This window comes from Capricornis sumatraensis, chromosome 9 (genome assembly GCF_032405125.1).
Source record: "Capricornis sumatraensis isolate serow.1 chromosome 9, serow.2, whole genome shotgun sequence".
Lineage (NCBI taxonomy): Eukaryota > Metazoa > Chordata > Mammalia > Artiodactyla > Bovidae > Capricornis > Capricornis sumatraensis.
This window is the reverse complement of record NC_091077.1, coordinates 49,150,199-49,293,470: the sequence shown is the minus strand read 5'-3', so window position 1 is coordinate 49,293,470 and position 143,272 is coordinate 49,150,199. Positions and strand designations below refer to the sequence as shown.

The 143,272-nt window shown below is 40.4% G+C and overlaps 5 protein-coding genes, 1 non-coding gene and 1 pseudogene across 10 annotated transcripts in view; 5 read left to right on the top strand and 2 right to left on the bottom strand.

Annotated features, from left to right (window-relative positions):
* The window catches only part of GFRA3 (GDNF family receptor alpha 3), a 17,429-nt gene extending 8,711 nt beyond the window's left edge, over positions 1–8,718 (top strand). The window contains exons 4-9 of the mRNA XM_068981510.1: positions 3,614–3,706; positions 5,003–5,315; positions 7,510–7,613; positions 7,780–7,914; positions 8,328–8,416; positions 8,629–8,718. Coding sequence (XP_068837611.1) covers positions 3,614–3,706; positions 5,003–5,315; positions 7,510–7,613; positions 7,780–7,914; positions 8,328–8,416; positions 8,629–8,718 — 824 coding nt within the window. The remainder of the gene's footprint in view (positions 1–3,613; positions 3,707–5,002; positions 5,316–7,509; positions 7,614–7,779; positions 7,915–8,327; positions 8,417–8,628) is intronic.
* A 40,093-nt stretch (positions 8,719–48,811) lies between these two features.
* On the top strand, positions 48,812–64,274 carry CDC23 (cell division cycle 23). The gene is made up of 16 exons (XM_068980494.1): positions 48,812–48,972; positions 49,056–49,128; positions 50,894–51,031; positions 52,397–52,439; positions 52,960–53,065; positions 53,160–53,292; positions 55,070–55,247; positions 55,331–55,428; positions 55,568–55,649; positions 60,181–60,334; positions 60,589–60,708; positions 61,308–61,383; positions 61,686–61,747; positions 63,141–63,219; positions 63,297–63,416; positions 63,618–64,274. The coding sequence occupies exons 1-16, from the start codon at positions 48,812–48,814 to the stop codon at positions 63,786–63,788; spliced, it is 1,794 nt and encodes a 597-aa protein (XP_068836595.1). The 3' UTR covers positions 63,789–64,274.
* On the top strand, positions 51,304–51,418 carry LOC138086726 (small nucleolar RNA ACA64). Its single transcript, XR_011145431.1, has one exon. It is a non-coding gene; the product is annotated as a small nucleolar RNA ACA64 (small nucleolar RNA).
* Positions 64,275–65,146: 872 nt separating the features above from the next.
* On the bottom strand, positions 65,147–73,505 carry KIF20A (kinesin family member 20A). The gene is made up of 19 exons (XM_068980816.1): positions 73,432–73,505; positions 72,798–72,980; positions 71,369–71,458; positions 71,148–71,267; positions 70,164–70,302; positions 69,876–70,063; positions 69,661–69,790; positions 69,287–69,481; positions 69,070–69,181; positions 68,895–68,963; positions 68,534–68,677; positions 68,226–68,391; positions 67,950–68,114; positions 67,681–67,820; positions 67,436–67,538; positions 66,968–67,163; positions 66,631–66,722; positions 66,265–66,402; positions 65,147–65,640 (listed from the first exon to the last, which is right to left on the bottom strand). Exons 2-19 carry the CDS (start codon positions 72,957–72,959, stop codon positions 65,323–65,325), a joined length of 2,667 nt encoding a protein of 888 aa, XP_068836917.1. The 5' UTR covers positions 72,960–72,980; positions 73,432–73,505; the 3' UTR covers positions 65,147–65,322.
* Positions 73,506–74,004: 499 nt separating this feature from the next.
* BRD8 (bromodomain containing 8) lies at positions 74,005–103,914 on the top strand. 5 transcript variants are annotated; one of them, XM_068980930.1, is made up of 27 exons: positions 74,005–74,025; positions 75,199–75,295; positions 79,196–79,265; positions 80,873–80,922; positions 81,158–81,280; positions 81,396–81,476; positions 81,923–81,987; positions 82,624–82,760; positions 83,910–84,054; positions 84,909–85,118; positions 85,501–85,781; positions 86,109–86,561; positions 86,874–86,970; positions 87,165–87,211; positions 87,990–88,204; positions 88,383–88,475; positions 88,663–88,731; positions 89,683–89,860; positions 92,028–92,132; positions 92,609–92,653; positions 97,210–97,485; positions 98,280–98,546; positions 99,167–99,324; positions 101,670–101,759; positions 101,858–101,926; positions 103,135–103,312; positions 103,864–103,914. In XM_068980930.1, exons 1-27 carry the CDS (start codon positions 74,007–74,009, stop codon positions 103,912–103,914), a joined length of 3,669 nt encoding a protein of 1,222 aa, XP_068837031.1. In that variant the 5' UTR covers positions 74,005–74,006. The 5 variants fall into 5 exon arrangements, with proteins under 5 accessions (XP_068837031.1, XP_068837032.1, XP_068837033.1 ...); XM_068980931.1 differs by lacking the exons at positions 97,210–97,485; positions 98,280–98,546; positions 99,167–99,324; ... (2 more) ...; positions 103,135–103,312; positions 103,864–103,914 and adding exons at positions 83,298–83,516; positions 94,250–94,567; XM_068980932.1 differs by lacking the exons at positions 84,909–85,118; positions 92,609–92,653; positions 97,210–97,485; ... (4 more) ...; positions 103,135–103,312; positions 103,864–103,914 and adding exons at positions 83,298–83,516; positions 94,250–94,567.
* Positions 103,915–105,160: 1,246 nt separating this feature from the next.
* On the top strand, positions 105,161–128,819 carry NME5 (NME/NM23 family member 5). Its single transcript, XM_068981506.1, has 5 exons — positions 105,161–105,289; positions 110,867–111,072; positions 112,025–112,125; positions 118,873–118,991; positions 128,745–128,819. The coding sequence occupies exons 1-5, from the start codon at positions 105,161–105,163 to the stop codon at positions 128,817–128,819; spliced, it is 630 nt and encodes a 209-aa protein (XP_068837607.1).
* A 641-nt stretch (positions 128,820–129,460) lies between these two features.
* Positions 129,461–129,996, bottom strand: LOC138086292 (high mobility group protein B1 pseudogene; annotated as a pseudogene).
* Between the last annotated feature and the right edge of the window lie 13,276 nt (positions 129,997–143,272).

The window sequence follows — 143,272 nt, the reverse complement described above, 5'->3', positions numbered from 1 at the left end:
GAGTTGATTTTTAATCCTGTTGGATATGGGCCACATGGTAGATTCTGACAGGGATGATAATGAAGCTCTGCATTTGACATCGGTAAGAAATGCAAGGAGAAATTGGCTGTATCCTTTTGGGTCCCAGAATACTGCCCTCCCTTCCCACTACTTCCCCCTTTCTTTTACCTGGAAACATGTGGCTGCCTCTTGGAAGATCTCTGAACCAGGCTAAGGCCCAACATGGGAACTCCTGAAACAGATGGATATGGAGAGGAAGTGGAGGGAAATGGTCTTAACCCATAAATATAACATACAAATACAAGATAATCCATAGGTTCAGAGAGGCTGGGAGGCTGTGTCCTGGTGCAGCCTTTAACAGAGAGGATACTCATTAACCACACAAGAGATGGTAAAAGACAAAGGGCACTGGAAGACCAAAGAGGAGCTTCCTCTGACTCTAAAGATCCCTTTTTATATAGTCAATTTTACTGGACTATGCCGCAATAATGAAATGGGGTCTTGTAAAACAAAGGTTAAGTTCTTACTCAGGTTTTGTCTTGTCTGTGTCATGTGTCCTTTTCGTTCTGGGATCCAGTTCAGCCTCTACCTGGGATATTCCTTTCTGATGGCAGAGGGAAATGAGCACTGGCAGAATCATTCGATGCCTTTAAAAGTTTCTGCTCAGACATCACATGAAATACTTCTGCTCACATTCCATTGACAAGCAGATCACACGGTCAAACCTGATGTCCTCTCCCAGGGGACTCTAAAAATCTCATGGCAATAAATGAGGATGTGTAGTCTTACAGGAAGGGTAAAAATAAGTAGAAACAGTAGTGCAATCTACTGTAGTTCATCACTTGGTCAAAACATTCATTTCCCTACCTTCCACAAGCAAAATATAACTACTCACTATCTAAGGAAGGTGCCCAAGTATTCTATTTAAGCAGAACATCAGACTCCAAGATCCCCGACTTGGATATTATCTTGTGGCAATTTCTGTATAATGTCTGAATGTGTGGTTCCTCTTAATCTAGAAACCTATATACTAAAAAGTCATCTGCTTCCCATATATACTCAATATGTAGTAAACAGGGACAGGAGAAGTACAACAAACTCAGAAAGAGGAATAATGGGAAGCACATGGCAGACATTGATTCATAGCAATTCTGAAGTCCTGCCACACAACTGATGCAAGGGCTGTCTTCCCTGGGAGTAGGAATTGCTCTTTAATAAGGCCCTGCTTTTACTCATTGGGGAGCAAAAGCCCAGGAGTTTCTCAGCCCTCTGGGACGTCCTTTCTTTTCCATTATTTTCTTGGGCTACATCTGAAAAGGGCATTGGAGACTACGACCTCCTTAGGGACTGAATAGCATTCTCTGCTTGCTTCTTAGTTGAGGAATGTTGGAGCATCTTAAGTCTCAAATAGTCAGAGTCTCTTTTAATCCAGGCTGGTGGCTCTTAGCAGTACAACTCTCTCAATACATAATTGTGTTTTATATCTTTTGATTTCTGTCACCTCGTGTGCCAGTAGCTGTTCCTATAATCCTTTTCAAGACATACATCTCTTTCCAGACCTAATTAGAGGTACCTTGCGCTTATCAAACTTCTGTGCCTGAGCCACTATCTCAGTCTTTTTTCCCTGAGCATATTTGTCCAACTGGCAGGATTTATTGGATACTGTCTTAATCGATGCGATCTCCACAAAGGGCATGATAGCCACGAACTTGAATTTGTCTTTGCCCCAAGGCTGAGTTGTAATTGAGCTTATTACTCAAAGCACTTTTCAGTTTTATCTTTTACCATTAGAATATGAGAAGCAGTTGCATTTCTTAATCCTGCAAGTCCTAGAATTTCCATATTCTTTCTTCTCTGTTTGCTCCTTATTGGTAAACTGGTCAATTCTCTAAGCTTTTATCTTTCTTGTGGTACCTGGCCAAATATGAGCATTCACGACATACTAGTAATCTTCCTTTTCTTAGCTTCTTCCTCTTAAAGCACAAGCGCACTGGTACATCATCTTTCTTCCAAGTTATTGCAGGCAACAATTTTACCAAACATTGTGCCACTGCATAATGAGAGCTGCCAGCCCCCAATAACAGCTTATTCACTGCCCAGTTCCAAAGCTAATACTGTTTATTTTAGATTTTGTTACTTCAGCACTGCACTTCTAGATACCAATTACATGTTTAATAAGAGTTTGCTAAATTATTCAACCAACCGCAAAATCCTTGGCTTTCACCAACAAAAATGTAACTTTTGTTCATGTTACACACATCTGCCATGGGCTTCCATGAGTTGGCTTTGTTTTTGCTCCGCCTGTCTTCTTCATTGAGGATCCAGGATGGTAGGTGGAAAAGAACCACAGCAGGACCACGTGGTAGTTATTAAAAATTTTTCTTAGAGGTGATTAAGTCTCTGAAGCTCACAATCCACAGACCAAGGCAAGTCACATAGCCAAACCTTACAGCAGGGTGGGAAAGTACAGTACTCTCCTAGGGGGCCTAGAACATGGCAACAGGTAAGCATATATAATCATCCTCCAGCAAGCAACTGGAAACAGTAATACAATATACCACTCTCCTTGTTCCCTAACTTCCTCTCCTCATCCTAATCATCTCACTTCTAGAGCTTCACCTGAACCCTCTCCCTAAATCCTCTTGCCTTCCCCCTCTTTTCCCTTGGGAGCTCCCAGGTCTCCCCAGGCATTCAAATCATCCTTTCCAATTTGCTTGATACTATCTATATCCCTTCTCTACTGAAGACATACTCACAGAATGTCCCTGCAAGCTCACCTCTGTCTTTAAACAATAGCTTTTAACCAGCATTTATTAAGCACCTTGTGTATGAGCTATGCAGTGATTTTTTTTAAATTGAGGTACGGTTGGTTAACAACATTGTGTATGCAGTGATTTTATAAGATCCTGTACATCTCTTTCAGGAGCCCACTGCCCCATGAGGGCATCTGAAAGAGATGTATTTCCTTTGAAATCATTGTCTCTCCCTTCTCTGCTTTTCTCAGTCAGTTTCATTCTGGGCCTGGTCACGTTTCCATCACCTCAGCGTGTGATAAATCTCCATAGCCAAGTGGCTGGTCCTGGAACAGAGTTCACCATGGCCCCTTCCCCAACTGCAAGAGCAAACAAGACAGAATCCCTTTACTTGTTTACATACCCACAGGCGATATGTATAGTAGTTAAGAGTGGAGACTCTGGAATCAGATAATCCAGATTTCAAATCCCGGCTCCACTTATTAGCTTATGTGAGCCTGAGCAAGTGAATTAAACCTCTTTTATCCTCAGTTTCCTTTTACCTACCCAAAGACTTCTATGAAGACTAAGTGAAATTGTATATATATAAATATATAGCATATTTATATATATAATACCATAGTACCCAGTATACAGTGTGCACAACAAACAGTAGCTTTATTATTCTTACCATTAAACCCAGTTTATTCATCAAGCCTAGCCTGTACCTTAATGGCCCTGTTTTTTTTCCTCTCTTCCGCCCAGGATGCAGCTAGTTGGGTAGAGACTGTGCCTTTGCCTTTTCCCCAGGAGCTTCAGCCCCTCCTACTCTCATCCCAGCCCAGTCCTCAGGATTCTGATGCATCCTACCTTGTCTCTAGGTGACTATGAGCTGGATGTCTCTCCCTATGAAGACACAGTGACCAGAAAACCCTGGAAAATGAATCTCAGCAAACTGAACATGCTCATACCAGGTGTGCAGGGCCAGCTGGGGCTGGAGTATGGGAGGGCCTGGACCCTGCGGGAAGGGTGGCTAGTGGGGAACACAGCTGGGTAATAAGAGGGGAGAGTTCTAGACTGCCAGGTGACTAAAGAAGCCCTGTCATGGTGAGAGTCTGAGCTATAGGGCATTATCTAGTCTCACAAATCAACAAAAAGCAATAGTTATTAAGGAGATAATCGAAGAGAGCCTGTTAGAGCTTCTAGCTTCCAAAGGGTGGATCACTACAAAGGGTTAGAAGGGAGTGGCAGCAGTTCCAGGGAAAAAATGTGCTGAAATGGAGTATTTACCCTAATTTGAGGCAGCCAGGAAAGTAGCTTGTGGTCCCTGAAGACCAGGAAATTGCTTGTTTTCAACCATTCTAATGGGATGGGCGAGGTGTTGGGCAGGGAATGGTGAGAGAGAGTGTGACTCCTCAGGAGTGATTCAGGGTGGGGAGCCATCTGTCTGGCAAGGACTATGATGCATGTTTTTCAAGAAAGTGAGGCTGTTGTGTTAATTGGAGAGGAAGACACACATGCACTCTCTTTTTGAGAGAGATGTGAGATTTGTTGTACAGTCAGTTCTTCATATTAGAATTTTGAGAGAAAAGTATAGAAATTTCTATATTAGAAGCTCTAGGTTACAAGGAATCTGGGAATAACCTATTCCAGTTACTTCATTGTTCTGACTGCTGAAATATTCTGTTAATAGAAATATCACCATGATTTCCCAAGACTCAGAGTATGGGTTTTTTTATGCATGCATCAATCAAAGAAAGATGGACAGAATACAGATACAGAACCAAAATCCTAAGTAGAAGTTGGTTGCATCTGTTGCGGACAGTTCAGAAAGTATACTTTTCCACACCAGGAGGATTGTGGGATCCTAGTTCCCCCACCAAGGATGGAACCCCTCAGAAGTGAAAGACTGGTGTCCTAACTGCTGGACTTCCAGGGAATTTCCCAGAAAGTACTTTAGAATGTTGTAGGGCCTCTTGGTTACAGTTTCCACCATGGGATCTCACTCATTGCATAGGATTGTAAAAAGGATTTGGTTAGATGTATGTGGCTTAAAAGCAAACAAAACAAAACAAAAAAACCTAGGCAAGCAGAGGAGCAGGATTGGGGAGGCTCATGAATACCAGTGTTGTTTGAGGCTAGAGGGCAAGGCCTTTTTCAGGGCAGTCCTCCCTGACGGTCATGCCCTCCCACTACCGCCCTTGATAAATCAGAGGCTGGGCTGCAGGTCTGTGAAGAGGACTGCTGACTTGCTTCCCCTCTCCCCCCAGACTCGGACCTTTGCCTCAAGTTCGCCATGCTGTGTACTCTCAATGACAAGTGTGACCGGCTGCGCAAGGCGTACGGGGAGGCGTGCTCTGGGTCCCGCTGCCAGCGCCACACTTGCCAAAGGCAGCTGCGCGCCTTCTTCGAGAAGGCCTCAGAGCCTCACTCGCAGGGCCTGCTGCTGTGCCCCTGCGCGCCTACCGATCAGGGCTGCGGGCAGCGCCGGCGCAACACCATCGCCCCCAGCTGCGCGCTGCCCCCGGAGGCCCCCAACTGCCTGGAGCTTCGGCACGTCTGCGTATCCGACCCGCTGTGCAGGTGCGGGTGCTATATGCTGGGCTCTAGTGAACGGGGTGGGTGCCACTCCTTCCGGGCTTCTTCCTGGGCAGGGTTGAATCTAACCTAGCCCAGGGATCCTGGACTGACTTCACCACGTAGCTACTCTCGATACCTTTTGAAACTCTTTTCTAGGGGTAAATGTGTGTGTGTGTGTACACACACACACACACACACACGGTATAAAAACCTTAGAAAATATAAAAATGTCTTAAAATATCACCCCAAACCTATCACCTGGAGTTAATCTAACATACTTTGGAGAGCATTTCCTTCCCATCTTTCTTCTCTATAGATAAACAAAATCAGACATTTTGAGAGTATATTTGTCTTGCTTTTCTTCCACTTACGGTGCATATCTGGTGAGCATTTTCCGATGGAAGCAGTATGGAATAGAGATGAAGACAAGCTCTGAAGTCAGACATATGTGAATTTAAATCCTTGTCTGTGTGACCTTGCATCTATCACTTAACTTAAAATTCTGTCACTTAACCCAAGGTTCCACTTGCTGCTAAGTCGCTTCAGTTGTGTCCGACTCTGTGCGACCCCATAGACGGCAGGCAGCCAACCAGGCTACTTCGTCCATGGGATTTTCCAGGCAAGAGTACTGAAGTGGGTTGCCATTGCCTTCTCTGAGGTTCCACTTACTCCTCTGTAAAAACTGGGATAATAATGCAGACCTCTAGGGATTCTGGTGAGAGTTAAATTACATAATTTATGTAGAGAGTTAGCTTACTGGTGCAGTTAAGTAAGCACTCAGTAAATGATGGTGCTTATTTTGTCATTTACTGTTCTTTAACAACTTACTTTTTAACTGTGTACATTGTATTTCACCTTATAGATGCCCCATATTTTATTTAATAATTTCTCTATTTATAGATATTTAGGTTGCTTTCTTTATTGCTATAAATAATGCTGCAATAAATATTACTGTTATTCATTCATCTTTGTGCACAAATCTAATTATTGCTTAGGTTGTGTTGCTACAAATGTCATTACCAAATCAAAGAACATGAAGAATTGTAAGGTGTCTGATCAAAATTTAAGCAAAATTTTAATCTGGCTTACTTTGACCTTCTCACGCAAACATTCATCAGATTGAAGTTATCATCCTTTCAGGTGATATTTGTTGACAGTGAGAGTCACACCAACTTTGTGTTGCAGCTTGGTTCTACCACTTAGTTCTCTGTAACCTTGGGCAAGTCACCTCTCTTGAGTCCCAATTCCTCTTCTGTAAGATATTACATAATAAAAGCTCTTAGTTAACATAATATTAACACTTAGTAATTACTATGGGCTAAGTACTGTTTTAAGTACTTAACATCTAGTAACTCTTCTAAAATTCACAAGAACTGTAAGATTGTTATTATTATTTTTTTTATCATCCTCAGTTTACAAATGAAGAAACCACAGCAGAGAAAGGATAAATAACTTACTCAAATTCACCCCTAGATAGTAAGTCAGGTTTGTTAATGAAGTTTAGAATGGAAGAAGTCTGGCCTAGAGTCTGCTCCTAAAGGCTCTGCTATGCTGCCTGTTGTTATGCTGGTAGCTGTTACTATTACTATCACAATCACATAACAAGTGCTGGGCTAGATGACTAAGATATTGTCCCTCCCTTCAAGGAGTTTGCAGTTGAATGGGGATGACAGAGAAGTAAACCACTGATCTAACACAAGGCAAAATGTAAGGAAAACTGCACATATATATAGAAAAATATATTCATAATTCCATTGCCTAAAGATAACCAGCTTTACCTATTGTAGGATGAGTGTTAAAATAATAATATCTAACATTTACTGAATACTCACTGTATACCAGGACCTAATAAATGCTGTACATTTAATGCTCTTACTCCATCCTCACAAAAATCCACAAGGTAGTGCTATTTTTGTCTCTATTTACTGTCAAGGAAACTGAGGTTAAAGGAACTGCCTGAGGTCTCATAATTAGAGATTTTGGAGCCCAGGTTAAAAGTGATATGCTGTGGAGACTGGGGTGATAGTATATTTGACTGTGACAGGAGCAGGTCTCACTCAGGAGGAGGCCATGGCTCAGGCTCTGAAAGGCAGAGGATGATTTGGCATGAAGATAGGCACGTCAGCTAAAGGGGCAGCAAGTTGATGGCTGCAGGCCAGACCGTCAACAGGGACTCTTGAAATTTCCTTTTTTTCAGATCACGTCTGGCAGATTTTCAGACCCACTGCCATCCCATGGACATCCTAGGGACCTGTGCAACAGAGGAGTCCAGATGTCTGCGAGCATACATGGGGCTGATTGGTGAGGCGGGGGGACGTGGGTAGGGAGCCAACAGGTTGGCCAGCCTGGCGGGTGAAAATGCTCTCAAGCTGAACCCAGATGGAGTGGTCCTGAAACAGGTGGGAGACGGATGGGAGCTGAAGGCGGGGTTGGCTTAGTCACCGATAATCTTCTCTTCACCCCATAGGGACTGCTTTGACTCCCAATTTTGTCAGCAATATCAATGCCAGTGTTGCCTTAAGCTGCACCTGCCGAGGCAGTGGCAATCTGCAAGAGGAGTGTGAGCGGCTGGAAGAGTCCTTCTCCCACAACCCCTGCCTTAGTGAGTGCTTGCCATCTGCTCCCAGTCCCTGTGGCTGGTTCAGCTCGACCCCAGGAGAGTGAAGGGGTCAGCTCTGTGGTCCAAACTGGTTCCATCCATCTCCTGCAGATGCAGCAACCCCCTCCTCAGCCCTTAGCATAGGCTTACATCTCCCCAGCCTGGGCCTTTCTGCCTTCTCCCATTCCCTAAATGACTACCCTCCTGCCCCTGCCAAGCTGCCTCTTCACCTGTCTGAGCCCCAGGGACACTCTTCAGCTCAAGGAATAGCAAGCAGAATGAGATAATATCCCATTCCCACCTGCCACACACCCACCCTCATATATGCCAGGATCCCTGAGACATTTCCTTTCCTTCTTTTGGAGCCTAAGAACTCTCCAACATCTGCCTGCTCTCTGTCTTCCTTCTCTCCTCAGTGGAGGCCATTTCAGCTAAGATGCGTTTTCACAGCCAACTCTTCTCCCAGGACTGGGCAGCCTCTACCTTTTCGGTGATGGAACGCCAGGTAGGGGCTCCTCTGTTATACCCCCTCCTGCCTTTTCTGGACCATCGGGGGAAACCCAGACAAGGGGAAAAAGAGACTGGGGGTGGTGTGAGTTCCTTTTGGTCATGAGGACTGTAGGCCTCTAATGGACACCTCAGGGGAGGGGAACAGGCCTTGATGGAAGCTGAGGTGGTGCAAAGGGTGGAGCTGACTCCATTTCATTTTTCCCACAGAACAAAAACCCTGCTCTGAGGCCACAGCCTTGGGTGCCCACTCTTTTTTCCTGTACTCTTACCTTGATTCTGCTCTTGAGCCTCTGGTAGCTGGACTTCCTCAGGGGCCCTCTTCCCTTCTACCACACCAGCTGACCTGCTGCCTGCAATGGGTGAGGAAGGAACAGCATCAGGAAGGAGGTTCAGTCTACCACGTGGCAACCCTGACCTATGTCCAGTCAACTCCAGATGAGGTCATGGTAGAAGCTGACTAGCCGAGTTCTCATGCCCTTCACTTCTTTTTTTATTTTCTTGTTGTTGTTTGGCTGTACCACACGGCTTGTGGGATTCTAGTTCCCCAACCAGGGATTGAAGCTAGACCCTCCCAGTGCGCACTCAGAGTCCTAACCACTGGACTGCCAGCGTCATTCCCTTCACTTCTTCTCGGGCTGCCCCTTCTTAGGACTTCAGCGTATCATCTGGTGGTATCCAGCTCTCCCGGGTTCTCTCCTTATTTCTTTCTCCTGCCCACCCAGGATCACTCAGGCTGTAACAAACCAGTCACACTCTCTGCATTATCCAGGTAGGCAGAATTGGGTGTTCTGAAGTGACCTGGAAAGACATTCCTCATGGTAAGGAAAGCTGGAGGAAGACTCCTATCTATCCCTTGATTTCTCCTCTGAGTGGGGGATGGGAACCTACTGCCAGCCCTGCCCCAGGATCCTACACAACACTTGAGGATCAGGAGCTGGAGCATTTGGGCCTTGGTTTCTTCCTGCTGCTGTCCTAGAGTCCCCTTAGCCTCTTGGATTATGATTAAACATTTTGACTTAAAACTTTTCTGTTTTCCCATTGTCCCACATTGTGAATTTATATAGAATGAGGGGTGTTACAGACACAAGAGCACAGGCCAGGTTATCTAAGAGACACAGTGACCCTGCCACCAGGTTCTGTGTGACCCCTGGGCAAGTTTCTCAGCCTCCCTGTGCACTTGACATGGAGTTGGAAGAAAAGTAACTTATGTGAGGCTGTGGACCAGGTGCTAGTCCCAGCTGCTGCCTAGGATCTGCTACTCCCTGTACATCTGTGCACATGAGAACCTATAGGTATGTATAATACTTTGTAAGTAAGATCAGGCACTGCCTGTCAAAGTGTAAGTCACAGACCCCTTTCAACATCCATGAGAAGAGCTTGAAATACATCATCCTTTTCATCAGCTGCGTGACATGGACTTGTATGAATGCATATTCCTACATACATAGTTTATTTAACAGTTCTGTATTGATGGATATTTGTTTGTCTTCACATTTTTCTCTGAGCCAAGTTTTAAGGCAGCGAGGAGGTGACTGGGGGTAGCATGTGCAGAAGAGCTGCCAGAGCAATGGGTGGCATAGGGAAGCCACTCTCTAAACATTCTTGTATCCACATACCCCTGTCCCAGGAAATGCCCAGCCAACCTGCCATCCTGTACACTTCAGTGGGGTACCTGGTGGACCTTCCTCTTTCTCCCCTCCCAGGAAGATCTCTGAAGCATCAGGGCCTCTCCATTTGCTTTGGTTCCATTATCATGGGGCTGAGGAGTTGAATGGTACAGTCATTCCTTGCTAAGTGCTTGAATTAGACTAATAGGTCATCTGTACTTTTCTCTGAAGGAGGTCCAAATTCCTGGTAAACAACCAGACCACTCTCCCAGCCTAGGGCCCAGAGCCAGGACCGGTGTGGGGGTGCACAGTGGCTGGACTGAAGCTTTTAATGGTATCCTGGCTGGCCAGGGTGGTTAATGCCATTAGACTAGTTTCTGGGTAATGAGGTGGGAAGGTCTGCTGGCAGCAGTGGTAAGCAGAGAATGCTGAATTACAGGTCTCTGCGTGGCTGCGGTGGAGCAGACTGTCTTTTAAACAGCTATCTTGAAATTGACCCATTCAATCTTGTATTCATTCAGCAAACCTTAGCAAGTGCTTGGTCTGTTCCAGGCTGTATTTTTCAAGATCTGTCCCTTCCTATTCATGAGCTAGCATTTTGGTGAAGGGGCAGCCTACCCCAGGACTTTGGCAACTGGACCTCGGCTTTAGGCACTTGGGACTTTTCAGTTATCCTGGCTGATTGTAACACTCAGCTGTTTGACCTTGTGAAATACTCTTTATCCCTCTGAACCACCATTTCCTCATCTCCAGTAGGGATGCCAATAAGCGTACTTAAAGGGTTGCAGTTTTGCTTTTGCTTTTGTTTTAAATAAATACATTAGCAATTTAATTTCAGTTAAAAAAAATTAGCAACATCAACTAATGTTTATATCAATTTAAATGGTTTTGGTTGGCAATGTTTTTGGCTTCTTATTTCTATAAAAGCTTATAAGCATGAAAATTTTATGCTCATTTTTATCTTCATGTATATTTGTTAGATAATAGTAAAAATATTTAGAACTAACAGGGTTGTTTGAAGACTAGAAATAATTGTAACATTTAACATAGTGCCTGATATAGGATGAAGAGTCAATAAATGGCAGCTGTTACTATTATTACTTCTGGGAGGGGATCTGTGGGTACTATGTATTCCACTCCCAGCCCTGGAACCATGGCTGGCTCTGCCATGGTGATGATGCTGCCTCTGCCTCCAAGTAGGAGCTGAATTCTGGGTGGGGCTGCTTCTGGGAGATTGGCTATTCAAGCTCTGAACTCCAGGATGGAAACCAGAGCTCTGGGTTTGTAGCTCAGGCCCTGAGGGACCTTGGACCCGTTGTGGAGTCAAAGACAGTGTCTCAGTCAAGGATCTTATGGCTGCAAGTAACGGAAGATCTCCTGGAGGAGGAAATGGAAACCCACTCCAGTATTCTTGCCTGAAAAATCCCATGGACAGAGGAGCCTGGCAGGCTATATAGTACATGGGGTCACAGAGTCCAACAGGACTTAGCAACTGAGCATGCACATACACAACAGAAACATTAGAATTACTTAGTAAAAAGGGAATGTCACGTGATGTAACTCCAGGAAGTTCAGCTGGACCTTGGCGAGCTAAAAAGTCAGGAGCCAGTCTTCATCTCCAACTGTTGAAGGCCTAGACATCATGGGCCATCGACTTCATTCTCTCTACAGACCTACTTCCTTTGCATAACCTTCCAGGGCCAGCATCTTCAACCAAATGACCTCCCATCCCAGTTCCAAATTCATGAAAAATCTGACTGTGCACAGGTTTTAGATTGGCTTTTCTGGATTGAGGGTCCATCCCAGGCCTATCAGCTGGGTAAAAGAAACACAGACACACATAAAACTAAAGTAATTACAGGGTCCCAGGCCTCTTAGGCAAAAGCAGTTCTCAGAGAAGCAGTGTGTCTCAGCAAGACCCAAGAGCATAGACACTTGGCAGGGACTTGAGGTAAATTTTAATCACCCAAGGTACAACTTTACTTTTTTTGTGGCTTCCTTCCTGGTGTAGGAGTGTCTTCTTTGAGCTTCCTTCTTGGATGCCCTGAAGGATGGGAGTTAGGGACAGAGGCCCAATGTTGTGGCTCCTTTGGGTCTGAGAACTATCCTGAGAACTAGATGGAGGTTCTTTATGGCTGCAGAAGGAGGCTTTGCTACTGTGGAGCTTGCTAGCTTTCTGGTCCTGACAGTTGAAGAGTGAAGCAAAGTGAAGGGGATCAGAATATGCCACTTTAAAATATGCCATTTTGGCATAAGGATTATTTTGATCTGAAGGCAATTAAGAACCAACAACAAGGTCTCTGTCTTCCCCTTAGCTGCCTGAAAGGGCGTAAATGAAGATGAGGAGTCAACACCAAGATAAGCTTGCACAAACAGACCTTACAAAAATAACTGTTATTTCCAATTAGTTTCCCCCATATATTTCTTAGTTTCTTCTGCACAATTTATTGTTCCTTGGGGCCCAAACTCTCTATCCTTTGTTAAAAGGGTACATAAGGCCCCTAGTCTAATCTCAAGTCTTATACAAGTTTCATTTCTTTTCTGTAAGCTCCCATGTAGGTGAATATTAATAAAAACTGTACCTTATCTCTTGTTAATATGTCTTTTGTTAGCTTAATTCAAAAGCCTCCAATTACTGACCGTAAGAGAGTAGTAGAAAAGGATTTTCCTCCCCAACAGAAGCATTGCTACTTCTCTGGCTGATAACCCTCCATTTGTGCTTCTATATCCCATCTTATTTCCTATTTGGAACCAGTCTGTTGTTCCATGTCCAATTCTAACTGTTGCTTCCTGACCTGCATATAGGTTTCTCAAGAGGAAGGTCAGGTGGTCTGATATTCCCATCTCTTTAGGAATTTTCCACAGTCTATTGTGATCCACACAGTCAAAGGCTTTGGCATAGTCAATAAAGCAGAAATAGATGGTTTTCTGGAACTCTCTTGCTTTTTCCATGATTCAGCAGACGTTGGCAATTTGATCTCTGGTTCCTCTGCTTTTTCTAAAACCAGCTTGAACATCTGGAAGTTCACGGTTCACATATTGCTTAAGCCTGGCTTGGAGAATTTTGAGCATTACTTTTACTAGCGTGTGTTCAGTTCAGTTCAGTCACTCAGTCATATCCGACTCTTTGCAACCTCATGAATTGCAGCACGCCAGGCCTCCCTGTCCATCACCAACTCCCGGAGTTCACCCAAATTCATGTCCATTGAGTGGGTGATGCCACCCAGCCATCTCGTCCTCTGTCATGTGAGATGAGTGCAATTGTGTGGTAGTTTGAGCACTCTTTGGCATTGCCTTTCTTTAACCCTGAGTTTTCCAAATTTGCTGGCATATTGAGTACAGCACTTTCACAGCATCATCTTTCAGGATTTGAAAGAGCTCAACTGGAATTCCATCACCTCCACTAGCTTTGTTCTTAGTGATGCTTCCTAAGGCCCATTTGACTTCACATTTCAGGATGTCTGGCTCTAGGTGAGTGATCACACCATTGTGATTATCTTGGTCATGAAGATCTTTTTTTTTACAGTTCTTCCAGGTATTCTTGCCACCTTTTCTTAATATCTTCTGCTTCTGTTAGATCCACACCATTTCTGTCCTTTATTGAGTCCATCTTTGCATGAAATGTTCCCTTGGTATCTCTAATTTTCTTGAAGAGATCTCTAGTCTTTCCCATTCTATTGTTTTCCTCTATTTATTTGCATTGATTGCTGAGGAAGGCTTTCTTATCTCTCCTTGCTATTCTTTGGAACTCTGCATTCAGATGCTTATATCTTTCCTTCTCTCCTTTGCTTTTTGCTTCTCTTCTTTTAACAGCTATTTGTAAGGCCTCTTCAGACAGCCATTTTGCTTTTTTGCATTTCTTTTCCATGGGGATGGTCTTGATCCCTGTCTCCTGTGCAATGTCACAAACCTCTGTCCATAGTTCATCAGGCACTCTATCAGATCTAGTTCCTTAAATCTATTTCTCACTTCCACTGTATAATCATAAGGGATTTGATTTAGGTCATATCTGAATGGTCTAGTGGTTTTCCCTACTTTCTTCAATTTAAGTCTGAATCTGGCAATAAGGAGTTCATGATCTGAGCCACAGTCAGCTCCTGGTGTTGTTTTTGCTGACTGTATAGAGCTTCTCCATCTTTGGGTGCAAAGAATATAATCAATCTGATTTCAGTTTTGGTCAGCTGGTGATGTCCATGTGTAGAGTCTTCTCTTGTGTTGTTGGAAGAGGGTGTTTGCTATGACCAGTGTGTTCTCTTGGCAAAACTCTATTAGCCTTTGCCCTGCTTCATTCCGTATTCCAAGGCCAAATTTGCCTGTTACCCCAGGTGTTGCTTGACTTCCTACTTTTGCATTCCAGTCCCCTATAATGAAAGGGACATCTTTTTTTCATTTTAGTTCTAAAAGGTCTTGTAGGTCTTCATAGAACCGTTCAACTTCAGCTTCTTCAGCTCTCACTCTCATTCCTCTCATGGAATCTCGGGTTCTCAAAAATTCGCGACTCTTTTCAGCACCTCTGCTTCTCTCAGGAGGAAGCCTATTCACATGGGAGACTTGGTCCAGTAAAGTTCCGTCCTCAGAGCAGAGCTGGTCAAGGCTTTATCTGACATACTGTGGGAGTTGTGGGGGTGGAGGAGAGACAAAGACAATAATAATAACTAATATTTATTAAGAGTTTAATGTGTGCAAAGCATCAGGCTAATGGCTTAAAGAGCATAATCTCATTTACTTTTCAGAAGTATCCTCTTATTTTCCTTGTTTTACAAGGGCATTGTAGCAAAGCTAAGCAACTTGTCCAAGGTTACAGGGCTAACATGTGTCTGATCCAGGATTCAAACCTCAGTCTCCCTGACTCCCAGGTGCAATCTTAGATCCAGTGATCACGTTTGTTGGGGTGAGATCCCACTACCTAAATTTCAACAGAAATCATGATGAGCAGCGTGGGGTCAGAGGGCTTTTTTAGGCTATAAACATGACTTCCTCAAAGAGAAGGTATTTGGACTGGATCTTGAATGAATAGGGTTTATCAGGTAGAAGTTGGGGAAAGGGCACCCCCAAAATCAGAGTGGGCAAATGCAAGCTGGAAAGAGAGGATGACAAGATGTCTGCTGTGACTGGAATGATTTGAGGGAAGGTGCTCTCAGGTCTTCCTGTCACTCAACTCCATATCCCACTATCCTGGAGAGGGTTCTCCTCTGGGGACATACCCAACTGCAGAGCTGCTGTTGTGAAAGCCAGGCCCTATGAAGCAGGCAGGAGTCTTGGGGAACTGGTGTGCAGAGTTCTGGCTTGGCATGCTTGGCATCTCTGGTCATAGGGAGCCCCATAGCTTCTTGACCCCTCGGTGACATCCAAGGGCACAGAGGTCATCACTGTATAGGTGAACAGATAAAGTGAGACTCTGTCTGGCCTGGAACAGTGAAAAGCGGGACTGGATAGCCCATCCCCTACAGAGGGATACCAGCAAATAACCACTCCCCACCCTTCCCACCCCCCACACCCATGATCTTCCAGTTGCTGTAGTCAACTGCAGTGTCAGGGCATTCATTTCAAGAGTCTGGTCTTCCCAGACTTTGGTTGGCTTTGGGGTTCCCATGGAGGCTTCTGCCTGCTGTACCTACTTGGAGTAGGTATGGCAGGCAGTAGGCGCATGTAGAAATGAAGACAAATTTTGTGATGGAGATAGACAACAGAGACATCATTATTTGAGCACTTGATATGTGTTGAACATTGCACTGAGAGTTTTGCATGTGTATCTTTTTAAAGCTAAGTTGCCTCATGGGCTTGTCTCCACATGGTATCATCTGGTATCCATAATATTTGAAAAAATTTAAATAATTATTTGCAGTCTTTTGAAAAAAAAAAAAAAACACAGCAAAACTGAAATCCTTTCCCCCATCTGTCTCTCTCTATTGTATACACAAAGCAGCAGCCATCTCCACAGAATCTCTTCTCTCTCCATGAAGCTCAGAGGAGAGATTTACAGCATGAATATATGTAGTTAATATTTTGTCTTTGTCTCACATATGTAATACAGTAAGTCTCTCTAAGGGCCGACACTATTATCCCCATTTTACAGATGGAGAAACAGATGTCCAGAAATGAATTATTGCCCAAGGTCACATAGCTAATCACTGGCAAGTATCTTTTAAGCAGAATTTGTGCTTGCTGTGAAAGTACATGTGATCTAGGGTCTGTGAGGCTCTTGAGGAAGAGGCAGTTCATTCATTGTAGGGGGCTTCATGGGGAGGCAACATTTGAGTAGAACCTCAAAGGATAAAGAGAAGCTCAACAGATAGAAAATGACAGTAGAAGTGTTCTTTAGGAAGGCAGGAAAACCTGAGAGGTGAACATAGCAAAGTGGGATGTCAGAAGAGAGGCAATCTCATTTCTCCCTATCTCATGCCTCCCTCTCAGTAGTGGTGGGTCTGGCATTTAGGAGACTTGCCTCATTTCCCAGCTTTGCCCCAGGCACATTCTGCCTGTGCCCTTTAAGAGCCTCCATCACAAAGCCTCCTTGTGTCTTCTGAAAGAGACCATCTAATTCACACTGGTTTCCTACCCACCATTCCCCTCCCTGACATAGGGGAAGAGAGAGAGATGTAGTGATGGAACACAGAAACGAACCCCCTCTTAGGCCAAATCAAATACACTTATTTCTTTAGGAATTACATGTCAAGAGTGTCTTAGGGAACGCAGCTCTCTAGCTGTTCAGTGGAAGCATGTTGTAGTGAAAAGAGCGCAGTGGAAAGTGGATTCACCCTTTGCATCTCAGCAGAACTACTTATCAGCTAGATGACTTCAAACAAATTGCTTAACTTTGCCAAGCTTCAGTTTCTTGATCTACAAGAATTATGGGCCTTATTGTCAAAAAGTGGTGTCAGAGAGGGAGAAGAAATGGCTGGCTGGGAATATACTGATCTGATAGTTACTTTAGTACTGGGTGTCAGGGACTTGTTAAATCCAGATTTCTCCTGCAGGAAGTGGACAGTATAGGCCAGAAACTTGCATTGTTACTTCATGTGTTTAATTTTTAAATATATTTTTTCATATTCTCCCTTAGCCCAGAAGAGATTTGAAGTGCCTTATACAAATACACAATACCACAAAATGAAAATAAAGGCACAAAAACCAAGAGGGAGAGAGAACAGTGAGTGATAGATCATTTCAGTAATCTGTAATGCGTGTGAGCAGATCTTGCCCAGATGAATACCACTGGCACAGAACCCTTAGTATTAATATATCATGTTTGCAGGCAGTAGAGCTTAGAAAGTTTATCTTAATGGAGCTAAAGGTAATACTTCTCTTTTAGAAATGAAAGTGAGGTGAAGTCCTGCCCTGGTTCCAGCATATACTGTGCGTGTGCCTGCATGAGGGAGCAGGAGAAGAAACCCTTTGTAAATTATACAAAGTTTGGGTCCCCTGTGTTTGACAAGAGACCAGAGGCAGCTGCCTCTGCTTTCTCTGCTGCCCAGGGAATCACAAAACCTGACCACCTGATTGAAATGGCCAGCCAAGCGAGGGGAGGCAAAAGAGAATAAACAGAAATTAGCATTTCAATAAATTATCCTGCCACTGAAATGTGTGGAGTGTTTGTTATTCAGCCTGCTCAGCCCTTCACATTTAGTATATTTCATGTTAATGTTGTCTATATTACATGTTAGAGGGAGCTAGCCTAGGAGCTAAGGGCACAAGCTTGGGTAAGAGGGGTAGAGCCTCGTCTTCCTCACTGGCTTGCTGCAATCCTTGGTTGATTATTGCCTATGTTCTTTCACCTGCGGACCCCACTTTATCCCTTTCTTGGGTCGTGGTAGCGAATCTGTAAGCTAAAGCATGACACAATATTAGTATGCAGTAAACAACATAAACAGCGGCAAAAGTTTTTTTGCCTTTTAAGGATGGCAGGAACATTCAAATCTTGAAACACTATCCCCCCGCCACCTCCACTACCCCCACCTCCCAGGCCCCTCGGTTTGGTTAGGGTGGTAACAGGCGCGGGTTCTTCCCCCACCCCCACCCCCCCCACCCCCCACACACACACCGCCGAGCAGGCTCCGCGGGGCGGGAGGCAGGAGGGGTGGGAAGCCGCAGGCGGCGTGCAGAAGAGGCGCGCCGCCTAATGCAGTTGGCAGTTAATTAGAGGGAAAGGTTATGTCATTAACAGTGGGATCGATGCAAAGGGAATTAAGAGGCTCTGCTGCCGTGCTCTGTGCGCGGGCCACAGGCCGAATTCAAGCAAAACTCAATACGCATTAGCGCACTATCTGTGGCTGCCCCGGGCGCGGGGCGGCAAGCACGGGAGTTGCAACATCCAAGTTGGGCGGCCCGAGCGGGACCCGGTGCCTTGCTGGGAAGCGCCAGTGCCCCAGCCTGGGCTGCCCGGAGCCCCTGCGAGGGATGGGATGAGGGATGTCCCCCCCGGGGAGGCTGGGGGCAAGGCGGCTGCCTCCTCTCCAGAGGCCCTCCCGTGACTTTAATCACAAGGAAGCCAAGTTGACTTTCCCAGACTAGGCCAGGCCTCGGTGTAACCCACCCTCCCAGTGCTGACTTCATGGCCTTTATCATAGGGTCATTACATGGTGCTCTGTACAACATTTTTATCAATGTGTTTTCCCCAACCAGACTGTCAGCTCCAGGAGGGCAGGGACTGTGAGGGTCTGCCTTGTTTAACTGCACTCACAGAGCATGGCACATGGCAAGTGCTTAGTGAATACTTGCAGATGGAGTGGATCTCTAAAGCAACCCAGTGAGGTGTAGAGTGAGGAAACTGGGCCTGTCACTTCATTTCCTTGTGCCTCAGTTTCCTCACTGTATCAACTCATTGGGATCCCTGCACAGACTCTTTCCTTGAGCAAATGACCTCCTCTGCCTGAATCTTATTTTCCTGTCTAGGGAAAATTAGTTGCTGCTGCCTCCAAAGTATGTTCCAGGGACTGTGTTAACACTTAGATTTGCTCCTTTAATTCTCACAACACTGTAAAATAGAGATCATTTTATAAATATGGAATTTGATCATTTTATAAACATGGAGGTAGGCCCATCCTTTGCCTGTTCACACTCAGATCCATTGCTCCCCTACTGATAGTCCATGTCACAAATGGGTTTCCCTGCCAGCAGGCTTCATAACCCAGGCTTCCTTGTCAGCTGAATTTTGTTTGGGAGCCACTGGCTCGGGATTAGGGGACTGAGGACAGGAGGAACCAGTATGCCTTCAGGCTTGGCAGCTTCTGGGCTCCGTCCCCCTTCCTTTGACCTCCAGACCAGGGATGGTAGTGGCTTCCTGTTCTTGCTAATCTCTGGGTCACCTCACTTTCCTGTTTGGCTTCTCAGTTCTTCTATTATGTGAGTGGTCATAGTATTAAATTGTCTGTATTAAATTCCCTCTGTATGAAATACTTAAGAGTGAATTCATTTTCCTGATTACTCTAAGAGTCATGATTGGAATCCAGATCTGTCTGACCACAGAAGTGCACTTAAAGTTTTTGTTTCTTTTTTTTAATGGAAGATGATAGTGGGGCAGGGCACTAAAAGTGATAACCATTTAACGACCTGCCCAGAGAGCTCTTCCCAGGTCCCTTTTGTGAGAGAAATTAGTTTTAGAGATGGTTATCCACTCATAAAGCCTATTTATAATTTATTGTGTTTAAGAAATTCTAAAAAAAAAAAAGAAATCCTACTTTGCATAGCTAAAATATTGTTTATACCCATAAACAAAGATTACTTACCAGAGTTGTTCTGAAGATTAAATGAACTAATGTATGCCAAACACCTGGTACATGGTGGATGTTCAGTGATAGCTTTAAAACCTGGATAATTTTTAGTACCTTCAGTTTTCTCAGCTTGGTGATCCTGGAGTGTGGAGGACAGCAACTCTGTCTTTCATTCTCTCACATTCTCATTGCACAGTAAATTAACCTTGCCCATTGGAACAGTGAGTGAGAAGTAGTAGTCAGATGGCTGGCCTGGCAGCTGCAATACACAGAAGATGTGTGCAATGAATGTTAGATCTAAGACAATGCTTCTAAATCAATTGGACCACCCTAGAGACTTGGCTGGCAATGAATGAGGGTGTGAGGTGCTTTTGACACATGCATCCAACATCTGATTTGAGCAAAGATGTCTGCTCAGTGGTCCCGAGGGCAATTTTCTCCTGATTGATTTGGAACTTTCAATCTTAATGGAAAAGAAGCCAAGTATAAAGGAGGTAGTTTTCTCCATGGATCAGAAATCTTTGTGCTTTCCTTTCTAAACTTGGGTACCATCTCCTGTTAGCTGCAAAGGGGCTACAGAGGCCAAAGTTTACTAAGGAAGGGTGTTTAAAGGTGGGGGTGGGAGTTGGGGAAAGGAGCTTCTTAATCCATACAACTCCCAATGACTAGGGAAAACCAGGAGACCAGAAACTGCCCTTGATGCATCCTGGTTGTAGACAGTAGTTCAGGTCTTCAGCTAACATAGCCTAGAGCCTGGGGCTGGGAATCCCACCTGTGCCCTTGGCCAAGGCACTTCATTCGAGCCTGCCTTGATCACTGCATAGGTTGCTGGGGCCTCATATGAGTCATTGATGTAAATGGAATTTAAAGGAGTTTATTGACCTTACAAATATATTTTAGGTTATGGTTTTAAGCTAGATAAGTAGCTGAAAAACTGCTTTTTACCATAATTGCATAAGCCTCCTACTCCTAGAAGTTAAGAGCACAGGATTTGGAGTCAAATAGACCTAGGTTCCAATCCTAGCTCACTGTGACGTGACTACTTCCCACTTACCCTTTCTGTGCCTCAGGTTCATCTATAAGACACGAATGATAATACCTCTCGGGAAGGGTTGTGAAAATAAAATAAGATGCTAAGGTGAGAGCTTAAGAAATGTTAGCCATGTTAGAATTGTTCACAAATTTATCTGCCAACTAATATTTTGGGACAGAATAGGGAATCTGGACCATTATAGTCTTCAGGATTTTCTAGTATACATGCTTTGGTTTGTCATCTATGGTCCACTTCTCTAGTAACTGTTCCCAGTCATTGTTGTTCAGTTGCTAAGTCATGTCCGACTCTTCGCGACCCCATGGACTGTAGCATGCCAAGCTCTTCTGTCCTCCACTATCCCCTGGAGTTTGCTCAAATTCGTATCCATTGAGTTGGTGATACTACTAACCATCTTATCCTCTGCTGCCCCTTTCTTCTGCCTTCAGTCTTTTCCAGAATCAGGGTCTTTTCCAACGAGTCGACTCTTTGCTTCAGGTGATCAAAATATTGGAGCTTCAGCTTCAGCAATAGTCCTTCCAATGAATATTCAGGACTGATTTCCTTTAGAATTAACTGGTTTGATCTTGCAGTCCAAGGGACTCTGAAGAGTCTTCTCCAGCACCACAGTTCGAAAGCATCAATTTTTCTGTGTTCAACTTTCTTTATAGTCCCAACTGTCACTTTCATACATGACTACTGGAAAAACCATAGCTTTGACTATAAGGACCTTTGTCAACAAAGTAATGTGTCTGCTTTTTAAAATGCTATCTAGGTTCGTCCTAGTTTTTCTTCCAAGCAGCAAGTGTCTTTTAATTTCATGGCTACAGTCACTCTCCATGGTGATTTTGGAGCCCAAGAAAGTAAAATTTGTCACTGCTTCCACTTTCCCCCCTTTTACTTACCAGGAAGTGATGGGACTGGATGCCACAATCTTAGTTTTCTTTTGGATGGTGAGTTTCAAGCCAACTTTTTCACTCTCATTTCACCCTCAACAAGAAGCTCTTTAGTTCCTCTATACTTTCTGTCATTAGAGTAGTATAATCTGCATATCTGACCTTGTACTTTGTTTAGTCACTCAGTTGTGTCCAACTCTTTGCAACCCTAGGGACGGTGGCTCACCAGGCTTCTCTGTCCTGGGATTTCCCAGGCAAGAATACTGGAGGGGGTTGCCATTTCCTCTCCAAGGGATCTTCCTGATGCAGGGATCAAACCCATGTCTCCTGCATTGCAGGTGGATTCTTTACCACTGAGCCACTGGGAAGCCCATGATCTGTGTATCTGAGGTTGTTGATATTTCTCCCAGAAATCTTGATTCCAGTTTGTGATTCAACCAGCCCAGCATTTCACATGATGTACTCTGCATAGAAGTTAAATAAAAGGGTGACAACGTACAGCCTTGTCATACACCTTGCCCAATTTTGAACCAGTCAGTTATCCCATGTCTGGTTCTAACTGTTGCTTCTTGACCCTCATACAGGTCTCTCAGCAGACAGGTCTGGTACACCCATCTCTTTAGGAATTTTCTACAGTTTATTGTGATCACCACAGTCAAAACTTTAGCATAGTCAATGAAGCAGAAGTAGATTTTTTTTTCTGGAACTCCCTTGCTTTTTCCATGATCCAGTGAATGTTGGCAATTTGATCTCTGGTTCCTCTGCCTTTCTTAAACCCAGCTTGTACATCTGGGAGTTCTCAGTTCACTTACTGCTGAAGCCTAACTTGAGGGATTTTGAGCATAACCTTACTAACACGTGAAATGAGCACATGAAATGTCCCCTTGCTATCTCCAATTTTATTGAAGAGATCTCTAGTTTCCCATTCTGTTGTTTTCCTCTACTTCTTTGCATTCATGAAGAAGGCCTTCTTATCTCTCCTTGCAATTCTCTGGAACTCTGTATTCAGTTGAGTGTATCTTTCCCTTACCTTTCCTTGCTTCTCTTCTTTCCTTAGTTATTTGTAAAGCCTCTTCAGACCACTTTGCCTTCTTGCATTTCTTTTTCTTTGGGATAGTTTTGGTCACTGCCTTCTGTACAATGTTATGCACCTCCATCTATAGATCTTCAGGCACTCTATCAGATCTAATCCCTTGACTCTATTCATCACCTCCACTGTATAATCATAAGGGATTTGATTTGACTTAGGTCATATCTAAATTGCCTAGTGATTTTCCATGCTTTCTTCAATTTAAATCTGAATTTTACAATAAGGAGTTCATGATCTGAGACACAGTTACCTCCAGGTCTTGCTTTTACTGACTGTATAAGCTTCTCCATCTTTGGTGCAAAGAACGTAATCAATCTGATTTTGGTATTGACCATCTCATCTGGTGATGTCCCTATGTAGAGACGTCTCTTGAATTGTTGGAAAAGGGTGTTTGCTATGACCAGCATGTTCTCTTGACAAAACCGTTAGCCTTTGCACTGATTTATTTTGTTCTCTAAGGCCAAACTTGTCTGTTATTCTAAGTACCTCTTGACTTCCTGCTTTTGCATTCCAATCCCCTGTGATGAAAAGGACATCTTTTTTTGGTGTTAGTTCTAGAAGGTCTTGTAGGTCTTCATAGAACCAGTCAACTTCAGTTTCCTCGGTATCAGTGGCTAGAGCATAGACTTAGATTACTGTTATGTTGGATGGTTTGCCTTTGGAAACAAACTGAGATAATTCTGTCATTTTTGAGATTGCACCCAAAAACTTCATTTTGAACTCTTGTGTTGACTATGAGGGCTACATCATTTCTTCTAAGGGATTCTTGCCCACAGTAGTACATATAATGGTCATCTGAATTAAATTTGCCAATTCTCATCCATTTTATTTCACTGATTCCTAAGATGTTGATGTTCAATCTTGCCATCTCCTGCTTGACCATGTTCAGTTTACCCTGGACCTAACATTCCAGGTTCCAGTGAAATATTGTTCTTTATAATCATCAGACTTCACTTTCACCACTAGATATATCCACAACTGAGTGTTGTTCCCAGCATTGCTCCTGGCTGTTGGCTCAGCTGGAGCTATTAGTAATTGCCTTCTGCTCTTCCTCAGTAGCATACTGGACACCTTCCAACCTCGGGGCTCATCTTCCAGTGTGATATATTTGTGCCTTTTCGTACTGTCCGTGAGTTTCTCCAGACAAGAATGTTGGAGTGGTTGCCATTTCCTTTTCCAGTGGACCACATCAGAACTCTTCACTGTGACCTGACCATCTTGGGTAGTCCTGCCTGGCATGGCTTATAACTTCATTGAGTTACAAAAGCCCCTTTGCCAGGACAAAGCTGTGATCCATGAAAGGGGTTCCCACTCATAGTTCTTCCCAAATAGCTAGACCTGGACAGCCATGTTTGTGCCATATGACCCTGTCCTCTTGGCCATTTTTGGTTGGACCTCAAGTGAACACTTAAGCTGGACAAATCAGATTCCTCTCCTAGGAAGTGGGGAGTCATGTAGAATCCAGAACTAGTACAGCTGATGGAGGAGCTGAGGAAACTGATGTGGAGAAGTACAGAAAGATATACAAAGAAGAGGCAATTTATCTTGTAAAAATGATGGAAATGGCCTTATTCCTGATGATTTTTCAGTTCCATAAGGCCTTGCTATGCTAATTTCCTGTGCTTGGAGTCTATGCATTCTGCACACCCAACTGCTAGTGCCCACCTTTTCTTATACTGGCACAAGTGCACCTGTTTTCCTTGCAACTCAAAGAGACTATTCTAGGATAAAGGTGTTGTCCCTTTATAAGATAAAACATATTTCTTTAAAAACCTGAATGATTTTCTTAGAAATGATCTTATACACTCAAAACACACCTATACCTCAGTTAACTATATGCCATGTGGTAAGTTGGTTCAGTCGTGTCTGACTTTTTGTGACCCTATGGACTGTAGCCCATCAGGCTCCTCTGTCCATGGGATTCTCCAGGCAAGAATATTGGAGTGGGTTGTCATGTCCTTCTCCAGGGGACCTTCCTGACCTGGGGATCGAACCTGCATCTGATATGTCTCGTGCATTGGCAGGCGAGTTCTTAACCACTAGCGCCACCTGGGAAGCCCCTCAGGGCCTTCAGTTAACTAGTAAGCACAAATCAGTAAGAGCAGTTATAAACCAGAGTATCAACCACAAATTAGTTGAGAAACCTCTTTTCCCCCCATATTTTCTTGAATATCTTGTCATTATACTGAAAGTCTCAAAATGTTTGATTTGCAGCAGCACCTGGATATTCCAAAAAAATTCCATTATATGATCATGTAGTTTCTAAAGGGATGTTGAGGACCTAAGGGTGGTTGGGATTATAGGACTGAGTGAAGGCTGAGCACCGAAGAATTGATGCTTTTGAACTGTGGTGATGGAGAAGACTCTTGAGACTCCCTTGGACTGCAAGGAGATCCAACCAGTCCATTCTGAAGGAGATCAACCCTGGGATTTCTTTGGAAGGAATGATGCTAAAGCTGAAGCTCCAGTGCTTTGGCCACCTCATGCGAAGAGTTGACTCATTGGAAAAGACTCTGATGCTGGGAAGGATTGGGGGCAGGAGAAGGGGACGATAGAAGATGAGATGGCTGGATGGCATCACGGACTCAATGGACATGAGTCTGAGTGAACTCCGGGAGTTGGTGATGGACAGGGAGGCCTGGTGTGCTGTGATTCATGGGGTCGCAAAGAGTTGGACACGACTGAGCGACTAAACTGAACTGAACTGAACTGAAACCAAAGAAGCAGGGAAGGGAATTTCCTGGCAATCCAGTGGTTAGGACTCCACACTTTCACAGTTGAGTGCCCAAGTTCAGTCCCTGGTCAGGGAACTAAGCTGTATGGTGTGGCCAAAAAAAAAAAAAAGGGGGGGGGGAGAAACAAACAGGGAAAAGGAGGGAAAAGCTATCTAAGTGTATTATCTATCTACCTATCTGTAATAAATGTCTATTATCCCTGTCATAAAGTGGGGATAATAATGGACCCACTTTGTGTCATTGATCCAAGTAGTAAATGAAACAGTGCATATAAAATTCTTTGCTGCCTGGCATATAGATTAAAACACATACATATTTTTAGCTATAATAATCATGAAAATGTGACAAAACTTGGTGCTGGAACCAAGTTTTAAAGGAAAATGCTCTAAAATCAAAATTAAAGTAAATGCTCTGACACTCAGTAGCTTTGTGTGGGTAGGTACTGGGTCTTGGTTGCTGTGGTTTTCTTAGAGCTTAGTGCCTATTCCATAAGTAGTTTTTTGAGCAACCACTGAGCCCTCAAGAGGACATCACAAGTCTGAATAGCAGTTTGAAAGCATTGGAAAGTAAAATGGTGATTTTGAAGAGGATTCTAAATCTGGGGTAGAAGTATTGAAAAGTAGGTAGATGAGAAGAATGGAGAGGAGGAGTTCATGGACTTAGAAAGCCATCATGAAGACACACATATTCTTAAATTTTCCAGAGTCTGAGGTCATGAGCTTAGTCAAGAAATAATAACATGATATGGGTTGTATTGCACTCCCTCAATTCATATGTTGAAGTCCTAACTCCCCAGTACCTCAGAATGTGACTTTATTTGAGCACAGGGCCATTTCAGATATTGTTAAGATGAGGTCTGCAATAGCCAAGATAAGGAAGCAGCCTAACTGTCCATCAACAGGTGAATGGATAAGTAAGATGCTTTATATACATATATATGTATATACAGTGGAATATTGCTTAGCCACAGAAGAGAATGGGGCTTCCCTGGTGGCTCAGTGGTAAAAGAATCCGCCTGCAGAGCAGGAGACCTGGGTTCACTCCCTGGGTCAGGAAGATCCTCTGGAGGAGGAAATGACAACCCGCTCTAGTATTCTTCCCTGGGAAATCCCATGGACAGAGAAACCTGGCGGGCTACAGTCCATGGGGTCACAAAAAGTCAGACATGACTTAGTGACAGACTTTGACTTTCATAGGAGAGAATGAAAGAATGCTATTTATTATTTTTAAAATTTGTTTATATTTATGTTTGTGCACACAGGCTTTCTCTGGCTGTGGAGAGTGGGGGCTACTTTCTAATTGCAGTGTGGAGGCTTCTCACTGCAGTGGCTTCTCTTGTTGCAGAGCATCAGTTCTAGAGCGTGAGGTTCAGTTGTTGTGGTGCACAGGCTTAGTTGTTCCACAGCATGTGGAATCTTCCCAGACCAGGGACTGAACCCATGTTCTTTGCATTGGCAGGTGAATTTTTATCAACTGTACCACCAGATAAGTCTGAAATAATGCTGTTTGCAACAACGTGGATGGGCCTGGAGATTATCATACTAAGTGATCTTATCATACTAAGTCTGATAAGTGATATCAGACAAATATGATATCACTTATATATGTGATATAAAAAATGATACAAATTAGCTTATTTTCTAAACTGAAATAGACTCACAGACCCAGAAAACAAATTTATGATTACCAAAGGTGAAGAGGGGGCAAGGACAAATTAGGAATTTGGGATTAATAGATATACACCGCTGCTGCTGCTGCTGCTAAGTCGCTTCAGTCGTGTCCGCCTCTGTGCGACCCCACAGACGGCAGCCCATTGGGCTCCGCCGTCCCTGGGATTCTCCAGGCAAGAACACTGGAGTGGGTTGCCATTTCCTTCTCCAATGCATGAAAGTGAAAGGTGAAAGTGAAGTCGCTCAGTCGTGTCTGACTTTTAGCGACCCCATGGACTGCAGCCTACCAGGCTCCTCCGTCCATGGGATTTTCCAGGCAAGAGTACTGGAGGGGAGTGCCATTACCTTCTCTGAGATATACACTACTATATATAAAATAGATCTACAAGGACCTATTGTGTAGCACAGGGACCCATATTCAGTATCTTATAATAACTTATAATGGAATCACTTTGCTATACATCAGAAACACTGTAAATTAATTAAACTTCAATAAAAAAATATGAAGTCAAACTGGAGAAGGGTGAACTTCTAATCCAAAAGCTCTATGTCCTTAAAAAAAGACAAAAACTGGACATAGACAAGCACACAGGGAGAATATCAGGTTAAGATGAAGTTAGAGATCAAGGTCGTGATCCTAAAAGCCATGATCACTGAAGATGGCTAGCAAATCACCAGCTAGTGGAGAAGCCTGCAACCCATCCTCTCACAGCCCTCAGTTCAGTTTAGTTCAGTTGCTCAGTCGTGTCCGACTCTTTGCTACCCCATGAATCACAGCACGCCAGGCCTCCCTGTCCATCACCAACTCCCGGAGTTCACTCAGATTCACGTCCATCCAGTCAGTGATGCCATCCAGCCATCTCATCCTCTGTCGTCCCCTTCTCCTCCTGCTCACAATCCCTCCCAACATCAAAGTCTTTTCCAATGAGTCAACTCTCTGCATGAGGTGGCCAGAGTACTGGAGTTTCAGCTCTAGCATCATTCCTTCCAAAGAAATCCCAGGGTTGATCTCCTTCAGAATGGACTGGTTGGATCTCCTTGCAGTCCAAGGGAGTCTCAAGAGTCTTCTCCATCACCACAGTTCAAAAGCATCAATTCTTCAGTACTCAGCCTTCTTCACAGTCCAACTCTCACATCCATACATGACCACTGGAAAACCATAGCCTTGACTAGATGGACCTTTGTTGGCAAAGTAATGTCTCTGCTTTTGAATATGCTATCTAGGTTGGTCATAACTTTTCTTCCAAGGAGTAAGCGTCTTTTAATTTCATGGCTGCAGTCACCATCTGCAGTGATTTTGGAGCCTCAAAAAAATAAAGTCTGACACTGTTTCCACTGCTTCCCCATCTATTTCCCATGAAGTGACGGGACCGGATGCCATGATCTTCCTTTTCTGAATGTTGAGCTTTAAGCCAACTTTTTCACTCTCCACTTTCACTTTCATCAAGAGGCTTTTTAGTTCCTCTTCACTTTCTGCCATAAGGGTGGTGTCATCTGCATATCTGAGTTTATTGATATTTCTCCCGGCAATCTTGATTACAGCTTGTGTTTCTTCCAGTCCAGCGTTTCTCATGATGTACTCTGCATATAAGTTAAATAAGCAGGGCGACAATATACAGCCTTGATGTACTCCTTTTCCTATTTGGAACCAGTCTATTGTTCCATGTCCGGTTCTCACTGTTGCTTCCTGACCTGCATACAGATTTCTCAAGAGGCAGCTCAGGTGGTCTGGTATTCCCATCTCTCTCAGAATCTTCCACAGTTTATTGTGATCCACACAGTGAAAGGCTTTGGCATAGTCAATAAAGCAGAAATAGATGTTTTTCTAGAACTCTCTTGCTTTTTCCATGATCCAGCAGATGTTGGCAATTTGATCTCTGGTTCCTCTGCCTTTTCTAAAATCAGCTTGAAGATCAGGAAGTTCACGGTTCACGTATTGCTGAAGCCTGGGTTGGAGAATTTTGAGAATTACTTTACTAGCATGTGAGATGACTGCAATTGTGTGGTAGTTTGAGCATTCTTTGGCATTGCCTTTCTTTGGGATTGGAATGAAAACTGACCTTTTCCAGTCCTGTGGCCACTGCTGAGTTTTCCAAATTTGCTGAGCCCTCAGAGGGAACCAACTCTCCTCATACCTTGATTTTGGACTTCCAGCCTCCAGAACTCTGATACAATGAATTCCTGTTGGTTAAACCACCCAGTTTGTCGTACTTCGTTACCACATTTGCTAGGCAGCCCTAGCAAACTAACATTAATATGTGAAACAAACAAATCCAGAAATGCTGCCCCTCTGGGTTTCCCTGTGGCAATTCCTGCCCAAGCCCAGATAATTAGACCTATATGAGCTTGCCCCAAACCACTTCTGTTAGAACAACTCTTGCCAGATAGGCTTCCAAGCAGCAGGCAGAATGATGTGGAATGCCGTTGACCTATTAGTCCCAAGGAACACAGTAGTTTTAAGTCTGATCAACTGCAACCATGCAATTAACAACAACAACAAAAATTCCTGCCTAGGTCTGAAGAGCTTAAAAAAAGTTTGCAATTTAGCTATTTTATCCTAATGGTATTTTAATAAGTAATAACTGCTATACATTGATTGATTAATATTATGGGTTAGGGAGTTTGCTAAACACTTTATACCCATCATTTCTTTAAACCTCTCAACAACCTTAGGAAATAAGAATTATTATTATTTACATTTTATCAAGGAAGAAACTGAGACTCAGAGGATTAGCTTGTCTGTAAATGCATAGCTAGTCAGTAATGGAGCTGACCTTAGACCCAGAGTCCATGATTTTTCTTACCACACTCTTCTGTCTCCTGAGAGGGTACTGGGCCTCTATGCAGAGAAAGCATATGGAACATTAGATCCCTCTCCTGTCTCCTTGTAATTGACATAAAAGCTACTGCTTGTTTTGCCTGCATTTTCAAGCTCAAAATGAAAGAAAAGTGACTGGCACATAGTAAGTGCTCAGTAAGTGTTAGCTATTATTACTATTAATATTGCATTGTACATATTCTTCTCTGGCAAGAGAGGTGAATCCCTAGTCTATTGCTAACAATGAGTACTTAGAATTTTTCCTGAATGAACAAGACAAGTGGAGTGGGGGCCTGGAAAGTTAAGTTGATCTAGGAAGAAAATGAGAAGTGAGGGTAGGGAGCTTAGGGCTGGGGGTGGGGGGTGGTGAGGGACAGAGAAAGTAGTTGGCAGAAAGCCAGGCACCACTTTGCTTTTGGTGTGGCTACCCCTGGGATTTCAGAGGTGGGGGTTGTAAAGCCTTTCTACTTCTGATTGGTCAGTTCACCTTGTTTTATCCTGTATTTTCTCCCTTTTGGGGTATTGAGAAGGCTGCAGCTTGAGGTTACTTAAAGCTTCCTGGAAGAATTCCAAGAAGAGGAGACATGCATGGGGTGCTGACAAAGGTTCTGGGAGTGAAGGACTGTGTGAACAAGAGTGATTGTGCACTGTCCATCTGCACCATGGCAAGGCCAGAGGGCAGTGGAATCAGGCAGATTTAGGTGGAAATTCCAGCTCTCCCATTTTAGCAACTGTGTGACTTATCTTCTTGAATGTGTTTTCCACTTCTATAATAAAGATGGTAATGGTACCTATTGCATAAGCACTTAAAAGCCTAGTAGAATGCCTCATAAATAATAGCAGCTACTACTGTTATTGTTATTAAGGGTTAGAGTTTAATATCCTCTCTGTCTCCCAGCCTTCTCCTCTCCCTCCTATTCCCTCAGTCCTAAAAATTTGAGTCAAATACCTCCAAGTGCTCCTTGATACCTCTGCTTTCCCCTGGTCTTTCCGGTAGGGCCAGGCCTTCAGGCACACTTGGGCAGCCCCAGGATAATGGAAAGCATCCCTTCATTACTCTGGGATGGTCCTTTCTCTCTCACAGCCTAGGGAGGGTTGATAAAAGTCTTATCTGAGTCACATTCCATTACAGGATTAAATCAGACTTGCTCTGGGGCCTTCTGTCTGCTACCCTAGGCTGCATACCAGCAGCTCCTTGTTACTGCCTTTAGCCCAATCTGAGGTCATCACACTTCTTTGGGCCCAAGGGACCCTTGGAGGCAGAGGCTGAGGAGAGGCTCTGGTCGCCATTTGGGATCCATTTCAAGTAGCAAGGATTGACTAAGCATGGAGTTCAACAGCCCCGCACATACTAGGCACTTTGGTTTGCAGACTAGGAGGAAGGATGCTCACCTAGTCAGGCCCAACCTGAGGAGAAAAATGGCAGGCTCCACGAGGGCAGTCGACAGGGATGAAGGAGATCAGCAAACAAGAGGTAATGGGGCAAAGGAATAATTGTGTGACTGCAGGCAAGTTGCTAAATTTCTCTGAGACTTAGTTTCTTCAACTCTGAGCTCATAATATTATTAGCATTTACTGCAAGAAGTTAATTTAGATGGATATACATGTTAAAACAACCAGGTTTTAGAGATAAACCTGAGTATGGATTCTGGCTTGGCCACCTTGTGCCATAGCTATTAACTTCTCAGAACATCAGTTTTCTCATGGGTAAAAAGGAGGAAATAACACTTCCCTCCCAGGGTTGTACAGGTTAGAGAAATTTATGCATAGCAGTTAGTACTTACTTGTGCAAATGCATATCCTATCCACTGTGCTAGAACTGCTCAATGAATGAATACTCATGATTCTTCTTAGGCAATGTAGGTGGGAGTGGGTTTAGCCTTCTGGTCTACCTTCTCAATTAGAGAGGCAGCAGAGAAGATCCATTTCTCTTGCCCAGGTCTCAAGTGTGTATGTATGGGAGATGATGGGGTTTGGGGGAGAAGGTTGAGGATGGGATGCATGTCTCTGTGTGTCCCCTGGCAGAAAGAGCCTGGACTGAGCCAGATGCCACCTCAGTGTGGGATCAACACCATGATATGTATACTGGACTTAGGACCAATCTCAGCTTGGAGGGCACAGCAGGAAGAGAGAAAGTGGGATTTCATTAGCCTCCAACACCCAGGTGGGCCTTAGAATGAGTGTGTACTCAGTCATGTCCCATTCTTTGCAACCCCATGGACTGTTGCCCTCAGGATCCTCTGTCCATGGAATTTTCCAGGCAAGAATAGTGGAACAGGTTGCCATTTCCTCCTCCAGGGAATCTTCCTGACCCAGGGATTGAACTCGCGTCTCCTACATTAGCAGGAGGATTCTTTCCTACTGCACCACCTTGGTAGCCCAGGGCCTTGGAGTGGACAGATGAAAGCTGGAATCTGTCTGTGAGACTATCCAACAACAGGGAAGGCCTGAATGCTCAGCACCCAGCTGCCCCAGCAAGGGCTCATTCCCGAGTCTGAGGTGCCACCTTAGGAGCTCCCAGCTAGTACTTCAGTCTCTCTTTGCTCAGATCTTTCATCTTTCTGGCTCCCTTTTCTTTCTTACTTCTTATTTTTATTTGCCACCACTCCATAATTTTATTGTGATTCTTTCCTGATCTAGGCCTAGTGGGTATCTGGCAAATGTGAAGGGACATCATACCCTATGCCTGTTGGAAACACAACAATCTTGGTGTAATGACTGTCTGCATGCCATGACCTCATCTCATTCTCAGAGTAACCGTATGAGCAAACTTCTATTAAGACCTTCCTTGTAGTTGAGGAAACTCTCATTCTATGAGACAAAACAACTTTCTCATGGTTATTTGGTTACAAAGTGGTTGAAGCAAGACTTGTTCACAGATGGAGTGATTTTTCCACTCCAACTCCAGGTAAAGAGCATTCTCAAGTCTAAGCTGCGCTTTCTACACTCATGGATCCTGGGGAAGTGTGAGAGCTGAGGTGTTTTCTCAGGGGGACACCGCAACCTCTGTGGAGTAGGCACTGTGCCTCTAGAAACAGTGGGTTGATGGAGGGTCCTCTGATGTCTTCCTTAGGGGGCACTGAGCTCACAGGAGTGGGTATGCTGAAAGTGTAGATGTCTTCATCCAAGTTTTAAAAGGGAGCCCAGAGGTTCCTGAGGAACAGAAGAAAAATAAAGCAGAAATGGTGGAGGCAGTGGGTTACTTTGAAGTGAAGCCAGTGGATGCCCCCTGTTGTGATAGCGATTGGGCTTCCCTAGTGGCTCAAACAGTGAGCATTCCATGAACAGAGGAGCCTGGAAGGCCACAGTCCATGGGGTCCCAAAGAGTCAGACACGACTGAACGACTAACATACACATGACAGTGGTTAGGCACATGAGCCTTGGAGTCTAACATTTGGATTCGAGTGTCACATTGGCACCTGCTTCTGTGGGTGATCTTTTTACAAGGCATTTAAATTCTCAAAGCCTCAGTTGCTCCATCAGTAAAATGGAGATGATAGTGGTACTTTGTTGTTAAGATCAAATGATATCATGTTCCATAAAGCTCTTAGCCTAATGCCTGGACCTCGGTCAATTTATTTATAAAGATATTACTATTAATAAAATTAGACTAAGAGTAAATACCTATCAGAAGTGTTCTTTATCTTGATCTGAGTGACGGTTATATGAGTGTGTGTCTATGTAAAAAAAACACCTTGAATTGTACACGTATGATCAAATTACTTTTCATGTGAGAAAATTAGTACGTTCTATATTTTACTGTACATATCTTATACCTTATCAAAAAAAAAAGAATGAGAAAAACAAAAAGAAGCTCTTGCAAGCTAGAGTTAATAGAATGAAATTGTTCAAATAAAAAATATTTTAGGCTAAGGTGCAGAAAAAATGTATTGCGGAGGTATGTCAGGAAGTTAATAAAAACATTTTCTTCTCCTCAGATTTTGTAATGGTTATAGGATTTATCAGGGTTTTTTTTTTGTGTTTTTGACCACACTGCACAGCATGTGGGATCTTAGTCCATCCCCTGCTCCCAAGGATTGGACCTGTGTCTCCTGCAGTGGAATCAGGAAGTCCTAACCACTGGACCACTAGGGAAGTCCCTGTCAGTTTTGGGTGTTTTTTTTTTTTTAATGTGTAATTTCGTGTGTTTTCTTTTATTATCCTAAGTAAATATTCACTCTTGTAGTGAAAAAAAAAAAGTGAATGAGCCCATCTTTGGTAGTGCTGTGCATGGGGCCCTCTTGGGAAAGGAGAGAAAGCAGAAGTTGCCAGGCTGGATAAAGACAGAGTCACACCCAGCCTGCCCTTATCCCTCAACTGGTTGGAGCCAATAAATGGCCTGGATGTGGCGTCCTGTGGTTGTCCTGGGGGAAGCCTGCCTGATGGGAAGCCTGCTGTGATCAAGCTCAGCTTTTTGCCCCTAGAGAAGGAGCTCCCACTGTATCATCTTCCCCACTGGGAACAGCATGAGCAACACTGTGATGTCAGCCCAATCAATTCTCCCTCCTAACAGCTCTCAGCAGTGACCTGGGAGGTGAGGCATCCTTAGGGGGACTTTATTGAGTAATAGGAATTAAGAACACTGAGAAGAGGGGTCACCCAGGCTCTGGGCCCCTGATTAACAGGGCTGGTAGCAAGGCCTCCCATTGCATCCTGGAGCTGTTACCTCGGGGAAATGGAACTGGACAAGCCTGCCTTCCCATTATGCAAAGAAAGGGCTTTTCAAGTAAATTTCCATTTAAGTATGAGCTTAGATCAGTGAAGATGGGGCCATAATAGCTGAGATGGTCATCACGGCTATTAAAAATACATTTTTTAACCATGTGCTCAGGCTGCCTTGTCATCTTCATATCATTTATCCCCAGAAGACTGTGACTCAACCTTTCCCAAGTTTCTCAGAGGCAGGTTAACATCCATCTGTATTTTCAACTTTTTAATTCTTTGACATACATCCTGAGTGAAATTTACATCCTTGACACAGCATATGGATATATTCAGAATGTGATAAAAAATTGGTCCTGGATTGAGATGTAGATGGGTGGTGGGCAGTAAGTAAGGCACTCCACTCACTGGTCATCACCTGTGGTGCTGGGCTTACCTCTCCATTTAGACCATCTTGTTCTGCTGTTCCCTACACAGGACCTCAGACATACATAGTTCATTTTTAGCTCAATGCCTTCAAATGGTTGTCTCTGCTGCCCTGGATACTCTTCCCCCATGCTCTATCAGGCTGACTCCCACTTATTCTCCAGGTCTTAGCTTGAACCTGTGTCTTCAAGGATGCCCTCTGACTCACTCCCCACCCCCAGACATGGTTAGGACTTTCAACTGGTTTTCTATCTTTGAGTAACAAACTCCCCTTAGCCATTTGCCCATGATTCTGCAGTTTGATTGGCTCAATCTTGCCTGGATAACCACTGTAGCTGCAGTGAGTTATTGAGTTGATTGACAGCTAGCTATTCCTGGGTAACTTTGCTCATATGTAGGGAGCCTCAGTCAAATTGGTGTAAGCAGCTGGGACAGCTGGAATGTCTGGGAAGCTAGGATGCTAACCTGGGGCTTCCTTACATGGTGGCTTCAGGGTAGCAAGAGAGTGTAAGTAGAAGCTGCCAGATTCCTTAATTCTGAAGTTCAGAAGTCACATAATGTCACTTCTACTGCATTCCGTTACTTGAAGAAAGTCCTAGGGCCAGCACAAATTCAAAGGCAGAGAAATAGACTCATTTCTTGATGCAGAGTCACCTTGCAAAAGGGCAGGTATCCAGGGATGGAGGGCTTACTTTGTCCATCATTTAGTATAGACTTAGTTCCCTAAGCATTTCCTTCAATGCTCTTATAACTGGTGTTGACTAATGTCTTGTATGATTGTTTATTTGTCATTTTTATTTCCTACTAGACAATAAGGTCTATGAATGTAGGGATTGACTATCTTGTTCATCACTCTATTCCCAGAGCCTGGAACATAGGGCTTAGTTGCTCAGTTGTGTTCGACTCTTTGTGACCCCACGCACTGTAACCCGCCAGGCTCCTCTGTCCATGGGGATTCTCCAGGCAAGTAAACTGGTGTGGGTCGCCATGCCCTCCTCCGGGGGATCTTCCCAACCCAGGGACTGAACCCAGGTCTCCCACATTGCAGACAGATTCTTTACTGTCTGAGCCACCAGGTAAGCCCTAGTGGAAACTATGTAGTTGTTAAATGAACAGATGGATGAATGAATGAATAAATAAGGTTCCAGGTGTCCCAAAGTTGCAGCTAAGGCTTTGGAGATAGTCTTGGGTTTAAATCCTTGTTTTATCACTTCCTAGGTGTTTGACCTTAGACAAGTTAACTTGATCTCTGAGCCTTAGTTTCTTTATATTTACAGGTTAAAATAAACTGCACCTCAGAGCCCAGTCCTAACCAGAGGGTTTCAACTCCATGCTTGCTTTCTTTTCTCTTCTTTGTGACCCTCTTAGCTTTCATACTCAATAGGTGAGGTTTCAACAGGTGCTAGTTTCCTTTCCCCAACTCCCAAGCATTGGAAACTGGGCTTTCAGGGCAAGTGGCCCTCAGAGTACCTCCTTTGAAGGTCCCCAGGAGTCTTTTTTTTTTTTTTTTTTTGCAGTGCCGTGAGGCATGTGGAATCTTAGTTCCCTGACCAGGGATCAGACTAGTGACCCGTGGAATGGAAGCACAGAGACAGGAGTCTATTCTATATAGACCATTGCCCCAAGACTATTAATGGCTATAAACCAGTGGTTCTCAACTAGGAGTGATTCTGCCCCTCAGGGGATATTTGGCAATGTCTGAGACATTTTTGGTTGTCACAGACATTTTTGGTTGGGGAGAGGCGTGCTCGAATCTAGAGGCTAGCAGCTAAGGATGTTAAACATCTTACAATGGACAGCCCTCTCCCAGCCCCAACAAAGAGTTGTTGATCCAGGGGATCTTCTCAACCCAATGATAGAATCCAGATCTCCAGCATTGCAGATTCTTTGCCGTTTGAGCTACCCGGAAAGCCCCAACAAAGAATTAAATGGTTGAAGGCAGGAGGAGAAGGGGACGACAGAGGATAATATGGCTGGATAGCACCACCGACTTGATGAACATGAGTTTGAGCAAGCTCCCGGACTTGGTGATGGACAGGGAAGCCTGGCGTGCTGCCCTCCATGGGGTCGCAAAGAGTCGGACACGACTGAGCGACTAAACCGAACTGAAACTGAAATATCCGTAGAGCTGAAACCATGATAGGAACTGACTGTTCTTTCCATCCTTATCGGGTTTAGATGTACTCGATTTTACTTGGTAGTAGTCAGCCTTCATCCTTCTTTAGCTCTGGTGTCTGGTGATGGCTGCAGTCCTGGACCTCACAGCTTTTGATTAACGGATTTTCTGCTTGGCAAGTTTGTTGAGGGGAAGGAGGAAATGACTCCATCTGCTGGCCACAGCTGGGATCACAGAAGGAGAAGGCAATGGAGTTTTTTTCTGGCAAAGGCCTCATGTGTGTCAACCTTCAGTTCAGTTCAGTCACTCAGCTGCATCTGAGCAAGCGTCTTTTATGACTGCAATCACCATCTGCAGTGATTTTGGAGCCCAAGAAAAGAAAGTCTCTCACTGTTTCCATTGTTTCCCCATCTATTTCCCATGAAGTGATTGGACTGGATGCCATGATCTTAGTTTTCTGAATGTTGAGTTTTAAGCCAACTTTTTCACTCTCCTTTTTCACTTTCCTCAAGAGGCTCTTTAGTTCCTCTTCACTTTCTGCCATAAGGGTGGTGTCATCTGCATATCTGAGGTTATTGATATTCAACCTTCACCGTGTTACAAACCCCTAGGGTTCCTGAAGAATGCTAGTTGGGACAGCACACAACCGGACGAAGTTGTTACTGAAGATGTCGTGTGTGACAAGCTTGGGGTTAGAATCTAGAATTGAATTCAGTAACTTCTTGTCCTTTCTTCTTTTTAAGAAATTGTTTTAAAAGTTATCCCAGGGGTCCAGACCCAGGAATGGACATGATCCTAGAACTTCATTTTCTCAAAGGGGGTTAGTGTCCTGGGTTTAGCAGCACTTCAGCGAGGAAGGTGCTCATAGCTGCCTAGTGGGTGCTTGGTACACAGTTGCTGAACTGAATCCAGAATTTAGGAGAAACTGCACCAGCATGCAGCTGCTTTTAATAGCCCTGTTGGGAAGAACATTTACTCAACCAGAGAAAGAAGAAGAGAAGGATAGAGGGAGGGAAAGGTGTTAAGTGATGCCTGGGTACTATATGTGTCATTTCATCTGATCCTCGTAACTACTTTGTATGGTCAATTACTGACCATTACTATCATCACCCCCATTTTATGTAATAGATGGAGAGGTTTAGTGACTTGCCTTAAGCCACTGCTAGTATATAATGGAACCACAGTTTGAATCCAGGTCTTTCCGGGCCAAAGAGACTAAAGTCCTATTTCCATTATACCACAAAGTTCTTCCATAACAGAAGTGGGTTTTTTTTTTTTTCATTTTTCTTTATTTTTTTGACTGTGCTATGTGGCAAGCATGAATCTTAGTTTCCCAACCAGGGATAGACCCATGCCCCCTGCAGTGAAAGTGGGGAATCTCAACCAGTGGACCACCAGGGAAGTCCCAAAATGATTTTTAAATAATAATAACAATGTAAACAACTACTATTTATTGACTTCCAACCATATGCCAAGGTCTGTACTAACATTTCACACAGATTATCTCATTTGAACCCTCTTATTAAATCTCACCATGAGCCTGTAAATTAGGTATTGTTCCTATTATTCCCATTTTATAGATCAGGATACTGCTGAAGTTCATAAGAATTCAGTGTCTTGCTCTAGGTTTCATAGCTGTGAAATAGCAGAGTGCAGGGGAAAAAAAGGAATTTTTTCAAAGGATCAGAATGGAAGAAAGAATGTAAAGAAGAAGGAAAGGAAAAGAGCAAAGGGAAAGGAGGGGAGGTGGAAAGAGAGTGTCACTGGAGGGGCTTCTCAAGAACTGGTCACCTCTTTGGTCTTGGCCAGAGGAGAGGTGAGGAAAGCGATATCAACACTGGGAAAGCATCGCAGTAAGGTGCACACACTGCTGCCTCCCACCTTCAGAAGTTGACCTGCGGCAAATGTGGCTACCTGGTCAAGTGGAAGAGAAAATACAATGGAATGCCAAGTCTAAAAGACGAAATACTGCCTCAGCCAGTGAATGAGGCACCTAAAAATTGTATGATGCAGATTCAGGCATGAATTCCATGAAGGAACACTACCTAAACCTAAAGACGGCACCTTTGCAGCATCTTTGAAGCAACTTTTGCGTTTCAACAATTAGTCAGTAATTGAGTGTTCTGATTTTAAATTAAAAAAAAAAAAAAAGATTAACTGTTGCTATATACTATATGTTATGTATAAGCATATTTATATACTATATCTGATATAATTGTATCATATCCATAAAATAGGGATAATAATATCTGCTTTGCAGGGTTGTCATGCAACGGATGGGCTTCCCAGGTGGCTCAGTGCTAAAATATCTGCCTGCCAACGCAGGAGCCACAGGAGATGCAAATCTGATCCCTGGGGCGGGAAGATCGCTTGGAGGAGGAAATGGCAACCCACTCCAGGATTCTTGCCTGAAAAAAGTCCAAGGACAGAGGAGCCTGGTGGGCCACAGTCCATGGGGTTGCAAACAGTCAAACATGACTGAGCAACTGAGGAGACACACATGCAAACAAGTGATCTGATATGTAAAGATGCCAGCAGAGAGTAAGTGTTCAGAATAGCTTACATGTATCCAGTGTTCATTGTGTTAACAATTGTTCTGAATATATTACATGGATTATCTCATCCAGTTCTTACCCCAAATGAATAGCATGAATTATTGTTAAGATCCTCATTTTACAAACGAATGACCTAAAGGACATAGATTAAATGATACTCCCAAGATCTTGGGAATGGTGGAATTAGGGTTTGAACCTAGTAATATGGCTCAGGGCCTGAATTATATAGCTCTCCACTCAACTTGGAGAAGGAAATTATATAGCTCTCCACTCAGCTTGGAGAAGGAAATGGCAACCCACTCCAGGACTAGTGTCTGGAAAATCCCATGGATGGAGGAGCCTAGTAGGCTACAGTCCATGGGGTTGCCAAGAGTCGGACACGACTGAGTGACTTCACTTTCACTTTCCACTCAACTATCTTCCAGTAAAGAACTCACTATTACCAGCATTTTACCTCCTGAGAGAGAAGAAGGTAAAGGAAGCCTAATGTCAATTTGGAAATAAAATACCTTTGAACTGGGCTGAAACTGGTGATGCTGGAAGTGGAAGGAGATAGACATCAGGAGTTCACAAAGGTGTTGGGAAGGGGTCCACATTACTAAAGCTGATGATCATGATTTTAATTTTTTAAAAAACATTTAACAAATAAGATAATTATTTAAATTTTTTCTCTTGATAAAAGGGAACAGTTTGAGTCTTGAGTGAATGAAAGAATGAATGTGGGGTGGTTCCTGGTGATCAGAGGAACATGGAACAGTTTACAGCTGATCCTTGAATAACATGGGGGTTAGGGGTGTCGACCCACTAGTCAAAAATCTCAGTATAACTTTTGACTCCTCCCAAACTTAACTGGTAATAACCTACTCTTAACTGGAAACTTTATCTGTAACATAAGCAGTAGATTAACATATTTTGTATCTTATAGGTATTATATAGTGTATTCTTAGAATAATGTAAGTTAGAGAAAGAAAATGTTATTAAGAAAGGAAGTGAAACACATTTTACAGTACATATATGTATTTATTGAAAAAAATCTAAAAAAAAAAAAAAAAGATTTGCATGTAAGCAGACCTGCACAGTTCTAACCTATGTTATTAAAAGGTTGGCTGTATTACTCAACTGAACACTGGAAGCCTCCATGGTGGTTTTTACTGTTGTACTGTTTAAGTCATATATACATTAAAAATTTACCCTCGATGGATAATGATTAAAGTCTCCAAGCATAAAGAACCCTGATACTGAAATACTAGTTAATGAGGAGTTTACAAGTGATACTGCTACAGATTTGCCTTAAGGTACTCTTCACATATATCCGTGAATTGTATTCATCTAAAAAAAAAAATCTTGTGTAACACAAGAAATCTCTGGGGCTTAACAAAGCAGTGTTGCAATGAGAAATATATCCAGGGTCCACAGGGAGGGGAGAGTGGGAAGTGATGCCAATGGGTAGGAGGATTCTTTTTGAAGTGATGAAAATGTTTTGGAATTGGATAGTCATCATATGCTAAACCACTCACCTTTTTACTGTCTCCTTAGTTTTGCCTTTTTCAGAATGTTACATAGTTGGAATCATACAATATGTAGCCTTTTCAGATTGGCTTCTTTCACTTAATAAAAGGCATAGAAGTTTCCTCTCCAAGTCTTTTCATGGCTTGATAGCTCATATCATTTTAATGCTGAATAATAAATATTCTATCTTCTGGATATACTAGTTTATTTATTCATTCACCTTCCAGAGGACATCTTGTTTCCAACTTTTGGCAATTATGAATAAAGTTGTTATAAACATCTGTGCACAGTTGTTTGTGTCAATAGATGTTTTCAGTTTCCTTGGTTAAATACCAAGGAGCAAGACTGCTGTGTTACATGGTAAGTGTATGCTTAGTTTTGTAAGAAACTGCCAAACTATTTTCAAATGTGGTTGTACATTTTGCATTCTCACCAGAAATGAATGAAAGTTCTTGTTCCACATCCTTGCTAGCATTTGATAAGCAGCAATCTAGATTTTGGCCATTTCAACAGGTATATAGTGGTATGTTTATTTTTATCCATGAATACTGTATTTTTTAAGTTTTCTGCATTGACCATACATTATTTTTGTAATAGAAAAATGTGCTATCAAATAGTAATCTGCAAAGTCTTTGTAATAGCAAGGAGTGGCGGCATGGTGGAGAAATAAAAATTATATAGCATTACAGTGAGAAACATAATACAAAGTAATGATAGTATCAGAACAACTATGGCTTTAAAAATGGTTACAAACATGTGACAGTTATATCTAATTTATCCTTTCATTCACTGGGACAAAACACTCATTCACTGGCTACACCCAGAATGTGTTCTTTGTAGAGAAGTGCCTGCCAGAAGCATCTTGAAATCATTTCTATTTTCTTGTTACTTAAAAACAAAACATAAAAATTATAAAATTATAGACGATTATAAAATAAACAATAACATATTAAAGGGCAAAGTATAATAATTATAAACAAGTCATAAAAGCATTATCTATCTTACTACCTATAATACCATAAACAGTTACATTTCATATTTATTCAATTTATATTCAGTACAGTCCATGGAATTGCAAGAGTCGGACATGACTTAGTGACTAAACCACCACCACCACCATATATCTATATCTATATCTATACACACACAGGTAGATATGTGATATACTATAATTTTTTGTGTTTTCTAACAAATCATTTTGTTAAATTATAAATTTAAAACAAATATAAAGTGTGCAACACTTGAAACAAGAAAAAAATAGAATTTTGACCTCATGTACTATATAGTATGATGGGAAAAAGTTGACTTTAGAATAGTCTTTAATTATACACGTTAGGGACTTCCCTGGTGGTCCAGTGGCTAAGACTCTGAGCTCCCAGTGCAGGGGGCCCAGGTTCAATCCCTGGTCAGGAAGCTAGATTCCACATGCTACAATTAAGACCCAGAGCAGCCAAAAAAAAAAAAATAATAATAATAATAATACAAGTTAATCTAAACATGCTTTACATAATTTCACTTATATATAACACACAAAGAATGGGTTCAAGACATTCCCAAGGGAGTTCAAAAAACCATATATTACTATGAAAGTGTTAAAGATAAAACAAGGTTGAAAATGTTCATGTAATACTTAGTAATGTTCACTTAATGTTTAAGGGTTTTGGAATCAGAGCAGGGTTATAATCTAAACATTCTCCTTGGAAGACTGATTGAAATTCTGAACTTTCGTCTTGTTTTATCTGTAAAATTGGGATGGTGCAAATCATGCTGCTGTTGCTGTTTAGCCGCTAAGTCGTGTCCAGCACTTTGTGACCCCATGGACTATAGCTTTTCAGACTCCTCTGTCCATGAGATTCTTCATGCAAGAATACTGGAGTGGGTTGCCATTTCCTTCTCCAGGGGATCTTCCCAACCCAGGGATCGAACCTGGGGCTTCTGCATTAGCAGCCAGGTTCTTTACTGCTAGCGCCAGCTAGGGAGCCCTCAACAAATATTAGTTATCTTCTCCCCTGCCCTGGGGTAAGAAAGAGGCTGGATAAAAATAAAAATTCAGACAAACTGAAGAAAGTAGGGAAAACCACTACACCATTCAGGTATGACCTAAATCAAATCCCTTATGATTATACAGTACAAGTGGGAAATAGATTCAAGAGATTAGATCTGAAAGACAGAGTGCCTGAAGAACTATGGATGGAGATTTGTGACATTGTACAGGAGACAGAGATCAAGACCATCCCCAAGAAAAAGAAATGCAAAAAGGAAAAATGCTTGTCTGAGGAGGCCTTACAAATAGCTGAGAAAAGAGGAGAAGTTAAAGGAAAAATATATCCATCTGAATGCAGAGCTCCAAGAATACCAAGGAGAGATAAGAAAGCCTTCCTCAGTGATCAATAAAGAAATAGAGGAAAACAATAGAAAGGAAAAGACTAGAGATCTCCTCAAGAAAATTAGAGATACCAAGGGAACATTTCATGCAAAGACGGGTACAATAAAGGACAGAAACCATATGGACCTAACAGAGCAGAAGATATTAAGAAGAGGTGGCAAGAATACACAGAAGAATTATACAAAAAAGATCATCATGACCCAGATAACCATGGTGGTGTGATCAATCACCTAGAGTCAGAAATCCTGAAATGCGAGGTCAAGTGGGTCTTAGGAAGTATCACTACGAATAAAACTAGTGGAGGTGATGAAATTTCAGTTGAGCTATTTCACATCCTAAAACAAGATGTTGTGAAAGTGCTGCACTCAGTATGCCAGCAAATTTGGAAAACTCAGCAGTGGCCGACTTCCCGGGCAGCTCAGATGATAAAGTGTCTGCCTACAAAGAGGGAGACCCAGGTTCAATCCTTGGGTCAGGAAGATCTCCTAGAGAAGAAAATGGCAACCCACTCCAGTATTCTTGCCTGGAAAATCCCATGGATGGAGGAGCCTGGTAGGCTACAGTCCATGGGGTCGCAAAGAGTCACACACAACTGAGCAACTTCACTCACTCACTCACACCAGTGGCCACAGGACTGAAAACGTCAATTTTCATTCCAGTCTCAAAGAAAGGCATGCCAAAGTTCAAACTACCATACAGTTGCACTCATCTCACATGCTGCCAAAATAATGCTGAAAATTCTCCAACCTAAGCATCAACAGTACATGAACCAGACATTCAAGCCAGATTTAGAAAAGGCAGAGGAACCAGAGATCAAATGGCCAACATCTGTTGGATCATAGAAAAAGCAAGAGAGTTCTAGAAAAACATCTACTTCTGGTTTTTCAGTTTAGTTCAGTTCAGTCGCTCAGTCATGTCCGACTCTTTGTGACCCCATGTATTGCACCATGCCAGGTCTCCCTGTCCATCACCAACTCTCGGAGTTACTCAAACTCACGTCCATTGAGTCGGTGATGCCATCCAACCATCTCATCTGCTGTCGTCCCCTTCACCTCCTGCCTTCAATCTTTCCCAGCATCAGGGTCTTTTCAAATGAGTCAGTTCTGCGCATCAGGTGGCCAAAGTATTGGAGTTTCAGCTTCAGCATCAGTCCTTCCAATGAATATTCAGGACTGATTCCCTTTAGGATGGACTGGTTGGATCTCCTTGCAGTCCAAGGGACTCTCAAGAGTCTTCTCCAACACCACAGTTCAAAAGCATCAATTCTTCAGTCCTCAGCTTTCTTTATGGTCCAACTCTCACATCCATACATGACTACTGAAAAAACCATAGCCTTGACTAGGCAGACCTTTGTTGGCAAGATAATGTCTCTGCTTTTTAATATGCTGACTAGGTTGCTCATAACTTTTCTTCCAAGGATTCCAAGGAGCAAGCGTCTTTTAATTTCATGGCTGCAGTCACCATCTGCAGTGATTTTACTACTAAGGATTTGCTCAGTCGTGTTCGACTCTTTGCAACCCCGTGGACTGTAGCCCACCAGACTCCTCCATCCATGGGATTCTCCAGGCAAGAGTACTGGAGTGGGTTGCCATTTCATTCTCCAGGGGATCTTCCCAACCCAGGGATTGAACCCAGGTCTCCTGCATTGCAGGCAGATGCTTTAACCTCTGAGCCACCAGGGAAGCAGTGATTTTGGAGCCCCCAAAATAAAGTCAGCCACTATTTCCACTGTTTCCCTATCTATTTGCCATGAAGTGTTGGGACCAAATGCCATGATCTTAGTTTTCTGAATATTGAGCTTTAAGCCAGCTTTTTCACTCTCCTCTTTCACTTTCATCAAGAGGCTCTTTAGATCTTCTTCACTTTCTGCCATAAGGGTGGTGTCATCTGCATATCTGAGGTTATTGATATTTCTCCCAGCAATCTTGATTCCAGCTTGTGCTTCTTCCAGCCCAGCATTTCTCATGATGTACTCTGCATATAAGTTAAATAAGCAGGGTGACAATATACAGCTTTGACATACTCCTTTTCCTATTTGGAACCAGTTTGTTGTTCCATGTCCAGTTCTAATTGTTGCTTCCTGACCTGCATACAGATTTCTCAAGAGGCAGGTCAGGTGGTCTGGTATTCCCATTTCTTCCAGAATTTTCCACAGTTTGTTGTGATCCACACAGTCAAAGGCTTTGGCATAGTCAATAAAGCAGAAATAGATGTTTTTCTGGAACTCTCTTGCTTTTTCCATGATCCAGCAGATGTTGGCAATTTGACCTCTGGTTCCTTGACCTTTTCTAAAACCAGCTTGAACATCTGGAAGTTCATGGTTCACGTGTTGTTGAAGCCTGGCTTGGAGACTTTGAGCATTACTTTACTAGCGTGTGAGATGAGTGCAATGGTGCAGTAGTTTGAACATTCTTTGGCATTGCCTTTCTTTAGGATTGGAATGAAAACTGACATTTTCCAGTCCTGTGGTCACTGCTGACTTTTCCAAATTTGCTGGCATATTGAGTACAGCACTTTCACAGCATCAGCTTTTAGATTTGAAATAGCTCAACTGGAATTTCATCACCTCCAGTAGCTTTGTTCGTAGTGATGCTTCCTAAGACCCACTAGACTTCACATTCCAGGATGTCTGGCTCTAGGTGAGTAATCACACCATCGTGATCATCTGGGTCATGAAGATCTTTTTTGTACAGTTCTTCTGTGTATTCTTGCCACTCCTTCTTAATATCTTCTGCTTCTGTTAGGTCCATACCATTTCTGTCCTTTATTGAGCCCATCTTTGCATGAAATGTTCCCTTGGTATCTCTAATTTTCTTGAGGAGATCTCTAGTCTTTCCCATTCTATTGTTTTCCTCCACTTTTGTGCACTGATCACTGAGGAAGGCTTTCTTTTTTTTTTTTTTTTTTTTTTGAGGAAGGCTTTCTTATCTCTCCTTGCTATTCTCTGGAATTCTGGATTCAAATGGGCATATCTTTCCTTTTCTCTTTTGTTTTTCAATTCTCTTTTCACAGCTATTTGTAAGACCTCCTCAGAGAGCCATTTTGCTTTTTTGCATTTCTTTTTCTTGGAGATGATCTTGATCCCTGTTTCCTGTACAATGTCACAAACCTCCGTCCATAGTTCATCAGGCACTCTGTCTATCAGATCTGTCCCTTAAATCTATTTCCCATTTGCATTTGCACTGTATAATCGTAAGGGATTTGATTTAGGTCATACCTGAGTGGTCTAGTGGTTTTCCCTACTTTCTTCAATTTAAGTCTGAATTTGGCAATAAGGAGTTCATAGACTACACCAAAGCTTTTGACTGTGTGGATCACAACAAACTGGAAAATTCTTAAGCAGATGGGAATACCAGGCCATGCTATCTGCCTCCTGAGAAGTCTGTATGCAAGTCAAGAAGCAACAGTTGGAACCAGAGATGGAACAACAGACTGATTCCAAATTGGGAAAGGAGTACATCAAGGCTGTCCATTGTCACCCTGCTTATTTGACTTATATGCAGAGTACATTATGTGAAATGCTGGACTGCATGAAGCATAAGCTAGAACAAGACTGGGGGAGTAATATTAATAACCTCAGATATGCAGATGACACCACCCTTAAGGTAGAAAGCAAAGAACTAAAGAGCCTCTTGATGAAAGTGAAAGAGGAGAGGGAAAAAGTTATCTTAAAACTCAACATTCAAATAAACTAAGATCATGGCAATTGGTCCCATCACTTCATGCAAATAGATGGGGAAACAATGGAAACAGTGAGGCTTTATTTTCTTGGGCTCCAAAATCACTGCAGATGGTGACTGCAGTCATGAAATTCAAAAACGCTTGCTTCTTGGAAGTAAAACTATGATCAACTCAGCTGCTGCTGCTGCTAAGTCGCTTCAGTCGTGTCCGACTCTGTGTGACCCCATAGATGGCAGCCCACCAGGCTCCTCCGTCCCTGGGATTCTCCAGGCAAGAATACTGTTGTGAGTTGCTACTTCCTTCTCCAATGCATGCATGCATGCTAAGTTGCTTCAGTCTTGTCCAACTTTATGCGACCCTCTGGACAGCAGCCCACCAGGCTCCTCTGTCCACAGGATTCTCTAGGCAAGAATACTGGAGTGGATTCCCATTTCCTTCTCCATGACCAGCCCAGACAGCAGATTAAAAAGCAGAGGCATTACTTTGCCAACAAAGGTCCATCTAGTCAAAGCTATGGTTTTTCCAGTAGTCATGTATGGATGAGAGTTGGACTATAAAGAAAGCTTAGCACTGAAGAATTCATGCTTTTCAACTGTGGTGTTGAAGACTCTTGAGAATCCCCTGGACTGGAAAGAGATCAAACCAGTCCATCCTAAAGGAAATCAGTCCTGAATATTCATTGGAAGGACTGATGCTGAAGCTGAAATTCCAATACTCTGGCCACCTGATGTGGAGAACTGACTCATTGGAAAAGATCCTGATGCTGGGAAAGATTGAAGGTAGGGGTAGAAGGGGAGGACAGAGGATGAGATGGTTGGATGGCATCACCCACTTGAAGGACATGAGTTTGAGCAAGCTCCAGGGAATTGGTGGACAGGGAAGTGTCTGGCATGCTGCAGTCCATTTGGTCACAAAGAGTTGGACACGACTGAGGGACTGAACTGAACCGAAAGAGGAAGAACTCACCTGTGGCCATACATCTTCTTAAAAAAAAAAAAAAATATATATATATATATATATATAGAGAGAGAGAGAGAGAGAGAGAGAGAGTATATCAGACATCCTTGCTAGACACCATACCTCACTGTCATTCAGCGGCAGAGAATTTGCCCAGGAAGTACACTCCATCTTTAGTCCAATCACATCATCCTTAAAGTGCAGGGTAGGGCTCTCTCCCCTCTGCAAATTCTTGCCCTCCCATCTCTAGTTTCCCGTCCACCTTCTCTGTCCACTTTTCCATTCACTCATTCCTCTCTGCCCCGCCCAGAAATCGTGGCTTTGCCCACTCATTCTTGTTCTAACTTTCCCGCCCCAGTAGTTTTTCGCCAATCGGAGACGTAATTGTCTCTTCCCTCCCGACCTCTTAGTGACTTTACGAGAAGGAAGGTTTCTGATTGGTTTTTCTGTAGCAAGAGCTCGCCAATAACAGACAGACTTTTTTGGTTCAGAGGGTCAGGCAGTATTTTCGCTGATGATTGGTTGGGGTGGCCGAGACAGGAAAATGGCTGCGAGCTCCTCTATAGTGTCGGTGGCCGCGACGGCTTCCTCGGTTCCCGTTCTGCCATCCAGCTGCGATTTCTCAAATTTGCGGGAAATAAAAAAGCAGCTGCTACTTATCGCGGGCCTCACCCGGGAGCGGGGCCTCCTGCACAGTAGCAAGTGGTATGATGTCGCGGTCCGAGGGGACCAGGGTTGGATCCTCGGCCTTGGGGCTTGGGCTGATTCAGTTTGTGTGGCTGTTCTAGGTCTGCGGAGTTAGCCTTCTCCCTCCCGGCATTGCCTCTGTCTGAGCTGCTGCCGCCGCCGCCTATTACAGAGGTAACGACGTATTCATAGCGAGTGCTCCCCAGCATCAGAAGAGATACTGAGTGCCCTGTCACCAAAGGGGAGCACACTGTTTAGCAGGGATGTTTGTAGAGGGAGTTCAAGCCATTCACAGAGATGGATATTTTAAGCAATTTTATCTGTATGTGTTTGCTAAGCTTGGAAAGACTTGGTGCTCCAACTTAAGCTTTTGGAGGAATTAGTAAATAATGCTTGCTTAAGATTTCAGCCTTTTAGATTTGTACAGCTCAACCTCGACAGTATTCATAACGAGGAGAAGCATCGAAGGTTTTTACAACAGTGCGAAACTGATTTTGGATCCAGACGGTTCAGGGTTCAAATCTCAGCCATACTAGTGACTTTTGACAGTTTACTTAATTAACCTCCTGAAACACAGTTTCCTCATCAGTGAAATGTATATAATAGTATTTACTTTATGGGGATACTGAGAGAATTAAATGAGATATCATTTAAATGATACATCATTTTATGTATGATCTATAGTACATATGTTTACATAGTCTGTGTAGTCTGAAAGATTTTTGTCATAATCCGTTGTTTTTCCTGAAGACGCCATTTCTTAATTCCACTGCTCCTCCAACCACACACACACACACACACACACACTTAAAAGCAGTAAATATTCATTAATCCAAAAGGTACAATGCATGACATATATACACTACCATGTGTAAAATATATAGCTAACAGGAAGATGCTGTATAACACAGGGAGCTCCACTCAGTACTCTGTGATAAATAGAGGGATGGTATGGGAAAGTGGGAAGGAGACTCAGAGGGAGGGGATATATGTATACTTCTGGCTGATTCACTGATGTTGTATAACAGAAACTAACGCAAAATTATAAAGCAATTATATTCCAGTTTAAAAAAAAGTCACACAAAGAATGTATAATGCAAGTGAGAGAGGTGGAAGAAGAAATAAGCAAATGATGAGTATATGTGAAAAGGGCCACCAGAATCCTAACCTTGAATGGCCACATTTAGTACATGTTCATCCAATGAAGAAAACATGAATATAATTTTGGTTCCAGTTTTGTGCTGGCAATATTTGGGCAGGAAGGATGAAGAGAAAGAAATTATTAAAGTTTTAATCAACTTATCCCTAGAATTTGAGGGAATTGTATGTTTTTACCTCAAGCATGTATCATTTAATTTTTTTACATAGAGAATGTAGCTGTGTTTTTTGCTTTTACAGTATTAATATGTCAAAACTTGAAGACCAAAAAATACAATTAATTCCACAATATATTGCATTTATGTGGACATTTAAAAGTCTGGAGAAGGAAAGGAATGTCAGATATTAATACTAGATATTTTTCATGACTTTTTTACTTTTTCCTTATATCATATGTGTATTATTGGCTCCATTTTACAGAAGAAGTGAATACTCAGAGAAGCTAAGTAAGTTCCCTACTAACATCTTGAATGCAGGAAGTCAAGGAGTCAGAATTTAAATCTAGGTGCCTAACACTAAAGCATATGCTACTTCCCACTACATTTGTAGAGACAATACAAATTTCTGAGTGCTGGTTTAGTTTTTTAAAGTTCTTTCCCCAACTTTTTATTTTGAAAGAATGTACTATTACCTTACTTCATAGACTAATAAATAAGTATTGGGTTTGGGGGAGGAGGAAAATTATTATTTCTTACATCTTGAATTTAATAAATATGCTTCTTGGATTTGAACTTTTGTTATCCTGTTCTTAATCACTAACATAAGCTTGTCTCTTTTTTAGGAAGATGCCCAGGATATGGATGCTTATACCCTGGCCAAGGCCTACTTTGATGTTAAAGAGTATGATCGGGCAGCACATTTCCTGCATGGCTGCAATAGCAAGAAGGCCTATTTTCTGTACATGTATTCTAGATATCTGGTGAGGGCCGTTTTAAGATGTCATTCAGTTATCAGCAAAGCATCCATGTTTAGAATCCCAATAGAAAAAATTAATCTTTAATAGTTTAGCAATAGTCTACTTGGTGAATATACTTTATAAATACTTAATAATAATAAAGAAGACATCATAAGAAAAGTAAAAAGAATAATGGTATGAAAGAAAATATAAAAATATTGACAATATTCATTATTGATAAAGGCAGGGGGCAGTAGACCGTCTATTTCAGGAGTAAAACTTTATATAGTTTTGGCATTGGTTGAAAATCACCTGTGGCTATGGGTGAAATTTGCTGCCCAGAGCCACTGGTAGCCTCAGCTCACCACCCACGCCTCTGTGTGGGGAGGTGAAACCCAGACCCTGACATGTGTGGACTGCTCCTCTGGGCATGTGTGCATGCTGTGTGCTCAGATGCTGTCGTGTCTGACTCTTTGTGACCCCATGAACTGTAGCCTGCTAGGCCCCTCTGTCCATGGGATTACCCAGGCAAGAATATTGCAGTAGGTTGCCATTTCCTCCTTTAGGGGATCTTCCCGACCTAGGGATTGAGCTCATGTCTCCTGCTGCTCTGGGCAGATTATGTCAGTTTGAAATACTATGGCCAAATAATTCTTGAGAAAACTTTACTTGTCCAATAGAAATACTTCAGTATGTGTACAGGGATATATGTACAGAGCTGTTCATTGAAGTATTTTTTGTAGTAGGCAAAAAAATTAAGAACCTAAATAACCATTAGTCAAGAAATTCATTGTTAATTTTTGCCTGAAGTTTTTTCTTTATTATAATGTTGTGAAATGATCTACTCCAGGACTCTCTTGAGAAGTAAATTCTACTCTAAGCAAGACCCTACGATTTCCCTGGTGTTACAGTGGCTAAGACTCTCTGTTCCCAATGCAGGGGGCCTGGGTTCGATCCCTGGTCAAGGAACCAGATCCCTCATGCTACAACTAAGGGTTTGCATGCTGCAGCTAAAAATCCCACGTGCTGCAGCTAAAAAAAAGATCCTGCATGCTGCAACTAAGACCTGCTGTAGCCAAATAAATACATAAATACTTATTTTTTTAAGCATATTTTTCCCTTCACTTATTTATGTATTTATCTAGTGTCAGTATGGACTCAAGGATACCTATTTTTTTTAATGGTTTATAATTCATTATTGTACTTTATTGTTTTGGTACTCAAATTATTCCAGATTCACAGTGGGAGCTCCTAAATAGTTTAAAATTAAGTGACCAATAGTAGATTTCATTTTGGACTTGAACATTTCAGGTCAATTCAGGCTGCTAATTTTAGAACAGGTTTCAGAATAAACTGAAAAAAGACCTACTTACTGATTTTCTCTTACAGTCTGGAGAAAAGAAGAAGGATGATGAAACAGTTGATAGCCTAGGTATGAATTTCTTTCTCTTACCTTTTGGGCTAAAGCAGAAGTTGCAAATTCTGATTCCTGTAGGAGCCAGGCAGGTAATATAAATGTGGGAAGTGGACTGAGGAGAAGTCTGCAAGCTGGAGGGCACAACTGACTGGTTGTCACCCAGCTGCCTCTGAGGGCTCCCTTGTGGGAATGTGGGCTTGGTTTTGTCAGGGGCTTTCTTCCCTTGGCCTTACCCTGTTCCCTGCAACCTGAACCTGGAAATTTAGATTTTTAGTTGAGGCTTCTGATATTTAAATATTGATAATTAACTCAAAAATTTAAAAACCTGGTGAACCTAACAATATGACTGCAGACCAATTATCAGTTGCAGTTTCTGTAATAAAGTAAATGGACTGTGTAAGATGTCATTGGCCATTGGTGAACGTTGGCTGGAAGTTCCAGTTGTAACTTTGGTTGACGCCAAAGGGAGTATCTGAGTCTATGAAATAAAAAGCAGCAGTCTACCCTTAGGTCAGAAACTCTGTCTCTTTCCTAGGCCCTCTGGAGAAAGGTCAAGTGAAAAATGAGGCTCTTAGAGAATTGAGAGTGGAGCTCAGCAAAAAACACCAGGCTCGGGAACTTGATGGCTTTGGCCTTTATCTGTAAGTGTTAGAGTAATTTGGAACTTCTGAAAGAGATTCTTCTGAGTAGAGGGGAGATGTTATTAACTTCTGTGATCATTCCCTTCTTTTCTAGGTATGGTGTGGTGCTTCGAAAGCTGGACTTAGTGAAAGAGGCCATTGATGTGTTTGTGGAGGCTACTCATGTTTTGCCTTTGCACTGGGGAGCCTGGCTAGAACTCTGTAACTTGATTACCGACAAAGAGATGGTAAATTTGAGATGAGCTATGTGAAAAATCTTTTGCTTCAAGTCTTATGTAATTCTTTAATAATCGGGTAGGGGGAGAAAAATTTTGCTAAACCTTTCATTATAGCTACCACTTTGCTCCCTCTCCTATGGTCTCTTTCACTGTTGGGATTTAGGTCTTTATTTGAAAGACTAATGTCTAGCTCTTGTTTGGTAGATGCTGTTGGATTTGCATCCAGTTGTGTTAGACTATCTTTTCATATTCATGCTTTCATGTTCAAGTTTTACTGCAACTTGTTTTATAGACCAAATGCTATTATAGTTTCCTAATTCCAAAGATGCTATAGGAATAATTTCTCTTAAATCAAGAATTGTATTAAAAGCATATTTTATATCTCTTCTGAACGGCCATAGGACTCTGTTAAGATTTAGAAATTTGTTAATTAATGAAAGAATGTATATGAAATTGCTTTCTAAACTGCAGTTGTTTTATTAGTCATTGTTAGAGAACAGTGTCTACAGAGTTGTCTACAGAGTTTATTTTGCTGTTCTTCAGTAGTTAATAGAAGCAACAACATACTTCCTTTTGTTGACTCTAAGGGACCAAGGGCTGGGTTGATTTCCCTTAATAATGACACATGCTACTGAATTTGAGTCTGAAATCTTAATCTTGGTTTACTTCTATTCACTTACCTCTAACTGCCTACCGGGCTTTCATTGAAAGTTTGTTTAGCTCTGAACTTAAAATATGTAAAACGACATTTCTCATCTTGCCTCTTCAGTTCTCTTTCTTCCTCTCAACGTGATGGACTCTCAGTTACATTACTACTTCTCAAAATGTACTCAGTCTTGATGCCTCAAAGTCATATTTTGTCTCTTCCCTTTTTTTTATCTCCTTTTATCCAGTCAGTCATCAGACATTGCCATGGTTTCCTTCTTGTCTGCATCTCTTTCTCTTGGTTCCCTTTGCCATCTTGGTTATCATCTCAAAACTAGATTACTTAAAAGGGATAAATACTTTTCTAGCTTTCCTACTTTTGTACTTCCATTTCCAAGCTATCCTACATACTGTTTACAAACTTACCTTAAAGCACTCATATCATCATGTCATTCTCTTAACAAAAATTGCAGTGTTTTCACATTGCATCCCATTTCTGGTTGTAGCATAGCACCCGCTCTTAGTTCAGTCTTTTTTTTTTACAGCTTCCCAACACATAGCCCCCCCTCAAACTGAACTAGATGTGTCATCCTGTTTACCTACAATCATGACTTGTTCCTCTGTTGTTATCCTTACCTAGAATGTTGTCTTTTTTCTCTTCCTCTCCCTTTTTCTATTCAGTTTCTACCCATCCTCCAAGACACCTCAAATCCTATCTTTTTGAAGCTGGACCATTCTTCCCTATTCCCCCTATTATGTTTGTGAGTCTTATTCACTTAATCGAACAGCATCTCAGGTGGTGCTAGTGCTAAGGAACCTGCCTATCAATGTAGGAGACAGAAGAGATGCGGGTTTGATCCCTGGGTTGGGAAGATCCCCTGGAGGAGGAAATGGCAACCCACTCCAGTGTTCTTGCCTGGAGAATCCCATGGACAGAGGAGCCTGGTAGGCTGCAAACTGTAGGGTTGCAGACTTCAACTTGACTGAAGTGACTGAATACACGCACACACCTGTTCATTATTAGGTGCTCTAATAAAATTTTGGTGATAAATTCTTTTAGAAAATAAAGATAATTCCTTGATGTTCATTTGGGGGAGAGGTCACAGTGTATTAAGTATCTCCCTCTCTCTCCTGCTGCCAGCTGAAGTTCCTGTCTTTGCCAGACACCTGGATGAAAGAGTTTTTTCTGGCCCATATATACACAGAGTTGCAGTTGATAGAGGAGGCCCTGCAAAAGTATCAGAATCTCATTGATGTGGGCTTCTCTAAGAGCTCATATATTGTTTCCCAAATTGCAGTTGCCTATCACAATATCAGAGGTGAGTGAATAAGAATAGCGAAGTACCATCAAATCCTGAAGGTAGCACTGTATTGTTTTCTGAACTCTGTCTTATTTCTGCAGATATTGACAAAGCCCTCTCTATTTTTAATGAGCTAAGGAAACAAGACCCTTACAGGATTGAAAATATGGACACATTCTCCAACCTTCTTTATGTCAGGGTGAGCTGCTTCCTTTGCCTGGACTTGATTAAGCTCTTGTGCTTTGAATCTCCTGGGTTGGATTATCACCTCGTAGCATTAGATACAAGAAAAATAAGGGTTTCTTTTTCATGCTTAGATCATCTTTCTTTTCTTTCAGAGCATGAAATCTGAGTTGAGTTATCTGGCTCACAACCTCTGTGAGATTGATAAATATCGTGTAGAAACATGCTGTGTAATTGGTAAGAGTCATTTTTTTCTTTCAAGATTTATCTTTATTGTAAGTAATCCAAATAACAACAATATAAAAGTATCAAAAAAAAAAGGAGGGGGGGCAGTAATCTGGCAGTCCAGTGATTAGGACTCAGATTCCACTGCAGGGGGCATGGATTCAACCTCTGGTCAAAGAATTGGGAGCCTGCCCAAAATAAAAGTGTCAAAGGTAATAAAATTATATACAGTAGAATGTCAAGGATCACTATAATGCCACTCCCAAGACTGTTTGGTGGATACAACTCCAGAATATTTTTCTGTGTAAATAGTAAAGATGGTATATGTGTAGGTATGATTATTTACAAAAATTGTGTCATTATATACACTGCTTTGTAATGTCCTTTTTTTTTTAACCTAAAATATATCTTTTTCCATCTTTTCATGGTATTTCATCTAGAGTTGTATTATTTATGATGGCTATGTAATATTTTATTATATTGATGTGCTTTTTTAAAATTTAATTAACTTTCTATTGTGTAAGTTGTGGCTAGTGTTTCTCTTCAAGAAAGTTAGAGATACCAAGGGAACATTTCATGCAAAGATGGGCACAATAAAAGACACAAATGGTATGGACCTAACAGAAGCAGAAGCTATTACGAAGAGGTGGCAAGAATACACAGAAAAACTATACAAAAGAGATCTTCACGACCCAGATAATCACGATGATGTGATCACTCACCTAGAGCCAGACATCCTGGAATGTGAGATCAAGTGGGCCTTACTTGAAGCATCACTACGAATAAAACTAGTGGAGGTGATGGAATTCCAACTGAGCTATTTCAAATCCTAAAAGATGATGCTGTGAAAGTGCTGTGCTCAATAGGCCAGCAAACTTGGAAAAGTCAGCAGTGGCCACAGGACTTTAAAAGGTCAGTTTTCATTCCATTCCCAAAGAAATGCAGTGCCAGAGTATGTTCAGACTACCACACAGTTGGACTCATCTCACATGCTAGCAAAGTAATGCTGAAAATTCTCCAAGTGAGGCTTCAACAGTATGTGAACCAAGAACTTCCAGATGTTCAAGCTGGATTTAGAAAAGGCAGAGGAACCAGAGATCAAATGGCTGACATCTGTTGGATCATAGAAAAAGTAAGGGAATTCCAGAACAGCATCTACTTCTGCTTTATTGACTACGCCAAAGCTTTTGACTGTGTGGATCACAACAAACTGGAAAATTCTTCAAGAGATGGGAATACCAGACCACCTTAACTGCCTCCAGAGAAATCTGTATGCAGGTCAAGAAGCAACAGTTAGAACCAGACGTGGAATGACAGACTGGTTCCAAATTGGGAAAGGAGTACGTCAAGGCTGTATATTGTCACCCTGCTTATTCAATTTTTATGGAGGGTACATCATGTGAAATGCCGGGCTGGATGAAGCACAAGCTGGAGTCAAGATTGCTGGGGAAAACATCAATAACCTCAGATATGCAGATGACACCACCCTTATGGCAGAAAGCAAAGAGGAACTAAAGAGCCTTTTGATGAAAGTGAAAGAGGAGAGTGAAAAAGCTGGCTTAAAACTCAGCATTCCAAAAACTAAGATCATGGCATCCGGTCCCATCACTTGTGTCAAATAGATGGGGAAACAGTGGCTGACTTTATTTTTTTGGGCTCCAATATCACTGCAGATGGTGATTGCAGCCATGAAATTAAAAGACACTTTCTCCTTGGAAGGAAAGTTATGAGCAACCTAGACAGCATATTAAAAAAACAGAGACATTACTTTGCCGATTAAGGTCCGTCTAGTCAAGGCTGTGGTTTTTCCTGTATTGTACAATACATTGTAGCTGTTCCAACTGGTCAGAAAAGCTCATCTACTTAATCTTTGCACAGTTCAGTTCAGTTCAGTTCAGTCGCTCAGTTGTGTCCGACTCTTTGCGACCCCATGAATCGCAGCATGCCAGGCCTCCCTGTCCATCACCAACTCCCGGAGTTCACTCAGACTCAAGTCCATCGAGTCAGTGATGCCATCCAGCCATCTCATCCTCGATCGTCCCCTTCTCCTCCTGCCCCCAATCTCTTGGCTATTCTGACTTACTTAGCATCTCTTGTGTCATCCCGACTGCTTTAGTAGTTAAAGCTTATACTCCTGCTACCACTGCTTCACTTCTGTTCTATTACAGAAGTTAACCCTTGGACAGTCTGCTTAAAGTTTGGTTATTTTTCTGTATCTAGTTCTGAGTCAGTGGCAGAAGCAAAGGTATCTTTGTATACATAAAGACCTCCCATCTTTTTTCCAAAGCGAATATCAACTTGAATGATCTTGTGTAATACAGACAGTTGTTATAAATGATTTTTCCTGAATCAAACTGACACCTGAATCTAAACAAATTAAAAAAAAAAGACAAACACATATATAGAAATAGTATTACTTGTTTTTTACCAGAGTGGAATCATAAAATTTCTCACAATTTGCTTTTCCATTTGACAGTTTATCATGATCTCTGTAAGTTAGTATATGCATATATCTAAATCCATCCTTTTATTTAGTTTATGCACATACAGTTTTTACATAAAGGAGGTTGTTTTTTTTTTTTTTTCCCTCACTGCACCCTTCATCCTTTAAAATACTTGTGTTAGCATGTTCCGGTACCACATGAAAAATATACATACACATGTGTGGGGTTTGGGCTTCCCTGGTGACTCAGTGGTAAAGAATCCGCCCGCCAGTGCTGGAGAGGCAGGTTCAATCCCTGTGGGAGGAAGATCCCCTGGAGAAGGAAACGACAATCCACTCCAGTATTCTTGCCTGGGAAGTCCCATGGATAGGGGAGCCTGGCGGGCTACAGACCATGGGGTCATAAAAGAGTTGAACACGACTTAGTGACTAAACAACAACAACAATGCAGGGTTTAATGGGCTGTTTGGTTACAAAAATAGGATCATATTGTACCCATTTCTCTGCATTTTACTCTTCTCATTCAACACTATCTCCTGAGAAATCATTCAGAAGTCTTGGTATATCTCTAATTTTTTTCTTCTTTTTAAAATAATTGAGGTATAGTTGATCTACAATATTATATTGGTTTCAGATATATACCATAGCGATTCTATATCTTTTCTGTACAGATGATCATATAATTTTTATTTTTCATTTTGTTAATATGCTATATATCACATTGATTAATATGCAGGTATTGAACCATCTATGCATCCCTGGGATGAATCCCACTTGATCATGATGTATGATCCTTTTAATGTATTATTGAAATCAGTTTGCAAATACTTTGAGGACTTTTTTGTCTATGATCATTAGTGATATTGGCTTGTAATTTTCTTTTTTTGAGATATCTTTGGTTTTGGTATCAAGGTGATGCTGGCTTTGTGGAATGAGTTTGGAAATATTCCTTCTTCTGTAATTTTTGGGAATAATTTGAAAAAAAAATTGTTAGCTCTTTTCTAAATGTTTGATAAAATTCATCTGTGAAGCCATCTGGTCCCAGACTTTTGTATGTTGGGAGTTTTTTAAATTACTCATTCAGTTTTATTACTGGTAATTGGTCTGTTTATATTTTCTATTCCTGTTTTAATTTTTGGAGATTGTATATTTCTAGGAATATGTCCATTTCTTCTAGGTTGTCCATTTTATTGGTATATATTAAAGATAGCTTTATTAAGGGATAATTTGTATACCATAAAATTTACCCATATTAAGTTTACAGTTCATTGAGTTTTTGCTAACTTATTAAGTTGTGTAACTATAATTATAATCCAGTTTAGAAAATTCTGTCATAACCCAAAATTCTCTTGAGTCTATTTGCAGTCAGTCCTACTCCCATCCCCAGCAGATCTGCCTTCTGAGTGTGCAGTTTTGCCTTTTCTAGAAATTTTAAATGGAATCTTGGAATATTTAGTCTTATTATGTGGCTTTTTTCACAGAGCTGTTTTTTGAGGTTTGTCCATGTTGTAGCATATGTCAGTAGTTCTTTTCTTTTTACTGTCAAGAAGTATTTCATTGTCTGGATATATACCACATTTCATTTATGCATTTACTAGTTGAGACAAGTCAGATGGTCTTTATTCCCTTTCTTCAAATACATTTTTAAATAGAATCCTAAAATCTTTCATGTACTCTTTTAAGACCAGTGATAATAGAACTTCCTTGATTCTTGTGGAAGAGAGGAGTTCAGAGTTCTACATTTTTAACCTTTCAGGTACTTCCTTAGGGACCTTGGAACATAGTTGGAAAACTACCAATCTGAAGCATACTCTAGGAATATTTTACCCTTTATTAAGAAAATATATGTATAAATGCTAATATCCAGAGGAAATAAAGTGAAGAAAACCTTTGCGGTGTTAGGAAACACTTTTTTTAAAAAAAGCAGAATGTGTGATAGATCAAATATATTTTCCAAGGAAATGATGATATTGCCTATACAATTTGGCTTTTCTGCAAGGATTTTGGGGAATGAGTTCATGCCTACCTTGTGAAATGCTGCCTATTTTAGTGACTTATTTTAATCTTTTTAGTTGTTCACATATTTTTTTTTCCAATCAGGCAATTATTATAGTTTGCGTTCTCAACATGAGAAAGCAGCCTTGTATTTCCAGAGAGCGTTGAAATTGAATCCTCGGTATCTTGGGGCCTGGACGCTGATGGGACATGAGTACATGGAAATGAAGAATACATCTGCTGCTATTCAGGCTTATAGGTAAGGTTTTAGTTGGACGGTGAGGTGGACCAGATTGTTGTGATTTTAGGAACCTCTGGGAAGATCACCTGGAGAAGGAAATGACTTCCCACTCTGGTTTTCTTGCCCATGGATAGAGGAGCCTAACAGGCTACAGTCCGTGGGGTCCAAAGAGAGTCGGATACAACTGAGCAACTAATACTTTCACTTTATTGAATCTGCAAGTCGCTAATTTTGATTCTGCCTCCTTACCAGTTTTCTCTTCCATTTCTTAGGCATGCTATTGAGGTCAATAAGCGGGACTACAGAGCCTGGTATGGCCTTGGGCAGACCTATGAAATCCTTAAGATGCCGTTTTATTGCCTTTATTATTATAGACGGGCCCACCAGCTTCGGTAAGTCTGACCACCACCTGATGATATGTTTGTTGTGGGAAGGGCTGACACTTTTCTTTCTCTTTGGATTAACTACTGAAGAATCACAGTGAATGGTTTTGACTTTTGGAGACCTAAGTTTAAACATGCCATATGTTGTTTGGTCATTTTTATGTAGTGTATTCTATTAATATGTTAATAGCATAACTGTGGGGACTTCCCTGGTGGTCTGGTGGTCAAGAATCCGCCTTGTAATACAGGGGATGTGGGTTCGATCTGTGGTTGGAGAACTAAGATCCCACATGCTGTGGAGCAACTAAGCCCAGGCGCCACAACTACTGAGCCTGTGCATCACAACTTGAGTCCCTGCCCTGCCGTGAGAGATCCTGCATGATGCAATGAAGACCCCCCCATGCTGCAACTAAGACCCAAGGCAGCCTAAGTAATTAATTAATTAATTTTAAAAGTAGTATAATTGTGAACATAAAATAATATATGAAGTATTGGATTAAAGCCCATTCCTTTCATGGGTTTGAAACAGTTGTGGTGGTGGTTCCTCAAGGGAGGACTTCAGTTATCTTTAGTCTTTGCTCAGGTTTTCTATTTCTCGTTCCTCACAGGCCCAATGATTCTCGTATGCTGGTTGCTTTAGGAGAATGTTATGAGAAACTTAATCAACTAGTGGAAGCCAAAAAGGTACCTGAAATTGGGTTCTGGAGAATTTATGTGGAAACCTAATGTTTGGATGAGGGGTCAAGCTATTGGTGCTTAATTTTCCTTCATTTGTATCTGTCTATATAGGGAAATCTGAATATTTATAGGCTCATAGTGTGTATAAAGCAAAGCAGGGCTGACATAGTGGGAATGTTAATATGTAGCCTGGACCTCAGATCTAGTAAAAATGCTTTGTATTCTCTAAGTCTGAACTTCAGGGACCTGCGTGAGTCATGGCACATGGGGCAATGGTTGAAGTGACTAGTTTCTTTCTTTATTGACAGTGCTATTGGAGAGCTTATGCCGTGGGAGATGTGGAAAAGATGGCTCTGGTGAAACTGGCAAAGTGAGTGAAAGAGTGAAATGTTAGTTATATTTCTATTGGCTTCTCTGGTAGGTGGATTCTGCATGTTCTAGAGCCTCTTATCCATCATCTACATGAATGAGGGGATGTTCAGTTTAGTTGCTCAGTCGTGTCCAAATCTTCTTGACCCCATGGACTGCAGCACGCCAGGCCTCCCTGTCCATCACCGACTCCTGGAGTTTCCTCAAACTCATGTCCATCGAGTCAGTGGTGCCATCCAACCATCTCATCCTCTGTTGTCCCCTTCTCCTCCCACCTTTAATCTTTCCCAGCATCAGGGTCTTTTCAAATATGTCAGTTCTTCGCATTAGGTGGCCAAAGTATTGAAGTTTCAGCTTCAGCATCAGTTCTTCCAATGAATATTCAGGACTGATTTACTTTAGGATTGACTGGTTGGATCTCCTTGTAGTCCAAGAGACTCTCTCAAGAGTCTTCTCCAGCGCCACAGTTCAAAAGCATTAATTCTTTGGCGCTCAGCTTTCTTTATGGCCCAGCTCTCACATCCATACATGACTACTGGGAAAACCATAGCTCTGACTAGACTTTGTTGGCAAAGTAATGTCTCTGCTTTTTAATATGCTGTCTAGGTCGTTCATAACTTTTCTTCCAAGGAGCAAGCATCTTTTAATTTCATGGCCGCAGTCACCATCTTCAGTGATTTTGGAGCCCCCCAAAATAGTTTGTCACTGTTTCCAACTGTTTCCCCATCTCTTTGCCATGAAGTAATGGGACCAGATGCCATGATCTTAGTTTTCTGAATGTTGAGTTTTAAGCCTAACTCAGGGTTGTAGTACAGTATATGAATACTGATCTGGAAACTTAGTCATCTTGACTCAAGAGAATGCTAGTACTTTTTGAAGGGGAATTGTTTTCCCATTTGGACAATTCAAGAACTAATTGAAAGAAATGGAATTTTATGTGAGAGCAGTCTGGAGAAACTAATTTAGGTATCAGTCTGCTCCTAAGCCCCAGGAAAATACAGAATAACTCAGAAATGATAGGGAAAGAGGTTCTTAAATGCAATTTCATTCCTACTAATTATTTTCTGGATTCTTACAAAAAATCTGAATTGCTTGGTATCTTTTTGACCTGACTCAGGGTATTACCAGGCAGTTTTTGCAATGGTATATTATCCAGCTTAAGTATTTACTAACTTTCCCTCCATCATCAGAAGCAGAATGATTTGAAATTTTGATGAAGTAACCATCACTTCTGGGCACTAATATTATTCTGGGTCCCACTGTGTCATTTATGTCAAAATTTGTACTTGTCTATATATTGTCATTTTTTGATGTTACTTGTGTGCTTTTACTTTTTTTTATCGCTAGCTTGCTTTTCAATATGATTTGTACCTAAAGACCAATTTCTTTTGTAGGCTTCATGAACAGTTGACTGAGTCAGAACAGGCAGCCCAGTGTTACATCAAGTATATCCAAGATATCTATTCATGTGGGGTATGTGTCATTAGCATGAGAATTGGGTTGCTGATCTTATTCTTATCACCTCAGTCATTCCTGCTTTCCTTATCTAGGAAATAGTGGAACACTTGGAGGAGAGCACTGCTTTCCGCTATCTGGCCCAGTACTATTTTAAGTGCAAGCTGTGGGATGAAGCTTCAGCTTGTGCTCAGAAGTGTTGTGCATTCAATGATGTAAGTATCAGTACTTTAGTGAAAGACTTGGATTTTAAGTTTGAGGACATGACTTTACTGTGATCTGGGGGTGGAAGGTGGTTAAAAGGGTGAGTGGAGAGGTTACTTTGTTCTGAGGAACTTTATAAGTCAGTATTTTAGAACCTGGTTTTGAGAATAACCTTGGATATATTTTGATTCATTTGCTTGACCTTGTTTCAGACCCGGGAAGAAGGTAAGGCCTTGCTCAGGCAAATCCTACAGCTTCGGAACCAAGGCGAGACTCCCTCCACTGAGATACCTGCTCCCTTTTTCCTCCCTGCTTCACTGTCTGCTAACAACACTCCCACACGCAGAGTTTCTCCACTCAACCTGTCTTCAGTCACACCATAGTTGGCTGCTTTCAAACCTGAACATTGCCAGACCCATATTAAGCCTTATCTCCATGTAAAGAACAGCCACGTCTATTTTTCCAAGGACCTTATTTCTCTTTGTTTGTACAACTCCTTGGGGACAGTTTATAGAATCACCTTCAGAGTAGACTGACAGAAGAATCCTGGCAGTAACAGATACTGTCTTTTGCCAGTTTGAAGCACTTCTATCTCCCTTCTGTTCCGAGTGGCTACAGATCTTGGCCTTTTCCCCAGGTCTTTTGGCACCCCCACAAAACAACCCTTTAACAGCACTTTAGCACAGGCAAGTCTACAGGAACAAAATTTAAATGCTGCTGGGAGTGGGAGATTTCTCTAGAAAGGGAAGGAAGAAAGCCTGCCACTTTACCCTCTGCTGACAATAGGGCACTGGATACCCTAGGAAGGTCAGGGCACTGGATAGATACACATGACTCATCATTCTTTGATGTGCTGAGCATGACTACTCTGATATCAGAGATTAGTTTTAAATGGATTCTAGCTGTACTTTTGTTCTCACTAGGAAGACATTCTTCCAAAACATGATTTTGGGGTGTCTCCTAGAAACTTTCAAATTGGAAGTAACAAGTAGAGTTGAACAGAGGGGCAAAAGGACTGTGTGTGGAACTATGGCCCCTACTAAGGGGAAACAATGTCTAGAGTTAGCTATACCCTTACTAAAGCAGAGCAAGGAGACAGGATTACAGAGTTTCACAGATATTTGGGTGTGTAACTTTTGTGACTATACAGATAAGAATAAACTCTTTTAAGTTGGTCTGTTTTAATAAATATTTTTGACATAATTGTTTGTGTCTCTTCCCCCTGCCCCATCTCCAGCAGAATGATAACCTTCACCTGTCAGACAAGGTAAAAGTAATCATTTCTGCTGTATTCTTGGAGAGTTTCGGGCCTGTGCTCGTGTGTTCCGTAGGAGGTAATATGCTGTGATTATGTCTGCTGTGATTGGTTTGTACAGTGGATACTATGGGTTATTCTGAGCTCAGGGCCCAGCCTTCCTTGATTCTTTTTCCAGAATAAGTTTGTTACCCATTCATCTCCTAATACATGACATTTCACTTCTTATTAAGGGAGGTTTAGAATATCTAATGTCCCTTGAATTCATTTCTTACTAAGATTTCTTGAGTTAGCTATATACCAGTTGCTGTCTCCACTGCCATGCCTGTGCAAAGTTCCCAGGAGCCTGGATGATATTTGATTTTCAGTTTTTCTGCTCCTTTTATAATTTACTTCAATGATAATGCTAGATTTGGAATTCAGATTTAAAATGTGAATACTATCTTTATTTTAATATAATTTTTGTGTGCACAGAAACCATATAAGTAAAAAAGTGTAAGATTACATAGGTGATTATATTACAAAAGGGAGAAAAACTACTAGTGTCTGAATATTGCATTTTAGATAGAGTTTCAGGTATATATATGGTAAAGCTTTAAAGAAACCTATTTCTTAAACTGAGCAGCAGACCCACCTGAGGGAAGTGCTCTCTCCTCACAACCTTAGTATTTTTTGCCAAAAGGCCCAGATTTGAGTAAAGGGGAACGCCGTGAGCGCAGGATTCGGGCATAAGGGCTGCAGTCTGTGGAACTTTGGCAGGTGGGTGTTCGGGGAAGTAAGTTACGAAGAAACGGTTTCTTCCCTGGGGGCTGCTGGTTTGGTTGCTGGTTTTCCTGGTTGGCACCGAGGCGCTTTTTGGTCGAAGCCTGGCCTTGGAGTTTCAGTACAGTATGATACTGCTCCGCGATGCATGCTGCCTTCTTCCGAAGGTCCAGTTTTACTAGCGTCATATTATTCTGCAACTCAGCCAGCGTCTGATCCTAAGGAAGATGAACAGAGTTATAGAAAACATTTCTGTCTGATCTATTAGAGAAACTCAAGAAGGCAAGGTAATACACACTATAGTTAATAAAACTTCTTTTTACAAAGATTAGCTCTGTATGGTCAGAGCTTTAATTGAATGGTGTGTGTGTTGGGGGTGGGTATTGGTTTTTAAGACCCAAACAAATAGCACTGAATAGAAGGACCTTTTTCTAACACATCAGGTATATGAGCCTGAATTTTACTTAACCTCCAAGAACCTCAGTTCCTGGGTGGGTATCAAATTAGGATGTATTTTTTTACATTTCCATATATCTGGATGGAATCAGGGTGCATTTATTGATGACAGTGTCATAGGTTAATTGTTAGTGTTTTGTTTTACTATTGTATGTTACAGTTAAAGCATCTTGGATGAAATATGATAGTATCTCCCTCCCTAGGATAGTTATAACAGAAAAAGGTATAATTACTTAGCATAACGCCTTGTACTTAGTGAATGGTTACTTTGCAAGGAAGAGAAACTCCCCTCACTAAAAGATTAGCCTAAAAATCTTTTTTATCTTCCTCACATATACTCTGACATGGGCTGATGGGAGAAAGTGATATATATAGGCTGCCCCAACCTGTTTGATTAAGATGTCATCACAAGTGGCCAAGGCTTGGCGAAGTTTTCCTGCTCCAGTGTTGTGGCAACAGGCTCTTTCCGCTGACTGGAGAGACTCACCAAGTTTCTGAAGCTCTGTCCGCAGTAGCCTTATATTCTGAAAAAGGAAGAGTAGGAACCAAATTGTGGCCAAGACGTCACACCAAGTGACCTAAAGGAGTCAGAGAACCATCTGAAGAGAAGTAAAATTAGAAAGGCTAGCCATAAGAATGCAGTAGCCACTCTCCAGGATGGCACAGAAAGCATCTTGTCCTCATGTAAACCAGGGATACAGTGCTGGAAACTGTCTTAGGTGAGAGCTTTGGTAATGGAGAAAGCTAATTACCTTTTGGCCCTCCTCTAACTTCTTGTCCACATCAACGATGAAAGGCTTGGCTGAGGGTGGGGGTTCTAACATTTTCTGGTACTTCTGCAGCTCTGAAGGGAAGAAACAATAACCTCACATGTGTAGGCTTTCTAGCCTTGGACTTACCTCTTTAACTGAATTAACAGTAGTTTGCAAAAAACATAACAAGTGAGGCCATGTGCATCCTAGAATGAAAGGTCAGGGGGATGTAGCTTGGCAGTCAAGGAAATTATGTTGGAGTTGGCCCCAGAAGGCCTAAGTTTGAAGAACAGCTCTCCCTGAAATACTTCTGCTTGTGCCCTCTCTCCCTCTTCACCTTCAGTGGTGGAGTTTAGCTCTGCTTTGCATTGTTCCAGTTTAGCTTTAATCTCGTGGAGCTGTTGGGTGGAAACAGAAGCCAATCTTTGTGATCGCCGTAGGGACAGTTCAGACTCTGAGGGTTGATGGGCCACATGCTGCTGTCTGGCTTCCTCCAGGAGAGCTTCTAACTCTTTAATCCTCTCATCTCGCTCCTAAAGGGAAACAGAGAACACAATTCTGTTCAGAGTCAGACAAATCCTATAGCTATAGATGACTGAAGGATGAACAAAAATTTCCCTGTAAATTAGCATTTACACCATTTCTTGGCCAGTCAAACTCTAAATCAGTTCATCAAATATAGATTGACATAAAGCACTAAGGAGGCGAGAGAAAGGTGAATTACACATTCCGCCCCTACTTTATCTCAGGCAAGCTAGCGATGGGAATCTGAGCAGCTACTTGGGGCTGGTTCAGGGCAACTCACCTGAAGTTCTTCTTGGTAAAAACTTGTCAGTGACTCCTTGAGGATTGTTAGTTTGTCTTCATACAGTTCCTCTAGCAGTTCCTTTTGTGTGTCCAAATGTTCACTGTCAGAGGAGAAAAGAGAAGTCAGTGCAGATTCTGAGGAGTGAGCTTAGAAAGCAGATCTTGAGGCACTACTCCACCCTAGTCTCTACTCCCTACCCTATGGTCTCAGTGATCGAACAAGAGGGGTTACTTGGCTGGTACCTGCACCACTGTTCTCGTTGTTGCATCTGCTCCACCATCTCATTGCAAATTTCATCACGGAGCTGCATCTCCAGCTGCAACTTTTCCTGCCGTTCTTTCAAAAGCAGTGCTTTCATGGCTTCTACCACCTGTAGGAGCTCCTAGGAGGGACACACAGGTCAGAGGTCATCAGAAGTCCATGCCCTAAAAAGGTACAGGTCCACTTGGAACATAGCATGGAAAATGTATAGTCATCAAGCTGCTGCACCAAAGTTTTCCTGCATTCTTACCTCCTTCCCATATGTGGAGATGTCAACTTCACTTTCAATGTCATCACCAAGGCCTGGGTCAGTCTTAGCTCCAGTCTCTAAGCTGGGAGAAGCGCGCAGACTGTGTTCCTTGAGGAATGAATGTATCGATGGAAATCCCAGTTGCACAGGTGGAGCATGCACAAGCTAGTGAGGGGAAAAAAATCTTAACTGAATCCATTACTAGTTCCTAGTAGCTTTCTGAAGTACAGGTACCAGCCCAAAGTGAGCACAATCATCCCACCTATAGCTTCGCACCTGGCTAGCAATGGCTGAGAACTTGGCCACATGAAGGGTCTCATCATAGGTAGACGCACAGGGATTCACATTGACAATCATGCAGGAGCGGCCTCGGCCTGTGAAGAAGCCTTGAAACACTCGAGTCAGCTTGCTGTCACGGAAGGGAACCAGGTTCTGCTTTGACCTGGCAGGGAATTAAAGAGAATAGTGCTGTGAGCAGAGCTCTAGCCCCTGAGGAGATACTAGAACTAGCCCCTGTGATGATGAGGAAGTCTCTTAGCAAACTGCAGAGTGCCAGGCCATCTGGCTTGCAGTGAAAAGCTTACCGGTTCTGCTGGTTTTGGCGCAGAGCAGCAATACAGCGGCCCAGGGTATGCAGAGAAGTGTTAATGTTTCCTGCTTCCTTCAGCCGCTCGCCACTCTTTTGATCTTTGCAGCGCTCTGAGCCAGCGAGATCACAGAGTGATAACCTTGAGTGATGGACAGGATCTGACATTAGGACCCCACGTTATATGCTTTTTAGCCCCTTCATATAGTTCTAGGGAGGGGAGGACCTATGAAGAAACTCTGTACCCAAGGAAAGAGAACATGAATCTAATGGAAGTAATTCCTCTGAGGACTGTCTTGTCCCCTCCCCAACCACCATTTAAGGCCCCAAAGCCCAAATTTCTAAATGGAAAAACTTACTCGCTAATCTTGGGGATTATATCTCCTTCCCCCTGAAGGTGCAGGATCCGGATTGAGAAGATGCTATGACTAGAAGTTAAAAAAAAAATAAAAGTCACTGCATATCTTCTATGACCAGGTGGAGGACTAATGTTTTCTGAAACACAGTGAAAGGCTGACTCATTAACCTACGAACCTGCGGCTGGAGTTGTGGTTCAGGTGGGTGCTGGCAAAGCTCTGGTTTTTACGACCCACTTTCAGGAGCTTCCAGGCCTCCTCAGCATCCTGAACATGAATCCAATTGAGATCTGATGTAAAGATGAGCATACATAAGATGGGAGCACCTAACTCTTTTCCAAGTGTCTCCCAAGGTCCCCTCCATGGTTCATGCCAGCCACCGTGCTTTCCCATACCTTTTACGTAGGGATTGCCATTCTGATCCTCACACAGCCGCAGAGTCTGCCTCTTGCGCTGCTGGCTAGGCGGTTCTAACAGGTCATAAAGCAGTTCATTGTAGATCTCAAAGAAGGAGATCCAGATGGAGAAGCGAAGATCTGCAGGGACACTTACAGGGGCAGTGTCTGGTTGTGCCCATCGGTGACTCATTTCTGGGGAAAAAGCCAATGTCCAGAGCATCAACTCAAGGGTAATCCACCTCTCCTTTAGCCTGCAGGGGCCGCAGAAAGTGGAACACAGGTTACAACCTCTGATCTTTACCCTTGAGTTTTGGGGAGCAGAAAATGGGTTCCTACTGTTAATTGGCACAGAGCCCAGTCATGATACATACCATCCAGCTGGCTACTGCTGGGAAACTGGCTACTGGAGGAGAGCCCTGCAATGCCACTGTCAAAGCTGGTGCTGGTACCCATCCGGCTGTCAATGTAGACACTTTTCTTCAAGGAGGTGGACAGCTCCTCCTGGAGGGGTCCAGGGATAAGATAAGCACAAAACTTTCTGGAGGTTTGTCCCCTATCCCTGCCTCTGTGAACACCAACACTTTACCTCTTGGAGGCCTCCATTTAGTAGGGCCAGTTTCTTTAATTCCTCCTGCCGGATCTGCTTGCTGTCTAGCCACATTACCTCATTGGAGAACAAGGGCTTCAGATTAGGTGTTGGATGAAGCTGGCCTTGGAGGCTATTGAAGATCAGAGCCAGGGACCTGGGCAGGATCCCACCATCCTTGATGGTACCTGGAGGCATGCGAAAGATGGACAGTTGCAGCAAGCACTGTTCAACTCAGAGCATCAAAAGCCAAAGACAGTCAGCAGTTCTGTGAGGTCTAATACTCACCTTGAATTGTGTAGGTTTTCCCTGAGTTGGTGACTCCATATGTATAGATGAGCCAGTTCTGTCCTTTAAGTACATCCTTTACCATCTCCTTCACAGTCAGGTTGAAGAAAGATGCCTGTCCCACTTCTGGTCCAAAGATCTAGGGACAGACTCAATTTCTCAGAGGCCCATCCTTCATCTGGAGAAGGCAATGGCACCCCACTCCAGTATTCTTGCCTGGAAAATCCCATGGACGGAGGAGCCTGGTAGGCTGCAGTCCATGGGGTCGCTAGGAGTTGGACACAACTGACCAACTTCACTTTCATGTTTCACTTTCTTGCATTGGAGAAGGAAATGGCAACCCACTCCAGTATTCTTGCCTGGAGAATCCCAGGGACAGGGGAGCCTGGTGGGCTGCCATCTATGGGGTCACACAGAGTTGGACATGACTGAAGTGAGTTAGCAGCAGCAGCAGCATCCTTCATCTCCCACTTTTCCCTGTGTCGAGCCAGAAAATACATCCCTTCCTGGGTGGTTGGCTCTGGAGACTACTCAAGCAGCTGCTTCCTGAAGTGCTACCAGTTGCTGCCTAAATACTCTCTGCCAGTCCATCTTTCATCCAAATCAACAAATACTTACAGAATGCTATCCACTAAGTCCAATGCTGCACACAATATGGAGCAACGTAATGGTCACAAGCATGGGCTTGGTAGATAGATGAATCTAGATTCAAGTCCTAACTCTACCAATGACTAGCTACATGGCCTCAGGAACATATTCAACGAGTCACAATATCCTTACCAGGAAAATAGGAACAGTGATGATAGTAACAACAGAGTTGTTGGGAATTAATAGTACATGACAAACTCACAACACATAAGGGTCCCCAAAACTGTAGACATGCATATATAATGAACTCAGTCAAGTAAAATGTTTTCCTTCTGAAAAGGGAATAAAGTTGCCCCTACATGTTGGTCCCTTGTTTACAAATCAGTAACTCCATACCTGGGAAAAGGTGAATCTGTGGGTGGCCTGTCCAATTCCTCGTTCGTTGCTCTTCTGGGCAAAAGAGTCCTTGGGTGCCTGAAGGGCAAGGGTCTCCATATTCTCAATACAGACACAACCCTGAGATGGGGGAAAACAGTTGTCACAGAAGGAAACAATTCTGGGAACCTCTGCTGTACGTATCATTCCTTCTTTTAAATCCTCCCTCCTCAGAAACGTACCTGATCCTCCTGTCGTTCTAACTCCGAAGGTAACAAGGGCCTGACCCTCAGGTATACTTTCACCTTCTCTATACCATCTTCAGATGGAACCTGTTAGTAGAATTCCCAGTCAGAATCACAGATTAATCTCAGTTACTTCTGAGCAGATGGGCAAACACAACATAGTCTCTGGGAATCATGCTAACACTATCCCAATTAACTTCAGATGACTCTGTGCCATTACTCTGGTTCCATAATCATTCCAACCCACATGGAGGTTTTCAGTACTTAATCACCATTCCTTGTCTCTTCAGTATCCTGCAAACTTGGTGTATCACAGATTATCTACATCAGAAGTGGCTGACTGGTATGAAAAATCAGTGTGTGATATTCACAGTAGTGAAGCACTTTGCATGTGTGCTAAGCCACTTGTGTCCGACTCTGTGACACTATGAACCATAGCCCACCAGGTTCCTCTGTCCATGGAATTTTCATGTGCTCTGTCCAAGAATACTGGAGTGGGTTGCCATGCTCTCCTCCAGGGGATCTTCCCAGCCCAGGGATTGAACCCATGTCTCTTACGTCTCTTGCATTGGCAGGTGGGTTCTTTACCATTAGTGCCACCTAGGAAGGCCCAGTTAAGCATTTTGGAGGCAGACATACCTGAATTTGAGTCCCAGTTTCATCATTTAGTAACTATGAGATCTTAAATAATCACACCCACCACATTCATTTAACAAATATTTATAGACATCTACTCTGGCCTAGAAATTCTAAGAGGCTCTGGTAGCCCACAGTGAAAAATATTACCAAGGCTTCTGCTCTCATGAAACTTCTACAGAAGAGAAGACTTCTGAGTGGAGCTGTTCTCAACTACGGCCATTTCCCTTTCAAGAGACATTTAATAATGTTAGGACAGGTTTCCTGGTTGTCACAAATGGGAAGGAGCTACTGAATTCTAGTGGGTAGAGGCCAGGAATGCTGCTTAACATCTTAAATTGCACAGGATAGCCCCCTATAACAAAGAATTATCTGGCTCCAAACATCCATAATGCTGCACCTGAGAAACAGGTCAGCAGAAAGTTAGTTTCCTTAAATGGAAGGTACGGTTGATATTAAAACCTGAATGTACATTTCACCTACTTAATGGTGATATGACCTTGTGCAAATTAACTAAAATGTCTGGGCCTCATGGTGAAGGAGAGACAAGGACTGCCTTTCCTCATAGGATAAATTGAGAGTAAGCGTTCAGTTTCATTAATGCAACGCAATTAATAGCTTTCTTATGGACACACAACTGTACATTTTTTACTTATCATGCTCTTAATTTTGAGTTGACCTGTCAAACTCAAGAATTGCTGATTTTTTTTTTACCTCATGCTTCTCTGTATGGACAGCTAGTAGGCTGATTATATCACTTTCAGTCCCCAAGCCACTCCAACTCCTTTACCTGCTTGTCTTCCAGGGAGGTGGAGATGACAGAGCAGTCTGACAGCAGGTCCTTGCGTATAACAGATCCCAAATCTGCAGCTGTGGACTCAAACATGGGGGAGACTACGACCTCCTCATCGGACAGCAAGCCAGCTGGTGGAGAAAGGATGCCTTGCGACATGTCAGCAGGGGCAGTTTAGGTCTAAAAAGAGACAAGAGTGGGTAGGGAGGAGAACCTTAAGGGATAAAAGGGGCTGAAGAATTCAGCCTCTTTTCTAGGTAAGAAACAATTCCCTCGCCCCAGGACAACCTAGTCTCGCTGCCTGAATTCCTACTCCCTTCTCCTTTCAACTACCAGCAAACGGGAAAGAGAGAAAGAGTTAATCATTTAATCCAATCTGAGGCAGCATTTCGGACCGCGAACAGGAATGAACAGATATCTAACTCCGAAAATATAAGGCCAAGTTCCAAGTAGGGAGCCTCCCTCAGCCGTGTCAGAAGCCCTAGGCTCATTCTCTATACCTCGCTCCTAGGCCCACGGTGAGGACAGAATTATTAAGAAGAACAGAAATGGCGGCAGTTCCGCTTTCTGAACGCCTAATCTGCCAGAGCAAAGGTGCCCCAACTTGGCTCAAGTTCAGCCGCACACTTACCTAAAGACGCCACACTTCTACGGGACCGGCTCACTCACACCCCACAGCCGAAACTGGGCTTTCGGCAGCTTGAGAGAACAACCCCACCCACGAAGCGCACCTTTGTTTCTGATACAATGTTTTAAATTGCGCGCTGAGTTCGTTCGGCCAATCAGATAGCGAACCTTGCACCTACCAATCAGTGCAAGGGGGGCGGGCGAAACCCGGAAACGGTTTTCTTAGGCTTGACCTCTCTGCTCAAATGTGGGACGGGTTACCAACTGTTGGATTTTGGAGCTGGGTCAAGTGGAACTTCTGTTTATCAGTTTTTCTTGAACCCTAGGCATTTCTTTTCTAAGAAGCCTGAAGGAAATCCTAAGGCTTCAAGCCACCATTCTCTGTTCTTTCGCACATTCCTTCTCAGGAACTCACAAGAATACCTGATTTGGGGCGCTGGTTCATCCTAGGGTGGGGAGAGGGGACTACATTTCCCAGGACGCACCGCGAATAAACGCTGGAACTCTATCTCCCAGAATTCCTTGGGCTTCAATTCGGCCAGAAATCTTCCTTCGGGGGTTGGAGACGTCGGGGCCAAGATGGCGACGGGAACGGGCAGTAAGTATCTGCCTTGCTCTTGCGTAGAAGGTGTTTGTAGAACCAAGGCCAGGCAACAGATCTGTCACACTCTCAGGGAGTAGAAGCAATGATTTACCTGAGAGCCCAGAGCCATCAGAGACTTGGGCTCGAGCGGCGCTGTTAAGGCCAGCGGTTGGGGGTTGAGGGCCCAGAAGCGGGAAGTCTTACACTTCAGTAAGGCCGCGGAGTTTTTTTGTTTTTAGAATTTTTATTTATTGGCTGCGCTGGGTCTTCGTCGCTTTCCGTGGACTGTTCTCTAGTTGCCGCGAGGAATGCTCCTCTCTAGTTGTGGTGTGCAAGGCCACGGAGCTTTGAGAAAAGCAGCCCAAGAAAATTCTTGTATGTTTGTCAGCTCTGCGGGGTGAGAGGGAAAAAAGGTGCCTTAGAGGCTCCGGCTTGCGGACAGAGATGCTGTGAGCCATATGGAGTGGCCGGGGTCCCAAAGAGTCATTTTCTGATGAACATTTGTGAGGCCTGTACTCACAGAGAAATGGGGCATGTTAATCGTGAGCTTTTTCTGCCACTAGGGAAAAAATACATTTCGTGTATCTCAGCCATTTTCCTCTGTTTCAGGGACTGAGAAAGTCTTGTAGGCCTAACAGCTTGAGGGGAATGGGTGTAACTGAGAGAAGTAAACAAGTTTATGCTAAGAAGGAGGCGGGGCAGTAGCGGGGGTTGGCCGCTCGGAATCCTGGGAAATAAGGCCTGGGGTCCACTTTGGAATACAGCATTCTTTTTTTTTTGGTCAGGGCAGAGCGGGGAGGTTGGTGGTTGGCAGGATCATGGGACCCACGTCCCCTCTAGTGAAAAGGCAGACTTAACCACCGGACCACCAGGAAGTTCCTGGAATAAAGCATTCTTAAAACTGGGTTTTTTGGAAGAACTGCCCTAAATTAACTTGACTTTTTTTTTTTAATATGGTAGAGTAACCATGGCATTTACAGAAAAATGTTTTGCCAGATAATCAAGTGCAGTTCTCAAGCAATGAATAGGCACCATCCTAGTGGTGGTGTTTACTAGAGAGGTGAAAATCAAGATTTGGTGATAGTGGCTCACTTTGTCCTTACAGGTTAGGACATTTTTGTATTAGACTTTTAATCCTCCCTTTGGGACTTAGTGCCTCAGTGGTTGTCTCTAAATCTTTCCTTTCAGAACATAAGCTGCTGAGTACTGGCCCTACAGAGCCATGGTCCATCCGAGAGAAGCTTTGTTTAGCGTCTTCTGTCATGAGGAGTGGAGATCAAAATTGGTAAGGTATCTAGGATATCTGCTTCCTTGGGTATTAGAAACTGTTGTTTTTTTTTTCCTTCATGTAAATACCGGTGGATTCCAGTAGTTAACGTTTAAGCAGTATTTGGTTAACAGCCTTCTTGAGATGCAATTACATATCACAAAATTATATTCACAGAATTCCCAGTATATTCACAGAATTTAACTTAATTTATTAAAGTTATTAAAACTTATTAATATTTAATTTATTAAATTCACATAATTTAATATGTATCTGTAATAGGACCAATGCTAGAGTCTAATTTTACATTTTAAATACACTTGAAAGAAACCTCTTACCCCTTAAGGAATCACTCTACAAATCTCTTTGCCTCTCTAATATTTCTGCCTCCCTCACCAAACACTCATCTACTTTCTGTCTCTCTAGAGCTTATTCTGATCATTTCATATAGATGGAATCATATACTTTGTGGTACTCTGGGGCTGGCTTCTTTCACTTAGCATAATGCTTTCAGGGTTCATGCTGGAGTTTTTATCAGTACTTTATTCTTTGTTTTGATGAAATTGTAGTTCCTTGTATGGGTTTACCACGTTTTGTTCATTTGTTGATGAACATTTGAGTGGTTTTTACTTTGCTGAATATTAATGCTGCTGTGAACATTTGTGTACAAGCTTTTGTGCAGGCATGTTTTCATTTCTCTTGAAAGAGTGGAATTGCTGGATCATAGTTGAGTTCAGTCACTCAGTCGTGTCCGACTCTGCTACCCCATGGACTGCAGCACGCCAGGCTTCCCTGTCCATTACCAATTCCTGGAGTTTACTCAAACTCATGTCCATTGAGTTGGTGATACCATCCAACCATCTCATCCTCTGTTGTCCCCTTCTCCTGCCTTCAGTCTTTCCCAGCATCAGGTCTTTTCAAATGAGTCAGCTCTTCACATCAGGTGGCCAAAATATTGGAGTTTCAGTTTCAACATCAGTCCTTCCAGTGAATATTCAGGACTGATTTCCTTTAGAATGGACTGGTTTGATTTCCTTGCAGTCCAAGGGACTCTCAATGGATCATATTATAACTCTTATATTTATCTTTTTGAGGAACTGCTTTCAAACTAAAAAGTGGCCTCACCGTTTTACATTCCCACCAGCAATAAATGAGGGACCCAGTTTTTCTGCATGCTTGGCAAACATTTAGTCTTTTTGATTATAGCTGTACTGCTGAGTGTGAAATGGTATTGTATTGTGGTTTTAATTTGTATTTCTTTTAAGTACCAGAAAGTAGGACTGTGTGTGTTTTCCAGTCTTTTTTTCTACCAGGACATACTCTCATTTTTAACATTTGGTCTCCCCACCCCCGACTTTTTTTTTTTCTCTCCGTATCTAAAGTTACCTTTTAATTGTCTTAAGTGTTAAAATTACTTAATAAACAAATTTGCATTTATAGGGTTTATCTCTACTACTTTAACCATTCAAATGAGTTTATGAAAGCACCATTACTGATCACATGTAACACTTCAACAATTCTATATATTTTTCAAATAACTTTTCAAAGAGAAAACCAGAATACTCTAGGTAGCAGCTATTCTTGAGCTGGTAAACCCCAACAAAACAAAGCATGGTTATTTGCCGAATCTCAGATTGAACTTAAATATAACTCAACTATAAACTGAATTCATTTTTATACAAAATATTAATATCAAGTAAACTGGATTGAAATAGAATCCAATATGTATATTTTATTACAGTTTAGTTTAAGAACACTTAAGTAAAAGTTTGAAATTTTAAATTGTATTTATGTTTTGAGGAGGTTCTTAAGATATAAAGTTCAAAATTCAAAATGGTATACATCTGTATCTTATCTCCCAGGATTAGCAGTTCCTTGTGTGTTTCTCTGCCATTAAATTTTATACTTGAACAAATAAATATTTTCTTTTTTTCTCTCCTTTAAAAAAAAATCCTTTATTTATTTTTGGCTGTGCTGGGTCTTAGTTGCTGCGCACGGGCTTTCTCTAGTTGCTGCGAGCGGCGGCTACTCTTCCCTGGAGTGTGTGTTGTGGTGACTTCTTTTGTTGTAGTCTGGGCTCTGAAGGCAGGGCCTTCGTTGCCCCATGACATGTAGAATCTTTGCAGAGTGGGAATTGAACCTGTGTCCCCTGAATTGGCAGACACATTCTTAACCATTGGACCACCTTTTCTCTCTTTAAACACAAGTGGCTCTGGAGTAGGTAATGGCATCCATTACATGGATGGAGGAGCCTAATGAGCTCCATGGAGTTGGACACGACTGAGCACTCATGCACCCACGCAATGTATAGTATAATTTTTACTGCTGTGTAAAGCAAATAAAGATCTTTCTCAAACATAACTGGTTATATACTATACACCTTTTACTTTGGCACTGCTGCCTTTTTTTTTTCCTTCAACTTAGTATTATACCTTATAGATCATTGTATATCTTCATATGAATATCTAGGTCTTTTTAAAACAGCTGCATGATACTGTTTTATGGATATACCATAAGTTATTTAACTAGAACTTTGTTGATGGACATGTGCTAATAGAAATATAGTGTTGTATAGTTATTTGTGGATTTGTATCTTAGACAAACTGAAAGTGGAATTATTGATTCAAAGAAAATTTGTTAAGCATTTCAATTGCCCTACTCAGATTTGTTTCAGTTTATACTCCCATTGGTGATTTGTCATACCTATTTTTCTGTGCCTTGGCTCATAGAATGTGTTGTTATCTTCTGTTAAAAAGACACCTGTATTTCCTTTTCTGTAAATTGTCTATTCCCATTTTCCTGACTATTAGTCTTTCTCTTTAATTTTACTGGTAGGGTGGGGAGGGTGAAGGTGGCTCCTTATATATTAGGGAGATTAGCCATTTATCTACATCTTGGGGTACATTTTTTATAAACTAGTGTGCTGTTTGGCTTTATTTGATGTAGTGTTTTTACATTAAGGGTCTAAAATATAGTTTATTTATTAAAAGTTTTCTCTTAGAGCTCCTGGATTTTGTGACTTAATTAGAAAGTTCTTCCCTAGTCCAAGGTTATAAAATACTTTTCCTTTTTTTTCCCTAGTACTTCTGTGTACATTTAAAAAAATATTTAAATCTTGATTTGGAGGCTTTTCTTGATTTAAAGAAACTTTGTTATAAATCAGACTTTATTTTTTGCTGATAGTTGTCTACATAACAATGTTAAAGTGAATTTTTTTAATAAACGAACTCTGTGAAACCATTATCCCAACACAGAATTTAAAAAGTCGTATAAGTGCATCATAGCAGAAAATTGTCTTTTTTTCCCAGAAAATACTGTTATAAATATGTTCTGTATCACCACATATATTTCATAGTTACTTTTATGGGTGTAATATTTTCTTGAGAGGAAGTACCATAAGTTAAATGTGCTGTTACAGGCATTTAGGAAAAACCTAACTGTTCATCATTCTGATCAGCACACTTGTAGTTATCGCAGGGAGGATGTCGGTGCCTTCTTCCTGGTGCTTCTTTTGTTGAAATTATTTTCATATATTACATTCTTAAGAACTGTATTAGTAGATCAAAAGATAACTTTTGGGAGTCTGGAATATTGCTTCTCAAAAGACAGATATTTTCTAAAAGAACCAAAGAAAAAATTTCCCAAATGAACAGAAATGATACCTTAGTGTAGGTCCTCATACCTTCACTTCACTCAGGAAATACATCATGTAGGGAAACCGTTTATCAATGATATTTTCCCTCCAAAATGACTTTTCAGTAGCTGTGTCCTTTGCCATAGTCATGTATTCCAGAATGTTTCCCAGTAGCAGTTTTTTCTCCAGATTTTGTACTCTAAACCTTGAACTGTGGATGTATACCTTCTCTCTCTCTCTTTTTTTTTTTCAATTTAGTGTGTGATGCTTTTTTCATTTTGTAGGGTATCAGTTAGCAGAGCAATCAAGCCCTTTGCAGAACCTGGCCGCCCTCCAGACTGGTTCTCTCAAAAAGTAAGTTCCCAAGTACATGTTCTTTTAGAGCATTTTTTGGGATATAAAGTGGGTTCCCTTCCAGGTCCTGCCCACCCCCCACCTGCCCTTCCACCCCTGGTTTTTTTTTTTTTTTTTGTCTTTAAGTATCTTGCTCATTTGGGCTTCCCTGGTTGCTCTGTGGTAAAGAATCTGCCTGCCAATGTAGGAGATACGGGTTGGGCCCCCGGTTGGGAGGATCCCCTGGAGAAGGAAATGGCAACCCTCTCCAGTATTCTTGCCTGGGAAATCCCATGGACAGAGGAGCCTGGATGGGCTACAGTTCATCAGAGTTTGACAAAAGAGTTTAACACAACCTGGTAACTAAATGACAACAACATCTTGCTTATTTATTCTTATATTTGTTTCTTTTTTAAATTTTATTGAAGTATAGTTGATTTACAATGTGTTAATTTCTCCTCTCCACACCCTCCCCCTGATAACCACAAGTCTGTTCTCTGTATCTGGAAATCTGTTTCTGTTTCATACATATGTTCATTTGTATTGTAGTTTAGATTCTACGTATAAATGATATCATATGGTATTTGTCTTTCTCTTTCTGACTTACTTTGCTTAGTATGATCTCTGATTCTATCCATGTTGCTGCCAATGGCATTATTTCATTCTTTTTTATGATTGAGTAATAATTCCATTATGTGCATACATACACACTTCACTTTCTTTATCCATGCATCTGTCGACGGACATTTAGGTGGTTTTCATGTCTTGACTGTTGTAAGTAGTGCCGCTATGAACATAGAGGTGCATATATATTTTCAAATTATTGTTTTGTCCAGATATATGCCCCAGAGTGGGATTACTGGATCATATGGTAATTCTATTTTTTATATTTTGTGGAACCTCTATACTGTTTTCTATATTTACGTTTCCAACAATAGTGTTAAAGGGTTCTCATTTCTCCATACCCTCTCTAACATTTATTATTTGTAAACTTTTTAGTGATGGTCTTTCTGACCGCTGTGACCAGGTCCTGCCCTTTTAAATCACAAGGCTTTTGTACCATGAAGAGTAGTTGAGAATACTTTTCCTTTTTCTCAGTATTTGCCAATCCATCCATGTATGCTCACACTATTACAAACTATTCTTTTCAGTGTAGCATAGGAGTGAAAAACCCAGTCTTGTACATTAGACAGATCCGAGTTTAATATGATTTTACTTAAAACTTTGAACCATGATCCTTAGTTTTCTGATTTGTAGAATAGAGATAAAAGTTGATTCAAGCTTGTTTAAAAGATTTTGTTGAGATAATACCTAGAAAACATTTAGTTCAGTGCCATGTATATGGTAACTACTCAGTAGATATTAGATATAAATATTGGCTCTTAGCTTGTCTCTCCCCAATACACAAATTCCATGCCAGAATTTGTATTACATATTATACAAATACATATTTGTATTCTGTATTATGGTGTTGATTGTTTTGAACTGATTTGATTGCAAAGTAATTTGTCCTAAGCTACTCATACCTTAAATATAGCTCTCCTGTCTAAACCTTAGTGTATTATGTTGAAATTTTAAAAAGTCATCCGTTTTTAGGCTTGGTCATCATGTTTTCACTTTTTCCACAGCACTGTGCTTCCCAGTACTCAGAGCTTCTAGAGACCACGGAGACCCCAAAGTGAGTACAGGGCCAGGCATTTGAACCAAGTCTCTTTAGTGGAGAATATTTACTGTAGAAGTCTGCTTTTTTTTAAAACAAAGAAATTATTTATATTATGGTATGATAAAATTATAAAAATATAATAGTAATAATCTTTGGTTAGGTGGTGAAGATGCCTCAAAGAAAGCAAGTGGGAGTAGAAATAACGTTCTTCTTATTCAAGTCTGTATGTGTCTTTTAAAATTTTCCACAGACGGAAACGGGGTGAAAAGGGAGAAGTGGTAGAAACTGTTGAAGATGTCATTGTTCGGAAACTGACTGCTGAGCGAGTTGAGGAACTAAAGAAAGTGATAAAAGAAACCCAGGAAAAATATAGGTACATACCAGAGAGAATGCAAAATGGTTGGGAGAGACAAATGGGGCTACCTTACTCTAGTCAGAGATTTTTAAATAGATTAAAAAACCTAGTCTACCCACCTCTCATCCTACAGACGACTGAAAAGAGATGCAGAACTAATTCAAGCTGGGCACATGGACAGCAGATTGGATGAACTTTGCAATGACATTGCAATGTGGGTTATATTATTTTTCCGTCTATACTCCTTCTCTTTTTGCCCTCTTTACTCCTTATGTAATCTGGTTTATTTCCTACATCTGCTACCCCTTTAGACTTGAGAGATTTTTGGAAAGGGACAGCTGCAGAGTGGCCTGGAAGCTGGGAGGGGGTGGTGAGTCTTAGAAGGTAATGTGATAGAACATTTCACATGAGAACATAACTTAGTTCTAACTTAAAAGTGGCTCTAGTTTGCTGAGGTAAAGAACTGGTAGTTAGGTAATATACTCAAACTTCCCTATTTTGCTGATAAAGTTTGTGTGGGTTTTGTTTTTTTTTTTTCTTTTCCTTTAGGCTTTTCCTCTAAAAAGAGCTAGCCTGGCAAAAAAAATTTCCTTGTGAGGGCACTATGAACTGTGGAGGAGCTAGAGTCGGCTAGGATCTAACCCTTAATTTTCTCTTTAGGAAAAAGAAACTGGAGGAAGAGGAGGCTGAAGTAAAGAGGAAGGCTACAGATGCAGCATATCAGGGTAAGGTGAACCTAATGACTAGCAGTTGACTGTGCAGTACTGCATGTTGATGGCAGGCGGAAAATATTTGTTAACACAGAATCCACTAATTCCAATTTACTTGCACACTTTCCTTTGTCATCTTCTCTTTCATCAGAATAAAAGTGTCCCTTTGTGTCCAGGAAGAAGCTCTTAGAAAGTGAGCTCTATTCAGAACTCACTTGACCTTGTGTTCTTTTAAGTACAAAAGCCTGATGATAACCTACTGAACATAAACAAGGTTTTAGAAGTCAGATTCTGTAAAAAGACTGAGAATAGCTCAGTCACTGGATAAGGGGGGAACTTAAGCATTTATAACTCTAGGAATACATGCTCTGAACCAATAAGGTCTTTCCTTGTTTAAAGCAGAATCTCAAGTTGTTGTAGAGGATACTGAGGGATGTTTAAACTACTTTCCTACTCTAGGAACTTTTGGGGTATACGAATTTGCTCATAGGAAAAATTAGGCTAAAAACTTGCAAAGAAAGCTTTCTAATCTAGATTCTTAACACTGCTTTAGTAATACATCATCTCTATTTGTCTTTTGTTGTATAATAGCAGAGTCTAGTTTTATTTTTTTAATCTTGAAGACAGAAATCCTTCTTTTTTATGTTCTAGCCCGTCAAGCAGTAAAAACACCCCCTCGGAGGTTACCTACTGTGATGGTCCGCTCTCCTATAGATTCTGCCTCCCCTGGAGGTGATTATCCACTTGCGGACTTGACTGCAACCACTATGGAAGAGGCCGCCTCTGGGGTGAGTGTATTTCCATCCGCAGGAATTGATCAGCAAGGGGCAATAAGCCAGCTGAGAGCTGAGTAATGAGGAAACCACTTTTGGCTTAGAGACTGTTTCCTCTCTTGGTCTGAATGCTGAAGACTCATCATGTTCTGTGCTTTAGGATAAGAATGGACCTAAAAACCTTGAGCCTTTTGAACCGTTTTTAGAAATAGGTAAAAGACTAAGTTAAGGAATTACTTGTAAGTGTACTGGTCTTACGAAATTCTTGCTGAAATATAGGATGACTTCTTTGTAAATACAGTATTGGTAGTGGGTAAGGAGTTTATAAAAGGCAAGTTGGGTGGAAAGATTGAGTCATTTTGGGTTTGAGTGGGTGGAAGAGAAAAATTTGGGAGGGAGAAAGGTGTGATTAAGAGCAAGAGGGGTTGAGGGTTTCTGGGCAGTTCCGCTCAGGACTAATAAAGTAATAGTTAGATACACTAACCCATCCAGATTAGTAGGGAACCTTCCTGAGTTTGAGAAGTCAGATAAAGGTTCTCTGTTGTCTCTTAGGTAACCCCTGGGACTTTGCCGAGTACCCCAGTCACCTCGTTTCCTGGAATTCCTGACACCCTTCCTCCAGGCTCTGCACCCTTAGAAGCCCCCATGACCCCAGTAACAGATGATTCACCCCAGAAAAAGATGCTTGGACAGAAAGCAACTCCACCCCCTTCCCCTCTGCTGTCAGAGCTCTTGAAGAAGGGCAGCCTCCTGCCTACTAGCCCCAGACTGGTATGGAGACTTCTGTGGGTGTTTGAGAGCTGTGGTGATTTAGTAATTTGGAAGGGAGTGCCTGGGACCTAAAATATAACCTAAAATATACATGGAAAAAAAGTTCAAAAGAGGAAGAGATCTCCTAGTTAAATGTTAATTTAAAAACAAAACAAGTAGTTGATAGTATCCTTGGATCCTGAGGTATCTGAAACCATAATTATTTTGGTTCTCTTCTCCAGAGGACTCTTGTTCATAACATTTGAAAATTAGAGTTTCCCCGGGTCTGCAATTATTTTCTTTGGATATTAACTTTTAGTTTCGTGAAGTTTGGCCAACTGCTGGAGCTTTTTTTGGGAAGTGGTAATAAAGGAAAGCTTGAGTGTAGCCTTCGCCTTTGTTCTTCCCTGGTAGGTCAATGAGAGTGAAATGGCTGTGGCTTCTGGCCACCTGAACAGTACAGGTGTCCTCTTGGAGGTAGGCGGGGTCCTTCCCATGATACATGGTGGGGAGATGCAGCAAACACCCAGCACTGTTGCAGCCTCCCCTGCTGCCTCAGGTAAGTCACTACTTTTCCGTTATCTACTTTGTTTTAGAAATGTTGAATATGGCATTGATTGCCCTTGGTTTCTAGCCTTTGTTATTAAGCAACTGTGAATCCTAGATTTAAAGCCCAACCTTGGAGCTGCATTACCTCTTAAGCCACGTGGAGCTCAAAATTATAAATCCATTTCATCTTCAAATTACTGAATATCTTAGATGAACATGGTATAGATGTATTAAGAATAGTGAAGTTAATGGTCAAGGTGCAAAATCACAGAAGGGTGCTAGGGACACCTGAGACTAGTATAGGGAGATAAGATTTGGAACTAAAACGCTAGACTTAACAAGTTTCAGGCCTGCCATGCCCTGGGTTTGTGGCCTTGGATAGGTAACTTTAACTGTTGAGTCTCAATTTTCTGTTTTATTAGTTGCAATATACATATTTCTCATGGATGTAGTAAGAATTAAATGAGGTAGAAAATGTAAAGCAAAAAAGAGTTTTATAAAATGCCAAACGTTAGATTTTGGTGTTTGAGTGATGTTACATTTGAGTGGTTTATAGCATGCTTAACTTCAGCAGAAGTGACAGATTAACTCATACTGTTTTTGTTTGTTTGTTTGTTTTTAAATTGCCCCTCATCTTTCATATGAGTTGTGTATTCTAGTGCTTTGAGTCATTCCTAACTTGGCAGAAGATCTTAAGTGAGATTTGGAAAAGTAAGGATATAGATAATGAGCTTATTTAACAGAGGAGTTGCTTTCATCCTTTGAGACTAAAAGTTTCCTTGTTTGAGTCTTAAAGTGGCTGTTATTTGCTTCTTGTTCATGTGCTTTCTTTTTACCTCGTTTCTGTGCCTCTTTGTCTGTTAGGTACTCCCACTCTTTCCCGGCTTTTAGAAGCTGGTCCTACACAGTTCACCACACCTCTTGCTTCCTTCACTACTGTTGCCAGTGAACCTCCAGTTAAACTTGTGGCACCCTCTGTAGAATCTGTATCCCAGGCTACCATTGTCATGATGCCTGCGTTGCCAGCACCATCCTCTGCTCCGGCTGTCTCCACTCCTGAGAGTGTAGCTCCAGGTGCGTCCTTGACCCACGCCCTGAGCAGCAACTAGATCCAAAGTTTCATTTTGAGCTTCATTTAGAGAAAGGTGACCAAGAGCATTAGCTTCTGTTCTCTATAGACATGTACTATCTTTATCCTTACAAAAACAAGGATATGAGAAGAAGTGGGTGGGCATTTATTCATTGGTGAAAAGGACTAAGTGTACACATATAAGTGGGCTTGAGAATGTGTTCTCACCTTTCTAGTTAAAACTGAGGAGAAGAAAATAAAGGCAGATGTAAGATAACTTCTACTGAGCTTAGGTTTATGGGTACTTGACATCTGAGCTTTGCCGTGATCTCCAGTTGGGCAGTTGATAACAAGCTTCTGAGATGGTTTTCTTTTCCTATTATTCAGTGAGTCAGCCTGACACCTGTGTTCCCCTGGAGGCTGTAGGGGATCCACATACTGTGACTGTTTCCATGGATAGCAGTGAAATCTCCATGATTATCAATTCTATCAAAGAAGAGTGTTTCCGATCAGGGGTAGCAGAGGCCCCTGGAGGATCAAAGGCTCCCAGCATTGATGGGAAGGAAGATTTAGATCTGGCTGAGAAGATGGATATTGCGGTGTCTTACACAGGTGAAGAGCTGGATTTTGAGACTGTTGGGGACATCATTGCCATCATTGAGGACAAGGTAACTATTTACCAAAGCCCTGAGAAATGTCTCATGGGTCCTGCATAGACTTCTCTCCTCAGCTTCTCCTTGCAGTAAGGATTACATAAACAGCTCTCCTTCCTCCCATCTCCATCTCTGTAGTACCAAAGCCCTTTGATGCTGACATACTAGTCATCTGCCCAACCTACTGGTTTGCACCAGACAGGTACCTGTACATTGGTTGCTTCTTCTTCCTGGAGGAGATGGAGAGAGAAGCTCAGATTCAGGCCATCTCATTGGGTGCTAATGAATTGAGGGACTTGGGCTTCTTTTTGTGACTTCAACAGTGTGTGTATTATGGGACAGGTAGATGACCATCCTGAAGTGCTGGATGTGGCCGCAGTGGAAGCAGCACTGTCATTCTGTGAAGAGAATGATGATCCCCAGTCACTGCCTGGCCCCTGGGAGCACACTATCCAGCAGGAACGGGATAAGCCAGTACCTCTCCCTGCACCAGAGATGGCAGTCAAGCAAGAGAGGCTGGACTTTGAAGACACAGAAAGCAAAGGAATCCATGAACTGGTGGACATCAGGGAGCCCAGTGTTGAGATCAAAATGGAACCTGCAGAACCAGAGCAAGGCATTTCAGGGGCTGAAATGGTATCTGGAGTTGTTCCAGCCACAAATATGGAGCCACCAGAACTCAGGAGTCAGGACTCAGACGAGGAACCCAGAAGTATAGCAACTGGAGAAATTACTGAAGCAGATGTTTCCAGTAGGAAAGGTGATGAGATTCCACTTACAGCAGTGAAGACAGAGGTATTTAAGATCAGGGGCTTGGCAGGGGGTTGGGAGAGGGTAGAGGGTTATACCTTATGTAAGAAGGGACAGTTTGGGCCTTTGGTTTTCCTGTTGTATTTCTGAGTTCTGACATGTTGGTGTCCAAAGCCCATAGGTATGATCAGTGCTATATATATTTACTTAATCCTGTTCCTATTAAGGTGACAATTAGAATCATATTTCATGGGTAAGACTTAGAATTTCTTGTATAGTTTCATTATCATTGAAGAATAAAGTAGAAGCTATAGCGATTTACCAGGACTTAAGGTACTTATCTTTTTTGGTCTTCAGGCATCCCCTGAAAGCATGTTGTCTCCATCACATGTTGTCTCAAATACCATTGAAGATCCTTTAGAGGCAGAGACTCAGCACAAGTTTGAAATGTCAGGTAAATAAATAATAAAGCCAGGACATATATACTCCGTAACTAACTTTAAATCATTTGCTTTGGCTTCTGAGGGATTGTGGGTTGTGGAGATAGAGTAGGTCAGCATGGAAAGGAGAGCTGCAGGGGATTATTGTCCATAGGAACGGGAGGGCTAAGGTGGAAAAATCTTCAGGTAGTCTTTCTCTCCTCTGCAGACTCATTGAAAGAAGAATCAGGGACTATTTTTGGAAGCCAGATAAAGGTATTTCAGACTTTTCTTTATTCCTCTTGCTGTGTGACTAGATTTCCCTATAGCACTACCTTTTTAATGAATTTGAGTAAACTCACATCTTTATTCTCTGAGATGAGACTGGTTAAGGAGTTGCATGGGGAAAAGCTGCAGTGGACAGTTAGGCATAGTGGGAATACTGTGGCAACATGTGCTTCCTATCTGAAAGAGTTTATGACTATCACACAGACCCTTCTTTGTGTATAATGCACAGAGAAGCTTTGATACATTCAGAAGATTTGGAGTGAGTAGGGATACCAGAGCCAGGGAGAGCATATAGGAAATCAGATTATTAGTTATACTATACAGAGAAAGTCATCCAAAGTTTTCTTTTTAGAATTACTAACGCAGTAGTAACAAACAGACTTAAAGTAATGTGATGTGAGCTTGCTCCATCAGATGAGACACAAAATAAAAACTATTTTTGATAATTTGTACCCAGGGTCAGAGTTCCTCTCAAGAGCAAGGGGAAAGAAGGAACGCCTCTTAGCTTAGTCTTAAGTAAGTAGCTTTTTTTTTCTTCCTTTTAAAAAGATCCTGGGTCTTATTCTTTGTCCAGGTTCTAAATTACTTGATCAGTCAGTATCTGTAAGTAGATGCTAGTATAAGTGATAGAGGGCTCAGTCAGGAAATAGTGTGAGGCCATTTTCTAGAACTGATCTGACCCAAAAGACAGATCACGTTTAATGATGCTTTGCTGAATAGTTTTGCTCTCCTTTCAATTTGTTGACTGGAACACACTATGTCTAAGGATGCCCCAGGTGAGGATGAGGAGGAAGATGGAGTCAGTGAAGCAGCAAGCCTAGAGGAGCCTAAGGAAGAAGATCAAGGAGAAGGCTATTTGTCAGAAATGGATAACGAACCCCCTGTGAGTGAGAGTGACGATGGCTTTAGCATTCACAATGCTACGCTGCAGTCCCACACACTGGCAGACTCCATTCCCAGCAGCCCTGCTTCTTCACAGTTGTGAGTATTAGCAATTCTTTCTTTGGGGTCAAGGCAGTGAAGGTGAGAAGTAGGAGAGGATCTTTTCTTTAGTCTTACTTTTTCATCTTCACTTTCTTGGCCTGAACAAGCGTTTGATAAATAGTTAGAACTTTTTTTTTGGATTTACACCAAGTGGGACTCTCCTATTTTATTTCAGCTCTGTCTGTAGTGAGGATCAGGAAGCTATTCAAGCACAGAAAATCTGGAAGAAAGCCATCATGCTTGTATGGAGAGCTGCAGCTAATCATAGGTGAGTGGGCTTTACCAGTTAATAGGAACATTTCCTCCTGCTCTTTTGGTAACTAGAAAAGTCTAAATAGGCTTATATATGATTGATAGCGTTGGCTCTTAAAACCTTCAGCCCTTTAGATCAAGTTCCATTACTTGAGCTTCTTGGAGGAAAAGTCAGTAATTGGCACCAAATTCTTTTTGGACAGGTATGCCAATGTCTTCCTCCAGCCTGTTACAGATGACATAGCACCTGGCTACCACAGCATTGTACAGAGGTAAGCCATGACCCATTCAGTCTGCTGTCTTGGCCTGAACTTTTCCAGTCTTAGTGGACTTTTCTATAGACAGAAAGTCTAAAGCAAATTTTATTTGATGTAAGGATGACAGAATACTAAACTAATTATTTCATTGACTGGATCATTGAGTCTAAAAAGAATTAACCCCCTTTATTACCTTTCTCAATACTTATTTGACTGACTTTTTGTTTTTATGTTAAGTACTTGTTTGGGGTTTAAGTACTTGTTTTCAGTTCAGTTCAGTCGCTCAGTCGTGTCCGACTCTTTGCGACCCCATGAATTGCAGCACTCCAGGCCTCCCTGTCCATCACCAAATCCCGGAGTTCACTCAGACTCGTGTCCATCGAGTCAGTGATGCCATCCAGCCATCTCATCCTCTGTCGTCCCCTTCTTCTCCTGCCCCCAATCCCTCCCAGCATCAAAGTCTTTTCCAATGAGTCAACTATTTGCATGAGGTGGCCAAGGTACTGGAGTTTCAGCTTTAGCATCATTCCTTCCAGAGAAATCCCAGGGCTGATCTCCTTTAGAATGGACTGGTTGGATCTCCTTGCAGTCCAAGGGACTCTCAAGAGTCTTCTCCAACACCACAGTTCAAAAGCATCAATTCTTCGGCGCTCAGGCTTCTTCACAGTCCAACTCTCACATCCATACATGACCACAGGAAAAACCATAGCCTTGACTAGACGGACCTTAGTCGGCAAAGTAATGTCTCTGCTTTTGAATATGCTATCTAGGTTGGTCATAACTTTTCTTCCAAGGTGTAAGCGTCTTTTAATTTCATGGCTGCAATCACCAGGGCTTTATATTTGAGTCCTGGCAGCTGGGACTGAAAGTATATATTAGGAAGTGTATGTGGTAATAACATATTCAAAGATCCTATTGAGTCCTCTTTCCCTCTCTGCTCCCATTTTCCCCTGGTCTGTTTTTTAGGCCTATGGATTTGTCAACTATTAAGAAAAACATTGAAAATGGACTGATCCGCAGCACAGCTGAATTTCAGCGTGACATTATGCTGATGTTCCAGAATGCTGTAATGTATAATAGCTCAGACCACGATGTCTATCATATGGCAGTAGAAATGCAACGAGATGTTTTGGAGCAGATCCAGGTACTTTGAGTATCCTGAGTGTTTTAAATTATTCAAGAGAAGGATTTATGTTGATATTGGGAAGGGGTGCTGGGATTTTTACTTGGAATAGCCATCAGGAACACAGTTACAATTTTCTTCTTGCTGTATTTATGTTGGTTTTCTCATGTTGGTTTGCTAAACGAGTTGTGAGGAAATATTCTACCTTTCTTGGGCATATATCAATAAAATTTTTATAAAATGGTGAATGTATATTTTTAAGTAACATAAAGTATGTACATGGTAGACAGCCCTTTTCATTGCAGGGAACCTATGTTTATTCTGTAGTTGCATTACCAGGTACCCTTTGGGTATTGAGCTTAAAAGGATGTTGTCTGTCTCTACAGAAAGATAGTGATTAGTGCCTAGTGATTACTTAAGTTGCTTCAGTTCATCTAGTTTTATTCTCTCATTTTCTTTCTTAGAGCATATAGATTTGTTTTTAAGGATTTTTAAAAATTGAAGTATATAGTTAATTTACAGTGTTGTGTTAGTCTCAAGTGGACAGCAGATTGATTCAGTTATATATATATATATAAAATTAGTTTGGTGCAAAAGTAATTGCAGTTTTGCATTATTGAACTTTGCCATTTGATATTGGAATACATTCTTAAATTTGTTAAATAAATGTGGTTATGTTATACATCATTTTAATGCACGTTTCTTGCTTTTTGTTTTTTTTGCTAATAACATTACTTGCCGTGTGTTTTATATTTATTTAAGACTATGGAAATGATGTTAGACAAAAAGCAAATTCAAGCGATTTTCTTATTTGAGTTCAAAATAGGTCGTAAGGCAGCAGAGACAATTTACAACCTCAACAACGCATTTGCCCCAAGAATTGCTAATAAACAGTGCAGTGGTGGTTCAAGAAGTTTTGCAAAGGAGATGAGAGCCTTGAAGATGAGGAGCTTAGTGGCTGGCCAATGAAAGTTGACAATGACCAATTGAGAGCCATCATCGAAGCTGATTGTCTTACAACTATGCGAGAAGTTGCCAAAGAACTCAATGTCAATCATTCTATGGTTGTTCAGAATTTGAAGCAAATTGGAAAGGTGAAAAAGCTTGATAAGTGGGTGCCTCCTGAGCTGACCACAAATCAAAAAAATCGTTTTGAAGTGTTGTCTTCTCTTATTCCACACAACAACAGCAGACCATTTCTTGATTGGATTGTGGCATGTGATGAAAAGTGGATTTTATACAACAGCAGGCGACAGCCAGCTCAGTGGCTGGACTAAGAAGAAGCTCCAAAGCACCTCTCAAAGCTGAACTCGCACCAAAAACAGGTCATGGTCTCTGCTTGGTGGTCTGCTACCGGTCTGATCCACCACAGCTTTCTGAATCCCTGTGAAACCATTACGTCTGAGAAGTACGCTCAGCAGATCGATGAGATGCACCAAAAATTGTAACTCCTGCAACTGGCATTGGTCAATAGAAAGGGCCCAGTTCTTATCCATGACAACACCCAACTGCAGATCACACAACCACCACTTCAAAAGTTGAATGAATTGGGCTATGAAGTTTTGCCTCATTTGCCATATTCTCCTGACCTCTCGCCAACTTACTACCACTTCTTCAAGCATCTCAACAACTTTTTGTAGGGAAAATGCTTCTACAACCAGTAGGAGGCAGAAAATGCTCTCTGAGAGTTTGTTGAATCCCAAAGCATGAGTTTTTATGCTACAGAAATAAACTTTATTTCTCATTGGCAAAAATGTGTTGATTGTAATGGTTCCTATTTTGATCAATAAAGATGTATTTGAGCCTGGTTATAATGATTTAAAATTCATGGTCTGAAACCACAATTACGTTTGCACCAACCTAATATATATGTTCTTTTTCAAATTCTTTTCCATTATAGGTTATTGTAAGATAACTAAGTATGGTTCCATGTTTTATACAGTTAGAGCATAGAGATTTTGATGCTGTATTGTAGCAACAACAAAAACTTAGAGCCATTTGGCATTTTCTGATTGTTTATCATACCCAAGAAGAATTAAAACCTAATGTGCTAAACTTCTAATTAGTAGATGTATTTGAATGGTGTTTGCAGAATGGTACCATAGTCTTATTTACAAAGCCTAAGGTGTCTTCGTTCTTCCCTGATGGATCAGGTCTCTAGGGCCAACTCTGTTTCTTCTCCCTACAGCAATTCCTGGCCACACAGTTGATTATGCAAACCTCTGAGTCTGGGATCAGTGCTAAAAGTCTTCGAGGCAGAGATTCTACCCGCAAACAGGATGCTTCAGAGAAGGTGAGGAGACCAAGGAAGAGCATGTGTGCCGGTGTTCCAGTGATAGAAGTCTGAAGCATCCAGGGAACCTTATGTTACTACTTGGTACTGCCAGGCTTCTACATACCAGTGGTATACAGACATCAAGATCTTAAAATGGTAGTTGTTTGCTCCCATCAAACATTGAAGAAACCTGCTGTGACTGAAAGACACAGTCACATAGGAGAAATTGTGGGCTGAGTGAATGAATTATTATCTCCTCTGGAAGAGTGCTCACAAGTTGGGAGAAATGACTTAGCTTGTAGCATTTGGGGACCATCAGTTCCTATTCCAGAGGCATAATGGCCAGATTGCTTTTGGATCTCTTTCCTCTTATTCTTGAGTTTTAAAATTTTGTCTTTGTGTGCGTGGTGCTTGTGTCTCTGTCCTGAGGTTTGGGTTGCTTGCAGCTGAGAGTTTCTGTGGAACCTGATCAGTGTTTGTTTGTCCTCTAACAGGACAGTGTCCCCATGGGCTCTCCTGCCTTCCTTCTCTCTCTCTTTGTAAGTATTGAATGCTGCAAGGGGTGGTGTTGCCACAAAGATTCTCAGCTCTTGCTGGGGGTGGGTGGCAGAGGGAAATCCAACGTGCAGACTGTGGCAATGTCTCAAACTTCTGTTTATTCAAGTCATCAAATAAGAAACTGCCTCTTCTGCATTCCTGTCTTTCTGCATGTGTGTGTGTGTGGGCTGGGTAGGGACTGTTTCAAGACTTCACTAAGCTGAAATGAGGTATTCTTGGTAAGGATCTAGGATGCACCTGCTCCTCATTTCTTGACTTCACCTTTTGACAGTTCTTTTTTTTAATAAATAGAAGATTGCTCAGAGCAGCAGCTGCTAACTGGCATTTAAAAAGATACTCTGCGCATGGGTTTGTTTTTTTTTCTTTTCCTCTAATAATAAGTTGCAAGAGTGATGCCTGATACATAAACATCCAGTAAAATTTAAGATAAAGATCTCAGTAACAATGACCCCTACCTTTAGTAGTGGCTGGTGGAATTAGAGATAAGCTTAATAAAGCTAACCTAAAGACTTCTTTCTTTTCCTCTCTGATTTGAACAAACCTTTGACTATGTTCATTATGAGGCACTGATTCATGATATAATGAAGGGATATCAGCCTAGAAAACCATATGATTTTAAAACTCACTGAATTTTTTCTTGGAGCTTTGTTTTCCTCATCTGTGTGATGGAGATGATAATATGAGGTACCTGTCCAGCCTACCTCACAGGGATGTTGTGAGGATAAAATGAAATAATAGGTGTGAAACTGGCTTGAAAAAAAAAATTAAAATGTTCTACAAATGCAAGGGTGTTATTTTTATACTTAATGTTGTCTCAGAGGCAGCTTGTGTTCATGAGCTCTAAGAAGTCCTTGCATATTAGAAATGTAAAAATGGCCTGGCGCAGCTGAAGTGTTCACTAGCTCATCTTACCTACAGGCCTCAGCCTATACAACAGACAGAACACTGTAGTCTCCATTCTTTCTTACTGGCCTGCAACAGTGACTGTGTCCCGAACCAACTGACTGGTTGTTGCAAGGCTGGTTAATAGAATCTTTTATCTATTGAAGACAGCAAAGTATTGCACAAGAGGAAGGAGCTGGGCTGCAGGGAGAGAGCAGCAGATGGAAAGAAGCTTTCTGATTGTCCTGATCTCATGGAAAACAACTCAGGAGGTGCTAGGGAACTAGTGCCAGGGTCAGTCTGCAGGAAAGGCCTTTCTTATAGGGATCAACAGCTGGACAGGTATGTTAGCCAAGAATCTCACTATCCACTGCCCTTTCTGGCTCTCACACCCATCTTTTACTCTTGTTTCTTTGCACATCATTTGGGGCCTGGGTGGGATGACTCAGTCATTCTGTGGGACCCCAGGGCAGGAGCAAGGTACTCTGTCCTTTATTTCTTCTCACACACTACTCAAAGGTGCTTTTTAGCCCGCTCTGTGGAAGGACAGATAAATGCCCCTCATTCCCTGGATTTTTCTGTTGATTCTCCTCCCTCTTTCCTCCTAAAACCAAATCCCCAGCATACTTGTTGCACCTCTCTTACATCATAGGTAACTCATTCACACTCCCTTTCTTTATCTGCCTGTCATCTAGGATGGGGGAACCAGGGGGCGCCGCTGTGCCATTGAAGCAGATATGAAGATGAAAAAGTGAAGCCTCAGAGTATCTGCATTGAGCTGAACCTGAAACAGAAGTAAAGATAACGCTTGGGCTTGTGGCCCAGTTTCAGAAGTTGAAGTTACAGAAGAGGAGGTGCCTGGGCCACGTGACATACTGGGAAAATCTCTCTCAGAGAGTTGGAGTAGCACAATTGCCTGTTTTAGGGCAAAAATCATGGTCTGTGTTAATATCCTGATGTGTTGCTAGCAGATTGTAGCTAGTTTGTACTGTCTTGTGAAGTGTACAGACTTTAAAAACAAAAACCTGTGAAATGTGTATGTACACAATAAACTCTGAAAGATAAGAAAACTCTAGCCTTTGTTGTGTTCTTAGAGTATGTGAGTGGGAGTGTGAAACTTAGGATTTGTTCTGCATGATAACTAATCATTTATGGAATGAGATTGTTAGAGGGGGAAAGTGGTCTTATAGTATGAACTGTTCTACTACAGGTCAGAGTTTGTAATATTTAAAAGTATTGCATTATGTAGTCAGGACTGTCTTACTCAGCTTTTCTTGAATGATTGGGAAAACAAGGTTTTCAGTGTTCTGTTCATGGCATTGTTTAAAGAAGATTAAAGCATGAATACAGATAGCATTTTTATCCTCAGCATTTATTCTATTTATTGCTATCTTTGCAGGTGGTATCTTATTTAGTTTCAGCTGCACTGGGTCATTGTTGCTTTGTGTGGGTTTTCTCTAATTGTGGAGAGTGGGGGCTTCTCATTTTGGTGGCTTCGCCTTGTTCTAGGCATGCGGGCTCCAGTAGTTGTGGCTTGAGGGTTCCAGAGTGCAGGCTCAGTAGTTGTGGCGCACAAGCTCAATTGCTCCTTGGCATGTGGGGTCTTCTGGACCCAGGGATCAAACCTGTGTCCCCTGCAGTGGCAGGTGGGTTTTTATCCACTGTGCCTCCAGGGAAGTCTTGTAGGTGGTATTTCTTGAATAGTATATTGTTATTTTTCTATATATTTCTATGTGTAGGATTCTTGTATATTTTAGAATTCATAACATTACTATTTGAAGATTTAACTCAGTAATCAAATTTATCACCTGAGTTTATTCCAACTTTTGTTCCTAAATAAAAATTAGATCAGTGAAATGAAGTATTTGTGAGCTTTTTATTAAAAACAGTTGGAGATTCATAGGGTATATCTAGTATTTTGAGCATTCTTGAGAAAGATACGGAACTTTATGATTGGAAATCATAGATCTTTTTTTGGCTTAAATAAAAATATAAAGCTGGTTAGAATGCTAAGGACATAGAAGATATACATCTTTGTGAGTGATAGAAAGTTCAGTCAATCCAGGAGTTAGAAAACTTTAATTACAGTATATTTCCAAAGCGATATACAAACATGTATGTGATATAAGTCCTAAAAGTTGGAGAAGTTTGTGGAGGAGGAGGTCCATTAAAGGACACAGATTTTGGGTTGGTAGAGAATGTGATTCATAAGCTAAGCAAGCTAAATTAAGGTAGAGGCATCTGAGGCAGGACTAAGAAGACGACTAAGGATTGTATTAAGGAATAGTGAATTACAGGAACCAGGATAAAGGGACAAAATTGCGCTTGATTTATGGAGGACTTTGACAGACTTGAGAAATTTATATTTGAGGTATCTATTGTAAAGCATTAAATAGGGAGACTATTAAAAAAAAAATAGGGAGACTATTTGTTCAGAGCAGGTTGGATTAAAAATAGAGAAACTGACCAGGAGGCTATTACATTTATTCAGGAATAAAGGATGGGCAGTGAGAAAAATTACTGTGAAAGAAAATTGGGAAGTGGACTTGTTTAATGAATGTAAAAGAAGAAAGACTCAAAACAGGACTAAGGAAATAGTGATGGTAGGCATAAGGAATTTAGGGAGAGCAAATGGTTGCGGGGTGGGGGGCCTTCCTTGATAGCTCAGTTGGTAGAGAATCTGCCTGCAATATAGGAGACCACGGTTCAATTCCTGGGTCAGGAAGATCCCCTGGAGAAAGAGATAGGCTACCCACTCCAGTATACTGGCCTGAAGAATTCATGGACTGTATAGTCCAAGGGCTCACAAAGAGTCAGACACAATTGAACGACTTTCACGTGGTTTGTGAGATGTTCAGAAAAGTGATGTTTTAGAAGAGTTGAAGGAGATGGTAGGGCACCTGAAGGGAATCAGCCTTTGGGTACATGGAGAAATGAGGCAAGAATGCATACAAAAAGTAAAAGTGGAGAGATTTGGAAGCCACCTTAATAAAGATGAAAGTTGAAATCTCAAAATAGCTACATTTCTTCTTTTTTTTTAAGACACAGTAAGGAAGCAGAGGCCCAAACAAGAACATAGAAAGTTGTAAAGGGAGAGCACAAAGTGGTAAGAAAACCAGGAGTGCAGTGTAACGAAAGCAAGGAAAGCTCTTTTAAAAACTTGATGTTGCAGTTCTCTTTCTGAGAAGTGAAAGCTGAATATCACTAGAAGGATGCTGCAGGTAATTGTAAAACATGCTTTGAGGATTTAATGGTTGATAGGTTAAAAATGTCTATAATGCTGAGGAAAATACCCCATGTGCATCTGATTTGTTGCCTTGCAATTGAGTTTAAGGTGATTTGGGATAGAGGAGTTCAGCTAGCTATGCTCCAGTTTTTTCTCTTCTTTCAGAGTATGAGGAAGTCTTAAGAACAAATACTTACTGGGTAGTATTTGTATTGTACTGTTTGACATAGGGCTTTTTCTTTATTCCCAATAACAGATCACTTTTTTCTCCTGATGTCTCCCTTCAGCTAGATATTACTCTTCCTAATAATGAGTAGAAAAAAATTTCTGACCCGTTACTTTTCTTCCAAAGTTGGGAGATGGAAATGCCATAGAAATACTGATTTGAGTGTATGTAATGCATTTTTTTTTCTGTGTATTTATTTACAGATGGGGCATGACTGGGGTTGGTTGGATTCTGAACAAGACTATCCCAATGACTCTGAGTTGAGCAATGACTGCAGGTCCCTCTTCAGCTCATGGGACTCCAGTTTTGATCTTGATCTGGGCAGCTGGAGGGAAACTGAGAAGCCAGGGGCTGAGGAACTAGAGGAAAGCAGCCCAGGGAGAGAAGCTAGTGAGCTGCTTGTGAGGGACGGAGGCAGTGAGGAATCTCAGGAAGAGGCAGAGCAAGTCAGCTGCCAGAACCTCCTCTTTCTTTCTGAGGTAATGGGGAGCCATTATTTCCAAAGGTGGAAGTCTCAACTTCCTAAGAGAATGCTTACCCATACATATTTCTACCACTCTGTATATTGTTTACCAAAATATAAGGTCTATGTTGGCAGGAATTGAGCTGATTGCTATGTCTCCTGCACTTGGTGCTGATAAAAAACATGTCCCAGATATGTACTTTTTGACAATGTTCTAAGAGCCCAGTCATTACGAGCCTAAATCATAGGAATTTCTGTATGTAGGACTGTCTTAGGAGGATCCTTGCAATTCATTCTTTCATACTCACGTGAGGTGACACTTGCCCAGACTCCCCTTTAAGTTTATAATGTTAAGACTTCTGGGCAGTATTTTGCAGTGTTTTTATTTCCCTGGTTAAGGGCTGAGGACCAGGAATAAACAGAACTGGACAGAGAGTTTATGTGGCAACTATACACATTTAGGAGAACCTAGGTCAAGATCAGTAAAAATCTAGTTTGTGGCAGAGTTTTCAGCAGTTTTTTAGATAGTCATTATCAGTTGATTAGAGTTGACACTTGGGATGGAAAATTAGAACTTAAGCTTCTTGAGGCAAGAATCCTGTCTATCTTGTTTACTGTTAAGTCCCTACCAACTAGCCCAGTGCCTATGTATATAAGATATTTGATAAGTTTAAAAAGACTGAATGAATCAATTAACCCTACCATTTCAGACTTAGTCGTAGTGGCAGCATAATGATGTGGCATTATTAATATGTAGATGATCATTTCCACTGATGTTCTTATACATCTGACAATAAACTATGGTTGCAGGTAGCTTATTTAATGGAGCCGTTGTGCATTAGCAGCAAAGAATCAAGTGAAGGCTGCTGCCCTTCATCTGGTACCAGACAAGAGGCAAGGGAAATTGAAGCTACTGAAGGAAAGGGGGAGCCCTACAGAGAACCTGAAGAACTTTCAGCCAAGGAAGACCACTTAGTCGCTGAGAAGTCATCACTGGGAGAAAATGGAAGGCCAGAGGTGACTCCACCTCCCTCAGATATTTCAGCACTTCAGGAACAATCCGTAGAGAGCAAAGAGGTATAAGTGAATAGCTTAAACCAGCTGTCTGATCGGTCCTGTGCACAGACAGGCAGAGCAGAATGTTTAGAGCACATAGGCTGACTCCAGAGTTCAATTACTTGGGTCTTAAATCGTGGTTTTAGCATCAGCTATGTAGGCTTAGGCATGTTAGTGAATATTTTAGAACCTCAGTTTTCTCTGCTGAAATGAAGTAATAGTGTTCTGTCTCAGGTGTGCTGTGAGGATTAGATGAATAATTCATGTGCAGCACTTAGCACAGTACCTGGCTCATAGTAAGCCGTCAGTAAAAGAATGCCATTATCATTAATATAATCTGACCAGCTAGAGTGGTTAGCTCCAGGGCAACAAGTAATGACAGTTTTAAAAGAAAACAGCATCTATCTAGACTTGAGTATATTGCTTTTTCATTTCTTGGGGGGCTATAGAGTCAGAGTTCTCTAAGAGTTCTCCATTGCATTAGGTCTAGCTAAACCACCTTTTTCTAACTTATTCTATAACTTTATTTAACTGACCTCTTCTTACCTTAAGATCAGCCTTCTTTTACCCCATGAAAGAAAAATTACCTTGAAGATAGTAAATACCTTTCTAAACTTTGCTTTGTTTCTTGGCATTCCCAGGGGGGAGTTCAGCAAGAATCCAAAGAGGAGGACCAGGGTGAAGGGTATGTGTCAGAAATGGAGGACCAGCGTTCTTCAGGTGAGTGTGATGATGGCTGCAGCACCCAGGAGACTCCTCTGGTGGATATCCTTTTCAGTCGTGCTACCTCCTCAAAGCTGTAAGTATAGATTTTTATCCAAGATTGTTAGGATTCATACTTTTACTTGTCTTTATGCCTATTTGAATTTGTTGCCATGAGCATTGATTACTTTTGTAATTTGAAAAATAGAATTAGAGTTGGAAAACACTAGAAATAGAATTAAATACAATTCTACTATACTGTTTCATCAACATTAAGAATCTTTCATAAGTAATGCTTGTCTCTATGTTTATTCAGGAAATATTGATGAGTCAGCTTGTCACTCAAGTCTAATATATAAACTGTACTTTTAAAAATACTAAAACATCTCTTATTAACTTGAAGTTAAAAAGTATTTCTAAGATATTATGTCCCTTGTTACTTTTTATCACAGGTCTTGGGAAATTGTTTATAATTTTTTTTTAGCATAAATAACTCTAAGGCCACAGAGCACGTTTTAAAATGTTAATTTTTTTTCAGTGAAGTGAATTTCTTTTTAAATCAGAAAAACAAGGTATTTCTAGTTTTGGTAACAAATAGTTCCTCTTCTGGGCCTAGTCTGGTGTCTATGTATTGAGAGAAGATAGCACGAACTGTTTTTTCTTCTTCACTACATCCTAGATCCATCCACATTATCTGTGGTAAGGCAAACCAATAATTATTTTAGCCTAAGGTCTACCACTGAACCATGCATATATATTCTTGTAAATAGTAGATTTCAAATTTTTGTTACACAAATAGAATACAGCTAAAAACCTAGATGTTGAAGAATTACTTCCTTTGCTTTTCTATAATTGCCTTTGTAAGTATGAGCAGATGGCATGTGATGACTATCCCCCAAACAGGAAATCGCTAATCTGGGACGTTTTTTCTCATGACATGTCAGCATCTTGAAATGCAAACTCCACACTCTTATCTTAGAATTTAGGTTAAACATAAAATCTTTATTAGAAAGCTGTAGATACTAGTAATTGAGTCTTCTTGACTAGATAGCTTAAGGGGAAACAGGTATTTGAGTTCAGTGTTGTCATTGTGGAAGCTTAAAACTACTTTGGAAGATAGACATTCCCTTGGTCCCTCTCTTCTGGCTTCTTCCTTAGTCTGTACTGACTCTCAGGGTAAAGTAGAACTTTTGGAGTACCACTGTTAAGTCTGCAGGTCCTTTTTACTCCCACAATTTTACTTGTAGTTGCTTGGCATGCATTCCCAAATAGATGGAAATAAAGGTAAGCAAGGGGTTGTTTCTTAAAATATTGCAAAGGTGATTGATTATAAAGTTATCGAGCTTATCACAGTACATTTTACATAATGGAAACTTAATATCTCTTTTGTGGATATATGAGCAAAACTGTATCAGAACTAGGGACTTATTTATTCTGGCTGACTGACCAGAAACAAAGGAAGAGGTTTGCTTTGGGCTTTAAATGTCTTGTTCTTGTAGGGTTCTGGGCTTAAGGATAAATTGATTTTTGTGGTATATAATTTAGATACAAGTGAGATAGTGCATCATGAAAATGAATTGTTATATGGAGTTGTTCAAACTGGAGAAAGATGAAATATGAGTTGTGTTCAAATGGATGCACACAATATGGTACATAAAGCAAAACGAGGGTGTAAAACCTTATGTGTGAAGAGAGTCCGTTTAGACAGAATAAGGCAGTGTATAAAGTATGAAGTGTAACATGATATTTAACTTTGGAGTAAATAGAAAACTTGCCAACTGGGAAAACTATAAAATGAAATAAAACGAGCAGTTGTACCTCTAAAGAAAAAACTAAATAAATTAGGCAGTTTAGCCCAGAGAAGGAAGGACCATGAGGAGAAATGAATTTGTCTTGGTATTTCAAAGTTACTATACAGAAAAGAAAATGAAACAAAAATATTTAAATTGTATAGCATTCAGGTGAAGTTTGAGAGAATTCCTTGGGAAATGAAACCAAGTTTTTTCCCCCACTATGGAAACATGGGAGAAATACTTATTAATGTGACATATTTCTGTATAAAAAGAGGACCAGAATCATGTATCAAATACTCCTTTGAGCACTTAATATGTGCCAGGAACTTGGGAGACATCAGTAAACAAAGACTACACTCATAGACCAGTTGTTTAGAGTCATAGGTGCTGAAGTGCAAGATTGCAAAAGGCACAGGCAGTTGCTTATAAGAATGTTACAACTTCATTTGCTAATAGTGATCAGTAGAGAATACTTATAGTCTAGGGTCCTTTATGGAAGCCTTAAATATGTTTTCATTCCTGTGATGTTATTTCCTTCAGATGTTAGCTAGGGGCACTATGTTTTGGGGAAAAGTCATTGCTCATCTAGGGGGACCAGAACACCATATGTGAAATTACTGTTTCTTTTCTGTCCTATTTTATCCCGTAGGTCTGATCTATGCCATGGTGATCCTATTCAGAATCACTTGCTATTTAAGAAGACTCTCCTGCCAGTCTGGAAGATGATAGCCAGTCACAGGTAGGACTCCAAGCCACTCTGGAAATTCACAACCACTCTTCTCATTTAGGGTGACTTTCTAGAGTTTCTTCATTCTCTCTGGATTTGTCCTTTATCAGGTTCAGCAGTCCGTTTCTGAAGCCTGTGTCAGAAAGGCAGGCCCCAGGATACAAGGATGTGGTGAAAAGGTCAGTGGAAAAGGGGTCAAGAAAGGTTGGTTGCTTTTATATCTGTCTTTTCATACTTTATTTTGCATCTGTTAGATTATTTCCTTATTTCATTTGCATTACTTAAGCTCAAGATATATTTTATAGCTGAATAAGTTCATAAAGTTATGAAAAGCTCAGTCTTTATTTGAGAATGTAAGGAACAACAGGATAAAGAGGCTTTTTTTCATTATTGACTTTTCAGTAATATGATCCGTTTGTTATAATCTTACATTAGCCTTTGGTACTTTTTGACACTTATTTTAGAGGAAAACTTTGAAAGGAAAACTGTATTCCTTCAGGCAGTTATAAGTATGCAAGGCAAAGATGGTAATCCAAATGGATTTTACAAACACTGATTGATTGCAGTATTTTGGATTTTTATATCATGGTTCATCTAAAATGCTATCATAAACTAGTGTGTCAATGTATAAAAGATCATAAAAGAACCTTTGGAGACAGACTCCTTAATTCTGTAGATGGGAAAACTAAGACTCAGAGGTGATCATCACTAGTCTGTGATGAAAAGTGAATAGCAGAGCGAAAACTAAACTGGAGTCTTACTTACCTCCCAGTTCAGTCCTCTTTCTACTCTGCTGTGTCTTCTCTTATACATCCACTCTCTATTATGTCCCGTTATATAATATTTATCTTAATATTCATTTTGTCTTCATGAAAGGAGAAAAAACTCTGAGATTTTGATTATATATTAAAAACTGTTGATTAAATACCTAGTGTATGACTACACATTGTAAACCGTCAATAACTCCCATGTGACAAATTGGAGCTTTTTACAACTTTGATACCACCAACTGTAAAATGTAATGGCTGGTCGTATGGGCTCTGGAGTCAGGCTGCTTCTGAATTAGAATCTAAGTTGTGTGACTTTGGGCAAGTACCTAACTTCTTTAGATCTCAATTTTCTCATTGCCAGTTGTGATCATGGTACTTACCATATAGGTTTATTGAGAGGATTAAGTGAGTTAATACAGAAAATACCTAGTATAGCACTCGACTTATTGTAAGCAGTCGTTATGTTAGCTGCTATTGCTATTTTATATCTAATGGGGATTGTTATCTTTAGTACTTTTTTCATTAAGAGCTGGTTAGTTTTTCAAGAAAGCATGTTAGGTCACCACATGTTCCACATGAAGGTTTGATTTCCTCTGGTTTCTCTTGGCCACCTGTAGACCCATGGACTTAACTAGCCTGAAAAGGAATCTGTCCAAGGGACGGATTCGCACCATGGCTCAGTTCCAGCGGGACCTGATGCTGATGTTCCAAAATGCTGTGATGTACAATGACTCTGATCATCACGTATACCATATGGCTATGGAGATGCAGCGAGAAGTCTTGGAGCAGATTCAGGTACTGCAGGTAGAGAGCTGCAAGAAAAAGGAGTGTAGTTTCTAGAATCTGATTTTAGAAAGTCTTGTGAGAATAAGGGTGATGTTGAAATGACCTTGTTCTCCCAGAGTTTATGTTTAGAGGTGATTCAAGGCCCTGAAGGGTTGACATTGTAACTGCTCCCCTGTGGAACCAGCTTTAATAGATGGTGAAGTAAAATACTCTAGGAAGGCAGGCAGCAGTAAAGAGCTCTTAGTGACCTGGGGATAGATAAGGAAGTAATGGGTGCATCTACTTCCAGAGCCTCAAGTCAGAGGGCTAAACATGAACACCTGAGGCTGGAGTCACTGTCCATTTTTTGACACTATGTTGGTGTTAATATATGTCCACATTGTCCCATCTGTAGAAGATAAGATATGGTAGCCAGAAGACATTTGAGGGTTTGTTTTTTGGGCAGCATCTTATTGATACTTTAAAGAAAAAAACATGGTTGAATCTCTGCAGAGAAAGAAATAAAATTGCATTCAAACCTCCATAAAGATTCATAGCTGCTATCTGCCTTGACCCTGTAGGTGCTGAGTATTTGGTTAGACAAAAGAAGAGACTTAAATAGTCTGGAATGAAAACTAACCAACCCTATGGATGATGGAAAACCTGTTTGGCTAACTTGGAGCTGCTTTCCTGAACTTTTCTGGATTTTGGACCTTTCTTTGAGACTCTGACTTATTGAAGATCCCAATACTTTTACCATTTTTCTGTTGTCTTTTCTAATAAGAATTATACCTTAACTTACAACCAAAGAGTTAAAGGTGCTTGTGGACATGGTATAAAGAAAACACAGAAAACTGAGATTTGGGGTTATGCCATATATGTTGCCCACATTTTTGTTCTATAAGGTTAATTTAGAGATAAATAGATTAAAGTTCTTTAAATAAATACTGCTCTTTAAATAAATGTTAATTCACAAGTCAAAAATTACCTTTTAATGAGTATAGAAGCTGGCAGTAGAGGGGATAACATTGTCTGGTGAAATATGGAAGGTATCTGAGACAGATTTTCTTATATAGAATGGAAGGTGCTGGGGGTAGGATGAGGGAGAGCACCAATGATTTATCTCATCATTTGTAAAGTGGAGATAATACAAGTGTCCTTTGAATGACTAGGAGGATGAAATAAAATAAATTATGAGGAAAATGTTAGAAAACATCTACTGCTTTTAAGATTTGCAAGGGGATAAAAATCCCTGTGGTGGGTTCCCTTTCTTGGCTAAAAGGAGCTAGCCAAAGACTGTGAAGTGCTCTACTGGAATTGGTCCTCTGCAGCCACCGTCTCTAAGCTGGGTTTCTGGTCTCCTAGCAACAATCTGTGACACTAAAGGAGCCCAGGCTAAGGTGAGTGCCCAGATGAGGGCCGGACTCTGAAGGAATCTGGGGGTGCAGCCCACAGAGATTCAGGGGACCCAGGAATTCTGCTTTCCAGCCGGGCCTTACCCTAAGCGTCCTGCTGGCGGGAGCGGGTGGAGAGAGGGTGTGTGTGTGTGCACTGTGGAGGGTGGTGCTGAGTGGTGTGGAGAGTTGCAGACCTAGTCTCCTCCTGGGCTCCTCGGGTCCTCGGCTTTGTCTTGCTCCTTGGGCTCTCCTAACTTAATGAAAGCACCTAGGAAAACCCATGGCAGGAGACAGAGTAAAAATCTTATTATTGAGACACTGCTTGTGGAAAAAACTCCGACAGTTTCCAGCTTTATAAATTAATAAAAATCAAGCACCTGATAATGCTGTTTAGTCACAATTACATTAAGTTGGGGGTGCGGGTGCATGTCATTGCAGTTGATTCGCGTGAAGGATCTTAAATTGTAGCTCAAAAGCCAGAATGGAGCTATCAATGCCCCCACCTCAGATCTACGTAGAAAAGACTCTGGCTATTATCAAACCAGATATTGTTGACAAAGAGGAGGAAATACAAGATATTATTCTCAGATCTGGATTCACCATTGTTCAGGTAACTTCTGGGCAGTATGATCATGTTTTTTTCCCTCTCTACTGAACTAGACTTTTCTGCCTTAGCTTTTAGCTAAAATAGAATTAAAAATTCACTTTATCTTAAATAAAAGATATGTTTGAAAGCTTTTCTTACTCATAGAGTTATATCCCTAAACTTGTTTTAGAATACCTTTGATTTTACCTTTTGAAAATGTTTATGTATATGTGTTAGCCCAGTTCAATCCTTCGTATTTAGCATGAAATTTAGGTTTACTCTTCTGAATATAAAAGTTATATGTGATAATTTTCCAAAAAGTATTTTCACAGTTTAAAAATATATAAAATGAGAAGTAAAGCTTCTTTTTCCCATCAACTCTCAATCTGCAGAGACAATCACTTAACACTTTATTTTCTTCCAGAATTTTTGTATGCATTTACAAATATGTTTCCCCCATAAAGCAGGACAGTCACCCTCCCTGGACCCTCTTTACCCTCCCTCAGATAGCATGCCAGATCATTACTTCTGAATCTAACTTCTGTGTAAATACTCCTCTGTCCTAATAAACCACAGTTTATTTACTTGATCTTCTCTTGATGAATTTTTAGACTGTTGAGTTGTGTTTTTTTTTAATTTAATGTTTTAAGCCTTTTCCTTGTTCTGCAGTTAGTAGTTTGAATATATAAAGACTATCAAATAGAATGGGATATTTTTAATTTTACTTTTTTGTACCATTCTTATTTGAAATTTCACTTTTTATTATATTTACTGACTGTCATATTGCTTGTTGAGTCTTTTAAAAAATAAAAAAGATAACTTCAGTCTTCAGAAGATGGGTTTTTAAATGAACTTAGAAGGATACGTGGAGGCTGAGGGTGAGATGCTACAAGAAAATTTAAGGGAGTAGTATAAGGGAAAGTATAAAGAAATAATTAATATAATTAAAAGATTCAGATAAAGATGAGCTTTTAAATAAATGTTAGGAAACTGGGTAGCCACTTAAAAAAAAAACTTGGATTCAAATATTACACTATATATATCAGGATAAATTCCAAATGAATTTGACATTTAAATATTAAAAAACTAAACCATATAAACTCTAGAAGAAAAATGGCTGAATTTCTTTTTATTCTCAGAAGGGGACAGCCTTTTTACTGGGTACTGTAAAATAAAAGATTGATAAAAATATAAACATAAAAAACTTGAGCATGGCCAAATAAGCATAATAAGCAAAGGCAAAACACAGGTGACAAACTTGGAAAAAATACTTGTAACTCATAAAGAGTAATCTCCCAAATGTATAAAAAGCTCCTAAAACAGGATAAAAATTCGGTTGAAAATGGGCAGTACATGTGGATGGTCAAAGAAATAAAAATGCTTCTAAAACATGGTAAAGGATGCTCAATCTCTAAGCAGGAAAAAAGCAAATTAAAATGACACTGAACTACCATCTGGCAAGAATATAAAAGTAAATGACATAACCCCTATGGAAGGGAATCTGGCAATTATCTATCAATATTTACAGATGCATCTTCCCTTTGACCCAGCAGTACTACTTCTGGGAATCTCTCCTATAACTTGTATATTAATATGCAGTGACATATATCTAGGTATTTTTTTGTAGCATTGTTTATTTACAAGCAAAAAATTGAAAATAACCCCACATTAGGAAATTGGTTAAATTCACCCTGATGAATTTGCCAAATTGAATACTATGCAACTAATTATAAAAAGAGCAATGAAGAACCTCTCTGTGTCCTGCTAGGGAAAAAAGCAAGATGCAGAACAATGTGTAGCTTTTTTCTATGATAGAAAGAGAAAAAGTAATATATATTCATGTTTGCCAGTATTTACAAAATGAATTTAGAAGAATTTAGAAGAATTTACAAAATGAATTTCAAATAAACAGTAAAAAATGGTTGCATATAGAAGGTAAGGAAGAACAGGCTGAATTAGGACAGGAATGGGAATGAAATTTTTCAGTTTGAACCTTTTTATATTGCTTTGAATTTTTTAATCCCTGAAGTATGTTACTCATTAATTTTAGAAGAAAGACAAAACATACAAATAAGATAAAGTTTCCAATTTGATTTTTAAAAGTTTGAAAAGAATTAGTGAAAAAATAATTAAGCAGCAAGCGATAATTAGAAATTAAAACTTCTTATAAAAAAACAGTGTAAATGTTAATATTTAACACTTTCTCTAGTCAGCAATAAGTTTTAAACCAAAGAACATCTTGGTATGTAGTATGCTTCTTTTTGGTTTAATTATGATAAAATATATACAACATAAAATTTACTGTTGTAGCTGTTTCAGTTCAAGGGCATTAGAGTACCTTCACATTGTTGTGCAACTGTGACCACTGACCATATCTAGAACTTTTTCGTCATCTCAAACTGACACTCTGTACCCATTAACAGCTCTCTGCTTAGCCCTCTCCCCAGTCCTTGGTAACACTATTCTACTTTCTGTCTCTATGACTTTGCTGTTCCAGGTATCTCTTGTCAGTGGAATAATTTTTGTCCTATGTATTATATGCTTTAAAATAGGCTTTATTGTAGTTGAGAGTTCATTGAACTTGAGGCTTTCTTTTCCCATCTAGGAAAAAACCTTCTAAAAAATGATGTGTTCATTTAGTAGGTGGCAGTCTTTCCTGTGTTAAAACAAACTATTGGTTCCTTTTTTTTTGATATTTAATTTATTTATTTGGCTGTGCTGGGTCTTAGTTGTAGCACTCTGGATCTTTAGTTGCTGCATGCAGGACCTTTTTTTTTCTTTTTTTTTGTAGGGGCCACAGCAAACTCTTGTGGCATGTGGGATCTAGTTCCTTGACCAGGGATTGAACCAGGGCCCCCTGAATTGGGAGCGCAGAGTCTTACCCACTGGACCAATCTCCTTTTCTGATATTAAGTTCACTTCTCTTTGTGAAAATACTTTTGTTTTTTGTTTATTTACTTATCTTTTGGCCGTGGCTTGCAGGATTTAGTTCCCTGACCAGGGATTGAATCCATGCCCTCTACAGTGAAAGCACAGCATCCTAACCACTGCCAGAGAATTATCTCGTGAAAATATTAATCTAAATTACAAAAAAGTTTATCTGATCTAATTTGGAAGCAATTGATGGAATCATTGATTCAGTATCAGCTTTACTTTAAAATGAGCCCTCAGGTTTTAAAATTATGCTACATTAGCTGGCATACCTGCAAAAGATAGCTTCCCTTGCTTGTTAAGGGATATGTGGCAGTTAAGTGCTTACAGTGCAACAGATGAGATTTTTAACCCAGCAACAACAAAATTACTCAAACCAGTAGGCATAAGAATCACAAATACAGGCATGTCTTAATTTTAAAATAATAGAATCAATGATTATACTAAATCAAGTGCTGTTATCACTTCTCAGATTTCTTCTATTTCTTGACTATATGAATTTTAATATGAAAACAGATGTCAGCACCTTTTTTTTTTTAATAGTACTAGAGCTTCCCAGGTGGTGCTAGTGGTAAAGAACCTGCCTGCAGGAGACGTAGAGACTTTGGTTTGATCCCTGGGTCAGGACGATCCCTGGAGAAGGAAATGGCAGCCCACTCTAGTATTCTTGCCTGGAGAATCCCATGGACAGAGGAGCCTGGAGGACTACAGCCCATGGGGTTACAAAGAGTTGACATGACTGAAGTGACTTAGTCCATAACTTCCATCAGCTTCCATAACTGATCCTTGACTGTGAGAATGTTAGTTTTTGTCCAGTAGAGCCTGTTCATAGCAGTGCTGAACTACCTAGTAAGCATCTTTCCAGGCTTCTTGAACTGGGGCAGTTTAGATCCCTCTCTACAAACCAAGCAATTTTATCAAGTTTCTGAAACCTGAAGACATACAATAGTTTTGTGGGGTTTTTTTGGAAATACAAATTCTTTTATTCCAGGTGTTTAATGAGCAATAAATGTGGATCTTAGATAGCTGAATGATGGTAGATTTGTCATTTTTGCCTGTGATTAGATTTGGTTTCTCTAAACAGCAATTGAGTAAGCAGGAAGTGACTTGTAAATGGAGTTAAGATAGAAAAATTGGAAGAATGACTGACTTGGCTTCTATGATTTTTAAAAATTTAATAATTCATATAGCTTCTCATTTGTGAAAAAAATTAATATTTCTTTGTCTCAAACATTTTATTTTCTTTCAAATTAACAAGCTTAATGCTAACTACTTATCTTAAGCTCTTTCTGAGTCAACATATTTATGGCAGAACCAGAATAAGGAAACAAGTGAAAACCTTGTTTACTGCATCATGTTGCACCATAATGAGACCAGTTCTCTAGAATAATGTAGGGAAATTTCACAAATAGTTAGGGAAAGATGAATTTGGAATATTCTAAAGTATTTTTTACTTTATACGAAATACATATTAACAAGATATTGAAGATTGGCATGTTTTTACTTTAAGGAGAGAAGATTATTTTGTCATTAATATTGTTTTTGTTTTTTAGTCACTAAGTCCTGTCTGACTCTTTTTTGTGATCCCAAGGCCTGTAGTCCTCCAGGCTCCTCTGTCCATGAGATTTCCCATACAAGAATACAGGAGTGGGTTGCCATTTCCTTCTCCAGGGGATCTTCCTGACCCAGGGATCGAACCTGTTTCTTCTGCACTGGCAAGTGGATTCTTTATTGCTGAGCCACCATTAACATACCATAGGTTGAAGGAGGCTGCCAAACAAGAGTAGTTTTTCTTAAGTAATAATTCTTATTTACAGCCTACATTAAAAAAATGTTTTATTTAGTGGGAGGCTAATTACTTTACAATATTGTAGTGGTTTTTGCCATACATTGACATGAATCAGCCATGGGTGTACATGTGTTCCCCATCCTGAACCCCCCTCCCACTTCCCTCCCCATCCCATCCCTCGGGGTCATCCCTGTACTGGCCCCGAGTGCTGTGTCTCATGCATTGAACCTGGACTGGTGTTCTGTTTCACATATGGTAATATACATGTTTCAATGCTATTCTCTCAAATCATCCCACCCTTGCTTTCTCGCACATAGTCCAAAAGTCTGTTCTTTACATCTGTGTCTCTTTTGCTGTCTCGCATATAGGGACATCGTTACCATCTTTCTAAGCTCCATATAGATGCGTTAATATACTGTATTGGTGTTTTTCTTTCTGACTTACTTCACTCTGTATAATAGGCTCCAGTTTCATCTACCTCATTAGAACTGATTCACATGCATTCTTTTTAATAGCTGAATAATATTCCATTGTGTATATGTACCACAGCTTTCTTGTCCATTTGTCTGCTGATGGACAGCTAGGTTGCTTGTATGCCCTGGCTATTGTAAACCATGCTGCAATGAACATTGGGGTACACGTGTGTCTTTTGTGGTCAGATTGGTACTATTTTAAGTTATTAGTGATTTGGGAAAGTCACTCAGTCGTGTCCAACTCTTTGTGATCACATGGATTATACATACAGTTCATGGAATTCTCCAGGTCTCCTTCATTGCAGGCGGATTCTTTACCAGCTGAGCCACAAGGGAACCCCATTAGTGAATTAATGAGGTGTTACTGAACTGTCAATAATGCTTTTGTTGACTTTGTTTCTCTTTTAGAGAAGAAAACTACATCTCAGCCCTGAGCACTGTAGTAACTTTTATGTGGAACAATATGGGAAAATGTTTTTCCCCAATTTAACAGCTTACATGAGTTCTGGACCACTTGTTGCCATGATATTAGCTAGATATAATGCCATCTCTTACTGGAAAGAACTCTTGGGACCAAGTAATAGCTTAGTAGCTAAGGAGACACACCCAGACAGGTAACTTTCCTAGGGGAGAAATGGAATACAACTATGAAAATGAAAAAAAATCTGATTTCATTGTAATAAGAATTTACTTTAATTTGAAAGTTTTCCTGAATAACCTGATTTTTTTTTTTTTGGTGGTAATGCAGGGTTGGGTGGGGAAGGTCCATTCTGTGTTTTAACTACATAAATTTGTACTGTAATATCAAATACCACAAAAGGTCTCAGAGAATGTTGGATTTATGGTTGACTAGCCTTATTTTTCTCTCATTCTTGAATTAAACTGCCACTGGTATAGGAATTTTCATGGGAAAATTGGGATGGTATTTCATTGAATGTTAGTAATAGAGATTAGAAACTCAGATTTTCAGCATTATCTTTAATGTTTAGAAACCAGAGGACATTGAGTTCTTGACACCTTTGAAAATACCATTGTTTTTTCAATTGTCACAAGATAACACCTCTTTTTCACCCAGATAACTATTTTTCCAGTATATCTCTCCTACATATTTAAATATATTTGACCCTCATGTAGATACTACTGCTGCTGCTAAGTCGCTTCAGTCGTGTCCGACTCTGTGCGACCCCATAGACGGCAGCCCACCAGGCTCCCCCGTCCCTGAGATTCTCCAGGCAAGAACACTGGAGTGGGTTGCCATTTCCTTCTACAATGCATGAAAGTGAAAAGTGAAAGTGAAGTCGCTCAGTCGTGTCCGACTTTGCGACCCCGTGGACTGCAGCCTACCAGGCTCCTCCATCCATGGGATTTTCCAGGCAAGAGTACTGGAGTGGGGTGCCGTTGCCTTCTCCATCATGTAGATAGATTTATGCTTAAAGTCAAAATAGATTAAAACCTCCATATGTGAGAAGTGGAGATGGTTCTGTAAAATTTCTAAGTAGAATACATAAGTAAAAAGTAAGGAAAGAATGTCAGATTGGGTGGTCATCATTTCTAACTTGCTTTCAGTCTGAGGGCGATTTATGGCACAGATGAACTAAGAAATGCACTTCATGGAAGTAATGATTTTGCTGCAGCAGAAAGAGAAATTCGATTCATGTTTCCTGCAGGTGAGTTACAAATGAGTAATTAGTTAATTGCATTTACTTGTTTGCTTTCTCTCTTAATTTTGGAGATGTAGCTGGGAAAGAAGATAACAGGGTTTATCTCCAGTATATTCTGTTGTATTTTCAAGTTGTAGTGACTTAACAATTTGAAGCCAAGAATAGAAAACTTAATGTTTTTCTCAGAATGAAATTGTGACCTCTAGGGAATCCTTTGAAAGGAGTTTACCTTTCTTTCCTTTATTTTGGACTGGGCATATCAAGGGTTTTTCTTCTTCTGTGTTATTACTCCTTTTAGTTATCGCTAAATGCATTAGTCAAATTTGTTACAAATGAAAAGAGACTCTTCTTTGGCACTTTTGATGGATTTGCCATATTCTCTAACAACAGTTTACTGTTTATCTAACAAACACTCATGCTTTTATGAAATTCATAGTTCTCCATCCCCCTTTTTTTGTTTCTATCCTGTGAAGTTATAAACTTTTTAGAAGTGGGTATCATGAGGAATGACACTGATGTTCTTATTTTTAGAGCAGAAAAGAAATTTGGTGATTTTCATTATATAGAAAAAAGTCAAAGCATTGGACAGTTTTGAAAAAATTTTTTGGCCTTTTTTTCCTCTCAGTAATTTAGACCTATTCCTCAGTATTTTTCTGCTAAAGATTTATTCAAAGAAAACTGAAAATTGTCTTGGAGATTTAAAAGTTTGGATTTTTGAACAAACAAAAACTGTTTTAAAGATATCTATACACAAAAGGATTTGCTTACTACATACTTAATTCTTACTGTGACAGAAATTTCTGTCATATCTATCTCCTTAAGGTGTCTTTTTCTTTGGAGCTATTTTTATTTTGGAATATTTACACAAAAGGAGATAGCATAGCAGCCATGAGAGTAAAAGATGCTTGCTCTTTGGAAGAAAAGCTATGACCAATCTAGACAACATATTAAAAAGCAGGGACATTACTTTGCCAACAAAGGTCCATCTAGTCAAAGCTGTGGATTTTCCAGTAGTTGTGTATGGATGTGAGAGTTAGCCCATAAAGAAGATTGAGTGCTGACAAATTGATGCTATTGAACTGTGGTGTTGGAGAAGACTCTTGAGAGTTCCTTGGACTGCAGGGAGATCCAACCAGTTCATCCTAAAGGAAATCAGTCCTGAATATTCATTGGAAGGACTGAAGCTGAAGCTCCAATACTTTGGCCACCTGTTGGGAAGAGCTGACTCAATAGAAAAGACCCTGATGCTGGGAAAGCAGGAGGAGAAGGGGATGACAGAGGACGAGATGGTTGGATGGCATCACTAACTCAATGGACATGAGTTTGAGCAAACTTGGGGAGATGGTGAAGGATAGGGAAGCCTGGCGTGCTGCAGTCCATGGGGTCACAGAGAGTCAGACGTGACTGAGTGAACGACAACAAAGATCACATAGTATAATAAGCCACTAATGAACCCAGCAATCAGTTTCAACGATTTTGGTCTGTCTGCTTTTTTAAAAAAAATTGAAGTATAGTTGATTTAGACCAGTCTTGTTTCATCTGTCACTCCTGCTTGTATTTCTCCTGCTTCTGTATTATTTGGGGCACATCTTGAACATGAGATGTTTTTTGATGTGGTAGATGTTTAGATCTTGTCCTACTAGTGAATTAGACTTTTTCTCCTTAGTTTTTAACTAAAATAGAGTTAAAAACTCATTTATCTTAAGTGGAACAAATTTTTTAGAAGCCCGTGTTACTCATAGGGTTATATCCTTATGCTGTTAGTTTGTATTGCTTTTGATATTATTAATTAATTAATCCTCTTAGACATTTGAGAAGCAGCAGTTGTAGGACAGATACAAATGATTACCTACTACACTACAGATGTCTTGCTATGAGAATGTGAAGTCCTTGAGAGAAGGTTTTTGGAGTTTGTGATATGAGCTCCTTCTTGCTTAGCAGTGAGGAACTATGTACAGAATCCTATATGATAAGTCACTAAAGCAAGTTACAAAGATTCAAAGCTTTACTACATTCCATTCATTTCGCAAGTTTTATTGAATTGTGCCAGAAATACAAAAATGAATAAGATTTCCTTGCTCTCTCAAGATGATTTTATTTGAAAAGGCCAGAAAAATAAATATACAGTGCAGTGTATAACTTCTGCCATGTAAAAGCCTTTAAAAGTACAGTGAAAATTTATTTATGTGAGAAACATGAAAGCACATTTTAGTTTCTCATTAATTCATCCAACTCTGTTGTCAAAAATCAGTTGGCCATATATGTAAGTATCTACTTTTAGATTCTCAGTTCTGCTTCATTGATCTTTATAGTCTGTTCTTATGTCAGTACCATACAGTCTTAATATTGTGGTTTCATAATACGATTTTTCTTTTTTATGTATCTATATTTGTTTCAACTCTTAAGTGTGTGGCTTGAACACTACATTTCCACTCACAAAACTTGTTCTGAGTTATTTTTCAAATGGCTTTGCAACATGCCTAGGTAGGCTTATAATTTTGCTATTCTAAATATTATTTTCCTTTATAAAACAATCCCTATATATGGATAGTGACTCCCATCAAGTTGGTTTAGTTTAACATACTAATTTCTAGAGTCCTGGCACATGCGGTACTATGACTGTAGAGGTTGGAAGGTTTAAAAAGTAGATCCCAGAAAATGAAAGTTGCTTTAATGAGTACTTTTCTTTTAAACATCAAGGTGTATACTTCAGAACACTTTAGTGATGAGATTTGGTCCACTAAAGAATCTGCCTGATAGCTAAACACTTCAGACTGAGAAGTTAACATAGGTTACATACACCTTACAACAAACACTACTTCTGTCTGTTAAAATAAGCCAACATGAAACTAGGAAAAAAAGCTAGCTCTACTTCAGTGCCTAAAGTATCACACTTAATAGAAATCTTAACTTTCCCCTAAAGCAGTTGTCATGCCATACATGTTTTTAAATGCTAATAAAAATAAATACTTGAAAACATGTTATTAGAAGAAATGGAGACAGAGTGTTGAACACGTAACCATGGAATCCTCAGGCAGAGCTTAGTCTACTTCTTCCATATGAGAAGGGTCATCATCTCCTTCCAAGGGCGACATCGCCTCAGTTATGGCAGCATTGCTGTTGTCGGTAGTGGGGTCATTCTCGTGGATACCAAGACCAAATTTGATCATTCTGTAGACCCTGTTAGCATGGGTCTGGGGATCCTCCAGACTAAAGTCAAGATAGGAGAGCCACTTCATACAGTAGGATTACCTGGTCCTTCAAAGACTTGTCATTATTATCAGCCTTTTGCTTCAGGGTCTTGATGATGAAATGGTCTGGGGTTTACCTCCAGGTGCTTCTTTGCTGCCAGGGCTTCCTTGGTGGCTCAGATGGTAAAGAGACTGCCTGCAATGTGGGAGACCTGGCTTCAATCCCTGGGTCGGGAAGACCCCCTGGAGAAGGAAATGGCAACCCATTCCAGTATCCTTGCCTGGAAAATCCTATGGTCAGAGGAGCCTGGCAGTCTACAGTCCATGGGGTTGCAAAGAGTCGGACACGACTGAGCAACTTCACTATCGCTATAACCTATTGTTGAGTTGTCTCTTAGGGCTTGAGCCTTCATGATTCTTTCCATGTTTGCTATCCAGCTGTGCGTGCTCGTGACAATGCAGCACAGGGATGTCACCAGTAGGTTTGATACAACCATCTTTTTTGCAGAGGGTTTGAAACTTTTTCTTTTCCTGTTTCTTATTTATTTTGGGCTGTGCTGAGTCTTTGTTATTGTGTAGGCTTTTCTTTACTTGCTGCAAGCGGGTCTGCTCTCTAGTTGCAGTGCATGGGCTTCTTATTGTAGTGGTTTCTCTTGTTGCAGAGTATGGGCTCTACAGTGCACGGGCTTCAGTAGTTTCTGCATGTGAACTCAGTAGTTGGAGTTCCCAGGCTCCAGAGCACAGGCTCAGTTTGGCACACGGGCTTTGTTGCTCTACAGCATGTGGGATCCTCCTGGACCAAGGATCAAACCCTTGTCTCATGCACTGGCAGATGAATTCTTTACCACTGAGCCACTAGGAAGGCCCTCTTCCTATCTCTTTTTCTTCTTGTCTTCTGGAAGTTCCGGGCCCTCTTCAATGACTGACACTGAGGTCTCACCCTCAAACTTCTTTAGCTGTTGCACACAGTACTCATCTAGTAGCAGTTCCAGAATCTGGGCCACACTATTACTGCTTGGGTGCCTGACCCCTTCAATCATTAAGTAGTCAAGTAACCAAGAACAGGACTTCTTTTGAACCATAGCTCCAATTCATCAGTTCTTCTCAGAGAAACATCAGTTCATCTCAGAGGTACCAAGCATAGACAGAGCCAATGTTCCCAGGAGGAATTCTGATATTATTTGAAAATCCAAGTCTCCCAAGCCTCAGGGTACCAGCTGGGCTTGGCCTCCCTTCCCCAGCAGCCAAGTGTCAGTTGTTCCTCATTAAAGGTTTTGAAATCAGGTTAGTGGAAAGTCTTCAAAATTCAAATAATAAATAGCCAGAGACAAATAATAAATGATTTTCAAAAATAGAGAAACAATCCAAAAATGAAGATAAACAATTTTATCCACAATAGCGTCAAAATAAATAAAATATTTAAGAAATTTAACAAAAGAAGTACAGTTCTTGTGCACTGAAGAGTACAAAACAAAATGTTGCTGAGAGAAATGAAAGAATATCTAAATAAATAGACATCCCCTTTTAGGGGCTTCCCTGCTAGCTCAGGTGGTAAAGAATCTGCCTGCAATGTGCGAGAACTGGTTTCGATCCCTGGGTGAGAAAGGTCTCTTGGAAAAGGAAATGGCAATCCACTGCCTGGAGAATTACATGAACACAGGAGCCTGACGGACTACAGTCCATGTGTTTGCAAAGAGTGGGACACAACCGAGCAACTAACAATTTCCTGGATCAGAAGAGTCAATATTGTCAAGATGACAGTTCACTCTAAATTGGTGGATAAATTTAATGCAGTCCCTATCAAAGTCTATGCATGCTTTTATGTAGAAATTAACAAGTCAATTCCAAAATGTGTATGGAATTACAAAGTATCTAGAAGAGCTAAGGCAATTTTGAAAGTGAAGAACAAAGTTGCAAGACTTCCACTAGCCTGATTTCAACCTATTATGAAACCACAGTAATTAAGGCTGTATGGTCCTGACGTAAGGATAGACACAAAGATCAATGAAGCAGGATTGAGAATCTAGAAGTAGATTCTTACATTTATGGCCAATTGGTTTTCCATGAAAGTGCCTAGACAATTTGATGGGGAGAAGGTGATCTATTCAACAAATCGTGCAAAGACAACTGGATATCCACATGCGAAAACAAAAACCAGCATAGACCCTTGCTTCACACCATACACAAATAGACCTAAACATAAGAGCTAAAAACTAGCTTTGGTTTTTAGGAAGAGCACCAGCTTTTTCAAGGATTAGGAATATGTCCTAGAATATCTTTATAACTTGCTTTAGTGACTCATCATTTTGAGGGGTTTTTATATCATTCCTGACTGACTGCTAAGCAAAAGGGAGCTCATATCACAAACTCTTCTAACTGGAAGAAAATATAGAAAACTTTATTACCTTGAGTTGGACAAAGAGTTCTTACATATGACATCACAAATATGATCTGTAAAATAAAATATTGATACATTGGACTACATCAAAATTCAAAGCTTTTCTTCTTAAAAAGTCATCATTAAACATATGAAAAAATAAATCATAGACTGGGAGAATATACTTGCAAATCATATATCAGATAAAGCACTTGTATCTAGAATATATTAATATAAAGAATTTTTACAACTCAATACAAACAACTGAATTAAAAACTGTGCAAAAGATTTGAATAGGCATTTCACAAAAGATAACAGGCTAATAAGTACACGAAAAAGTGCTCAGCATAATCACTGAGGAAATGCAAATCGAAAGCACCATGAGATACCTTTGCTTACCCACTAGAATAGCTATAATCAATGGCAAGAATATAGAGATACTTGGGACCCTTTTTGTTTCTGGTAGAAATATGTTTTTTGTTGTATTGCAAGTCTGGGTCACCTATAGTGTTCAAACAAAGCTGAAAAGACTAAAATTTCCTTAAATCTTAGATAATTTATTTTAACAATTGAAAAATAAGCAGCAATATTAATATATACTATCATAGAAATAGAACTTATGTGTATATTCGATAGTTTATAAGAGAGCAAGAAGCATGTATTATTCACTGTTATATCTGTGAAGTGAAGTGAAGTCACTCAGTCATGTCTGACTCTTTGTGACCCCATGGACTATAGCCTACTACGCTCCTCTGTCCATGGGATTTTCCACTGTGCAAACTGCCTCTATTTTGTTGACAGGAGTTAATTTTTGTGATGAATTAATCTAGATTATATATATTCTTTCAGCTTTTCATAACATTGTCCATTATGTATTTACTGTTAAAAAATGGAAATGGAAATGCAAAAAAGGAGATTGTTGAAAACATAATCAGAATCTTATGTGTGAGCACTATCAATATATTGATGTATTTTTTGCTATTTGTATGAGTCTTATTTGTGTGTGTGTGTGATTGTGTTTTTGAACAAACTATTCACTATGTATCTATTTCTGTTTACTTTTTTTAAAAAAGAAAAACTAAGTATTTCTCATGTCATTAAAATTTCTTTGAATGTGTCCTTTTTAATGACTATAATATTTCATCATTTATGTTAGCTTTAACGGGAATACGTTTGTATTTGCAGTGATTGTTGAGCCCATTCCAGTTGGACAAGCTGCTAAGGACTATTTAAATTTGTATGTAACGCCAACTCTGCTTAAAGGACTCACAGAACTTTGTAAGCAAAAACCAGCAGATCCTTTTGTAAGAAATCTTTTTATTCATACTGAAGAATACTGTCTATAGCTTTCAGAATTAAAAATATTCTTTGAAATATATAGAAAGTCACTTAAAGCTATTTTATATACATTTTAGATACTTCCTTTTGTATGACATTTGATTACAGTTGACACTTGAGTAAGAGTAGGACTTAGGGGCACTGACCCTTTGCACAGTCAAAAGTCTGGCATACTAAGAGCTCCCATGTGCAACAACTAAGACCCAGTGCAGCCAAAATAAATAAATACTTTAAAAAAAATCTGGCATATAATTTATAGTAGGCCCTCGTATCCTCAGTTCCTCTGTATCTGTGATTTCTGCATCCTGTGTTCAGCCAGTTGTGGATTGTGTAGTACTGTCGTATTTACTATTGAAAAAAAGGCTCCACATAAGTGGACCCCCACAGTTCAAATCTCTGTTGCTCCAGGGTCAACTGTGCTTATTTTCTTGCTGTGTTTTGACTCTTAAAAAACATTTTAAGTACATTTTCAATCATTGCATCCTTCAATTGCACAGCATTGTTTTTGTGTATAATTTATATAATCAAATGATAAAATTAGATATATACTTGAATTTTGTTCATCATTTTTATTTCTCGTGATATCTAAATTTTCTGAATAGAAGATTTGCATTTATTCACATACTTGATGCCTCAACATTGCTCATTCAGGTGGAAGAACTGTTGAGTATGAGGACATAGGATGATCATCCAGGGCCAACTGTCAGCCTGGATCCTTCCTTATAGATACTCCCGCCCATCTGAAGAGTCTTAGAGATAATCAGGGAAGGTTATTTTAATATCAGCCCTACCAAAATAATATGTTTGGCCTTTGTTAGAATTCTCAAAAGGAATCCTTTTTGAAAGACAAAAGATTTAATCTTTCCCACATGTTAACATTACCACTTTTACCAAAAAGAAAAACATTGACACGTTATTTCTCTAATAATTCTCTTTCATTGTGAAAATAGTATTTATTTTAATTTAGTAAGAAACCTGAAACTACTGAAAAACGTAAAGAAGAGAAGAAAAAGATACTCATGGTTCCATTTCCTAAACATTGTCTTGAAGTCATCTCGCCTGGACTCAACTCTGATTCCAGACACCTAAATTCAAAGATGCTTGCTCCTTGGAAGAAAAGCTATGACCAACCTAGATAGCACACTGAAAAGCAGAGACATTACTTTGCCAAAAAAAGGTCCATCTAGTCAATGCTATGGTTTTTCCAGTGGTCATGTACGGATGCTAGAGTTGGACTGTGAAGAAAGCTGAGTGCCGAATAATTTATGCTTTTGAACTGTGGTGTTGGAGAAGACTCTTGAGAGTCCCTTGGACTGCAAGGGGATCCAACCAGTCCCATTCTAAAGGAGATCAGCCCTGGGTGTTCTTTGGAAGGAATGATGCTAAAGCTGAAACTCCAGTACTTTGGCCACCTAATGCGAAGAGTTGACTCATTGGAAAAGACTCTGATGCTGGGAGGGATTGGGGGCAGGAGGAGAAGGGGATGATGGAGGATGAGATGGCTGGATGGCATAATGGACTCGGCGGACGTGAGTTTGAGTGAACTCAGGGAGATGAGATGGACAGGGAGGCCTGGTGTGCTGTCTAGGTTGGTCATAACTTTCCTTCCAAGGAGTAAGCGTCTTTTAATTTCATGGCTGCAGTCACCATCTGCAGCGATTTTGGAGCCCCCCAAAATAAAGTCTGACACTGTTTCCACTGTTTTCCCATCTATTTCCCATGAAGTGATGAGACCAGATGCCATGATCTTCATTTTCTGAATGTTGAGCTTTAAGCCAACTTTTTCACTCCTCTTTCACTTGCATCAAGAGGCTTTTTAGTTCCTCTTCACGTTCTACCATAAAGGTGGTGTCATCTGCATATCTGAGGTTATTGATATTTCTTCCAGCAATCTTGATTCCAGCTTGTGCTTCTTCCACCCCAGCGTTTCTCATGATGTACTCTGCATATAAGTTAAATAAGTAAGATGACAATATACAGCCTTGACGTACTCCTTTTCCTATTTGGAACCAGTCTGTTGTTTCATGTCCAGTTCTAACTGTTGCTTCCTGACCTGCATATAGGTTTCTCAAGAGGCAAGTCAGGTGGTCTGGTATTCCCATCTCTTTCAGAATTTTCCACAGTGTATTGTGATCCACACAGTCAAAGGCTTTGGCATAGTCAATAAAACAGAAATAGGTGTTTTTCTGGAACTCTCTTGCCTTTTTGATGATCCAGCAGACATTGGCAATTTGATCTCTGGTTCCTCTGCCTTTTCTAAAAGCAGCCTGAACATCTGGAAGTTCACGGTTCTTGTATTGCTGAAGTCTGGCTTGGAGAATTTTGAGCATTACTTGACTAGCGTGTGAGATGAGTGCAATTGTGTAGTAGTTTGAGCATTCTTTGGCATTGCCTTTCCTTGGGATTGGAATGAAAACTGACCTTTTCCAGTCCTGTGGCCACTGCTGAGTTTTCCAAATTTGCTGGCATATGGAGTGCAGCACTTTCACATCTTTCATCATCTTTCAGGATTTGAAACAGCTCAACTGGAATTAACATCACCTCCACTAGCTTTGTTCGTAGTGATGCTTTCTAAGGCCCACTTGACTTCACATTCCAGCATGTCTGGCTCTAGATGAGTGATCCTACCATCGTGATTATCTTTGTCGTGAAGATCTTTTTTGTACAGTTCTTTTGTGTATTCTTGCCACTTCTTAATATCTTCTGCTCTGTTAGGTCCATATGATTTCTGTCCTTTATTGTGCTCATCTTTGCATGAAATGTTCCCTTGGTATCTCTAATTTTCTTGAAGAGATCTCTATTCTTTCCTCTATTGTTTTCCTCTATTTCTGTCGTTTATTGTGCCCATCTTTGCATGAAATGTTCCCTTGGTATCTCTAATTTTCTTGAAGAGATCTCTATTCTTTCCTCTATTGTTTTCCTCTATTTCTGTCGTTTATTGTGCCCATCTTTGCATGAAATGTTCCCTTGGTATCTCTAATTTTCCTGAAGAGATCTCTAGTCTTTCCTCTATTGTTTTCCTCTATTTCTTTGCACTGATCGCTGAGGAAGGCTTTCTTATCTCTTCTCGCTATTCTTTGGAACTCTGCATTCAGATGCTTATATCTTTCCTTTTCTCCTTTGCTTTTCACTTCTCTTCTTTTCACAGCTATTTGTAAGGCCTCCCCAGACAGCCATTTTGCTTTTTTGCATTTCTTTTCCATGGGGATGATCTTGATCCCCGTCTCCTGTACAATGTCACAAACCTCCATCCATAGTTCATCAGGCACTCTATCTAACAGATCTAGTCCCTTAAATCTATTTCTCACTTCTACTGTATAATCGTAAGGGATTTGATTTAGGTCATACCTGAATGGTTGAGTGGTTTTCCCTACTTTCTTCAATTTAAGTCTGAATTTGGCAATAAGGAGTTCATGATCTGAGCCATAGTCAGCTCCTGGTCTTGTTTTTGCTGACTGTATAGAGCTTCTCCATCTTTGGGTGCAAAGAATATAATCAATCTGATTTTGGTGTTGACCATCTGGTGATGTCCATGTGTAGAGTCTTCTCATATTGTTGGAAGAGGGTGTTTGCTATGACCAGTGCGTTTTCTTGGCAAAACTATTAGTCTTTGCCCTGCTTCATTCCGTATTCCAAGGCCAAATTTGCCTGTTACTCCAGGTGTTTCTTGACTTCCTACTTCTGCATTCCAGTCCCCTATAAAGAAAAGCACATCTTTTTGGGGTTTTAGTTCTAAAAGGACTTGTAGGTCTTCATAGAACCATTCAACTTCAGCTTCTTCAGCGTTACTGGTTGGGGCATAGAGTTGGATTACTGTGATATTGAATGGTTTGCCTTGGAAACGAACAGAGATCATTCTGTCGTTTTTGAGATTGCATCCAAGTACTGCATTCCGGACTCTTTTGTTGACCAGGATGGCTACTCCATTTCTTCTAAGGGATTCCTGCCCACAGTAGTAGATATAATGGTCATCTGAGTTAAATTTACCCATTCCAGTCCATTTTAGTTCCCTGATTCCTAGAATGTCGATTTCACTCTTGCCATCTCCTGTTTGACCACTTCCAATTTGCCTTGATTCATGGACCTAACATTCCAGGTTCCTATGCAGTGTTGCTCTTTATAGCATCAGACCTTGCTTCTATCACCAGTCACATCCACAACTGGGTATTGTTTTTGCTTTGGCTCCATCCCTGCATTCTTTCTGGAGTTATTTCTCCACTGATCTCCAGTAGCATATTTGGCACCTACTGACCTGGGGAGTTCCTCTTTCAATATCCTATCATTTTGCCTTTTCATACTGTTTATGGGGTTGTCAAGGCAAGAATACTGAAGTGGTTTGCCATTCCCTTCTCCAGTGGACCACATTCTATCAGCGCTCTCCACCATGACCCGCCTGTCTTGGGTGGCCCCACAGGGCATGGCTTAGTTGGGACTGCCCTAAGAAAGCTCATCTGAGCACCAGGCACACATGGGACTCACAGCCAGACATTGCTGGCAGGAGCTCACACCTCATGTGGCACAGATGTTGGGCCCTCCAACGCTGATGCCCGCCAGCGCCCCCACCACCAGCACCGTGGCCCAGAGCCACCACGCTCGCATCTTGTCAGCCTGCCGCCGTGCTCGGTCTCGGCAGCGTCCTCTATTAAAAAGTATAGACATCACTTTGCCAACAAAGGTCTGTATAGTTAAAGCTATGGTTTTTCCAGTGGTCATGAGTGGATGTGAGAGCTGACAGTAAAAATGGCTGAGTACCGAAGAATTGATGCTTCTGAATTGTAATGCTGGAGAAGACTCTTGAGAGTCCCTTGGACAACAAGGAAATCAAACCAATCAATCCTAAAGGAAATCAACCCTGAATATTCATTGGAAGGACTGATGCTGAAGCTGAAGCTCCAATACTTTGGCCACCTGATGTGAAGAGCTGACTCATTTGAAAAGACCCTGATGGTGGGAAAGACTAAAGCAGGAGGAGAAGGAGGTGACAGAGGATGAGATGGTTGGATGGCATGTGATACCTCTAGCTTTGTTCTTGTTTCTCAAGATCATTTTGGCTATTGAATGTCTTTTGTGTTTCCATACAAGTTTTGGAATTATTTGTTCTAGTTCTGTGGAAAATGCCATGGGTATTTTGATAGGGATTACATTAAATCTTGTGGTTAGTATGGTTATTTTAACAATAGTAATTCTAATTCATGAATGGAACATATTTTTCCATTTGTTTGTGTTTTAAGTTTCATCAGTGTAATAACAGTTTTCTTAGTACAGGTCTTTTACCTCCTTAGATTTATTCTTAGGTATTTTTTTAATGCAATTGTAAATGTGATTGATTTCTTAATTTCTCTTTTTGTTGATAGTATAGAAACAACACATTTCTGTATTAAATTTGTACTGTGCAACTTCACTGAGTTTATTGGTTCTAACAGTTTTTTGGTGGTATCTTTAAGGTTTTCTCTGTATAATATCATGTTATCTTCAAATTGTGACAGTTTTACTTCTTCCTTTCCTGTTCAGATTTCTTTTATTTTTTTAATTAATTAATTTTTTCTGATTGCTCTGCTGAATAAAAGTGGAAAAAGTGGGCATTCTTGTATGATGTTACTGTGGGCTAGTCATATATGATCTTTATTATGTTGAGGTATCGTCCCTTTATACTCACTTTGCTGAGAATTTTTATTGTAAATGTAATGTTGCATTTTGTCAAAAGCTTTTTCTTCATCTGTTAGGATGATTGTATGGTTTTTATACTTCAGAATGTGATGTATTACATTGATTTGCAGGAATTGAACCATCCTTGCAGCCCTGGAATAAGTCCCACTTGATCATGGTGTATGATTCTTTTAATGTATAGAATTCAGTTTTCTTTGAGGATTTTTGCTGCTATGCTTATCAGTGATACTGACCTATAATTTTCTTTTCTGGTGTTGTTTTGTCTAGTTTTGATGTCAGGGTAATCTTGGCCTCTTAGAGTGAGCGTGGAAGCATTTTTTTCCTCTTCAGTTTTTTGGATTAGTTTGAGAAGGATAGGTATAAGAATTCTTTATGTATTAGTTATATCAAGCTTGTTCTATTAGCTGCAAAAATATTTCCTTTTTGTTTAGCTTCTAATTTTGCCTTTTAAATAATATTCAATAAATCAAACCTTAATTTTTTTTCTCATTGTGAGTTTTACTTTATCATCTAAGTTTAGAAAGTTCTATTCCATTGAAGGTTTTGCTAAATATTCACTTTTATTTTCTTCTAGTAATAGTTTTTTTCATTTTTAACTTTCCTATGTCTCTAGAATTTACTTTTATATATATCACAAAATGAAGATCTAAATTGATTTTTTTTCTGATCAGTTGTTCTTGTACATTGATTTATGAAGCCACATGTATCACATATAAAATTCTATATGTGAGCATGTATTCCATTATGTTGAGCTGTATGTTCTGATAACAGTACCACAATAAACAATTGTTTTTAACATTATTTTCAGTACTTCTGTATATACTTAACAAATTTTTTGTTTTTTTGTGATAAATATAAGATAAACTTTGTCATTTTAACCATTTTCAAGTGTACAGTTCAGTGGCATTAATTCTAATCACAGTTTTATATAGCCATCATAACTACCTATTTCCAAAACTTTTTCATCACCCTAAACAGAAATTCTGTAACCATTAAGTGATAACTCCCCATTATCTTCTTCTGCCACCCTTTAGTAACCTCTAGTCTTTCTGTCTCCATGAATTTGTCTATTCTAGATATTTTACATGTTACATATAAGAATTATATAATATTTGTTTTTGTGTGTGTGTCTGACTTATGTCACTTGTCATAATGCCTTTGAAGTTCATGTAGTAGCATGTACTAGAATTTTATCCCTTTTATATTGAATAATATTTGATGATATATATATATGTATATATATTATTTATCCATTCATCTGTTGATAGATACTTAGATTGTTTCTCCCTTCTGGCTATTGTACATAATGTTGCAGTGAACACTGGTGTATCTGTTTGAGTACCTGTTTTCATTTCTTTGAAGTATGTACTCAACAGTGAATTTTCTGGGTCATATGATCATTCTGAGTTTAGCTTATTGAGTAACCACTAAGTTATTTTTCACAGCAGCTGCACCCGTTTACATTCCCACTAGCGACGCATGAGTGTTCCAGTTTCTCCATGTCTTGGCCAACACTTGTTCTTTTCCTTTTTTTTTTTTTTTAAATAATTGTAACCATCTTATTAGATGTGAAATAGCCTGTCATTGTGGCTTTGGTTTGCATTTCCCTAATGACAAATGATGTTGACCCTCTTTTCAAGTGTTTACTGGCCATTTGTATGTTTTCTTCAGAGAAATGTCTGTTCATATTCATATTCTTGGCTCATTTTTAATTGTTTTTGTTGTTGAGTTGCAGGAGTTCTTTATGTGTTATAGATTTTAAATCTTTATATGACTTGCAAATATATGTTCCCTTTCTATAGGTTGTCCTTTCACTTTAAAAAATAATAATTTTATTTATTATTTTTGGATCTTCTTTGCTGTGTGGGCCTTTTTCTAGTTGCAGCAAGAGGAGGCTACCCTCTAGTTTCAGTACAAGGGCTTCTCATTATGGTGGCTTATCTTGTTGGGAGCACCATGCCCTAGGGTGGCTCGGGCTTCAGTAGTTGTGGCACGTGGACTTAGTAGCTGCAGTTCCCAGGCTCTGGAGCACAGGCTCAATAGTTGTGGCACACAGGCTTAGTTGTTTCACAGCAAGTGGCATCCTCCCAGATCAGGGATTGAACCCATGTCTCCTGCATTGGCAGGCAGATTCTTCACTTTGAGTCACTAGGGGAAGCCCCATGTCCTTTAACTTTGTTGATAATGTCCTTTGATACATGAAAGTTTTGAATATTTAATAAAGTCTGATTTACCAATTTTTTTTTGTTGCTTATGCTCATGGTGTCATATCTAAGAATCTATTGCCAAATTCAAGGTCATAAAGATTTATTGCTTTATTTTCTTCTAAGATTTTAATGAGTTTAACTCTTATATTTATGTTACTGATAAACTTTGAATTAATTTTTTATATTAAGTGAGATAGGGGTCAACTTCATTTTTTATATGTGGAAATCTAATTTCTAAGTACCATATGTTGTGGAGACTGTATCTTTTCCATTGAATGGGCTTGGAACCATTGTCAAAAATCTGTTGGTCATATATATGGGTTTATTTCTGACTGTCAATTCTATTCCATTTATCTGTGTGTATATCTATATACCTCATTGTCTTGATCACTGTACCTTTATAGAAGATTTTGAAATTGGGAAGAACAAAATTGGAAAATTCTCCAGTTTGGTTTTCTTTCATGACTTTTTTAGCTATTTGGAGCTCCTTGAAATTCTGTATGAGTTTAAGGATTGACTTTTCCACTTCTGCAAAAACAGCAGTTGGAAATTTGATGCGAATTGTGTTGAATCTGTAGATCACTATGAGTAGCATTGACATCTTAGCATCTTAACATTATTAAATCTTTCTATCCATGAACATGAGATGTCTTACCATTTATTTAGATCTTTCAGTTTCTTTCAGCAATGTTTTATGATTTTCAGGACACAGGTTGGTTAATTAATCCTAGATATTTTTTCAAGGCTATTATAAATGAAAGTGATTTCTTAATTTCCTTTTTGAATCATTCATTGTTGGTATGTAGAAACACAACTGATTTTCTGTATTGATCTTGTAAGCTGCAACTTTGCCATATTCATTTATTGGCTCTAGTAGCTTTCTTAGATTCTTTGGAATTTTTTATACAGGCATACCATGGACATGTTGCCAGTTAGGTTCCAGACCATGACAGTTAAGCAAGTATTGCAGTAAAGGAAGTCATATAAGTTTTTTGGTTTCCCCATGCATATATAAAAGGGTTACACTATTCTGTAGTCTATTAAGTGTACAATAATATTATATCTTAAAAAACACAATGTGTATAACTTAATCTAAAAACTCTTAACCATCATCTTAGCCTTCAGTGAGTCATGATTTTTTTTTTTTGCAGTAAGATCACTGATCATAGACTACTATGTGTGTGTTAAGTCACTTCTGTTATGTCTGACTCTTTGTGACTCTATGAACTATAGCACGCCAGGCTCCTTTATCCTCTTGCCCATGGGATTCTCCAGGCAAGAATACTGGAGTGGGTTGCCATTTCCTCCTCTGGGGGATCTTCTCGACCCAGGGATGGAATCCACGTCTCTTATGTCTCCTGCATTGGCAGGTGTGTTCTCTACCACCACTCTACTTGGGAAGCCCTAGACCACTATAACAAATCTAACAATAATGAAAATGTTGGAAATATTATGAAAATTAGCAGACACAGAGACATGGAGACACAAAGTGAGCAATTGCTTTTGAAAAAATGGTGCTGATAATCTTGCTCAATGCAGAGGGTTCAAAAACCTTCAATTTATAAAGAAAAAAAAAAGCTGTATCTGCAAAATACAATAAACTGGTGGAGGAATATTATACCTGTATATACAAGGGTCATGTTATTTGTGAACATAGTTTTACCTTTCTTTCCAATTTGAATCTATGCTTGACAATATTGTCTAATGTAATATTTATTTTTTCAATTTTTAGTGGTCATTTTCTTATTCTTAAGGTGATTTTGGAAACTTTTAAATTGATAGAGTATGTATTGAAGAAAGTATATGAACATTAATTAACATAAAGGTTTTTTTTCTTTTCCATAGATTTGGCTAGCTGATTGGCTGCTGAAAAATAATCCCAACAAACCTAAACTGTGTCATCATCTAGTTGCAGAATAATCTTACTAAAATAAAACCCTCAAAGAACAAATCATGAGCAGTCTTACTATAAAAGGCATGCTTCTACTTAAGAAAAAAGTAACTCCTAAGGGTTTATGTAACTACATGTGAAATTATTTCTTAAAAATAAATATTAAAAAAGAATATTTTGTGTATCAGATAACATTATCTAAGATAAAACATTAGTTTGGGGTATTATTTTTTTCTAATATGAAAATGGTATTAACATGAGAAGCACTTAGAATGTCAGTAAAACAATTGCAACTTTTTATTTTTGCAGTTACAAAGTGGTGTTCAGTTAAGAGAACAATAATTCATATAGGATGCATCAGAGACAGTTGAAGATGGTAAAACTACCATGCCTATATAAAATTGATATTTGCTGTGCACCAACAAGAACCTACTTTACATTTCTTTGCCAGTGTACTAATACAACTCACATAATACATGAGGCAAAATTAGTATCTATTGAAAATACCACCAGGGCAGGGCTAGCTAAAGACACATTTGGTAGTATGTTAACTATATATACAGTTTACAAATAAGTCTTGTACAGCTTTACAGTTCTTTTTTCTTTAGAAAAAGTGAATTGTGCACAGGGAGGTTAAATGCTTTTAGACAAGCAGGAAACTAGAATCAGTTTACTTATTATCATCTTCAACTTCCTTCTCTTTCTCTTCCTTCTTTTCAGCCTTGATGAATATCTTTTTTGCTCCATGTTTTTTCTTTATCTTAGTAGCCTTCTTTTCATAAAGCTGTTTGTCATCTGCTGAAATGCTGTTCCACGTTTCTTCCAGTTCCTTTGCAACATTGCCAATGGGTATGCTGGGATATTCTCTTTTGATTTGGAAGAACAGGAGAAAAACTGAAGGCAGCCTCTTGTATGCATTGGGATCCTTGAGCTTCTTTTTGTTTCTCCTTTAGGAGGAATGTAGGTTTTTATTTCTCTGTTATAAAGGCCTTGTCTACCTTTACTATGCCTTCAAAATTTTATTTTTCAACTGACATGGTCTTCCATCTCTCTGAGCACTTTTTGGAAAACTCTGAGAAGGTGACTGCGTACTTGTGCTCCTTCTGGCAAGTTTGCCCAAAGAATGCATATGATGGTGCTTTGTGGTCTCTTAGGGCGTCCTTTCCCATGCCTAGTTATTTTTCCTCCATGAGTCTCAAAAGTCATCCATCACCCATCTACCTCTCCCTTGCCCTCATGCTGTCTTTATGGAGGTCATTTTGTTGCAGTGGCTGTCAGTTTAGGATATGATTTTAACAGTGATGTGGAGAAGGCAATGGCACCCCACTCCAGTACTCTTGCTTGGAAAATCCCATGGACGGAGGAGCCTGGTAGGCTGCAGTCCATGGGGTTGCAAAGAGTCGGACACAACTGAGCGACTTCACTTTGACTTTTCACTTTCATGCATTGGAGACGGAAATGGCAACCCACTCCAGTATTCTTGCCTAGAGAATCCCATGGATGGGGGAGCCTGGTGGGCTGCTGTCTATGGGGTCACACAGAGTCGGACACAACTGAAGTGACTTAGCAGTAGCAGCATTTAGTAATAGAAGGCTGATATAAGATATTGCTTATTATTTTTTAATTTTGAGAAGATGTGGCATTTTAGTTATATTTTCCCTAGCCTATATTCTGTATTTACATGCATAATTAATGCATAGTTCAGAAATCTTAGTTTAAAAAATGTTAAGTAGGGACTTGCCCAGTGGTCCAGTGGCCAAGACTCTGAGCTCCCAATGCAGAGGACCTGGGGTTTGATTCCTGGTCAGGGAACTAGATCCCACATGCCATAACTAAGACCCAGTTCAGTCAAATAAATAAATAATAAAATACTTTAAAAAATAAATAAAAAATGTTAAGTATATAAATAATTAGTTTTCTTTTGCTATCCTATGGGCGTGCCTGATAGCTCAGTTGGTAAAGAATCCACCTGCAATGCAGGAGACCCAGATTTTATCCCTGGGTTGGGAAGATCCACAGGAGAATGGATAGGCCACCCACTCCAGTATTCGTGGGCCTCCCTGGTGGCTCAGCTGGTGAAGATGCATCCGCCCGCAATGCGGGAGATCTGGGTTTCATCCCTGGGTTGGGAAGATCCCCTGGAGAAGGGAAAAGCTACCCACTCCAGTATTCTGGCCTGGAGAATTCCATAGACTCTATAATCCATGGGGTTGCAGAGTCAGACACAACTGAGCAACTTTCACTTTCTACTATCCAATAGTAGAGTATTCCCCTGAAATCTCTCATAAGCAGAAAATGTAGAGTGAAGACTCAGTTACCTTAGTTAGTTCACGTCTTGTTAACTGAAGCAAAAAGTAAATTGAGATAAAGCCCAGATGCTCACTGACAGTTAAAAGCTATGCTGGCTTGATGCTGGGATGCTGAGTGTAGTTCCTTAGGAAGGAGCCTGATAGTGCTACACTTGTTGCTCAGTGTGCACACTGCTTCTGAATTCAGTTCAGTTCAGTTCAGTCGCTCAGTTATGTCCGACTCTTTGCAACCCCATGAACCGCAGCACGCCAGGCCTTCCTGTCCATCACCAACTGCCGGAGTGTACCCAAACCCATGTCCTTTGAGTCGGTGATGCCATCCAACCCTCTCATCTTCTGTTGTCCCCTTCTCCTCCTACCCTCGATCTTTCCCAGCATCAGGGTCTTTTCAAATGAGTCAGCTCTTTGCATCAGGAGGCCAAAGTATTGAAGTTTCAGCTTCAATATCAGTCCTTCCAGTGAATACCCAGGACTGATCTCCTTTCGGATGGACTGGTTAGATCTCCTTGCAGTCCAAGGGACTCTCAAGAGTCTTCTCCAACACCACAGTTCAAAAGCATCAATTCTTCGGTGCTCAGCTTTCTTTATAGTCCAACTCTCACATCCATACATGACTACTGGAAAACATAGCCTTGACTAGACAGACTTTTGTTGACAAAGTAATGTCTCTGCTTTTTAATATGCTGTCTAGGTTGGTCATAACTTTCCTTCCAAGGAGTAAGCGTCTTTTAATTTCATGGCTGCAATCACCATCTGCAGTAGTTTTGGAGCCCCCCAAAATAAAGTCAGTCATTGTTTCCACTATTTCCCCCTCTATTTGCCATGAAGTGATGGGACCAAATGCCATGATCTTAGTTTTCTGAACGTTGAGCTTTAAGTCAACTTTTTCACTCTCCTCTTTCACTTTCAAGAGGCTTTTTAGTTCTTCCTCACTATTTGCCATAAGGGTGGTGTCATCTGCATATCTGAGGTTATTGATATTTCTCCTGGCAATCTTGATTCCAGCTTCTGCTTCATCCAGCCCAGCATTTCTCATGATGTACTCTGCATATAAGTTAAATAAGCAGGGTGACAATATACAGCCTTGACGTACTCCTTTCCCTATTTGGAACCAGTCTGTTGTTCCATGTCCAGTTCTAACTGTTGCTTCCTGATGAGCATACAGATTTCTCAAGAGGCAGGTCAGATGATCTGGTATTCCCATCTCTTTCAGAATTTTCCACAGTTTATTGTGATCCACACAGTGAAAGGCTTTGGCATAGTCAATAAAGCAGAAATAGATGTTTTTCTGGAACTCTCTTGCTTTTTCGATGATCCAGCAGATGTTGGCTGGTTCCTCTGCCTTTTCTAAAACCAGCTTGAAATCTGGAAGTTCACAGTTGACATACTGCTGAAGCCTGGGTTTGAGACTTTTGAGCATTACTTGACTAGCGTGTGAGATGAGTGCAATTGTGCGGTAGTTTGAGCATTCTTTGGCATTGCCTTTCTTTGGGATTGGAATGAAAACTGATCTTTTCCAGTCCTGTGGCCACTGCTGAGTTTTCCAAGTTTGCTGGCATATTGAGTGCAGCACTTTCACAGCATCATCTTTCAGGATTTGAAATAGCTCAACTGGATTTCCATCACCTCCACTAGCTTTGTTTGTAGTGATGCTTCCTAAGGCCTACTTGACTTCACATTCCAGGATCTGGCTCTAGGTGAGTGTGAGTGATCACACCATCGTGATTATCTTGGTCGTGAAGATCTTTTTTGTGCAGTTCTTCCGTGTATTCTTGCCACATCTTCTTAATATCTTCTGCTTCTGTTAGGTCCATACCATTTCTGTCCTTTATTGTGCCCATGTTTGCATGAAATGTTCCCTTGGTATCTCTAATTTTCTTGAAGAGATCTCTAGTCTTTCCTATTCTGTTGTTTTCCTCTATTTCTTTGCATTGATCATTGAGGAACGCTTTCTTAAAAACTCTCCTTGCTATTCTTTGGAACTCTGCATTCAAATGGGTATATCTTTCCTTTTTGCTTCACTTCGTTTCATAGCTTTGTAAGGCCTCCTCAGACAGCCACTTTGGTTTTTTGCATTTCTTTTTCTTGAAGATCGTCTTGATCCCTGTCTCCTGTACAATGTCATGAACCTCCATCCATAGTTCATCAGGCACTCTATCTATCAGATCTAGTCCCTTAAATCTGTTTCTCAGTTCCACTATATAGTCATAAAGGAGATTCTGAATTTGCTCACTACAAAACAAATACTGAGTTCCCTATTTCCCTTTTGGCCTCTTTGGATTTATTTTGATTAGTGAAAGCAGATATGTGTAGGAATTTTTAAATAGCAGAGTTACAAAAGAACATAAACTTTTAAATAGAGGGGGATACCTAATGAAAAAGGTTAGAGCTCCATTATAGTTTTAATCAGTCATATATAACTATTTCCTCAATGTTAGTCAGTGCCCTCCACGGGTGACCAGACGGTAGAGTGACAACTCATTTCTGTTTGTATCACTGAAAATCCTGCACCCTGGGAGGCCCCTTAATCCTATGCAAAATGAAATGATTGGTCCCTCTACCAAAGTCTTTAATATTTCTCAATTATGTTTTTGTGATGAGATACTAGTTTCCAAAAAATGAAATATTCTCAGTTATTAAAAGTAAATAATTGGCCTTATCTCTTCTAAAAGCTAATGTCATTATAAAACTGAAGATGGAAATGAGGGCGACCAAAGAAGACACCTTAACCAAAAGCAGTGAGTAGATCTTGGCTGGATACTGGTTTTAAAAATCAATAAAAGACCTTTAGGGGACAATTAAGGAGGTTTAGATTTGGAAATGGGAGAAGGCAATGGCAGCCCACTCCAGTACTCTTGCCTGGAAAATCCCATGGGTGGAGGAGCCTGGTAGGCTGCAGTCCATGGGGTTGCGAAGAGTCGGACACGACTGAGTGACTTCACTTTGACTTTTCACTTTCATGCATTGGAGAAGGAAATGGCAACCCACTCCATTTTTCGTGCCTAGAGAATCCCAGGGACGGGGGAGCCTGGTGGGCTGCCGTCTCTGGGGTCACACAGAGTCGAACACGACTGAAGTGACTTAGCAGCAGCAGCAGATTTGGAAATATTAGGTGATGTTAGGAAATAATTGCCAAATTTCAAGAGTCAAAATTATATGACCATGAAAAGAAAATGTCATTATCTTTAGGTGAATGCATTCTGATATATTTAGGGGTAAATTGTTTTATATTTGCAACTTATTTTCACATGATTCAGCAAGAGTTATTTTTATACATGTAAAGATAAAGTTAGCAAAATATTAACAATTATTCAGTCTAGTTGGTAGGCATCTTAGTTTACTATTCTTTTCATTTTTCTGTGCTTTAAAACTATTCACAAATGAAGTTGAGGGGGAAAGATCAATTATCATCAAAATCTAGTGGTCAGTTTTTCATATTCTTGATAGGGAAACATTCAGATCCTATATAGCTCTTGATTAGATACAGAAATGAAACATACTAATCATTTATGATATGTTCTAGCCAGACATGGGTACCTTAACATTATCTAGCCTTTAGGTCAACCTTCCTTCTTACAGTAGTAGGAAATAATGTGGTCATCTAAAGAATACCATAAAGAAGCAAAAATTTACAAGATAGGATGTTCTGTAGGGCAACTGCCCCAGTCTTTCAACAAATTGGTGTTAGGAGAAATGGGACTCTTTTAGATTAACAGAGATGTAAGATCCATAATCAGAATCAACACTTGTTTCCAGATTGAACCCTCATTTAGGCAGATAAGTGGCAAAGGACATTTTTGAGACAACTGGAAGATTTGAATCTAGATTAAGTATTAGATAAAATGAAAACGTGTTCAAAAGGTAAAGATTGTTAACTGAAGAAACATATTGCAAAGCAATATGTACAGAGTAGTCTCACTTTGATAAAGAAATACATATATGTGCATCTGTGTGGATTAAGTTGTAGAAGGATGCCCACTCAAATGTTACTGTATAATCTCTAGATGGTGATAATATACTATTTTTTTCTTATGTTTATTTAGCTATATTTAAATTTTCCTACAGTGTTCATATTACTGCTTTTGTCATTTTTTAAAAGAGTTTGGAAAGATAAGTGCCTCACTGGTTGCAACATTAAAAGGGTTAGCAACACTTCTTTATTAATAGACTATCTTCAAGGTATATGTACAACTAAGATGCTTCACAAGTTCTCGGTCCTGATGTTTATATGAGTTTTGGAACATATTCCTCCTGGAACTGGTATGTCCACTGTTTTTCAAAATACCTTTAACATTCATGTTGGAAAGACAAGCTAAAAATCTTAAAAATACAGATAAATAGTGGATTGGCTGTATTTTGAACAATGGCCAAGAGCATATAGGAAAAAGCAAATAATTTGTTACAATGAGATTCCAGCTTCAGGAGGTTATTTCCCCCACAAAAGCCTCCTCTTGTGCAAAAAAGTGGCTGCATTGTATATGGCAGAAAAATTCTATACTGGAAGTCAGCTTCAGTCCCCATACCTGCCATTTGTTTTGTTTTTAAGTGGAAGAAAAAAAATAAACTTAATTTGAGACATGTTTTGGGAAAAAACAAATACATACAAATGGAAAACAATGTAGTTAGCCATAGGATTTTTTAATTTTGAACATGTTTGAGGTCATTATTTTATAGATCAGTGTAACATAGTGTGTAACATAGAGTGAATAAGAAAAATGAGAAGACTGCCTTCGGACATAACCTGCGAGGTAATACCAAAGTCCTGTATACACATTTGTTACTAAGTAATGGTAATTTAAGTAATTTAATGCATTTATCTTGAATGATAGTGTGATATTCTTATTAATCAAGATACACCACTTCATTTAGTTCCTTTCTCTAGGACTCAAAAAGACCATAAAAGCAAGCAAGCAAGCAAGCATGCAGTTCTCTTATGACTTGAGATTAAATAGCAGTTTAGATCTGGGATGGCATCTAGAAGTGCCTCCCCCTACTCTACCCAACCCCTGCTGCCAACACACATATACCCTTCACGGTCTTCTTAAACTTTGCCGAGAAATATGGTACATGTCTAACCTGGGTGTACCTACCTCAGCTTCTGAAGGGTTTTGAAAAGTAAACTAATGCTTAGTGTATCTGCCCTAGCTTAAGGGTGACACAGTTCAACTTGATTTGAAAGTGTCACGGTTACATATATATATATATATATATATAATTTTGGACTTCCCTGGTGGCTCAGCTAGTTAGGAAGCTGCTTACAGTGCAGGAGACCCAGTTTTGATCCCTAGGTCAGGAAGATCCCTGGAGAAGAGAGTGGCTATCCATTCAGGTATTCTTGCCTGGAGGATTCCATGGACAGAGGAGCTTGATGGGCTACATACAGTCCATGGGGTCGGAAAGAGTTGGGCGCAACATTTTCACTTTTCATATATAATTTTCTTTATTTATTTATGGCTGTGCTGGGTCTTTATTGCTTTGCTTGGGCTTTCTCTATGCAGTCTGTGGGGGCTACTCTTCATTGTGGTGCAAAGGCTTCTCTTTCTGGTGGTTTCTCTTGTTACGGAGGACAGGCTCTAGGCGCACAGGCTTCAGTAGTTGTAGCATGCTGGCTCGGTAGTTGTGGCGAGGCATATGGAATCTTCTGGGATCAAGGATCAAACCCACATTCCCTACACTGGCAGACAGATTCTTATCCACTGTACCACCAGGGAAGTCTGTGAACTGTGAACAGTTACTCTCAAGAAGTACTTTCCCATCTCAGAAATACTGCCACTTCTTTCTTGTAGATAACTCTATATACAAGTATTTAGGTTAAGCTTTGATTTTTCATTCAGAGATGAATTTCATTCATTCTTTCTTCCTTGTTTGCTGCTACTTTTGCTTCAAGTGCTTTTTCTTGAGTTCCTTATTTTTGTTAAGTTTCCCTGGTGGCTCAAATGGTAAAGCATCTGGCTACAATGAGGGAGACCCAGGTTTGGTCCCTGGGTCGGGAAAATCCCCTGGAGAAGGAAATGGCAACCCACTCCAGTACTCTTGCCTGGAAAATCCCATGGATGGAGGAGCCTGGTAGGCTACAGTGCACAAGGTCACAAAGAGTTGGACAGTCTGAGTGACTTCACTTTATTTTTGTTAGTCTGCTTTCTAATAACATTCACTATAATCATTGTGCTAACATTCACTATACTAGCCTTGGGAAGGACTGATGCTGAAGCTGAAACTCTAATACTTTGGCCACCTGATGTGAAGAACTGACTCATTGGAAAAGACCCTGATAATGGGAAAGATAGAAGGCAGGAGGAGAAGGGGACAACAGAGGATGAGATGGTTGGATGGCGTCACTGATTTGATGGACATGAGTTTGAGCAAACTCTGGGAGTTGGTGAAGGACAGGGAAGCCTGGTGTGCTGCAGCCCATGGGGTCACAAAGAGTTGGACATGACTGAGCAACTGAACTGATACTAACTTTGTGCCTTTCATTTAAGATCTATAATTGCTTTATAAAAGCTAATTAAATCTTAGAAACCCCTGAACTTATGAGAGCCTTTAAAAGAGAAATTTACTTCTAAAGGTAGAGTCCAGTGATTTCTGGCAATTTCTGATAAAGACTATAAGGAAGATAGCTTTCACCTCACTGAAGGATGTGACTAAAGAAAAAGAAATCCTTGTGGAGCAGTTCTGCATAGCTTTCTTTAGTCCATTGGAAAGGGGAGATGACTAAGTAATATGATGTCTGTTCCATTCCTGCATCCAAAGTGACCCAGAAAGTTCTCTCTCCTCATTCAAGGGTTGATGACACTGCTGAGATTGATGCCTTTTGTTCCCAGACCAAATTGTTTTTTATAGCCCACCCCCTGCCAGCACATTCCAAAGTGCCACTGCCATCAGCTCCAGAGGGAGCCCCTTCCTCAGGCTTCCTGGCCAGCAGCTGCACTGTGATGGCAGGGAGCTCGGAATGGGAGGAGAAAGCAGCTTGCAGACAAATGGGCAGCTAATCCGACCAACAGCCCATCACTAGAACCATAAAAAAATTCCTTTTTTCCCCCCACTTGCCTCATCTGCATTTCTTGGCTGAGGTGGCGATGGAATGCTCCTTGGGAAAGTTATGGTTTCACATGGTCTATCAAGCAACCTCAAATTACCCCCCCCTTTTTCTTTCTCAAACAATTAGTTACCCTAGTATTGTCAAATCACTACAACCTTACAGGTAGTAAAAGAACAATAAGGGAATAGTAGAAACAACTTTTAGCAGCAGCAGAAACAACTTTATGCCAATGAGACTGACAAATTAGATAAAGTCCTTAAAAGACACAGCTACCAACAGTGTCTCATTCTAAATGAGAATTTCTGGATCCTTCTTTAAACTTTGTGTCATTGTTTGGATCTCTCAGTGTTCAACTTTAGAAGCAGCCCTACTGAACTTACTTAATAGGCATTCTCAACTGTCCTACTAAGATCCAGTTGCTTTTCACCACAAGTTTTCTATTTTGGGGATAGAGAGGGTAAAGCTATTTTATTAGAATAAAATTAAAAATTTTTTATTTTATAAGAACATCTCGGGGATTAATCTTATTTTAATCAGGATTGTAAAATTCTGATCCTTCTGGGTGGCCTTTATGTTAGGGCCAGAATGACAACCTTGCTGGTCTTTATATAGTGTTCCTAGTCCTTAACAATGTGAGAACATTTCAGGGTGAGAGAGGATAAAGCTTATTTTATAAGAATAAGCATTTCAGGTGTTAATAAATCTTATTTTAATCAGGATTGTAAAATTCTGATCCTTCTGGGTGGCCTTTATGTTAGAGCCAGGATGACAACCTCACTGGTCTTTATATAGTTTTCCTAGTCCTTGACAATGTGAGAACATTTCAAGGTGTCTTTAACATATATATGTGATTAGAGCCTCTTGCACCATAAAATGGTTAGCCACGGACCCATATAAAACAGTCAGCCTACAATGAGGTTGAAGCTTTGGAAACATCACATCCTTTTCAGTGGTACTTGCTTTTATAGTGTCATTTAGCAAATGGACTGTGAAGAATTAGTCATGCCAAACTTCTAACCATCCGATGACTAGCTACAGAATAAACATCCCAGATGAAAATTTTTAGATTTTAAAGCTTTAGTCTTTCTTTTCAAAGTTTCAATTAAAATAAAATACTATATCTGCTAGGACCCCCAAGTTCTCATCTAACTTGTTTGCACCTTTCAGAGATACAAGATCAGCACTTACGTGCTACACGTAAGTAGCACACCATTATGAGTTCCTTCACGCCTCTCAGGGATGGTTTGAGAAAATGGAATCTTTGAAGCCACTGTAGTCTTTGTGGTGAGAAACATAATATGCTAAATTAAATCAACATGTGATGCTGTTAGGCACATTAATGAAATCACATTGTTATATTCCTCTTTCTGTTATGCATATTGTAGGTCCCAAACTGAACACCGTATTATATGTAGGGAGCCAGACCCTCTGTCTAGCTTCCTGTAGGTCTGGATGCCCTCAACTTGCCCTTGTCTCTTCAGTAGTTACCTAGGTCTGAGGCCTGACTCTGGGATCTCCTATGCAATCTGAGCTGGCCTTTTCACTGGATTCCATGCCCTTGTATCTTCTTAGAATACTTTTCTTCCTTTGTAAGATCCATCTTTTTAACTAGGCTTTTCTTGATCGTTTACCTTTATCAGTGAGTTTGGTATTCCTGACTTCTACATAAGCTGCTATAAAGATTTTGATATGTCAGTTATAGATTTTTTTAAAGATTTTTAAATTCTGAAACACATCGCAGAGTAAGAGTTAAAAACAGTGTGCCAGTGTTCTTCCTATTCTAATTGATCAGGGGAACCTGAGTGGAATGTACACATTGCCCATATAGAAAACAGGTTTCCTACTTCATGAGTAGTTGTTTGAAATTAAATTTCACTGCTTTGTGACAGAAAATACTGAGTATCTAGTGTATATATAATATGCTATAAAAATATTTTATAGTTGTTAATCTGGCATTCAGGGCTCCCACAGACTGGTCAGTGTTTATCTTTCAAAACATGTCTCCCCAGAACCTGCCTTATGGTTGCTGCTCTAGCTACAGTCATCTGTTTGCTCACGTTGCTCATTACTCACTTTGTTCATTTGCTAAAGCCATTCTCTTCCTTTACTCTGCTCTCCTATATCACGATACTAGATTCTCCTGTTCTTTTAGGCTTGTAAGATTCCTAGCCTAGGAGACAGTTTCCTGTAATTTTGCTCTAATGCGTGCTTGTCTCATGTGCATACGAACTACTCATGCTTAATTGCTGACTTATCTGGCACATAATAATGTACTTTGATATAATGTGCTGGACATAATGGTGAAATGATTTAGCATTTGGCCTTTATAAACAGCAAAGCAGTTTTATAACTCCATCATGACTTCCTAGCTCTGTGACTGTGGGAAAAATTACTTAACCTCTCTGAATCTGCTTCCTCATCTCTCTACTGGGGCTAATGATAATACCTACATTGAAAGTAAAAGTGTTAGTTGCTCAGTCATGTATGACTCTTTGAGATCACATGGACTATAGCCTGCCAGGCTCCTCTGTCCATGGGATTCTCCAGGCAAGAATACTGTAGGGGGTTGCCATTTCCTTCTCCAGAGGATCTTCCTGACCCAGGGATCAAACCTGGGTCTCCTGCATGCAGTACCAACCTTACCAGAATTGTTTTAAGGATTAAATGTGATAATATATGTAAAATTACCTAACAGTGCCTCGTGATGCTGAGTGAGCACTCAGTTAAAGTTAGCTATTATTTTTTACCTTGTCTTTTTTTTTTTTAACTTATGTATGGACTATGTTCCCATCATTAATGGAAGGTTTACTATCTATTGTTACCTATTATGTACCAAGCACTGTGCTAAGCACTTTCACTTATGTTATCCTATTTAATTTTTACAACAATCTTGAGGTTAAAGTGATTTGATATATAGGCCATATCTGGGAATTATTAGAGCCAGGGTTTTGAACTTAATTATATTTGCCTCTAAAGCCTTTTTATTATTTAATGGTGCTTTTTCATAGACATGAAACTTTCTTATTTTTCTCATAGGGTGAACCAAGTGTGTGTACAAACCAAGTTCATTCATTTAATGGATTTATTGTTTATAAATAAATGAAGTGGAACTTGGGGTTTTACTCCATTTATGCTATCGCTTTTTGTGGCCAACAGTCATATGTTCTCTTCCTTCTTCACTCAGAAAGTGCTTCCAAATTCCTTTTCATTCTCTGTAATACTTAAGGCACTAGTACCTTTATTTACATGTAACTACTGCATGCTCTTGTTTATCTGCTTAAAACAAAAACCTTTGCTAATTAATTTTAAACCTCCTAATCCAATCCCTTTATTTGAAGCAAACAAGGCTCAGAATAGCTAAGAGACCTGCCCAAGGTCACACATGAAGCTAATGGCTGGTGATCCAGGTTCCTGGCTCATACCCAGAGTGCTATTCATTATACCAAGAGCCTCTGGAGAAGAACCACTTGAAAATATTATTGTCATAAGCAGTTGAAAACCTCCACCTGCTGTCTTATTTGTGGTAGTAATTTAATAGTAAGATTAAAATATAATGTAAATGACAATATGTAAATATATAATGTAAAATATAATGTACAAAGAAGCTTCCGTCTGCACAGAATTCAAATTAGTAAAATCTAATCATAAGACTCTATGTACATGAAGAACATCTGACTGTTGCTATTTTACAGCCTATCTGTTTCTAGAAACCAGAAGGGATTCTAATTTATTCTGTATGGCAATTGGTATGGGACATCTTATGAAGGCCAGAACTGTCAGAATAGAGAAATTTAGAGGCTAGAAATAAAATTTTAGAATTTGAAAAAAAAAAATCATGAATATCTAATCCAATCTAATCAAATTCCCTTCTTTTTTATAGTAAAAATTTTGAAACAGAGAAAGTGGCATAGCTTTACAGTAAAATCTGTGGCAAAATTAGCATCACTTTCTCACAATACTGAATTATCTCTCTTGGTTACCTCAACTTGTGTTGATTGTCATAGAAAATTGCAGGAATAAATCCTTTTGGAAAAATGTAAGGCAACCTTCATGCAACTAAAATTAAACATTACCTTAACCTCTTTTGGAACACAAACCCCGTTATTATTCAGGCAACTTCATTGAAAGCGCAGATTTTCTTGGCTTTTTGATAGTCCTTATGTATTACTGGTAGAATTGATTTTTCACCAGAAATATCAGAATTCAGAAAAAGAGAAAATGGAATTATTTCAGCTAAACAGGAACTTTGAAAATCTCCTGATGTGATGTATTCCGAAGTGGCCTCAATTTTTCAGCAACTTCTGAACGTGGAGAGGAATCAGAATGGGAATCATCTCTAAGAGAATCAACAGTTCTTTTCTAATGTCTTAGCCCTAGAGACAACAAAAATGTCTGGCTGTTCATTAGAACTTTAACAAAAGTCTCATCCTTGCTGTTTTCTTTAGGTTGTGGAGTGAGTAGGTATACCTATTGGAGCCCAGAATTTGAGAGAAATTTTGTATTATTGTTAATTTTTAAAGAAAATTTCATTCTTCCCAGTTTGTGCTCCTATAGATTCCTGCCTGTAGTTGTTTTTTTTTTTTCCTGTTACACCATGCCACCCAGTCTAGGTATGAGAAATCAGGATGAGAAAATGGCAATCAGCATATGACACAAGGAGGAAATGCATCCATACCCTCAGCTCAGCCCTATCCTTCAAACTCTGGAGATTGTTTAGAGTCAACCCCAGGACACTGGTGAATGTGGGAAGCTCTTGAGGGGCAAGAGGTGGGAGGGTGCCAGGCGCCTGAAAGATCGAATGGAGCTCCCTGCCAAGCTGGCCTAGGATTAACCCATGGTTTCCCAGCCAGAGCTAATCCAGCTGTCTCGCTTTCCTAGGGTCTCTCATCTTAATCTATGAAATTGACCAACTGAGTTTGACCGTGACTGGCTTTGTTTTGCAAAACAAAATTGGTAAGGCAGGCCTCATGCTGACTGACTGAATGGTGTCATCAGCCCAATTCAAGGGGTGCCACAAAAGCAAGGAAATGAAACTTCAATTTCCTCCTCATGTTAAATGATAGCTTATCATACCGATTATGACCCTTATGCAGCTCAGGGTAAAGTATTTTATTGCTTTTTTTTTTTGCCC

Coding starts and splice junctions, on each gene's coding strand:
- CDC23 (XM_068980494.1), top strand. CDS start 48,812: ATGGCTGCGAGCTCCTCTATAGTGTCGGTGGCCGCGACGGCTTCCTCG. Junction 53,066..53,159: donor GATGGCTTTGGCCTTTATCT/GTAAGTGTTAGA, acceptor CTTCTTTTCTAG/GTATGGTGTGGTGCTTCGAA. Junction 63,220..63,296: donor AAGATATCTATTCATGTGGG/GTATGTGTCATT, acceptor TTCCTTATCTAG/GAAATAGTGGAACACTTGGA.
- KIF20A (XM_068980816.1), bottom strand. CDS start 72,959: ATGTCGCAAGGCATCCTTTCTCCACCAGCTGGCTTGCTGTCCGATGAG. Junction 70,303..71,147: donor ACAGATTCACCTTTTCCCAG/GTATGGAGTTAC, acceptor GTCTGTCCCTAG/ATCTTTGGACCAGAAGTGGG. Junction 65,641..66,264: donor ATGACATCTTAATCAAACAG/GTTGGGGCAGCC, acceptor CATCTTCCTTAG/GATCAGACGCTGGCTGAGTT.
- BRD8 (XM_068980930.1), top strand. Junction 82,761..83,909: donor TGGAAGAGGCCGCCTCTGGG/GTGAGTGTATTT, acceptor CTTCCCTGGTAG/GTCAATGAGAGTGAAATGGC. Junction 98,547..99,166: donor AATCCGTAGAGAGCAAAGAG/GTATAAGTGAAT, acceptor TGGCATTCCCAG/GGGGGAGTTCAGCAAGAATC.
- NME5 (XM_068981506.1), top strand. CDS start 105,161: ATGGAGCTATCAATGCCCCCACCTCAGATCTACGTAGAAAAGACTCTG. Junction 112,126..118,872: donor TCGATTCATGTTTCCTGCAG/GTGAGTTACAAA, acceptor TTGTATTTGCAG/TGATTGTTGAGCCCATTCCA. Junction 118,992..128,744: donor AAAAACCAGCAGATCCTTTT/GTAAGAAATCTT, acceptor TCTTTTCCATAG/ATTTGGCTAGCTGATTGGCT.